Below are 117,740 nucleotides of genomic sequence, written 5' to 3'. Positions count from 1 at the left end.
TTTGGGGGTGAATATGATTGCCACAGTTTTTTCATGAGATATTTTGAAACCCCATTTGTCCGCCCATCTCCCTATGTTGTCTAGGCTCTGCTGGATTTCTTTAACTACTGTGTTATTGGCAGGATTTCCATTCCTCCATATGTGCCAGTAGCTTCTCGTGGGTCGGTGGTTCTTTCCGGGGTTTTCCCGGGTTCTTCCTCCACCATTAATACTGGCCGCCATGTATAGCCTATCGTGTGCTGAAAAATGGCGTTAAACCCTACAACAACAACAACAACAACAACATTCCTCCATATGCCACTATCATCTGCAAATTGTGACAAGTTTGTTTTTGCGGCGGCTGCATTGAGGTCAAGGTCGTTTACCATTAGGTTAAATAGTAAGGGACTTATTACACTGCCTTGCGGTGTTCCATTTTCAAGTGAAAATTCTTCCGAATGGGTGTTGCCTATTCTTGTGGTAATTTTCCGGCCTGTGAGGAAATCGCCAATCCAGTTGAACAAGCGTCCAGTTATTCCAAATTGGTTTAATTTGGCCATTAGTCCATTGGTCCATACTAGGTCGAAAGCTTTTTCTAGGTCTAAAAAAACCGCTATGAGGTTGCGATCGGTTTTCCTATGTGCGTTAAAAGCGAGTTTGATGTCTGTTTCCAATCTGAGAAGTTGGTCAGTGGTGGACCGTTTTTTTCCGAAAGCCACATTGATTTATGGAGAGTAGGTTATTGGTTTCTAGGTGGTGTTTTAACCTATTTGCGATTATTGTCTCCATTATTTTGCAAATATTGTTTGTAAGGGAGATGGGTCGGTACGAATTTATGTTGTTGGGATCTTTACCTAGCTTAGGGATTGGTATTACTATGGCCTGTTTCCATTTGGTGGGTAATTGGCCTTTATCCCATATCCTATTAAAGAGTTTGATTATGGCTATTGTTATATTGATAGGTAGTTTTTTGTAGATAATGTAACCTAACTGATCCTTACCAGGGGATGTTTCGTTTTTGGATCGTATGGCTATCTTCCATTCATGTACTGTGATGTCGCTATTTAGGTGAGATTCTTTTGTTCCTTGGTCTTGAAACATTTGAGGTTGGGTTCCCTACATTAGTTTTTTGTGTTCTTGAAAGTTTCTGGTGTGATTATTGTTGCTACTCATGTTCGAAAAATGCTTCGCTAGGAGGTCTGCCTTATCTTTATTTGTTATGGCATTTTTAATTTTTTGGGGCTGAGGTAGTTGCTTTCCCTTTTATATCTTTTATCATGTCCCATGTTTGTTTTGAGTTTGATTTTAGACTCAGTTTAGAGCAAAAGGTTTGCCATAGATTAATTTTAGCAGTTTTTATAGTTCGTTTTAGTGCTTTTTCTTTATCTTCATATTGCTGTAAGTAGATAGAATTTTTGGTGCGTTTATATTTATTTAAGGCCCTTTTTTTGTCTTTATGTGCTATAGTGCACTGTTTATTCCACCATGGTACAGGGTTTTTATTTTGGATATTAGTTGTCTTTGGTATGCATCGGTTAGCTGCTTCTATAATTGTGTCTGTTATGTTATCATAATACATGTCAATACTTGGGCTTTCTAAGTTATCTGGATTTACTTTAACTAGTAATAATTGGAATTGGTCCCAGTCTGCCTGTTGGTACCTCCATTTAGGTGGGGTTTCGTTTGGAATGTGTTGAGTTTTTGTTTGAATATTGATTGTGATGGGAAAATGGCCACTTCCTAACGTATCTTCCTGATCCACCCACCAATTTGTGATTTGAGCCAAGTTTGGGGTAGTGATGGTTAGGTCTATGGCTGAGAGAGTGCCATCCTCAGGGTTTAATCTAGTGTTAGACCCGTCATTTAAGATGACCAGATTGTTCTCAGTTATCCATTTTTCAACCATTTTCCCTCTTTGATCTTTCTTTTTACCTCCCCATAATTTACTGTGTGCATTGAAGTCGCCACAGATCATTAGATTGTTGTTGTTGTTATTAGTGATTGCCTTTAGTGAGATTAGGTTGGTAGGGCAGAAGGTACCCCCTGGGTCGTATGCATTTATTATTTGAATGTTTGTGGTTCCTATATTTATCATTACTGACATTATTTCGATGCTATTATTGATGTTTAGGTTAGGGGGTACTTCTATTACTTCATAGAAGATTAGTGTATCTATTAAAAAAATTGCTAGTCCACCCCCTTTCTGCCCCATGGGTCTGTTTTTAAAGATTCCCTGGGTATAGCCTTGTAGCTTGGGCAGGCGTTTGTGTTCTCGTGTTATGAGGGTTTCCTGAAGGCAGATTACGTCTGGTTTTACGGCCGTATTATTCAGATTGTTCTGCAGTTCTGATAGGTTTTTAAAGATTCCTCTGCAGTTCCATTGCCAGATGGTGATTTTATTATTTTTTGTACTATTCATTTTTGATGTTGTCTTTATCTGTTAGTCTTGTGGTTCAATCAGCTAGTCAAGCTCGGTTGTCAGGAAAATGTGACTTGGTGGGACATCATGCTACATGTCTGCGGCATGATGCCCCAGTGCTAGACATCCCAGCAGTACAACTGAAAAATTGTTAAAAGCTATGTTAAAAATCAAAATCACACTCGTTGGAAGTACAAAGTGCTCATTGACATTTTTGACAAACACTACTTTGGGATTATTGTGAATTCATTCAGAGACATTCTGGATTATATCATTGTGATACATCAGCTACTGGTGCATCAGCTCATTCAATATTGGAATTCATTCAAAATTCTGAACACTTTACTTACTTTTGGACTGGATTTAAATTTTTTTAAGTTGGAAAATTGTTTATTTGTTGATTTTAATAAACTTTGGTAGTGGCTTGGGTTGAACCAATCTGGACCAGATAACGTTTACTTCTCATATCCATCTCCATTGTTTTTTCTTGTCCTCGATTTTCAATGAATCATTTGAGCCCAAAAATCACCTAAATGGATTTTATTAAAAGTAATCAGAGTTTATGGCAAAAGATATAAACTTATGGAGATGTGCATGATTAATGGATTAAAAAAAACTATGCTTCTACAAAACAAACAATATTGTATCTACCAAATCATTAGGTCACTGTACTTGCTTACAACTACAATCTGCACAGACCAAGATGTGCCACTGCAAAATGTGCAGGCAGATCTGGGTTGGAGTAATCAATATAAAATATACTAGTACATTATTTTTACAGCAGATCATGGTCTATGTTGTTGGGAATTTTAAATGATTATATACAGTAGGTTTTCTTAACAACAACAAACTCCCGTTTAAAAATGTTTCAGCAGACCCACATCATTGAGCGTTGCTTGCTATGATCGATTTATTGCTTATATCTGTAAAAAAATAATGACAAACTTTAAGCAAATTGCTTTATTCAGTGTTGATCATGATTACATTGTACATCACATGACCATACAGTTACTTGGTTGTAACAAAGTTAGGTCTGCATTTGATACAACAAATCTTGCAAAATAAAATTGATTTGAACAGACATACCACAGAACAAGCTATATATACAAGTATTTCTGCTTGTCATGATTTAGACAAAGTGGGATTCATTTTTATAACATCCTGCTAGTCTACATACTGTTGCAATGTACAGAAAACCATATCAGCAGGATTGGGTTTTTAACCCACCTCCACCATGTGTCATGATATAACAATTATATGTATTTTAAAAAATGCATAAAGTGACAAAAGTCATTGAAATTCTTTTAAAAAAGTAAACAACATATCTCTAATGTTGATAAAAAATGTCTAAACATTTTTGAAGAAAAAAACAAAGTGTAACATCTCACTGTGTAAGGGCTATTCCATTTAAACATACATGGTACCCAAGGAAGGCACTTAAAAAACGTGTGCCAGGATACTCTTGTTACTCCAAGCGTAAATGTGACAATGATACAATATTCTAATCTGCATCTATGGGTAACTACACCTCCACATTAAAAGCGTCTTCCCGGAGTCCAAAGAATATTTTACTGGCACAGCCCTAAACAGTACCATCTAGCCATGTAAAACTTTGTCTCAAACAAAATGAGCAAAACATATCCAATGATAATGTGTTGCAAACTTTTTCATGGTTGTTTGTCTTCTCTTATTCTGGGAAATGCTACAAAATGCTGAAAAATCTAATTTTTAAGAAGAAAAACGAGTTCTCCATTATATGCTTTTAAATGATTTTTGAAGGTATATGAAACTATTGTCTTGTTCGGAAAATAAATACTTCACCTATAATTCAGTTTTTGTTTCGTACAACATATAGATTGACAACTTCTTTGTAAAATATGAACCACATTCACTCAACATTATTTTTGGGCCAGCCATCTTAATGTGTCATCTAAGATCTTAACAAAAAGGTAAAAAAAACTGACAAAGTTGGATAATGATTGGTACAGGTAAGGTTGCCAAAACACTATCATTTTACAATCATTCAGAAAACAAGGTCCTGGTATTTCTGGTCTGTTTCAGGAAAACGTGGATTATCCAAAACAATTTAGAGCCTAGTAAAATCATGCAGCATAGAAAATTAAGTGAGGTTTCATATTTGTCAACATAAATGCAGCTTCAAAGTCTGTTGATACAAAATATAAAACATCTTATGGAGGTTTTACACCTGATAAAGGTGATCATCAATTTACTTAAAAGGAATGTTTAAGTATTGTCTGGACATTGGAAAAGTTAGATACAGCAAATTGATAACATAATGGTAAACATTGGAATAGTCCATTATTCCATGCGGAGGTTGAAGATTGATCAATTTATGTGCCTCAAAGTGTATTCACATAAATTTCTTACTTGTACCTTTCCCACATTGTTCTAAAACGATTGTATTTACCAATGTATCAGGATAATGGCATAATGCAACTGCAGATCTGGGTCTATGTTGTTTGCAGTTGGATCTGGCATGTATACAATTATAAATGCTGCAACACCGTTCAAGTGGTAAAAACACTTTTTTAAATTTATTTCACCAATAGAGGCCATATAAACCTACTTGGCAATAAGTCTATAATAATGCTTCATAATAATAATTTAAAATACAATGGACTTGATATGGACCATGGTGCAAGAAAATATCCTCCTGACAATGAAGGAATTTCTATCATCATAATGCACATAAATTGTTCAATCTTTGTCAATATCCATGATATATACATTAAATAAGTTGTGAAATTTTCAAAATATGAATCTGATGCCCAAGGGGTCATTTTCTTTGCTCACATTGTGGGATGCATATATAAATCACTTTTCTACCTCTCTAAATGTACATCCTCTCCTCCTGTAGCAAAAAATTAGAAATGTCCTTAAAATGGACAGAACAAAAAACAAAGAATTTCAATATCCTGTGATATACAAAAAGACTACCAATAATCATGTACAAAATCTGACTTAGGCTCCTTAACATAAGGATATTAGTAATAGTAATTCATGACTCAGCCAACAAATCACAACCACATAATGGTGGTGAGTTTAAAAAACAAAACAAAATAAACAACAAAAAGAAACCAAAGTGGGCCTAAGACAGCTCACCTGTTTGCTATCCATCTTGCAGGTAATGCAAGAGTAGTTGGCTAAGTAATCTGGGTAAACTTGATGCTTTCTGCTGAAATTTCTTCAAATGCAGTTTACTGCACATGTAATGAATCAAATTTTTCAAGGTTTTTCTTTTTGTTTTTGGTGTATTCATCAATATTTGGTGACAAAGCAGCATATGTCCGATGTACCAATGAGACTTTATACCAGGATGCTAGCTGTCAAATTTGACAAAATTCTGTCCACTGTCTTTATGCACTTATTTACTTTTTAGAAATGATGGCCATATGTGATGATGGGTTAGTTGTCATTTATAAAACTCTGAAAGGCTATTTTGCCAGAATGCTTGCAAATTTGTTGGAATTCTGTTCAGTGGTTTCTTGTAAGTCATAATTATTTATGTTCCTAGCAATGGCAGCACAGCTGATTGCAAATAGCAGTATCAGTGTAAACTTAAAAGTCCTTCATCCAGTCAGCAATTTTTGAGAAGCTGTTTAAAGGCTTTTATATTTTTAGTAGCAGCTGCCATATTTGGAATCAAAACATCATCACCGGTACATGCTTAAAAGCCCTTCATGCATGGACTGATCATCTCTAATAAATTTGGCTGAAATCTGTCCACTAGTTTTTGAGATGTTAAAAAGAGCAAATACTGACATACAAATCAAACCAAATGCATAGCTAAAAATACACCATGGAAACTGAAGTCCTTGACCACACACATAACACCTGATGTTTGACACAAATAACAACTGTAAAGACAAAAATGAAAGTGGACTGGAAATGGAATTCTTTAAAGAAATTAAAATCTTTACAAAATAATAATAATTTTAAAAAATGTTATGTTTCTTTCAGCCTTTTAATGATGCCTCAAATAAATATGCCAAAAAAGATCTGGGTAATTTAAATCAGATATAACAACATTCAAAATATATGTATAATTTTTCTTACCAATGTGGCAAAAATTAATTATGTAACAAGACCATTTCCATCCATCATACACCTGTCACTAAACTAATTATTACATGTCAAAACTTCAGAAATGTATCTTCTTTAAACTATGATGGTAGCAAAATGACAACGAGCTGCCATCCAATGTATAGATTTTGCTATAATTAGTCAAATATTAAAAAAAATATATAACAAATTTGCACTTAATGAAGGTAGACATTATGATGTATTCAAGCAAAGACAGATATAGAATATCACAATTAACACGTCCTCCAAGGTGAAAAAAAAAGCTGCATCCCACTGCAATGGGTCAGATTGGTAAACAATGCATTACTCAGAACTGGCAGTCATTTAAATGCATTAAAAAAATTAGAAATATGCTACATATACAATAATTTGATCCCAGTGTACAGCCAACAGAAACTTTTTTTGTGCAAAAAAACATTAAATTCCACTTATTTAAGTGTGCATTTACTAAAATTGCTTCTAAATATAGATCAGCTTTTCCCTGGTGATCTTTGATCCATTTCAAAGGGAGGGAACTCTTACAAAATGTTGTTTACCACCTACACGAAGAAGAAAAAAATTGTAAAGCAAAATTCAAGCAATAGTAAGAGAGTAAGCTTTGCTAACTTAAATTGGTAGGCCCATTTTATTGTGGCAGTTGTTCATGTTCCATCATGATTTATGGGTGTTTTTTTGTTAACTCTTAAGTTGGCACAAGCTTGAATCTTGTAACATTTTGCAATGTGGTCCATGCCAAGGACAGTTAATATTGGATAATGAAACAAACGTCAATATATCTTCTAACGCCATAATACCAAATGATTCATTGAACAAGTGACTGAAATTATTTTCATGGTACATTTTCGACACAAAACGTATACTGATACAGAAATTATTTTTATAATTTTCGAATAGAAATAAAACAGGAGACTGATCAGGTACTTCCCCATATGTTATTAATGTACTAGATATCAGGGATTTTTTTGTTTTTCATGGTTTACAGCACAGCATCAGAAGTAGATTAGTTAGTGCTGAGACAATTCGAGTAAAGAGCCTTTCCCAACGATACACCATGGTAGCAGACCCAGGCTGGTTTGATGGTACGATTCAAACCTGCATCCTAACGGTTTTGAGTCTACTATGAAAGCTCTATAACATCTGCCAATCTAGTGCTAACATATGGTTATAAGATGGTCATCAAAATCATAATCTATACAACAAGATCATAAAGGTAGACAACACTGCTCATGTATCCATAGGGAATATGACGATTTGCATATAAATGAAAAATGTTGACACAAGTACTTGTTTATTCTATGATTCTATGTTGCTAGGTGACTAAGTACCAAGATGTCAACCCATAAGCATACTGATAAAGAATCACAGCATGAATATTTTGGAATCTATGCAGTATGTCTATATTGGTTAACTCAATTTATTAAAAACCAAAAACTTCTATAAAATAATATTGCATCTTCCTATAAGCCTTCACATGCCTGTGCACAGCCAGAATAAAGTGCACAGCCAGAATAAATTAAGATCCAGTGTGAATAAATTGTACAGCATCTGATCTTTGATGCCAAAACGAGTAGGTGTTTTCAACGTCTCAAGCCATTCAAAAAGTCAAAGTAGGTGATAAAGAAATTAAGATATAGTGCAAAAACACTTTTTTTCTTCTTCAGGTTACCGTACACACTGGCTTATAAGATGAATCTAACTGCAAATTGTACAGACCCAAATCTACAGTTCCATAATGCACTGGCAGATCTGGGTCTCTGCAGTTTGTTAGGAGCAATCTGTAGAACAAACATGATAGAACCTGATCTGCATGTGTATTATACTATGGCAGATCAGGCTCATTGCTGTTTGCAGTTTGACTTAACTCATAAGTGAGAATATATTGTACTGTGATCTCGATATCGGACCCCACAATCAAGAAGTTTGTCATATCACAAATGCAAGCCGTTTACAAAAGTTTGGTCAAAATATCTAGTATACAAGACAGTTATTGTGTGGGAAGTTTCTCGTTATTCAGTCCTTGTGATCTTGACCTCTGACCTTCTGAGCCAAAACACAAGGTTTCTTCTTAGTCCCAAATGCAAGTAACTTACAAACGTTGGTGGCAAAAGATACTGCAGAACTTAAGTAAACAAAATTTGGAACATATGGTAAGACACCATCACAACACGATATGGTTTGCCATATGGCAGGCATATAAAATTTGACAGTAATTGAACAAAATTTGGAATGGCTGGCTTCTTTGCTAACACATTTGGACAGCTCAGCTTATTCCATGAAGCAGGCTTTGTTAAAATTAATAAGATAATAGAAAAATCAAGGCTGGGATTTGTATTTGCTGACTATGTGGTAAAATATTAAGCAAAGAGCTCTTATTGACAGCATATTTGCTTTGTAAAAGTCCCATCATGTACAAACAATAACCATTAACACTGTCAAGTCACAGAAAATTTGCACACAAAAACAAGTTTCATGGATACAACATTGTAGTCTGGGAAAAAGATCTTTAACTTAAATTAATAAAGAAGTTTATTTGTCTTTATACAAATGCTTTACAAACAGAGATATGTATCTCTCGGAAAATGAGAGAAATATAAGAAGATTAAGGATATGTGATTTATAGCTTTACTGCTTTCATTAAGTTACATACCAGTCCAGGACATGAATTTTGATACAAAATGTAGACACAAATTATGATGTCCAATATGCATTCAAGACATTCTAAGCATGATCTGCTGTTGTAAGCTTGTCTGAATAATGATCTGTCTACAGATATCTGTTAAGCTTTTGAATATGCTCTTCTTTCTACCAGAGGGCCATGAAATTGACTAGCACATGACTTATGTTTACAGTTCACTTGATGATGTAAGAATTGCCAGTGACCTGTCTTGCAGCTACCCAGGCAGTAAACACATCTCTGGAAATAAAAATCAATACAGTAAAAAAACTTGGTAGTACAACAAATTTATGGTTGTATGAAGTAAATAATCATACCCCACTAAGCATCAGACTTGGATGCTATTACAACATAACTGATGTAATTTAGAAATTAATTATAATGACACTGTATTTGACACTGTAGTTGAAGATCACCGACATAGTGTAACTGAAATTTTAGTTAAGTTCAAGATTTGCATAATTGCTCAATTACAAGTCAATTCCAAAACCAAAGACAATGGGTTTTTGTGTGTGAATTCTAAACAAATGATAAAAATTTAGAAAATATACATATTTATCTTAACTGCCAGGTTAACAGGCTAATAATACAGGAATTAATATAGAATAAGCAATAAAGCTAAGTTTTAGGTAAGAAAACTGTGTACATAAATGATTTTAATTAGTCTCCTGTGGATTCAGACTTGGGTTCAATTAAATGTAATTGGTTTAATTTAGTAATTAATTACAATTACACTGTATTTTTGACTGTAAATGAACATCACCAATATGTGGCAATTCTAACTGAACAGTCATGACTTTGAATAAATGAAATTGTAATTGATATCTGCAAGCACATCGTAATTGTAACTGAGGAAAGTAACTGAACCCAAGTCTTGTAAGTAAGATATATATATATATATATATATATATATATATATATATATATATATATATATATATTCACCGCAACAGACCATAGTACCTGTAATTTGCTCTGCTGAGCCTTAATCAGAGGAACTTGTTGCAAAGATGAATTGGCAATCCAAATAATGAAGAGGTAATCCATTTTATTCAAGGTCTCATCAATACAAAGATGCATATTAGCTTATTAGGAGGTGGGGTGGGTTGGAGCAGTGTATCCCCCAGGGGTGTAAAATTGAGGGTTAAAACAAGCCCTTGGTGTTAGAACTGGGGGTCAAATAAAAAATGTGGGGGTCAAAAATGCACTGACAAATTTTCAAATGACTCATACTTTTTCAGCTTGAAATAGGATATTGCAACTTGCACAACATACTCTCTCTCTCTCTCTAAACATACAAATACATCAACATGCACAATTAACAAACAAATACATTGTCCATTCAAAGAAAATTTTATTAGTTCATTTTTCTTTTAAAGTCGTACTTTTAACAGTCTCCTTATAATCAGTATGAAGCAATAGTATAGCCCAACACAGTACATACAAGCCAATATAAAAAGCCAAATAAATCTCTTTAACAAAATGGCAGTCAAATTACTACATTTCATAAAATGTGTACTATCATCGGTTTCATTGTACTTCGTCCTATAACATAATTATCCAAATATCAAGGAGGATAATGATTCATCTTCTTTCTAATAAGTTATACTTGAACTATAAGATCTATCTTTTATTGCAGCAAAGTTAAAAACCAACAAAATCTGCAATGACCTGCTGACTTTGTAATCCAAATAACGCATTTGTCTCTGCAAGTTCACTATTTGTTGTGAAAAAATGTCTTGGGTTATAATGTGTTCTCCAGATATCTTGTGGCGAACGAGGGCAGATTGTTTAAAATTGTAAAACCCTGTCAAGAAAGGATAATTCGCTTTTGTAGTCTTCGCAATCACGTGAGCATAACTTAAGTCACACAGGTAATCCTAATGTATGAATACCGTATTCTAGTCAAGGGCATTATTTTCTCCATTTTTTATTAAATTTAGATCCACGGTTACTCTTTTGTGTTCTGCTTCTTTCACTTTCTTCGCTAATGATTTTTAGTGCACAACGTTTTAATCTGGAGATCACTTTCTAGTGCAACATGCATTGAGATTAAACATCTAGGTGACAGCTTGCTGAGCTCGATGGAAATCACGTGACAGCTTGCGGGATTAGGGGAAGCTACTCTGTCATAACATTGCCTATGCTAGTCTGGTTCATGGTTTTGAATGTTCCCTGCGTTGCACTCTGCTATACGAATAGAGGAGCGCAAGGCGAAAAAAAAAACAACAAACAAACCGGGGAACCAGTCAATGCATATGCTCAAAGTATATACGATGTCATCCCTCGTCCAGTGCATTGGGTATTAAATAAATCCTGATCACATTATGAAAATCCTTTGCATAAAAAAAACGCACGGCAACAAAATGTGTGCATCAATTTTCTCCAGTGTGCGTCCCTGACACACAAATGTGCGTAAAGGGAAACACTGGGTTGGAGGCATAACTCGTGTACATGCAATTGAATGCTAGAAATCAAATTAATTCAAAATCTCATCAACATAAAGATGCATGGTGGTCTAAATAAAATGAGGCCCAAGTGGCCCCGATATCACTCACGTCTCTCACGTAACAGTTGACCATTTCACTAAGCAGGCCTACACTGTATTGTAACGTAACCTAGGTAAACATCTCCAAAACATCATATCATGCTAATTTTACCTGTGTCTCTCTATCCTGCTAACAATTTGTTCCAGACCTCAATACATTATACATCCAACTGACTGGTTTATTTAAGTTTGAGGAATTTTATACAAAGTATTTAATCATTCAGTTGACAAATTTGAAGATAACAACAACCTAGGCTTCATGAAAATGAAACCCAATTTTTAACTTTTTGGGCAGTCTAATTTGACTAAATGGCCTGCTCTGTTACATACTTTCCAATAATGACAGAACATAACTATTTCAACTTGATGTGTGATGTGATGCGATTTTGATTTTTAACATAGCTTTAAAAATTTTTCAGTCATATCGCTACGATGACTGCAATGTGGCAGTTTATAGTGATGTCTAGCACAGGGGCATCATGCCGCAGACATGTAGCATGATGTCCCACCCAGTCACATTATCCTGACACCAGGCCGACCAGTCCTAACACTAACCTCTTCATGCTGAACGCAAAGTGAGGCAGCTGTTAGTACCATTTTTTAAGTCTCTGGTATGACTCGGCTGGGGATTGAACCAATGACCTCCCGCATCCGAGGCAGATGCTCTAACCACTAGGCCACTGGAGCGGTATTTCAACTTGAGTGTTGGTATTTGTCTTATATTAAACTGCATATTTTCAATGATTGAGATTTAAATCCAGTATTCATTCAACTGCACTTTAATGACAGAAAAAAGGCACCATTTCCATCCAGAAAAAGCACATTCACCAATTGCTGTAGAGTCACTTTTTTAAATATTTATAATCGATGAAACTAAAACTTAAGATGCTTTCAAATGCCATCCCCAGCAAATTCTGTAGGGAGTAAAACTACTGATACAAACCTCTTTTGCATGTGTTAAAGTAACCCTCCACAATCATTATCCATTTTGTTTGTTTGATAACCAAAACTAAAACCCCAGCAAATGACTATAAGTTTTGAATTTGCCAAGTAATATTTTACTAATGTGGCCATTGTCGTATGTCTACATTACATAATAATGAAGGTGAACTTTTTAATTCTCTACATACCTGCAGTGACTGACAACACACTCATTACTACAGTACTCGCTGTCCCAGCCAACATTGTCAATGGCTCTGTTAGTACAGCCATTCCTAATGCACATCCCTGGAGCAAGAATTCCTCCAGAACTTGGCTGAAATGAGAATCGAGGAAACCTTAAAGAACTGCATACAGAATAAAGCAATGTAATCAAATTTCCATCTTTCAAAATTCATAATTTATTCATGACAAAGTTTACCCGGCTGGTTGGTTGTTTCCCAAAAAAAAAAGAAGGAAAGTCTGACAAAACAGCTAAAGAACACACTTTTAATAATGAAGCTGCCATAACTGGCATATAAAAAGTAGACAAAACAAAAAGCCTTTTCAAAATAATAAAAAAATTATAAATCTAGGGAAACTTGCTTTTGCACAAATGCAACAGCACAATAATGGCTAAACCCATACAGACCTGCCAACCCTGACAAGTCCGTCTCAGTAAGGCAGTTGATTTTTTCCCATAAGATTGACCAGTTTTCAGTAAGGTGTAACAAAATATCAATAACTGCCATTGTAAAGCTGGAAAACGTAATTAAAAGTTTGACGCATCGACGATAAACATTATGTTCAACCAAAAAGTTTGTAAAGTATGTATAGACTTTATTTACCACTAGAACAGTTGCACAAACTCTAGTTCCAAACCCTATGTAGCTCAATGGCTTGTTGCTATCTCTCAACTTGACATAATTCTTGGAAATTCTTTCACATTTCACATGATGACAGCAATCATATCTCCCAGCACTAGACATACTCAATCTGGCACGTGATGTCCAATAAACGTAACTGTGTCCTTTCCAGCGTTTATTTACAAGAATCTGAATACTCCTTTTTATTCTTCTGTGTTGATTATTAACACTTTTCGAGAAGCTTATTTTCCCTTTAACATGCATCACTTTCTGGACACCATTTTAAAAACTTCTACAATCAACAGTTTGATGATGTAGACACTTCGCATAACAAAATAGGTGCAGTTCAAAGCGTGTAGGTGCCGCTGTAAAGTTAGTCTGATTCCCTGACTAATTTCACTAATTCTAAGATGAAACCCGGATCCAAACACAACACAGATGAACCTATTATTCGGATTTTTCGGCAATGATTATTTTTCCGTAGTTTTTGCTAGTATGCCGTAAGTCTATATTTTAGGGGTAAGTTTCATAAAACTTATGGCAAAATCAGAAGAGTTGGCAGGTCTGCATTAGCAGATTACATCTTCAGAATGTAGTAAGTTGACATTTTTCAAGTTTTTGGAACGACACTGAAGGTCTCCAAAGACACAAATATACTGGTCTTGTTTTGTATCTTGTACTGTCAATTAGACTAAATTGCTACTGAGCACCAGCATTCCTTATCCTAAAATTTTGTCCAAACTTGCACTTGTTCTGCAAATATTGAGAAAGAGAGAGAGAACGGAAAGAGAATGTAATGTATAATTTAAAAGCTGAGAGAGTAGTCTCCTCTTGCCATTCCCAGACAGGTAAATAATTCTTAATATGTATCAAGACTTTATGCATGATTTCCCATTTCGTTGCATATTAATGTTTTCTATACGATTTGCTTTGAGAAAAAATGAACACTTTAAACGAAAGCACAAAATAATGGCACAGCCGGATATAGGTATCTTTGTTCTTTTGCAAAAGATTATTTCAAATTTGGATCTTGAAACATTCCACACTTAAATATTCAGAACTGAATTCAATACTGTTAGAACAGAGTATATACAAAGCTAATACATACACAAATGCAGTCACTTTGGTTAGCAGGAACTAGATGGGAATTAATAATGTATGACAACTTTATATGTACACAAAATGGACATTAATAGTAATGGTAAGTATTCCAAGAGCAATGGAACCAGCCTATATGTGGTGGGATATTAAATGCCATATTTATAAGCAGAATGGTTGCAAAGTGACTGAAAATAATATAAAGCTGATGAATTGTATGTAATAGCAGGCTTGAACACAGAACCATTTTTTGCTGCTGACACAGGTACAAATGGATGTAAATGGGAAGAATTCACCTGGCTCATGTTTATAGCTAGCACAAACAAGGGAACATTTTTCCAAAATGAGTCATCGAGTCATACATTAAAGGGCGTTGTTTTATAAGTTTCTTCTTGGTAGATTGTTCACACGATGCAAATGTGTTTTCCAAGTCTTATTATGAAAGTATAGTAATGCCTTAATGCATTGTTTAAATCTGTGTAATGTTTGAATGTATGATACTTATTTCATCTGCAGAGGGTGGGTTTATATTTTTGTCATCAGCTAACAAACATGGACGTTACCTTGTTCCAGCTGAGACAATATGCAGATTATTACTTAACTCTGCCCAGCTCAACAGCTGACCAATGCTATATATAGTGGGAGTGGAAAAATTAATACACAGCTCAGAGCAACTTGGCCCTGCTTAACAGCTGACCAATGCTAGTTACAGTGGGAGTGGAAAAGTTAATGCACAGCTCAGAGCAATTTGGCCCTGCTTAACAGCTGACCAATGCTAGTTACAGTGGGAGTGGAAAAGTTAATGCACAGCTCAGAGCAAATTGGCGCTGCTCAACAGCTGACTGATGCTAGTTACAGTGGGGGTGTAAAAATTATTGCACAGCTCAGAGTAACTTGGCCCTGCTCAAAAAGCTGACCAATGATAGTTAGTGAGAGTGGAAAACTGATGTACAGCTCAGAGCAACTTATTTAAAATCAACTAGATTAATAGACGGTAAAGTGTCTTCCATCTTTGATGAGTGATTTTGTAAGAAAGTCAACACTAAATCTGTCACTGGCTTACACATACAAAAATAAAGCAATTAAAAATAAAATAGTATGCCATGTCCTAATAAAGCTTTACTGAGTAAAACAATGCTATAATTTAAAAAAAAAAAGATACATGTACATAAACCAACACCATCACAAACACAGAAGATATAAATTAAATACCTAATAAGCAAGGATAAAATACAAGAAATATGTTTTGATGATACTATTATCAATAATTTATTATTATTATTATTACTATTATCATCATCATTATCATCATCATCATCACTGGAAATAAGGAGATTCTACTGATGAAATTTAGAAACAAGGATTCAGTGGAATGTGCTGTGTCATATGTGAATCGTGTTAAGAAATAGCTATCTACTTCAGCAGGTGAGATGGGAAATCCTAGATACAGACTCAAGACGTAAAGGGAAGCTTCATCTGAATGAAGCAAATGAAGTTATATCACTTTAAAAACCTTTGACAATCGTCATTTTGTTGTTGATACTGCAGATGCTATCATCACAGGCAAGACTGAAACCAGGAAACAAAATTCAGACTCAAATTAATGTTATTTAACTGTTTCAGATCAATTCAGCAAGTGATTTAGAAGAAATCTGAATTGAGGAAATTTCAACACAAATTTTTATATTCATTAGGACCATGATGATCTCACTGCTGGAAATGTAATACCTATTTATTACCATTAAAAGAAAACAAAAAAAAAAAAGCTGGGGACAAATAGAACAGATTACCATGAATGGATCATTCTATGCCTTCCCCATATTTAATAGTGCTCTTTATGTATATTTTAGAACAGGATGATTTACTCTGGAGATTATTTACTAATGGGTCTCAACAACTTCGATCTCTGGTCAAGGTATGCAGTCTTGAACTAAACTTCCTGTGCATAAGCCGTTCATTTCTTAGTAGACTTACCATGATTGAACTCTGACCTCAGAATCCATAGGTTTAATTAGTACCATAAGTGCAAGCCATCATCAAAGTTTGGTCAAGAAACTTACACCACAACAAAAAGTATTATTCAAAATACATTTCTTGGAACCACACTGATCTTGACCATTGACTCCAAAACTACAAAATTAATATGCCTCTTCCTTACATTAAGTGTACACTGTTTAGATACAAAGTTTGGTCAGGGTACATGGTCTAGATCAGGGGTCTCAAACTCAAACCACCCTGTGGGCAACATGCAGGCATTTTCGATGGCTCAAGGGAGTGTACCACCTCTGTTATTTCTCATGACACCTTGTGATGCCAGTCATTTTGCGGGCCACAGGATATGGCTCGGCGGATCAAATGCAGCCCACAGGCCATGTGTTTGGGACCCCTGGTCTAGATTCAAATTCATCAAGCAAGAACCATCTTTTGACAGTGACCTTCTACCCCAAACTCATTAAATTTCTTTCCAATCCAATAGGTCAGTCATTTACCAACTCTGGTAAATTGTATATATGTATTAGCATTTAATCTCAGCACAATAATGGTGCCAATTAAAAGTAAATTTCTAGAAATGCAAACATAATTGCACTGAAATAAATTGGTAATGGATAGACAGACAACACCATCACATAATAAGCTCCATATCTCAAGGCAATCATATACAAATTTGCATTTCTCTATCAGCTGTTGAAGTGCTTTCTTGCCATAAGCAGACATCCTTTCTTTTTGTAATCTGGGGGTGGGTGCCTCTCTAAAAGCTCAATAGTTTCTACTGGTAAAGCACAGATATACATTTCGTGCAGCCTGTACTAGCCATGCATGACAAACACCTATCCCACAACAACAACACTAAACTCTGTCTCATGAGAGACAACATGGAGAGATACCATAGGCTGTGGCTGCTGGTGTCTCATGTGTGATGATGGTCGTGGGGCGATGACTGGATAATGAGACAGACTAACTACCTCTGCTGACACTGGGGACAAGTCTCCATGCAGCGGGGATGAGTACGACAAGGAATGTTGTGGACTCTGATGATAGGTGACCATGCCCTGTTGTTGTAGTGGCTGACTCATCACATGTGATGGACTATCCATTATGGTATACTGCGGACTGCCGTTGCCATACTTCATATGTGGAGGGCTGTTCCCATTATGAAGGGCAGGGTGGGGTGGACTCAGTGCCCCCATTACTCCCTGATGTCGTGGACTCTCCATCCCATACACCTGAGGGTGGGGTGGTGACATGTCAGACATCATCCCTAGTTGGACATCTGGAGGGCTCAGGTTAGCAGCTGGCATTCGGTGAGGGGACAGTCTTGGTGGTGAGGAAGAGACTTCATTATGACCTTGGTCATCAAATGCAGTCTGGAAATAAAAAATGCAGGTCACATTTAAATGTAATTGATAAATGAAATCTTGGAAATTTATATTTACAGTACCCCATTCTCATGGTACCGATGGTGGTATGAAATGGTCTGATGGATGAAGAAATCAACCAAATTGTATGAAACCCATGGACCTCAAATGTGTGACAAATCATAAATAAAATACCAGAAACTGGGATCTAATCCTGGATTATATAGGTACGAAACAAGCACATTATCAAACCGCTATCACAGTCAGTTTGAAAGCTTCTGGCACTGCCATGTGAAGTATGGTCATTGATGTAATTGATACTGGGAACAAGCCCTCCATGTCCCTAAATTATAAAGCTAGACTTGACTCAAAAAAAAATATTTTGACCAATCACAGATTACTGAAAATATTAAGAGAAGATTTGTGATTGATGAGCCCGATAATGAAAAAAATAATATCTAAGAATTAAAGAGCAGAGGACTAAATTTTATTTTTCCACTCCTATATTAGTATAAACATGGATGCGGAGAATAAAGCTATGTTTTGACTTTTGACAAAACATTTTTTTTAAACAGATCACCCACCATAACTCTTTCAGGTCCAATCCAGTAAAGAAATAAAAAGAGGCCCAGATGGGATTGATATCGTTCATCTGGCTTACAAAACTTAACGGAGAACCATTTCATGAAGATGCCTTATGTAGTATTGTAACTTGTGCATAAGACTCAGCAAGGAAAAAGTTACAATCATTTGAGTAGCTTCATCAATTTAACTTGTACAGCCCACGCCCTGGAGGAAGCTGCCCATCCCTGAACCAGCCCCTGGGTTTAACATGCATGTAGTTGTTGTTGTAGTGTTTAATGCCATTTTTCAGCACACGATAGGCTATACATGGCGGCCAGTATTAATGGTGGAGGAAGAACCCTGAAAAACCCAGGGAAGAACCACCGACCCACGAGAAGCTACTGGAAGGCTTTCCCACGTACCCACGCTAGCCGAGCCTTGGACTTGAACCCACGCAGACAGAGGTGAGATGGCAGTGGTCCGTAACGGAGAGCGCTTTAGACCACTCGGCCACTCGGGGCCCCTACAACTTGCATGTAAATTGTCATGACAATCCCCCAAGTAGTTTAGAAAGATATCAGATGATAGACAACAGGAAATTCTAAAAGTTCTACTTGTCTATGACCAGTAGGACTATATAAAATAAAGACTATCTACGCAGCATATGTGCAGCCAGTTATGGCCTCTTTACAAATGCAACTTAAACTCTGCAAACTTATGAAGTGTTTTGAGTCACAATACAGTGAACTTTTTAAAAGAGGACATTATTAGGACAAGCAATTTTTTGGCTTTTTTGTAGGCGACAAACTTACCAATATTTGATTAGCAGTAGTTTAACTAACCTTAAGACAAAAAGAAATACATGTTTACAGTTGGCCAATCATTCCTGTTTTTTGTTGCCGACCCTTGTACTTTTTTTCTCCAGGGTAAATTTTTTTTTTCTTTCTCCTGAAATTGATTTGTGCATCTAATTCAGATGCTTTTACCCAGTACCTTAAGCGCTTAGTACAAAATATATATATACTAATCATTATAATATATATAATGTAAAACAAATACCTAATTTTAAAACCAATGTAATAGGAAACAGATTTTGTTTCTGGCATTATTCGAACAATATACGTAACCAGTCTGCAGACAAGTACCAGATTAATGTTTATGTTCCCACCCTGGTGATTACATTATGTAATTTGGCCAGAAGACTTCAAATGATCACAAGAAACAAACAGACTGTAATTAATCCTATGATACAAGTCACACAGGTTATGTATTCATTTAACACCAATTATTAATCTGAGTCTTCATACCTTTAAGCGGCAAGTATTCACTTCACTGGGATTCTTATACCTACATCCACATCCATTTGGAAGGTTATTATTTACATACCCCAAAAAGTGCATACAGCAAAATCAATGTTTTGGTATGTATGTATTTTTGGACAAAATGAACCTAAAGGTGTGATCCAGTACAATCTGGATTGAATGCCGCATGCTGTGATGTCAAAATGAATGCTACGCATATTGGAAAATAAATCTGTACCACCCTATATTGTGACAATTCCACTCAAAGTGGACCCACGTTCAGTACATGGCCATCATTGTAAAAGATCGCAGAGATTGATAATTTTCATCGAGAAGCTTTTTTAACGACATTTAAGATACAGATCATTAAAAAATAAGGATTGAATAGACTTTGGTTAAAGAAAAATAGTGTTAGAGTTTTAAAGAACTATTTGTATTTAATTTAAAATGAGTAAAAGCAGGTACATGACCCATGTGACTTGTACCATAATGGTTAACTGCATATAGTACCTAGATTTCCAAATCCAAAACATTCACAAACATTTATTATTTGACCTCTTAAATGCATAGTTGTGAAGCTGAGGTTACTCACCTTTACAGTCAGTGACCACGATGGTTTGAATATTATCATTTATAGGGTTTTGTTTCACGTTACTTTAAAATGCTCTGGACTCCATTTTCAGTGATATTTTATTTAAAAAAATTAAAATGTTGCTTGTTCCTGAGACTGTTTATTAAATATCTGTATCCATTATAAATTATCAAAAAAGTATAAAATACATGGTGTAATTTCCAAAGCTGGGGAACATAAACCATAAGGTAGTTTTAATCAACTTATGACTCCATCACCTTATAACAGCTAAAGAGGATTACTTGTAAAAACATTTCCCCCCAAAAAAGATTTTTTGAATTTTTTTGCACAGCCAAGATTAACAGTAATCCCAAAACATTACCATTTATACTCATTGTAAGTCAAGTCCAACTGCACCAACAGAAAATCTGGGTCTGTGCAGTTTGTTAGGAATAATCAGTAGAACAAACAAATTAGGTCCTGATCTGCAGGCATATTATACTATGACAGATCTGAATCTTTGCTGTCTGCAGTTTGACTTGACTTATAAGTGAGTATATACAGTAAATAAATGTACAAGTTACTACTGTGTTACTCATTGCTGAATTTCCAGCCCCAAGTAATGAATGGTTACAAAGAAAATAATGTGCAAAAATACCCTGTCACTAACTGTCCATAAAATAAATGCCATATGAGTATTAAAAATTCATCAAATTTGCACAGGTTCAAAATTAAGGTCGTTTTATGAAAAAGAAAGGAAATGCTGGTTTGTGAAGTTTTTAGTATGGCACAGTTATTGAGATCCTATCGTTTTCTGCAACATAAAACCTGTACAGCTGATTCATGGCAGGTCATAAACAGCTAAAGATTTCCATAAATGTTTCCTACTTTTCATTATTTTTTGTGCTGGTTTGTTACTGGGATGATTAAAAGTTTATAATTATTGCTTAAAAATGATTAATAAAAAGTGCAAAATATTGCAACTTTTTATATAATTTTACATCCAATCTCTCCCAGTATTCCGCACATTGATGCTGATATAATGTAATAATCCCATCACTTCATTCATTTTTAAAAATGGACTATGTGAATATAGCTGTTATGCAGACAACAAAGAATTCTTTTTACCTTTTATTACCAAGATGTACTTTAAATTCTAAAAACTGATTTTGTATTCAAGTAATGTTTTCAAAAATTTCACCCTGCATCCTACAATAGAAGTTCAGATGAAAAGTATAAGCTTATCTCGAGCTGATCTTTGTAGCGATCTTAATGACATTTATACCAGAGTCAGTTTACAAAATATCTAGCTTGTTTAGGTTACATTAACAAGCCAAAGTGACTCCTTGAAGAAAGGCAAGTAGGTGACAGGTGGTCTTCAGACTAAAATGGTCACTAATACTAGCTCCCAAGATTCTAATTACTGGGAAGCCAGTAGAGTGAATCCATGAAAGATTCTACATAACAATGTGGGCTGGCCCATGGCTTAGTGTAGCATGTATAACAAATTATCAGTGCATGTCATCTGATACTATCACAAAGCTGATCAAAGAAAAATACAAGATGGGATTTCAATTAGATTTAGTTGAAATAAAATAAAAATTGAAAAAGAAGAATAAAAGAGACCAACAGCTGGCTTGATATAAAATCTGACAAATGGAAAACAAAGAAAGACTCCATGGCTTATATAATAGCATGACTTTGCAGAATTAAGTTGCTTAAAGAAAAAACAAGAAAATAAGTTGACAAGGCTAGGTAATTCAATTTCTTGCCTGATAAATTCTGTTTAATACTAGTACTACAAACTGCAGGTGAGGTCTGATAATTTTAAATTTTTTATCAACAGTTTTTTTTTAAAAACCCACAGCTATATCCATATAAAATATACACTCCCTTGTAAGTAGAATCTAACTTTAAACCATGGACTCAGATCTGATGTTGCACATGGCACCGGCAGATCTAGATCTATGCAGTTTGTTAGAAACAATCAGCAGAACAAATAACACTGACCCTGATTTGCCAGCACATTATGAAATGGATGAATAGGCACATAGGTCCTAGAGGAATCACTTTTCCAATCAGAAGGCAGTAGTCCAAAATAATTATTTTACTTGAATATGATGCACACATAGCAATCTACTGTGAACAGCAAAGACTACAATCTTCCATGCAATAATGCCCCAGCAGATCAGCCATGCAATAATGCCCCAGCAGATCTGCCATGCAATAAAACCCCAGCAGATCAGCCATTGAAATAATGCCCCAGCAGATTTGCCATGCAATAAATGCCCCAACAGATCTGCCATGCAATAATGCCCCAGCAGATCTGCCATTGAAATAATGCCCCAGCAGATCAACCATGCAATAATTCCCCAGCAGATCTGCCATGCAATAATGCCCCAACAGATCTACCATGCAATAATGCCCCAACAGATCTACCATGCAATAACGTCCCAGCAGATCTACCATGCAATAATGTCCCAGCAGATCTACCATGCAATAATGCCCCAGCAGATCTACCATGCGATAATGCCCCAGCAGATCTACCATACGATAATGCCCCAGCAGATCAACCATGCAATAATTCCCCAGCAGATCTGCCATGCAATAATGCCGCAACAGAACTACCATGCAATAATGCCCCAACAGATCTACCATGCAATAACGTCCCAGCAGTTCTACCATGCAATAATGCCCCAGCAGATCTACCATGCGATAATACCCCAGCAGATCTACCATGCAATAACGTCCCAGCAGATCTACCATGCAATAATGCCCCAGCAGATCTACCATGCGATAATGACCCAGCAGATCAGGATTTGTTTTCTTGATTCTGACTGCAGTAAATAGCAAACTCCAAACTGCAACTGTAGATACAAAATTATACAACCAAACAATAATCAAATTGAAAATTCTTAACAATAAAACTCCCCCAATTTTGTTTAAATTTTGTATGTGTAGTGCTTACATTTGGTATCAAGGAATACAAGGGAAATGTATGGTATTTATCTTTGTCAGTGATCTGCTGAGGGAACATGAGTAATTATCAACTTTGAACCTGTGCATTCAAGTGCAATGCTATGTGATGATAAAGATTTCAGTAGATATCCTATTATAAAAAGATCAACAATTTAAACTAATAGTTTTAAGAATTAAAGTTGAGAAGTACTCCGAGGAAGACCATCAGACAATGAGACAAGAAGACCAAGAGAGAACAGACAATAATCATTCACACACAAGGATACAGATTGACAATTGAATGTGAAGACTTTTTTACTTATTTTTTTACCTGGGACACTAAACTAGCTCTGTAAGCTGCTAGCTGTTTTAGGTATTCCTTCTTTGCGACTTCTGTCTTCTTTTTGTACACCTGAAATGTAAGAAAAATTATGTAACTAAATTGAACTAATCTGCAGTTGGCTTGTGAACCCTATTTTTCCAACGACAAGTCTGCACAAAATGCACATTTACAAGAATAGCCCTCTGGAGTTATCAAACGACAAATACCTTATATACAATGTAACCTGCTTTAACAGACATCTTCATATTATGTATACAGTAGCATAACTATCTCACCAGGGGCCCCACAGCAAATGTTTTGTACCAGGCCCCCCCCCCCATACTGCAACTTTATTTTTGTCCTAAATGGGCTTAATAAGCAAAATGGTCAGGCCCATTGCAGAGCTGTACCCGCTACCACGGTTGTTATGCCACTGTATGGACACCTATCTATAAAGAATGCAATCATTCTGTCCCTTAACTTTGTAGAAAGATTTCACAATGCACTAAATCTACACCCCACCCCACCACTGTGCAAGAAATCAGTATGTCCTACATTGTATGTTTGCATTGCTGCTTACAGTCTGTTAAAATGGTGAGAATAAGCTCCAGGGATGGCATCGCAAAATAAACGCTTAGTTTGTTAAATGTGATAATAAACTCCAGGGATGGCATGGAAAAATAACCAATGTTTACAATCCATTAAAATGTGAGAATAAGCTCCAGGGATGACAAGGTAAAATAAATGCTTATTACAATTTAGTGATTAAATTCAACTTTATAAATGGGGAGGAAAATAACAAGGTCAAAAATATAATGAAACAAAGTTTTTTCCTCTAACTAGTTAGGTAAAAAATAGTACAGCATTTGAAGAAAAAAACCTAGATCAAATGCACTGTAATCTTTACAAATATAATTTACAAATATATTTTCTGTATAAAATATTTACCCATTTATAACAAATTTTGGATCAAACTGATGTAATAAAATATTTTCCCCCTCTTTGGATAGAAATTGGGAGATGCTTTGAGGAAAATAGCTAGAAAAAATATGTTATCATACAAAACATTTTGTGAGAAAAATATCATTTATGTGAGAAATAATTTATGAGAAAAGTAAATAACCCATCAACTTCATAAAACTCTGGAGCATAAAAATAACCATTGTACAGAATTTGGGAGTAATCTGTAGAATAAAGATCCTGATCAACAAGTGCATTATACTATGGCAGATCAGGATCTTTGTTGACTGCAGTTTGATGCAACTTATGAGCAAGTATATACGGTATCCTATTATACCATCAGCTAACATGCTGGCAGATCAAGGTATATACTAGTTTACAAGGAACAGAATAAATCTGCACCTAAGGGTGTGTTGTTTATGTCAGGCAAGTAGATCTAGGTTTACACTCTTTATACCTGTATACAAGTTATACATGTATACATTCAAATTTGTCAATGACACTAAATTAACAAAATCAGTCTATTTGTGGTGGCAGATTACTACAACCAGGTATAAATGTCACATCTGGATCCAATCTGTTGTGAATTAAACAAGGACTAAATTACCTAGTCAGCAGCAATATCTTTTTAAGAATAATGACAAGCTGTTAATGAATGATAATTCAGTATTTGATGTCCCAAAAGCATGCCTGATGTAATTTTCTGTTGTAATTACAAAGTTTATTTGAATTTTATTACATTTTTGGGGGACAGAACAATACTGCAATTAATTATAAAAATATCTAAAATATCTGTATTGCAGCAATCATCATATTAAGGTGTAATCGATCAAACACATTACGTTCACAAATGTGCTGGAACAAGCAATTTATCTCTCAAATATGTGACTTAAGACTAAAACATGTACAAGAAGTTAGATTAGAAACATCTGAAGTTGGCATGGTCACTACAAAGGGCTGAAGTTGGCATAGTCACTACACAGGGCTGAAGATGGCATGGTCACTACACAGGGCTGAAGATGGCATGGTCACTACACAGGGCTGAAGTTGGCATGGTCACTACACAGGGCTGAAGTTGGCATGGTCACTACACAGGGCTGAAGTTAGCATGGTCACTACACAGGGCTGAAGATGGCATGGTCACTACACAGGGCTGAAGTTGGCATGGTCACTACACAGGGCTGAAGATGGCCAGGCAGACATAGATCAATTTGCTGAGAAGCTGCCTTGTCCTAATGAAGTATCCATCTCCCGAGGTTTCATAAATGCAAATTAAGTTTAAATGATAATCCATAAGCAAATCTTCTAAAACAGATACTTGTGATGGTAAAAAAGATGAATCATCAAATCATCATCAACCAAATTAACAGTTCAAAGAAAATGTAAGCAGCAAATCAGAGTATGTTTAAAATTTATACCTTATGACAGACTGCCATTTTAGTCATCAAAATCCTCATTTTAAACCACTTTCATTTTATACCTTATGACATACTGACGTTTCAGTCATCAAAGTCCTCATTTTAAACCACTTTCATTTTATACCTTATGACATACCAACGTTTCAGTCATCAAAGTCCTCATTTTAAACCAGACTTTCATTTTATACCTTATGACATACTGACGTTTCAGTCATCAAAGTCCTCATTTTAAACCAGACTTTCACTTTATACCTTATGTCAGATTGCCATTTCAGTCAAAGTCCTCATTTTAAACCAGACAATCTACTGCTATTTTGACGTGGGCAAATGGACTCCATTAGTGGATTTTTGGTGAAAACTCCAGGCTGATATGACCATCAATTCAAGAGAAATGGTGAAAATATTTTCAATATGTTCATATTAGCAGCCATATTTGTGTGGTCAGATCAGCAAGACTTTCACAGAATCAACAAGATATTATTATTATTCTGGTGAATGTCAATATGACTTTCCAATTAGGAGGTGTAGCAATAATATGTTCAAGATGGATGCAATGGTGGCCATACTGGATGTCAAATCCATACCCCATGCTAATATGACATTTCAATCAAGTGGACAAGCAATAACAATAATTTCAAGATGGCTGCTTTAATGTCATTTTAGACATCAGATAGCACCATTTATATTTATGACCAAATAAAGCAGACCTCATAAAAATTCAGTGAAAACCCAATGTTCATACGGCTACACATACTGGAGCAGAAGCAACAAGATTTTCAAGTTAGCAATTTTGATTGCCTGGGCAAAAACATCTTTATTTCGAAACAACCAAACATCACAAGTAAAACTTATTTGGCAGACTGTCACTTCTGCCAAGAAAGAGTCATCTCTCAAGACATATTGTCTTTCATAACAGGTATATGTGCAAATGGACCCGTTTTCAATGAATTTCAGGACTGTTTAACACATTAACCCCTGGTGACGAGTTTACATGGCAGGAGGTAGTAGTCTACTGCCGAGCTCTGTAGTGTCAAGGTCATGTAAGATACACTAAAGTGGGTTGTATTATAGAAAGGTAGACAGACATAGCTCTACAATGATACCAAATAATCTGGAAGTTCTAGTTGCACTACAAAATACAGAGGCAATAACCTCATTTTTGGGACCTGATTTTTTTCCCCACCCAAAATTCGCCCGTGGTCAGAATCCGATTTTGAGTCTGGATTTTAGACTTTTTGGTCTCAGATCTAAAGCAGACCAGTATGAACTGCAAACAGACAGATGAACCTTTGCAAAAAGTAAGATAAAATGGGCATTTGGAATAAAGAGTGGTCTAGATACCAAAATAATGGTTCCATTTAGCAACCCAAAAAAAGAAAGAAAAAAAGAATTCCAACTTTTACCCTTCTGCTCATGCGCAAGCCAAATAGCCAATGAAAAACGATGTTTCTAACACAACTAGGCAGTATGTTATTGAAAAATCACCTGGGATTTGGTGTTTTCGGATCTATTCAGAAATAGCTTTCAAAATGTGTTTCCTACTAGATTTTCAGGCAAAAATGACAAAAACCTCCAGGGGTAAATGTGTTAAAATACTTCATGCATTCACCTCAAAATAATTTTATGTGCCAATAAAGATATACATCGACCATAAAACACGAATCATGTTTATATGTGAACATCGTATATACATGTATTTGTATACGAACTTCAAGAATGAACTACAGCAATATTCATCCAGTGGTTGAAAGTTTCACTTTTTTTACTCAGGCTTTGAGGGAATATGGAACAAATATCAATACAGGAAATCCAAAGACATAATTAACTAATCCTGAAAGAGAATAAATTTACTTAAAGACAAAAGTCAAAGGTTTAAGACACCAACAACATAAGGGATTAACTAGAGAACTGTCAGCACAGAGATGAACAGATAAAGGTTTACTGTGTGGCTTGTCTTCATTGTAACATCAAAAACACAACAAAAAAAAGAAATCGCACAAACCTGTCAAAAGTGGAACCATAGTGGTTCACCTCCCCCACAGTGATTTTGTTGCTGATGATGAAAAAAGAAGTAAGGTCTCAAGCTAGTACTGCAGAAAAGGTTGTGTTTGTAGACTCAACAAAATAATCCAGAATTTTACCATGTGTTTTAATATTCATATTGCTATCATTAAACAATGGAAAGCATTGTGCAGTGATAATTGTAAAGATCTGGAAGTATTTACTAGATGTGCAGCTGCCACAGAAATGGCAGTAACTAGATATTTTTGAAACTGGAAATCATCATAGCTTTAAGTGGGAAGCAAATCAACAGAAGTAGATTCTGCAATTTTGTGACTGATGGACTTCATTTTATATATATATATATATATATATATATATATATATATATATATATATATATATATATATATATATATATATATATATATAAGGGATCACAAAATTCTAATAGCTCTTGGTTGACATTTTGTAACAAATATCTCATGTGGCAGCAACATAACTCAAATTTATTATAAAAACTTTCAAAGGAGATGTAACAAGTCATCAAAAAAATTTGTCTTCATATAACTGATTATTAAATATACTGGAAAATGTTTACTTTTCACTTCAATATTATGTTAATATTCTCCTTCCATGATTAACTGGTTTTGTCTCAAAACTAAATTATTTATTTAAAAGTAACTTTTTTCTTTCAGAAAACTATAATGTATGACAGAATTTCATCCCCAAACCAGTATATTATTCCACTCCAGTGTATTAAAATTAATCATTGACAACAAAATGACCTATTATTTTGAAAATCGGATGGTGAACTTTTATTTCATTAGGTCCCGAAACAAGTTTTGGATAATGATAAGTATTTTTTTGTTTTTGTTTTGGACCTAGTCTGCTTTTAAGAGGTGAAGCACATTATCACAATAGGCCACTTGGTGTAGGAGGAAATGATGCATTGTCTACAGCACAGGCCCTGTGCCAATTGTTCAATTTTTTTTTGTTAAGTGCAGGTCATAAGCTTTCACACCTCTTTTGACTTGTGCTTAAACTCTATCGAGTGTATAAACAACTTGGAAAACAAAAATAAGTCATCGATGCCTCTGTAATACCACAAAATAATGACCCAGATATGCAGATTTTAGTTTCAACACTAAAATGTACATTGACATTGTACTGCTATGACTAAGTATACGTCATTTGGAGGGCAACAACCATTCTAGTTGTTCAGGGTGAGGGATTTGCTGTTACAATCAAACCGACCAATCCATGATTGCTGATTATTAACCTTAGTTATCAGCATACAATGTACACCTAATTTTGGATTATCTAATTTGGGATTATTTCACCTTTTCTTTCCCCTGTCTTTACATGACTTTGCTGAGCATTAAGTACAAAACCTTAGTTATCACCATACAATTTATATATAATCTGTGATTCTCTAATCAGGAATTATTTCACCTTTTCTTTCCCCTGTCTTTCTGAAAATGGCAAGAATATATGTTGTGGATCCCTGTTCACTCATGAAATGAAATGGTTTAATCCCAAACTTGGTTAAAGTGGTAACTATATAATCCCCTGGATGACTTTACAAAGACCTCAGGCAGTTTCACACCTATTACTATATACATGAAATACAAGATGAGGTTAATACCCACAAATTTCAACCTGAATAATTATTTATCAATTCTTAACAGGCATTTCTGTTTATTTTTTTCACAACTGGTTAAAATAGAAATATCAGTCCCACAGGGCATGACTGGCATATATGACTGATTCTAGAGGCATGGTATATTTGTGTTTCTCTAAAAACTGCACGAAACTTGTCAAAATTATAGACACCAGGTGAACATGTGAATATAATTCTGAGTTACTGAGCTTGTCACTTTAAAGTGTTAAATGTATGTATTGTGTGTGTGATTTGGATGTTTAACGCAACTTTAAGAATTCTTCAGTCATATCGCTACAATGTCTGCAGTGTGGTAGTTTATAGTGATGTCTAGCACTGGGGCATCATGCTGCAGAGATGTAGCATCATGTCCCACCCAGTCACATTATCCTGACACCAGGCCGACCAGTCCTAATACTAACCTCTTAATGCTGAGTGCCTAGTGAGGCAGCTGTTAGTACCATTTTTATAAGTCTTTGGTATGACTTGGCCGGGGATCGAACCCACGACCTCCTGCATCCAAGGTATATACTGTGTATAAATCATTCAAGTTCTTAAGTCATGAAGCTTTTCATGAATTACCCAGAAATGTCAGCATTTTGTGTCGTCTCACTTTGAAGATTTTTTTCAGAGTTGTGAGGCCTTCTTTCTTTATCCTTTGCAAATGTTTGTCTGCATCTTCATACATACATGAATTCATTCTGCCTGAATACGTGCTCTTATTACTTGCACTACTTATTAATATTGACAAGAATAATGGCTGTTCATTGTTAACAGTATACAGCCTAATCCTATGTTTTATGACTTTTTTTATATAATGCACCAGTAAATCTGAGTTTACACTATTTGTGCTTGGTGCAAATTGTTGATCATCACTGAAAACTGTATCCTGGTTCATGTGGTATAATGTGATTTGAAAAATATAAAGGGAAAGGTTCATGGCACATGTTTTCTTACTGCACACAGAAAGACATTTAGTCTCCACCCAAATGCAAAGCAGTAAAGACCCAGATAGGCTGCCATCATATATTGAAGATCATGGTCTATGCTGTCTCATCTGGTGATTTTATCTGGGTCTCTGTGTGTGTGTGTGTGATTTGGATTTTTAATGTAGCTTTAACAATTTTTCATATTGCTACAATGTCTGCAGTGTGGCAGTTTATAGTGATGTCTAGCACTGGAGCATCATGCCACAGACATGTACCACATCTTAATGCTGAGTGCCAAGCGAGGCGGCTGTTAGTACCATTTTTGTAAGTCTTTGATATGCTTCGGCCAGGGATCGAATCCATGACCTGTATCCAAGGCATATGCTCTAACCACTAGGCCACCAGAGCGGTCTTTTCTGGGACTGTAAAATGATGGTCTGTGCTGTCTGATATGTGGACTTTATCTGGGACTGCAAGATCATGGTCTGTGTTGTCTGATCTGTGGACTTTATCTAGGACAGCAAAGATATGATCTGCTGTTTGATCTGTTGACTTTATCTAGGACAGCAAAGTCATGATCTGCTGTTTGATCTGTTGACTTTATCTAGGACAGCAAAGTCATGATCTGCTGTTTGATCTATTGACTTTATTTGGGAATGTAAGATTATGGTCTGCTATCTGATCTGATGTATCTGGGACAGTAAGAATATAGTTTGTGCTGTCTATCTTTTGACTTTACCTGAGACTGTAAGATCATGGTCAGTACTGCGTGCAGGTGGGATGCATTATGCTAAAAAAATTACTGACTGTGTTATGAAAAGTGAAACCCCACATCTGTACCTTCAGTAATCACATCAATGTCAACTAATGCAACTCCTTATCAATCACACTGATAGCCTTGTCAGAGTCAGAGATAGCAGCCTCGGGCAAACTACATACATGTACCTCAGAAATTATAATTTTATTGCAAACTGTGCAGACTACATGACATCTCTCTCTCTCTTTTACTGCTATTGGTTAGCTATATAATACAGATTTACTACCATACTAGTATCTTCTGACTAAAATAAGCATACCCAAGAAAAATCAAATACCAATGGAATAGTCATAAATTTATACATAGTATATTGTATCTGTACAGATTCCATTTCAATCTGACCCCGATTTCTTACCTGTAACATTTTCATTTCAAAATTCAATGGACAAGGGCAAAGACTAATGCAGCCAAGCCAAAGTAGATACAGTAAAACCTGTCCTGAAAGACTGCCCTTTTCTGCCAAAAAAGTATGGTCTCCCTAGACAGGTGGTCTCTCATAACAGGTCACATTACTATATAATCAATAAATTTGTGCGTTGGGAATATCGTTTCTCGAGAAAAGTGGTCTCTCATAGCAGTGGTCTTATAATACTGGTTTTACTATACAAGTTTAAGCTGCAGAAATATTGTGAGAATAGTTACCATGGCATATGACCCAAATATATTGACTGATTGTTCAATCATGATACAGACATGAATTATGTACAAGTCATTATTACTAGCATGGCAACTGTTATATTGGATCATACAGTGATGGTTGATCCTGTGCAATAACGGCTGAGATATGTTATAAATGGATAGATTCAGATCATTAATACCAATATGACAAATATTCTATCTGAGCATAACATGCTGGTTGATATTGTGACATAATGAGCCAGACATGCAATAAATAGACACTTTCAGGTCGTTAATGTTTGCAAGTCAGTGTATATATTAAAATTTAACATAATCCCTACCAAGTGTTGGAACCAAAGTACCAGGACAAAAAAATGAATGTCTTTTATCCAAGCAAGATTACTGTTAATATGCAGCAATGACCACTATGTTATAAAAACATAGTTCATTAATAACAGCATAACACATGTTCCTTGCAAATGACTTTTATGTTCACCTTTTGACAGTGACAAGGTTATTTCTGTCACTAGTTACAAACCACTATAAAATTGGGGTACAGGGAAATAAGTAATTGCTTGGAATGTACAGATTTTGTTGTGAACTACCTATATCGGAGGTGCTCTACAGATAGTATTCACTTCTGTGAGAGTTTGGGTGTAAGGTTAAGTTCTTTACATTTGTATTATGTGCAATGGAGAGAATGTTGGTATACTTTTATGTTACTTTCATGGTCTGTGGCTAAAATTTCTTACTGTACTTGAGGAAATTGTACATGATCTAAGTACACTGCTAACTTAAATGAATGCTCCCTTGTGCCAAAAAGAATGAGGCTGCTACCATTACTATATTGTTGGTATGTCTTCAAACATTGTTTATGGACACCAAGATTATGTGGGTAAAATAATATTTTATTGTCTTTCAATGTAAGGACTTCATTTATAAATTTTTAAGAACATATCTGGATATTGTACTTGTGGAAATTGAACATGATCTACGAAACTGTAGAGTTCCACCATTATTATATTGTCTGTATGTCTTGTGTATGTTTATGGACACCCAAGTTTGTGTGAGTAAAATCATATTTTATTGTCTTTTAATGCCTGGATTTGATCTAAAAAAAATTTTTTTACGAATATATTTTCAGATACAAATGCAGCTCCATGTTAAAAAAAACAAACATCACATTCAGAAAGTTGGGGAATAGCTTAGTTGTAACTGGAAATATCCTTGTTAAGTTACACATATGATCCAAATAGACAAAATTGGGATAGCCACGTTTTACTATTCATTAACTCGCTGACACAGATAAAACAAATAACATTTTATTATAACTATATTACTTGCCTGTGGGTATAAAATTCTCAAACATAAAGACATTAGAAGACATCATCCCCCTGTGGTAAAAGAGAGGTGTTAAACATATCTTCATTTTGAAGAGTTCGTTTAATACCTCCATTGTGGATAATACTAAAACCATCATCTGGCCATGTACCCATTGCATGTATAGGCATTCCTTCAGTGAATCATAATGCATTTTTAAAAAAGATTTGAAAATCACAAATACCAGATCCTTTTCTCATGTGTATTTTATATAAGGCAGTTTCAAGTATTCAAATATAATGTAGTTTCCTATTAATCTTAAAAACTTTTAGTAATGGAATGAACAAACTGGAAGTGGGATGTGACCAAAATGTTGGTTTTAGAACTGATTTTTTACTTATTTATAGAGACTAACATATTTTAACACAAATACTAAATCTTATGTCAGTGTCGGTGACCTAATGCATAGTTTAAACATGGTTCTCCCAATTTTCAACAATTTAAGTAATACATGTAACAGTTTTTTTAATGTTTTCAGTCCCTGAATGGATTAATTTTAAGATGTTTTAGACAGAAAAGAACAATTTTTTTCCATCTGAAGACTTGCAGAAAATATCTTACATATGAAATATCAGCAAAATCAAAAAAGCAAATATGACAAAGCTCACTGCAATGTCAAAAATACATAAGAGCAGAGGGTAAATACAGCACATTCAGCAGTGTTTGAAACCCAATCTTAATTTAAAATGTATGTCAGCAACCTATAGCATGTGTGCCAATCGTGGCATGCCAGACTCTTTGGAAAGGCATGCAGTACAAGTTTTGTATTGCATGTAGTAAAAACAATAATTAAAGGGATGAAAATGACCTGGGCATGCAGCACTCTGCAACTGAGCAGACACAACACAGCAGTTCTAAAAGGTGGCAGATGCCTGCTGTAATATATTCCAACAGACCTTACAATGTTATTGTTTTAGTTTGAGTGAGATTTACAAGTCCTGAATTACAAAATGAGAAGTTTTATCATCAAATACGTCTGTTCAGAGATTTCTTTTGTGCATTTTTGTTGGCTTGGGTAGCTGAAGTTGTGGAACTCATTGATGGCCTTTACAAAGCATAGACAAATATATTACGATCTCAGAATGGGAAGAAGAAAAAAAAGCATTATGCAATAAATTACGTTCTTTACAATATCAATGTAGCACAGACTTCCATTTGTCTTCAGCATCACGACTAGAAGGTGTTTGACTTCTGAGGATAAATTTTCTCTTGCAAAAAGTAAACAGGACTAAGTAAACACGGTTTCTATTGGGGGGATTGTATTCTATTGAAGGTGGTCGCAAGAGGTGGTTTTACTGTATTTGGAGAAAGAGTACTATACCTTGTAATATCGAATTCATCTTATTTATTTTCAAAAGATTTCAACTTGGACATTTATGTGAGAAAGCTTGCCATTAGGTTCTCATGGGTCGGTTGTTCTTTCTGGAGTTTTCCCGGATTCTTCCTCCACCATTTATACTTGCTGCCATGTATAGCCTATTTTGTGCTGAAAAAATGGTGCTAAACCATACAACAACAACTTGGACTTTTATGTCTGATTATGTTAATTTATGTTCCATCTCATCCTTGAAGCCTTCATTTTAAAAAAGTGCCCCAGACAGGCTAAATATGACATGAATCAGAAAAAGTGATGCTTATGTCATATTACTGACACCCTTGATAAATTACTGTTAATGATGGGTGATAAAATTTGGGGATCACTGAGTTAAGCATTAATTTTTTTAATACAGATCTTTGACATTTGGTTTGTCACAGCACAAAAGTAATTGTTTTGTTCCAAGTATACTGAAGGAACAAGTTTCAATATAGCACAGAGATAAATTGGGCATACATACAAAAGTATTTGTGTTTTCTTCCATGTATGTGGAAAAGACAAGTTTTAATATTGTTGTTGTTGTTGAAGGGTTTAACGCCATTTTTCAGCACATGATAGGCTATACATGGCAGCCAGTATTAATGGTGGAGGAAGAACCCAAGAAATCCCCGGAAAGAACCACCGACCCTCGAGAAGCTACTGGCAAGCTCTCACACATAACCACATTGGCCGAATCAGAGACTCGAACCTACACAGACAGAGGTGAGATGGCAGTGATCCGTAACAGAGAGCGCTTTAGACCTCTTGGCCATTCGGGGCCCCTTTTAATATTGTATAGGGATACATTAAAGGTGTCAGACCAAGCCATATCAATGATTTCTTTTCCCAGGCTTGGAACAAAAGACAAATGTGGTTTTGTACTTGTCACATGCTACCCCTTTTACACTTTCCAAATATTAGTTACTATAATGGCACAGGAACAGTTGTCAGTGAACCAATTATCTCTACTGAACTAACATCTTGCAAATGGACAATAATTTTTACTTATTAGGAATACAACTGAAAAGATATAAAATCTATATCAATAATAAGTCTATATCTGTAGCTGTACATGTGATACTAACTGTAAATTGTAACTGTTGTACTGAAACACTGCAATTTGCAGAAGTCAGTGATGTAGTTTTCAGTCTGGGAATGTGATTATGGAAATACAGGTTGAACATCCATATCAAATACATGACCAACCATGTAATAATGTAGTCGACTTTCCAGACCCGTTTGCAAATTTCATCTGTAACAAAGTACAAACCATCAGAGATAACTTGACAACACAATCTCAATTGACTCGTTGTCACCATACAGTTGGGATACAGAATTTCAGTGGCAACCATTAGAAGCGTTTGAACCTGTTTATATGGATTTAGTATGTACAATCGTTATGAAGAGTGCACCAAAGTGCACCAAATGTGAACTTGATCCAATTCCAACATCACTGCTACCTGAGCGCTTAGATCCAGTATTCACTTACTGATGTTATTAATACCTTTCTCTCAAATGGGAAATTCCCATCATTTTTCAAAACTGCCATTGTAAAGCCTCTGCTGAAGAAACCAACACGTGACCATAACGATTTAAAGAACTACCGTCCAGTTTCTAATTTCCCATTCATATAAAAAATAATAGAAAAGGTTGTTCTATCCCAGCTTGTATCTCATCTGAATTCAAACAGTCTTTTTAGTGATGTACAGTCTACACATCGCCCATGCCACAGTACTGAAACTACTCTTCTAAAAGTAGTTAACGACATTCTCGCTGCTTTGGATAGTGGAAAGATTACAGTCCTCACCCTCCTTGATTTGTCTGCAGCATTTGACATAATAGACCATGATATATTACTTCACAGTCTCCAGCATGTATTTGGCATTCATGATATAGCCTTACTGTGGTTAAAGTCCTACTTGGTCAACAGGACACAAATTCTGTCCGCAAATGGAATACACTCCAGCCCAGTTAATCTATGTTGTGGTGTTCCACAGGGGTCTGTTCTTGGACCTGTTCTCTTCATTCTATACACTCAGCCGCTCTCAAGTGTCATAGATCATCATCCAGTGTCTCACCAATTGTACGCTGATGACACCCAAATATACAAATCTAGCCACCCAACCGAAGTTGATGCTACCATCCAAGGTGTAGAGAGGTGCATTTCTGATGTGAAATCATGGATGACAAATAACAAGCTGCAGATGAATAATCATAAAACTGAGGCCATTCTGATCACAAGACAAAGACTTTCTCAGTCATATCCTTTACTTCAAACTATAAATATCAGTAACACCAACATTAAATTCACACAGTCCGTATGAAACCTGGGTGTCACTCTGGACAGTACTCTCATGTTGCACCAACATGTCATGAACATATGCAAGGCTGCATATCTTGTGTTGAGATGCATCAGCTCCATTCACAAATATCTTTTAGTTGATGCCACTAAAACACTTGTGTGTTCATTAGTACTTTCAAAACTGGACTATTGTAACTCAATTCTGCCTAGTTCATCTCAACATCTACTTCAGAAACTTCAATACAAAGCTGCTCGGATCATACTTAGAGTACCACGATTAGAGCACATCTCCTCGCTGCTCTGTACTCTATGCTGGCTATTCATTCAATCCAGAATCAAACAAAAAATTTGTTCTATGTGCTACGTTTAACTGACGGACTCCAGTCCAACATACCTATCTAACCTCACCCATGTGTACACACCAGCAAGATACTTAAGCTCCTCCTCTGACAATCATATACTCATTATTCCTACTATGAAAACAAAGTCATATGGACAGCGTTCTTTTGCATACCAGGGCTCAGCAATGTGGAATGAATTGACCTATCGCCAGTTGTCAATCATTCCGCTCGACTGACCAATCAGCGAGCGCTATTATACACACCTCCAGACGCTGTTTACGTCAGCCATTTTCCTCCGACAAGCTGCTTCTGTCGATATTGACTTGGCTATTGTATATATTTACAAATTTCGCAACGGTTCGGAGAAGTCGTCCCACTTCATCTGGAGAAGTCGCCCCAAGGATCATATATAGTAATTCTGAGATATAGCCACATGGTTAAGGCTTTATTTATTGTTGTTTTTCTTCAACTTAATAACTTATTAAATTTATAAAATTTGCAATTTTTCAACTTTTCCATTTGACCAATTCCATTTCTGTACTTAACAAAATATAAGTGTTATCTGTCCCTTTTGGTCTGCTCTTCAAATCCTTAGATTTATTTTAATAATATTTGTAGAGATAGTGTTACCAATATTTTTTATTACATTTACATCTAAAGATGAAACATGCGTACTAGATGCAGTATAAGTAAATTTAATCGTCGGGTGAAAATGATTTAGGCGATCAATCATTTTTTCAGTTGAATGCTTCCAGATTATAAATATTTCATCTAAAAATTGTAATTCGTATTATTAAATTGAAAATAATCATTTTCCAAGACAATTTTTTAATATTTTACAAATATCTTCGCTAGATAGTGTGCTATTATTAGGAATGTTATCAAGAAAATATTTGCACACTTCAATACCATCTGCATGTGGAATGTTGGTATATAGTGATGTTACATCTAATGATACCAGAATTTAAATTATCAGATAGATGTGGAATAGACTTCGACCTTTTAATGAAATAGTTGTATCTTTAATGTATGAAGGAAGTGATTACATTAAAGGTTGTAAAACTCTATCAATAAATTTGGATAGGTTTTCAGTATATGAATTACAACTTGATATACCGGTAATGGGTCATCCTGGAAAATTTAAAAGTAAATTATGGTCAGGATTTTTAGGAGTTTTGGGTAATATGTAGAATTGAGGTGTACATATGTTAAGACGGAATGTATCAAATTCCTCATATATGGAATTATTATTTTTGAGGTGTACGTATGTTAAGAGGGAAAGTATCAAATTCCTCACATACGGAATTATTATTTTCAGCGATCTCATTAATGCATGTTGAAATTTTGTATTTAATTTCTAATTAACGTTCAATTTCTTTAACATAATAACATAATCATCTTGATTCACAATAATAATAGTGTTTGACTTATCCTTTTTAATCACTATGCTGTCGTCATTCATTAGATTATATACAGACTTAATTTCGTCCTTATAAATATTACTATGATATTGCTTTAATTTAGTTAATATCTTTTGTGATCGAGTATATATATATATATATATATATATATATATATATATATATATATATATATATATGAATCACGTAAAAGATGGCTTAATTGTTTTATAAAAAGGTTATTTACGTGACAAGTGTTGGGATGACTTCTCCAGATACGTGGGGTGAGTTCTCCGCATACCGACATAACTTAGATGAGTGCAAGCGATGGATAAATGCTCTCGCTTTCTGTCTGTTTCAATGTTGTTTCATGTTAATGTTATCACGCACGCCATTTTCACAGAATGTTTGTCGGAGGTTAAGACATTGTCAACTCACGTGTTCGGTAGGCGGAGTGATCTACCTTCTGGCGTAAGGTCAACTGCCCACTGAACTTAGACACAAAGACAGTGATCCCATTCAAGAGTGCTCTTAACACTCACTTATTTCAATTGCAAAAACAAACTTAAAGACCTAATAATGTTCCCTACCTTAAATATTTTCAACATGTTTTTATGTTTTTTAATTTCATGGCGTTTGTTTTTTGTAATAACATCATTATATATGTTTTTTTTTTAATTTTTATGTTATAGGTGTTGTATAACGTTGTAAAGCGCTTAAAGCTTCTAAAGATTAGGCGCTATAAAAAGTCCTCATTATTATTATCATTATAATAATAATAAATGGGTATGTAATAATATCCATATCAAACAATATCAGCCATGAAATATTTATGGGCATGTAATAACATCTATAATACCATCAGCCATGTAATAATAAATAGGTATGTAATAACATCAATATTAATCACCATTAATCATGGAACAATGGGTATGTAATAACATCCATATGAAACACCATCAACCACGTAATAATAAATGGGTATGCAATAAGATCTTCACATATTATGTTAAAGTTTAAATGATAGTGTGGTGTACAGATTAAGTAAATGCCGAAGACCACTGAAAAAACTTTTAAATATAAAGTGAGGAATGCTATGTCTACAACTATGCATATAACTCCCACAATTACACATCCCCATTATACATCTTAAAAACACCACCACAAAACTTAGCACAAATTCTCAACATCGACATGCCATCAACAAGTACTGTCACTGCCAGAAATGTAATACCCAATGCTTCACTTATACTTTGTGGGAGAGGAAAAAAAATAGTTGTTGAAAATATTGCAAAAATATACCTGTATGACTAATAAAAAACAAACTTATGACTCATATGTATATGCTGGACAAATGTTAAAAGTAGACTATGCATACTTACATTTTTGTGTTCAGGATCCAGTCCCTCCCACATGGATGCTACAATTTTTGAAACCTCACCAAAGTTGACAGTGGAGTTCTGTCCCTTTATCGCAGCCTGGGTATCACGGAAGAATAGGGCATATGCTGATACTGGCCTGTAAAATAGTAATGATCTTATTAAGATGTCTGTGTTCAATATCTTCAGCTTAAAAAGAATTCAAATCTACTTTCTGCAATTCATTTATATTATAAATAAATACCATTTCATCATAATGAGCAGATTGTTGTCAGAAATGCTACAAACAAACAAAATACAGGTTGGTGTGGAAAAATCATTCAAAATTCAAAACGTTTCATAAAATTGTTAGAACAGGATTTTTCTAATTTAACAAGGAAACTAAATCTAGAAAGAATCCTACACTCTGAAGTACATGAAACAGAATGATATACGCAACATGACAATAACCAGCATTTGTTCAAATGTTTTTGTTACAAGCATGCTATAGGTATTAAAATGATGTTCTGGACAAAACATGCATAACATTTTCCATCATTCTCGCTAAAGTGGTTAATTACAAAACATGGTTGGTAGTTATGGTGCCCAAATACTGAGGATCACGACTTGACAGTGCATGCTACTTAAGGCACAGATTCAGTCTACAAAGTGAACAATACAAACAGCCTCGATAATGAGACTGAAACTGTTCAATAACAAAAGACCAATTTTCTCATGTTCCTACACATATGGTACTTGCCAATCCTAACAAAGAAAAGTTTTACCAGAGAATATTTGGTTTGGTTTTATGGGTTTAAAACAATAATTTTTCAGCTTACATTAGGCTATACATGGTAGACAGCAGGTTATTTGACGAAGGAAGAACCCAGAAAAACCCGGGAAAGAACCACTGACTCATGGAAAGCTATTGGCTTTCTCACACACCTACATCTGCTGAGCCAAGACTCCAACCCACATGGACTGAGGTGAGAAGTCAGTGATCTGCACAGTTGAGTGCCTCAGAAAAGTCAGCCAACTGTGAGCCTTGCTTTCTATACGGAAAAAATCCCTATTTTGGATGCAGATTCCATCAACCCATGAATACAGAATCAACTTCCAATACAATATTATAAAACAAAATACTTACTTTTGTGGTTCATTGGGATCCTTCTTTTTCCTCTTTTTAGGTGTGCGGGGTTTCTTGGCCCCTTTTGATTCTGGTACAGGGTCATCTTGAGCTTGACGCTTGATTGCCAACTGCAACACATTGTGACTCAATTATACTTAATACTACAGCTTTAGTTCCAAAGCCAGGCTACCTAAATGTATATACTATGACCCCCCCCCCATGAAGACCATCAAAATAGGAAATGTACCATATAATAAAAGTTTTCTCAGACTCAAAAAAGCAGTCACATTACCTATATTCAATACGTTAGAAATAATGAAAATGATGAAAAAGACTTTTTCATGATTTTTAAGTCATTAAAAAAATTGTTCCAGACATTTTCAAGACCCGGAAACGCCATTTTCAAATTTTCGGACCTTTTCTAAAATTCCCGACCTCAGTGAGAACCCTGTATGCTGTAGAGTCTTTACCTGTGGTCTGTGTTGTAGCGCCTTTACCGGAGTAAAGCTGTCAAAATTTTAGGGAACTTCTACCAGGTACCCAGTCAATGGTAGATTGCATTAAATATGTACAAACCTGAAGTTAAGTCAACATTTTGTAAAATTTTTTTACAGTATCCTATAAATATCACCACCTTATGTCATCTGGTACAAAGTTCAAGAATTCATCCTCATTTTCTGATAAAGTTCTGAAATTCGTCCATAGTCGTCTAGTAAATCATCAAGGTCTAGTCATCACAAACATCATCTGACTTCCTTTCCTTGGCCTCACTGTCATATGCTTATTTAGAGACTGAGCTTTAGCTCTGTAAGTAACATTTTGATCCTACAATTTGTGAAATCTATTCAACGGTTTCAGCTACCAAATAACCATCCTCTGTTACTTGCCACTGTACCTCACTCGCAGCTCAAATCAAAGAGTTATCATGTGGGAAAACAAGCAATGGAATTGAAGTCAATTATTTACTGCAAGAGGCAGGCCCCTGGTTGGCACTTAAAAAGTACATGTATCTGCAGCTCAAATAAATAGACTGTCAACTTAAAAACAATGCGAGTACTGCCTTTACAAGCACTGGCAAAAAACTTGTGTACGGTAAATGGGTTATTATCAATGGGCCCGTAACCAAGTACCCATTGGGCTATGTCGTACAGGCTTTACCTTTGGCCTACGTTGCAGAGACTTTACCTGAGTGTTAAACTGTATGGGCTACTCTGATTAAGCTAATTAAATTTGCAACTTCTACTATTCTTTTAAGCAAATCCATGCTGGAAGCCTCACAAACGCCTTCATCATGACTGTCCCATATAACCTTCAAGGTTATTTCAGTGATCTTTAATGGATTTTAAGTTTCCCCATGTATACCTAAATGCCTTCAGGATTTAAATGCTTATAAGTTTAATACAGCTAACAAAGTTTCCATCAAACAAGATTCGTATCTGTACAATGCATTTACCCATACCGCAGACATGCAGACCAAACAGTTTAAAAAGAGAGCAAACACCGAATAGTTGCAGGAAATGGTTGAAAACCAAACCATTTATACATGTTTATAAAAACAAACATGTCCATAAATTGTAGTATGACAACCTAAAGTAGGTTTTGATTAACTGTTAACATGGTTTTTGTCAAGAACGTTAGTCAAGATATTTAAAAAATGTGCACAAAACTGAATATAAAGCAGCAGAAACTTCTATATGCTTGTTCTGTAAGTTTATGTACGTGATGTTTTGCTCACTGACACAAAACATCACTATCCATATCAAAACAGCATAACCTCATCCACAAAATGGCCCGAAAAATCAACTCTGGTCATTTATAAAAGCCAATGGCAACTTCTTTTTACCTTCATAATAAATTAATTATATCCTGACCTGGAGGGAGTGGGATGAATCTGATTCAAATCTGATGGACCACCAAATCAGCTTGTAAGTTCATCTGCAATAGCCAGCAGGTACTAATTCAACTCCCATAGCAAACATGGAAAAACCATCATATTCAAGAACTTAAAATTTCTGGGTGCTGATGATCAGACTTACATTTCTCCATGCAGAACTATCCTTGGTGCAAGCTTCTGTGTGGAGAACACCACATGATGTATAATCTACATGTGCATGAAACACGTTATTGATTCTGCACCAAATGAATCAGGTGCTACTTTCATTATTGAGTACTCCTAAATCAAGCCTGTAAAAATACTAAAATTGCATCAATAGAATTTTGTTGATATTTTTTTAAAATTACAGATAGGATAAGCTCCCAAAAGATATTTTTGCTAAAATTTTAATTTTCATTATTAACCAATAATGGACAACCAAACCCATATATTCTCTATTATTTGTTCACCCATTTCTAGACTGGTTCACAGTTCTTCCATATAATTAGTACCATGTGTCCTATATACATTAATATACCAATTATATCGTACAAATGGTCAGTAATTATTCAATTGCCATGCTAAGGCAATCTTTGTGATTATTCTGTCACTAACGTGCTTATGAAATTTAAAAGAACTGAGGAATTTGACTCCTTTAAGAAGAGTAGCTCAATGGGACTGACATTCTAATGTCCCAAAAACAAATTTACTTTAATTCAAACAGGGTTCATACAGAATTCTGAATGATAAATTCAAAGACATTTTGCAAACTTTCAAAGAGCACAAACGTAAATTTCCAAGACCTATTTTCGCTCGCATTTTGTATACAAGTAACGTTACATGAGAAAACGAATGCAAAATACTACAATATTGTTTAATGATAAAATTCAAACTATAATTAATTTCCTAAAATTGCTTTATAATGATCTGGAAGATAGGTTAGCATTAATTGTTGTTTCAGAAATATGTATGTGCATCAGATTTAATACAAAATAAATTGTTCTCTTAACAGAAATTAAAATGTTTGGGTTTATTTCAATTTTCAAAGACTTTTAAAGACCTCTGGGTATATAATCTGTCCAATTTTCCCAAACTTTAAATGCTACCTCATTTTTCCCAAACTGTCAGAGACCCTGAAAGACCATAAGAACCCTGTTAAGATAAGAACATTATTTTTAACTCCTTGAGTTTTTAAACCCTCTCTCAAATTTTTCAGTGACACGATTTTCAAAATTAGCCACTGTGGCAACGATCCTAAGTATGTAAGATGGGCACAACTTTGATTTAGGACAAATTAAACATCATTAGGAAACTTTTGGTGAAAACGCCATGTTGATATGACAATCCATACATGGCAGCCATATCTGAGATAAAATCAGCTCTACCGTATATACTTGTGTATAAGCTGAATAATTTATGAAAAAATAAAGGACTGGAAGAAGGGGGGTCAGCTTATCTGCGGACCAAGGTCTAAACTTGAAAGTTTTTAGGTCTTTTGGTTGACTACTGTAATGGCTGTAAATCTTGGGACACAAAACAGCAAATTTTTCCATGTTCTATGACATCATAATTTACATGTTCTCGAAGAGTGGTAATAAGAGAGGCTAAAATTCTCATATAGATCAACTAAGATCAACATCAATCAATTTTAGTTTTGTGTTTTAGCTGAACGAACATAACTTTCCACAAAATGGAAAGCTTGATGTTTTGGCATCTCCTATAGGGAAGTCAATCAACAAAACCCTGAAACTGGCTTGTGATAAGAGGGAATTTTGACTGGTAACTAAACCAGTACATCGATGTCTGGTTGCCCTTTATTCCACAATATTAGCACGATTACCATAGTCTGGTAAAATGGGGTGTAAGACATACAAATGCTGCGTGGTATTTTCATTCCTTTTTTTTATTTAATGATGGTAATTAAAATTGGTATATACGGTATAAAAATGCCAGGTGTTCACTCGTGTTTCTTTCGTGGGAATGGCACTACAGCATATGGAGTTACAGTATTTCTAGTTATCATTCTTGGGATTGAAATTAATTGTGGACGATTTTATTGTTTTTGTTCTGTGTTTTCTTCTTTTTTAAAATATTTTTGTAGAGGTAAAAAAAAAATCATTAATTTATGTGAATAATGTTTAAACTTAACATTCTATTTAGTGAAGAAGCAAATTCTTTATAGCAAAGTAATTATTTCGTCACAATAATAATTTACAGGTGATACAACAGAACATGTAGGACTTTTCTTGTTTAGAAGAAATGAAAATCAAAGACATATACATAATGTAATAATCAGGAGTTCTCTGAAAAAATCAGAAGATATGAAATCTGGAGGTAGGCTTGGAGCGGCCCCAAAAATTGGGAGTTTTTTCCCCCTTCTGACGTGAAAGTTGAAAGGTATGGTGTAAGGTCGCTTATATCAAACTACAACTCAGCTTTTACAGTATTAGCATAATTTTCAAGGCATTATTTCTGAAACTTTAATATTGTATTTTGGAGATATCATTAAAGTTTAGCTCAATGCTTGGTGCCCATGATGTGACTCAAAGGGATGTACTTAATTCAGCCCGTAATAAAATCTACAATGTACATGCGGTGGCGCTACTATGTAAACACTTTTAGGTGCCTAATTATGAGCGTTGAATCGAACTCTATTGTTTGTTCGTTGTGCTGTCATACTGGGATTACATTTCAATGAGTTAAGTATCTACAATTTCAAAGCAAAGTAACAACGTAGTTACCAGTGTATTGATTTAAAATGTCCAATGCAATAATGCATAAACAAACAATAATCGAGTCAAAAGGGAGAGGTAGTGTTACAGCAACTCGCGACTGCTAAATTCTTGTCATTGTTCGATCAAATTAAATACAAATCTAAATTAGGCAGAAACAATAAGAGAACAGAAAATTAAATAAATTACTTTTCACACAAGTTTAAACCATTTCTTTTTAATAATCATGCACGCCAACCTTGAGATAAGTATACATGTAATTTTTTTAAATACAAGTTTGCCTAAATAAATGCATTTAGAACTTACATCGTGTATCAGGAGATGTCTCGGAGTTGTAGGTCAGCTTATATGCGGGTCATGCACTTTTTAGTGTTTATACCTGGTCAGTTTGGGTGTCGGTTTATATGCAAATGGGCTTATATGCGAGTATATATGGTAATTTCATTCAAGACCAAGTAAATACTATAATCATTCCCTTATCAATATGATTTTCCATTTAAGAGTAGTAACAAATTGATTTTCAAGATGGCAGCCACAGCCGCCATACCAGATGTTAGATTGGAACCATTTTCATTTAGTACCAACTAGACATCAGAAGTCTTCTGGTAAAAAACCCAATCTTGAAAGGACTTTCATGGCCGACTTTAAGTGACAAGATCTTAAAGTTGGCCATGATTATAACCATACTGGGATAACAGATCAACACAATTTCTATTTATGACCAATGCAGATACAATAGAAAGTCTTCCAGTGAAAACCCCATGCTAATATGTCTTTACTAATAGCAGAAGATGGCTGCTGTGGTGGGCATATTGGCTGTCAGATTAGCACCAGTTTCATCTGGGACCACCAGATATTATAAGACTTCTTTTGTTGAAAACCCTATGTTATCATGACCATCCATTCTGATGCAGTAGCAATTTTCAAGACAACAGATGTTATTGCCATACTGGATGTCAAGTCTGCACTGCTTTCATTTAGGACCAACCAAACTCAAAGTGGTACGCCTGACCAAGGTTTGTGACACAAATCCCTGGGAAACTGGTGATAAACATTATTTACTGCTTTATTCAATGACAAAGAGTGATCGTCCTCTGCCTCATTAACAAAAAGGTGAGAAGGGACAGTGGACCCAAAGGGAGGGGGTACCACATCTGCCTGCTCTGTGTCAAACTCATTGGCTTCAACGAGAACAGAAAAATGATCTTTGTCCTATACTTTCCCCTGGGAGGCATAACTCTGTAACCCAATGTCTCTCTGTTGGGGGAATGTGTGTGTGTGTGTGTGTGTGTGATTAGGATTTTTAACGTAGCTTTAACAATTTTTCAGTCATATCGCTACGATGTCTGCAGTGTGGCAGTTTATAGTGATGTCTAGCACTGTGACATCATGCCGCAGACATGTAGCATGATGTCCCACCCAGTCACATTATCCTGACACCAGGCTGACCAGTCCTAATAGTAACCTCTTAATGCCGAGCGCCCAGCGAGGCAGCTGTTAGTACCATTTCTGTAAGTCTTTGGTATGATTTGGCAGGGGTTCGAACCCACAACCTCCCGCTTCTGAGGTGGATGCTCTAACCACTAGGCCACCGGAGTGGTCACTTGGGGGAGGAGAAACTTTATGTGGTAACTGCTTTAGCGGAGTTAAAGGATTGTTCATAGCAGAATCTGCCGGTGGTTTATGGTATCTCTCCCAAGTTCTTATTAAATGCGGATTGCTGATCTGACATTATATTTTCTGATGGTTATAATTTCTTCTTTTTTCTTACATTTTGTATCTGAAAATTATTCATTATTCCACTTGCTATGCCAAACAATTCACCACCTACAGCAAAAATACATAGTGAAAACACTGCTTACTTCTTTTTCTCCACCTGGGATATGTTTACATAATATAATGCACTTCCTTAAGATCAAGACAATGTATAAAATTAATTTGCTACACCTCAATGTACAGAACTAAAAGTGCTACACAGTCTCCCCAAAACAGAGTGTCACTCATTTTTGGGAAGAGTTCACCTGCCACAGTGATTAATATATGATACCTACAGTACAGGTGTTTGCCCTTCACTCCTAAGAGACAAGTGACAACTCCATTGTCTGATGAAAGATTCATCTGTCTCACATTTATGATGACAGCAAAAGTATTATTACATCAACCAGGTGATGACAGTTCCTAGCTCTGCACAAAAGAAAGCAGTATTGATACCTATTTTAAAATAAGAATTTTGTTTTCGTTGTTGTAAACACAGGTTGGTCTACTTACTGGATAAACATACAGATAATGAACAAGTCCAAAATTGTTTTCATTTATGGAAGTTTTACATGTAAAAAAAAACTATAGTTACGAGTACAAACTGTGCAAAAAGCAAGACACATAACATGTTTTCCATAATTTATCTTTTAGCTTGCAATACTTTCAATGAATCATGCAATGGAAGATCAGGGACTATGGTGTTGGCAGTGGTACTGTGTGAGTGTAATTTGGATTTTTAACAGAGCTTTAAAAGTTTTTCAGTCACATTATGCTGACACCAGACCAACCAGTCCTTACACTAACCTCTTAATACTGAGCACCAAGCACCATAATGGCAAATGAACATGGAACAGGTTTCTCAATATCTCTAGGAGATTTTCTACATTAGTTACAGCTGCCATCTCTACAGAGAAATTCATTGTGATTGTCAGTTCTATGATGGCATGCTTGCTTGGGACTGCAGGTCATCTGAACCATTTCCAGTAACCAACGAAGTCTAGAATGGCCATGTTGCCACCAACCCTCTTCACTATGATGTCCACTGCAATGCTTACAGATGCCTTCCTTGACTAAGAAACAGGGATCAACATCAGATACCAAACTGATGTCAAACTCTTCAATCATCAGAGTCAACAGGCAAAGATGAATACAGGAAGTGACTGTTCGTGATTTCCTACTTGTCGACAACTGTTTCCTGAATGCCAAATCTGAGTCCAACATGGAGCCAAGTATGAACCATTTCTCCTCAGCTTGTGACAATTTCTGTTTCACAATCAGTATCAAGAAGACGCAGGTGATACTGCACCAGGAAAACCTTAAACAGAGCTTTACCATCACAGCAAAATGGCCAAACCCTCATGGCAGTGGACAAGTTCATCAAACCATGTAGTCCACATTGATGTAAAATTGAACGCCAGAATCACAAAACAATACAAACAAAAAATTCTTTACTAGTGTGTGTTAGTCTGAAGTACATGTACAACTAATAATCATCCCAAGATTTTAAGGATAGAGCCAAATCTCTACCTTGATCTTGGTCACTAAAGTGCTCGATAAATTCTAAAAGGCATGATTAACTTCTTGATTATTAGGACTCAGTCTGTGTTTCATGGTGTTCACAAAATACCCAACAAAAAAAAAAAAAGAAAAAAATGAATCATGCAAGTAATTCCACAATGGGAATAGAATACCCACTTCATAAATTTTTTGACCATAGTCATAAATTTTTCAGCTAATCATTCAATCCAGTGATTCTTAACCTATTTGGGCGGCGACCCAGATTAGGGTTTGTGGTGTTATCAAGTACTGAAAAAAAAGGGGTAGGAAATTTAAAATTATTGAGGCTGATCTTGGTGACCCACTCAAAACAGTATAGTGACCCATGGGTTAAGAACCATTGATTCAACCTATCCACCTCTGTACCATCCAAATACATTCCCCTCCTTATCATGCACCATGCACTGACCAGAGTTATCTCAACCATAATTAATCTTTATTGCCATTTGTCACTCAAACCACAACATGTGCCAATACCTATGGACTCATGACCAATCCCTATCACTAGCAAAGGTGTGCTGATCCTGTGACTCAAAGGCACACTGGCAGACTGATGGCTCTAAAGCCCTGTTAACAATCCCAGTAAAATCAAAGCTGGAGTCTAGTCCCTATTTTACTGCCCCAGGCAATCAACAACTGAAGACATAGTTCATATACTGTTCTCAATGTAAATAATTTACATGTACATGATATTACCTATATTGTTTCCAGCAATGGATTATTTGGGAGAATATACTGCTAACTGTATCTGGGACTGTGACAGACAACTTATGTTTTTGACAATAATAGCTCTTATCAAGCTCTTCTAAAATTTCCAAACCATTACTGCACAAGATTCACAGACCAAAACATACCATTATGCAGAATCCCTGGATGTGATTCGCATACATGGCATTATTAACATAAAGGTTGATTCCAAAGCATTCAATATCTTGGGGGAAATGTTCTGGAAGTTAAAACATTCAAGAGGAAATTCTCCAAAGGATGGGCCTCAGCCAATGCTTGAGAGAATGGACTCTGCAGCTTAATCTAATACATAATACAGATTTGAATACCTAAATAAATCTTGACCCATTACCCTCTAGGGGTCCTCTGATAGAATACAGGGATATGTTAGAATCAAGAGAGACAGCTCCAAAGAAAACAGACCGATGGATAGATGGGGATTGTTGGTTTTAACCCTTTAGCTACTACAGCTGTTGTGCAGTTTCACTACTGCTGAGTGCTATCGTATCAGTTACTGAGATTACTGAGGCTGGTTGCTTGGCTGAATACTAGAACATCTCATGACTGCTACAGAAACTGACAATAAAAACATGGTTACATTTATATTCATTATTTCAATAGATTTTGCTGATTTCAATGAAATAAAAAACAGATTACCTTGCATAGTGTCTGTTATTCATAAATTTCCACTTTATATACTCTAACATCCCATCATACAAGAAATGTAAACTGTTTTGAATCACAAAATAAATCCAATATTTACATATGTAAACATAAAAACATGAATGAAATCCACACTCTAATGAAAAAGTTGAGAGTGGTACCTCTCAAAACAGTCATTATCCACACATAAATGTACTTGGCATTGTTTGCAACCCATGAAAACTTCATGTCTCCTCCCTTCCCTAACATACATCTTGTATCTCCCACCTTTGGGAACCGTCCTGGCCAGTGCCATAAACCTTCAGTATCAATACTGGACAGAGATTTTCTTTTCCTACTTCCCTGAAAGCCAGCAACCATCTGTTTGGCCAAGTTCATTCTGAATTCAAGCTGTGTTCTGTTTTTTTTCTTTTTCTTTTCCAGACTTGGTGTTGATCTGGTGGTTTGGTGACTCGTTCATCTGCAACGTTTTTCATCTGCTGTTTTTTCTCTTAGAGTTACATTGGATAGCCATGTGGGATCTATGTTGTTAAATAAAATATGGACAATTTTCTTCTCTTTTCAAGCAATACAGACCAGTCTCTTTTTGCATGATTTTCATATCCCCCTGGCTTTTTAAACCACTTTTTTTTATATAAAAGGCTCTGCATTTCTGTCCTATTTCCTTGGACGGTAGCACTAAGATGAGTCCATCCCAACATAATTGGGGATTTGAAAAGAAATTGTCCATATAAATATGGTGGTTATTGTTTATTATTTTTTTGGTAAGGTATTTCACCACTCTAGAACCTAATCCTTCTTCTGCCACTCTCCCTCTCCGTCCATCGGGCTTTCCAACATACACTTGAAGTTCTTGGATGTAGCTGGTTTGGGGATGCGCTCTTTCCCAGACTTGAATGCCAAATTTTGTGGGTTTGGCCGGCAGGTATTGCTTAAATCACAGTCTTCCTTTATAAGCAATCATGCCTTCATCAATTGATTGGTTTTTGGGAGGGTCATAATTTTCCAGGCATTTAGGCAAGACTGTCATGGAAAGGTCTTATATGGAAAATCTTGTCATGTCCTGGTTGACCTCTGGGTGGGTTGAAGCTTGTGCCGTTGGCATGGAAATATTTCCCTATTTTTTTCAAATATTTCTCCTGCCATGATTTCTGGTATTGCTGGGATCCCAAAATATACAGATGTCATCCAGACAATGGAATATTTGGGTATCTGCATAATACTCATGATGGGCCATCAAACCCTTGTGCTTAGGAAATGGGGAAGGGTCTTTCAACTTCCTTTCTGACCATCACCACATATTCTCCAAAAGCCCGCCTGCGAAGGGGAAGCTCTGAAATGGGCTTATTGCTTGCACTGAGCCTTAAAAATGTTTGCTGATGGACCCTAAGGGTGGTTGGGATGATTTTGCTTCTTGATGGTTTATAAGAGCCAGGAGTGGATGCAAGCGACCAGTGTTGTTAGGCCCTAAAATCCAGAGTAGCCACAAAGGGGATGAGCCTTCAGAAGAGAATATACGTCTCAAAAGGGGTGGGGAGCACTTACAGAAGGATTTTACTGTGTTCTAGTAAGACCTTGGATCTGTTCAGAACCTTTTCGCTATGGAGGTGGAGAAGCTCTGTCAGAAAGCCAAGAACAGACAATGCATGGCAAGAAGTTTCTGCCACTGCTTCCAAGAAATGATGAAGAGCCATTGGTAACATTTTTCATCCTTAATCTTAGATTATAGGGAGATATTTTTTAATTTAGTCACGTACTCTGGAAGATCTTCGACACATTTTTTAAAAAAGCAACTGCTTTCAGAACATCTATGGTACTGTCTGTTGTTAACCATTTAAAATCCTGTGAACAAGTCTGATGATGCATCAAAGGGGACATCAATAATCCACTGAACTGCTAATTTTTCAAGCTTGTGAACTCTGACGAACCAGTACAATTTCCCCATATAGTTGAAGTTTATATTACAGAATTTTTGAGTCCATTGTCAGTTACCCTTTTTTTAATTCAAGTAATGAAAATTTAAAATGTGAGGGACCTACAAACATTATCTACCTTTTTTCCCCATAATTACATCCAATAGCTTTGAAACGCTTGCATATTCTATTGCCTTAATTGTATTTACTTTCCAAAACTTCACTACAATATAGCAGTTGAGATTTCTGAGCTACAATCAGAAACATCCCCTTGGCCTATAACAAATATATGAGAGCAAACGTCTGCCTCTTCTATTAAACAACTGACTTTAATCCGATGGCTTGTTTTCCTACATTACAACTCTATGAGCCACAAGTGTGGTACAGTGGCAAGTAACAGAGTGTGGTTATTTGATCTTGCCGTACAAATGATGCATACCTTTGCAACCCAATAGATTTCACAAACTGTACGATCAAAGTGTCACTTTCAAAACTCAAGCTCAATCTCTAAATACACATATGCATATGACAGTAAGGCCAAGTAATGCGAGTCAGATGGTATTTATTATGATTAGACAACAATCAAGTTTTACAGAATTTTATCATATAATGAGGATGAATTTTTGGAGCTTGTACCTGATGATATTATGTAGTGATTGATATTCATAGGAATTTTTTAAAAATGTGGACTTAACTTCAGGTTTGTACACATTTAATACTATTTTCGTTTGATTGGATACCTGGGTAACTGATCTTTAGGACTGATTGGTACCATTAAAAAGTTTTCTAAATTTGTGACAGCTTTAGACCTTAGACTGAGTTTCAAATTCCACAATGTGTAATTGTCCCATAATTTTCAGAACTATATAATTATATTTCATGCCAAATCTTCTATCACATTCTATTTCAACTTCTTTCTAAGTATATAATCCTTAATTTGTTTAAGATTTTTAAAACAACAAAACTGTAATTTACAAGTTCTGAAACCTAAATTGGTACGTTTTCATCAAATGACAATCTGTGTAAAATGGGCTGTGGTAACTTGCTCGGAAAAGGATTTATGCTCAATCAGCTATTAAAACACATGCCTGTGAATGTACCAGAGTTCAATTGTAAGCACAACTTATATCAACATAGGTATTTGACATGTGTAATACATTTTGCTTGGGCTAAAACACAAGACTGGAAATGAAAAATTGTGTCCGCTCTACTGTATATATAAGAGAAACATACTGGCTTATTTATCGATCATTCTTGTTCATGTACAACCAGAGAAGTTGAGATTTTACTGTTTGTATTACAATCTGTACTAGTTACAGGGAAAAAAGTTTACTGGCAGATCAAAGCAAGATTAGCCTACCGAAGAGGTTGTTACGTGCAGTAAAATAGAGATATGCTATTATTTACCAGGACTGTAATCAAGGGGCTCGGGGATGTATCACAAAATTAAAAGGGTAAGATTAGTAGTGCCTCAGAAACTCACTTTATGCACAGTGGCTTTTAACACAAAGACAAAAATGAACATGCCTTCAGCTCTTAAAGTGTAAAAAAGGAAGAACTAAATCAATTACCTGTGCTAAAGGCAGACAATCATCACTATCTTCACTGCTCTCTCGCAATGGGGAAACTGTCATATTTGACCCAGTGGAAGTCGGTGAGGATACCCCAGTATGGTTTTGGAATCCTGTGGATGCACCTTGACTTGCACCAGCAACAGAGACAGATCTGTTTGATAGAATCGAGGCATTAGACACAAGTGGAACAGTTGGGCTATGCAATCTAGTATTATTTATTGAGGAAGAGAAGAGGTCACTGTTTGTTACACTAATATCCGGCACCTCAAAGTCCTGCGGTGGAAACTTGGGTGCCAACCTCTCCAGAGTCTCTAAAATTGACATCCCAGATTGGTTTGCTGATGGCTGCGATAAATCCATATTACCTTGAGCCTGAGACATTGTATATGCAGCACGCTGAATGGAATGCTGGGTAGTTTGAGCAGAGAAATTTGTTGACGACTTGCAGGTAGTTAATGATTCCAAATCAAAATCATCATCTCCAAAGCATGGTGCATGGAAAACCTGTAAAATAAAGTCACTGACAGTAATCCAGTCCAACTTGCAAAACACTTTAAAGAGGGCAATAATTACAAAATATATATATCAAACTGTACTAAAAAATTATACAACTTTCTCCTCAAATTACGGTTTTATGTTATGTAACTTGTGTCGCTTCAGGCAATATAAGTATTTTCATCAGACTCTGAATGAGTACAAAGAGTGCAAAATCACTTTTGAGTTACAAAAGGGAAGACATGGTTGTAGTTTTTGTTTGTTCTAGGGTTTAACACCATTTTTCAGCACAAGATAGGATATACATGGCGGCCAATATAACTGGTGGAGGAAGAACCTTGGAAAACCCAGGGAAGAACCATTGACCCACGAGAAGCTACTGGCAGGCTTTCCCATATACCTACACTAGCAGAGCTTTGGACTCGAACCCACACAAGGAAGACATGGAAACCTTACTGTATCCTGGAAAAACAGCTGAGAAATTCCTCAAATTTGAGGAAATCATAAGAATTTCCTCAAAAATAAGGCACTACTGCTTTATGGAAAATTCAAGACTATACGACTTTCCACTGATCCCTGTTGAATGTTGAATATTCTGCGGGAAACAAAATAATTGTTACTAACTAAAGAATAAGAAGGATAATCTAAAATATCTCAACACCTTATTTTGAAGTCAATCTCTGTTTCAAAGCAGGTACATTATCAAGTTCTTTGAGCATGAGCTGAGGGTCTATATGAATATGCAGGGGTCTAGCATTTGTTGTTGCAGTTGTTGTTGTTGTAGGGTTTAACGCCATTTTTCAGCACAGGATAGGCTATACATGGCGGCCAGTATTAATGGTGGAGGAAGAACCTGGGAAAACCCCGGAAAGAACCACCAACCCACGAGAAGCTACTGGCAAGCTTTCTCACATACCCACATAGGCCGAACCTGAGACTCGAAACCCACACGGGCAGAGGTGAGATGGCAGTGATCTGTAACGGTAAGCACTTTAGACCATTCGGCCACTCGGGGCCCCCTGTCTAGCGTATAGTACAAGCATTTATCAATAAGTAAAGGTGAAGTCTTAAGTTCATGGAAATCATCATTTTCAGCAGAAATGTTTACTGCAAACCAAGTCTCAAGTTCAAGGTTCAGTGTAAAATCTAATCCGAATCCAACAAAACATGCTACATTCTGATTTGTCTATTTTAAATGTTCACAACTTTCCAACAGTTTCATCAATTTCAATGGAAATTTTAATGAAAATAAGAGAATTTCAGCAGTTTTTTGTTTCAGAAATGTGATAACATTTAAAAACTTCAGAATCAGACTTGCAACTTTTATACATTTTTTATCGAGACTAGAATGGGTGTTTGTTCTGCGTGTGTGCAAATTATAAACTTGGACCATAATTTATCTGCATGCATGTAAATTGAAAATGTCAACATCAGTTAAGTATGTTCACTCATATATCAAGTATACACCCTGAAATGGATCTTCTGACCTGTATTAGCACAGATTTAATTGCAATGCCTGTTCTGACGCTTACCTCATTTTGCCAATATTTTGACAAATGCTATAATAAAACATTTATATCTTAGTAACTGATCTTCAGAATACATATTTTTCAGTTTAGTGAGCATTTGCTCATGCACTGCACATGGGGTACAAAGTTTGCAACATATTCAAATTCACTGAGCAGCAAATGGACAGCAAGTAGATAAAAAGTAACAAAGAACTTTTGCATATATCAGCTTCAGCTACTTTTTGTTTTGCAAAGTTTTATAAATTAAAGAATGTGAAAATTATAACTGCAGATATATAATTATTAGACATATTGTATTTCTACATTAACAAATGTTTTTCACAGAGCAATTATTCTGTAAAACAGATAGATATCCATGTGTTTGATGATATGACATTCTGCATTCTGAGACTACACCAAAGTTGCTTTAAAAAAGCACTGTGCAACTCAATACCTGCCTCAATTTGTTTACATCAAATTCAGATAATCAAAAGGAAACAATTACAGTCAGTACAAAGACGATAACAGTTATTAAAAATGTAAAAACTTGCCCAAAAAATTAAAATCACTTAATTAACCAGAAATTAGTGCTTACATTAGTATTCATTCAGCATCTTTGTGACCTCCATTTAAAACAACATAACTTCAGCTAAATGTAAGCAGTCAAGAGAACAAGGGAACAAAAAATTTTTGATACAAGGAACTTTAAGCAGAGACTCAAACCCATGTGGACTGAGGTGTGATTTCAGTAAACTGTGAAGGCAAGTGCCTTAGGGGGCTCCGTCATGGTAAATAAATAATTAGAATGCCCAATGGTAAGCAAAATGTTTTGGAAGGAGAAATCTAACATGAACATAAAAACGATTTGATCAGCAGTTGATTAAAAATGCTGCATGATCAAAGCTGCAGTTGGCTTTAACACAACTGCATTGTCCAAAACTGATCCAGATCTGTGTGTGGTTTCTGTGACCATTTTCTGTATGCCAAACTGCTGAATGGCAAAACAGCCTATCAATCCAATAAATAATAAATAAACAATATTGTTATAAGTCTTGGCAGTTGACTAAATCTAATCATATCATATACTTGTAACCATAAAAAGTATATATTTTCATGGCTCAAATCTTATAAAATTGTGCTATTGTGATGAAAAAGATTCAGGATTGAGATGCTTATGAACAGCAAAATGACATGCCTTCTACTTGGGGGGGGGGGGGCATAAACAGTAGAGTGATCCCTCACTATAGGGTACCTCAGTATAAGGCAGTCCCATTTAAGGCAGGTGTAATCATGGATCCACTTTAAACATTTAATTATTATGTATAAAATACCTCACCATAAGCAACCTCACCTGTATGACACTCCACTTTTATGGCTCCCATTGACAATGAATGTATAATCTTTCATGTAATGCTGATAAGATACATTTCAGGACTAAAACATTAATTTATTAATGAAAGATATGACTTAGTCCTTTTATGTCCCATTGTGACTTGTTATGGATCTGAACAAAAAGAAATAACTAAATATCAAACAATAATTTTCAAATCAATGAAAAAGACACTATCTTCTACAGTCGCAAACAGCTCCTGGCTCCAGATTCATGTAAGAAAAACTATACAAAGACAAAATATAAATTCCCAAATCAGTGGACCATTAAGACATTATTCAATAACCCAGTCAAACAAACTGTGACAATGATACAGCTTGAAAAACAGTACAGGATACAGCAGAGCAATGAGATAAAATAACAAAGAAATAATTATATAAATAATTGATAAACTAAAAACATTACCAACAGATATTGCATAGTGATGTTTGCACAGGGAAGGAAGCTATTCACTAAAAGTATGCTCTTTCATTTGAATGTGGTAAATCAAGCTAGTTAGCATCTGTTGTGAAATGGCTCACTATGTCCCACCTGCTGTCAGTACCTATTCACAGTGGGGTAGAAGAGTCAATAGACCATCATCACATGTCAATAAATCACACTCAGCAAATGGAATAGTTATCAGCTTACAATAAGGTACATGGAGCCATGGCAATTCAGTTGGTGCAGCAGCAGATTTGTAAGGGTTGCAGATTTAAGACCCAACTTTGCCAGCCTTGGTTTGCTGCCTGTGTATGCTCTTAGTAAAGGTTGTTGGTCTGTTGTTCTAGGGTTTAATGCCATTTTTCAGCACAAGATAGGCTATACATGGCGGCCAGTATAACTGGTGGAGGAAGAACCCTGGAAAACCCAGGGAAGAACCACAACCGACGAGAAGATACTGGCAGGCTTTCCCACGTACCCACGCTAGCCGAGCCTTGGACTCGAACCCATGCAGACAGAGGTAAAATGGCAGTGATCCGGAACAGTGAGCGCTTTAGACCACTCGGCCGCTCGGGGCCCTGCTCGGTAAAGGCACTTGGCTCCCATTTCCACTGCATGATATTGCCCATAACATGTCAAAACTGCCATTAAAACCAACTAAAAAAATGTGTACAGGATGTGGCAGATGTTCCATACCTTACACCAAATTATGTACAAAATAGCAACTTCGAGTCATACTATCCTGTGAACCAATTCTTTGATTTTGCACAAATTTTGCAGATAATTTCTTTTAGTTTGAGTGTGAAGTCTGTAAAAGGATCATTTTTTGGTACAGTTGCATTTCTTTTAAACGCAAATTTGCAAGAACAGGTCTTTGAGCTAATTTCATAAAAGTCCATACCATTACCTTATCACTTAAAAATGTTTATAACTATCAAGTGGACAATGACAATACACATAATGAAACCAAGGGAAACTATAATTAATATACTACCGTATTTGCTGGCAAACAAGTTAGCATAGTACAAGTCAAATCAGCAGATTTGGCAAATTTTCCATTCTTCATCCATATACAAGTTGATGCTGAATATATAAGACGGGGCCAGAGCAATACCTCGGATTGTCTTTTTCACTTCGTTCCGCACAGCATCACAAATTTTATCCTATCTGTAACTCAGTAACCTTTCTGGTCAGGATCATTAAATGTAACTAAAAGTACCTAAATTGTTTCACACAAAGTATTTTAAGTGTATTATGTTGTTGTTGTTGGGTTTAAAGCCATTTTTCAGCACACAATAGGTTATACATTGCAACCAGTATTAATTGTGGAGGAAGAATCAGGGAAAACCCCAGAAAGAACCACCCACCCATGAGAAGCTACTGGCAAGCTTTCTCACATACCCACATTGGCCGAATCCGATACTTGAACCCACGCAGACAGGTGTGAGATGGCAGTTATATGTAACGGAGAACGCTTTAGACCACTCGGCCACTCTGGGTCCCAAGTGTATTAGGTACCTTTAGCTACATATAATAATGCTGACATGAAAATTTGGTACATCACAGATAGGATAAAAGTCGCGATTCTGTGTGGAATTAAACTATAAGAACTTCCAGTTTCATAAACATTAAAAGTATCTCTGTATACTATTTCAGATTACCATCAATACAGAAATTGTATCATTAATGCTATAATGGTTTTTAAATTTTTTTGGGGGGGCGATATACAGAGAGAGGGATGCAAATGTATTTCATCACATTTTTCTTCTTGTACCTCGTGATAAAATATTATGGTCCAGTATACGAAAGATTTCAGGTCTTCATGTTATTTTTATATATAAACCTCACTGCCCCCCTTTAGCTGAAGCTTTTGACAAAGAGAGAAAGCATTAATATATGAAACAGTAAATATAAACTATGAAAATACACACCATACTCATTCAAGGTTTAAATATTCAAAATACAGTAGTTATCTATATAGACTCCAGTAAGGTTAAATCCCAAGAATGACCATTTCACAAGCTGTCCAATTTTCTTGCCAACTATATAACAACCTCTCCATTCCCAATAAATAGGATTTTTTTAAAAAGTATATGGACATTTTCTGTACTTAGGTGGCAACTGTTTTTGATCTTTGCTCATAATAGATGTTATTTTTAATTTGCTGTCAGTGCCATCACAAGTTCAAAAGATGTCACTGGCTGAGAAATTTACAACTAATCACCTGGCATTTCCTTTCATTATATGGTACAGTATACATAATACCCTTGGGTATCCTCATTTCCTTACTGGCAACCTCCCTAATCTGATTTGGTCTGCTAAATCTTGACATCAAACAGGTGTTAGTTTGGACTGACTGAATATAGCTATCGCATTTTTAATTAGCATGTCAATACCACTACAAAGTCATATGATTCTTGGAAAATGGAAGTGGCAACAAAAACTAGCAGGAACTGCTTACCTAGTGGCACTTGTACATGAGTAAGAACAGTCATCAGGTAAGTGAACAAGACAATACAGATTTACTATCATGAAGACAGCTCTCTCTCTATCTCCTCTCTTTCAATAAATGGATCATACATTTAAATCATTAGGTGCTAGAGGAAAATTATGAATGAATATATCTTTGTCATGGTTATTCATCTTCTAACTTGTTGATTCTAACGCATATATATGTAATAAAATTTAACCAACATATATTACAGACAACGTACATTAATGGTGCATGCTGCTTTAGCACCATTACATCTAATAAATGTTAAATTTTAATACTGATGATCACGTCATTGTTTAAAATACTCAATGTGGGATCATATGCTTTTTCATACACAATCTCTTAACCAAAATGAAATGTTTGTTACACATTATTTTCATACTTTTGAAGAATTATTTTCCATATGAAAAATACAATAAAGTGATCTGGACGACATATTCCATATACAAGTCCATTTGGAGTATAAGACGAAGCTATGATTTTCTGGTCAAAAAGTAATGTTTTCTTGACCAGCAAATACGGTGAATGAAAAAAAGAGATTCAGAATACAAAAAAACTGATGTGTATAATATTCCCTCTTAATATCACTAGTGTGCAGTGCGATGAAATTTCTCAAGACCACAATCCCCCCGGACACCAAAAAAATGTGTCAGTTTTTTTAATATAAAGTTTTGATTTAATGTGGTTCTCAAATTTCACCTAAAATGAGATGAAATCAGTTACATCATTCTTAGTTATGACACTGTGGATACTGATTATGTCTCCTTTTACCATTATCTTTATGACGATCTTGTTACTACTGATACTGAATTTTAAGTGTTCATTCAAATTTATTTTCAACCCATGCATTAAATTTAAAAAAACCCACTTGACAGAAGTTTTAGGTGTACTGTATTGGACATAGATGAGTGGCAAAATAAATTAATTCTCCTTTGATGTGCACAATTTGAACTACATGTATCACTTATGGCAGGCATAAAGACTCCTGAATGACCTTTTGTTAACACCCTCTATGATCTTGCCAGGCATGTACTCTTGTTTTACTTCCATATCATTGGCTAACCTCATAACTGAAATATGGCAGCTACCTGGCCACATTCTGAATAAATTTCAATCTTTTCAGTGTACAAATGAAGTCTGGAACCAAATATTTTGTAGAGTAAAGTGGTTTTGGTATAATGAATAATTTGTACAGAAATAAAAAATACAAAAAAATATTTAGGACATGAAAACTGTTTTGGTTTCAAGAGGATCAGTGAGGATTTGGTCTCAAGAGGTTTTAACTGCATAAAAACTGAGTGTTTCATTAATGATTACATTGCTCACCTATTCCAAACTTTCAGCAATCTCCAGAACATTATCATGGAGAAAGATTATTTAAGCTAAATTGAACTTCACGAAAGGTGATCCCCTTTATATACATGTTAATTGATTTTGATTTTTTATCGTAGTTTCAACAATTTTTCAGTCATATCGCTATGACATCTGCAGTGAGGCAGTTTATGATGATGTCTAGCACTGGGGCATCATGCTGCAGACAAATAGCATAATGTCCCACCCAGTCACATTATCCTGACCCCAGGCCAACCAGTCCTAACACTAACCTCTTAACACTGAGCGCCTACAGAGGCAGCTTTTAGTACCATTTTTATCAGTCTTTGGTATGACTCATTTGGGGTTTGAAACCTCAATCTCCCACATCCATGGCACATGCTCTTTCCACTAGGCCACCAGAGCAGTGTTCATTTTCAAATATTTTTTTAAAACTACACTCTTTGAGAACTGAACATTTCATCAAAACTATACAGTCAGTATTTTATGGACATGCAGTTCAGCCTTATACATGCACATTGGAGACATGGCATTAAAGACAAAAGAATTAAAAAATATATATTCTTTGCTATATCAGAGTAACGGTACCCTGATAACTTGATAACAACCAGGGATTAAAATTTGTTTTATTTTATTATAAAAACAAAATAATTCAAATCTGCTTCAGAAGCTATTCTTGCTGTCAATCCCTAATAGCCATATTTTACTGAGTGTGTGATTTTTATTTTTTTACGTAGCTTTAAAAAAAAAATCAGTCATATCGATATGATGTCTGCAGTGTGACAGTTTATAGTGATGTCTAGCACTGGGTCATCATGCCCAGACATGTAGCATGATGTCCCACCCAGTCACATTATCCTGACAAAATGATAAGTGCAAAGTGAGGCAGCTGTTAGTACTATTTTTTGTAAGTCTTTGGTATGACTTGGCCAGGGATTGACTCATGACCTCCTGCATCTGAGGCGGATAATCTAACAACTAGGCCGCACGAGTAAAAACGTGACTGCATTGTGCAACCTTAGTGTGACAGCCAGTGTTACAAGTGTAAATCAAGCATTAATAATTAAAAGTAACGATTAGCCAACACAGATGAGGTCTCGCATGAAAAATGGGAAGTGTTTTGTGCACTCATTCACATATGAAATACAGTTAACTGGTTGAGCCTAACCTAACACAATATAGTGTGTATTCATTAATATGGCAAGTTTACCATTAAATAAACAACATACAACCCCATTTCCAGTAGCATTAAGAGCCTTCAGTGTAAGCTAAGATATGTACAGCATGGAAAATCTAGTCATGAGCTATATATAATACAGTAGAACTTTGATTATCCTTCAGGGTGCGGGACCGAGACCATGATGGATACAAGAATAGATGGATAATAGAATATGTACCTTTAAAAGTATTAGACAATAGAGGACATCAAAAAATCATAATATCTACATATGTACATGTTCCTGTTTTTAATATTTTAATATTTTAACATACAATGCCCTGACGATTAACGGAGACTGATGGTTAATCGGGTGCCAGATAAATGAAGTTCTACTGTAATATTATTCCAGTTTCGGCTGAATACAGCAACAAGTGTACTATAGACAAAACATTACCTTCAAAAACCTTACCACAAAACTGTTCATTGCTGAAACAAGCTATCTGCTTAAGTATGCATGAGAAACTCCAGAATTATCAGTCAAATTGACTCCAACAAATAGTACTATTATCCTAAAGTTTCAGCTCAATGCAACTAGTCACCGATACAGATATGTCACTTTTAAGAACATTATCACAAACTTTAATTATGTTTGCCATGATTCAACAATATTCCTGCTTTAAGTGAGTGAGACAGGAAAGACAGGTGTTTCTCACATATGGCATAAGCACAAGACCTATAGTGTTATTATTAAAGTTTCACTTCACATTATCGCAGAATAAACTATGGTGTTATTATCCAAAAGTTTCACTTGAATGCAGCATGTGATGATTAAAAAACTGTCAGCAAAAAATTTAACTTTGCTGATGATGCTGACGCTGCCAGTAGAAAAGCTACAACTTGTCATGCCTATGTCAGTGAGACAAACATTAAATACACATTTGAGAAAAGGCAAGGAATTAGTGTTCAACTTAACGACTTCTTAACATTAAGGTACATACATCTTGTATATCCTTTAAGTTCCATCCTCTCCACAAAGCAATTTCACTATTAGATTTTTTTTCTATAGACAATTTTTTTAAAACTTGCAGCGATAAAAAAGATGGAAGCCTGACTGCAACTGTAATAAAACAAAAACTTCAAAGCAAGTTTTGAAATGACCTTAGTCCAAATAATGACCCATAGTAGGATAATAGAGATGGCAAAATTTTCGGAAATTTCTACCAGGCACCCATCAATCATAACGGCTGGTTACCCAGTACCTGATCAAAGGAAAATTGTATTAAATGTGAACCTGAACTGCTTTTTTGAAGGTTCAGACATGACAGCCCCCAAGAGAGGTACAAGCATAATTTATTACTAATGTAAGTGGCAAAAAGATGTAATCTGAACATAAAATGAGTAATATAAATATTACATGCCATAATTACAGAAAACTGTACAAAAAACATACATATTTTATTTAATGAACATTTATTTTTGCTACTTACCTGGATCTGCAGTTAAACTTTTTGTCAGAAATCGGCTAAATCCAAGTGGATTTATTTAGTAGTTAATACAAGAACACAGACAGAAAAGAAACTGATAAATTATTTATGCATAACACTCACTTTAACTAGTCTGCAGTAACTTGTCGCGAATAGTCATCAAGTCTACAAATGATGGCTGCTGTAGTATCCTTGACCTGTCATAGTTTGTCCCTTAACGATGGTCCTGTGCAACATGTTATTAAGCTTAACAAAATCCCTCTCCTCTAACAATTTTCAGTCATATAACATCCCACAGTCACTTCGATACAGCCCATTTTTTAAAAGATCTGGTGCCATTTATTTTCAATTTAGTCTGATCCACTACGTATGTAGTACCAAAATAGAATGAAGCTATGACAAATGGTTTCACATTCAAGAGTCTCGTTTGTTTCAAGTAAAATTAATTAAAAAATTACCATATTTACATACGTGATCAGTTTTTATTAGATCTTTTCAGTGTTGTTAAATAACAATGATTTCCCCTTGGATTTAAATATTTCAGTGAAAAATTAAATTCTGTATAGTTGTCCATTTTTTTTCATTTTTCCTAACACGGTACAAGTCCATGTTATGGTAACTGAGTTTTTGTGTTCCCTTTGCCATGACAAAAATATCTGCCTTGGGTTTCTCACTAATTTGAGGCAAAAATGGCATTACTTAAACTGGTCCCGAGTGGCCGAGAGCACTCTCCGTTATGGGTCATTGCCATCTCACCTCTGTCTGCGTGGGTTTGAGTCTCGGATTAGGCAAATGTGGGTATGTGAGAAAGCTTGCCAGTAGCTTCTTGTGGGTCGGTCGTTCTTTCAGGGGTTTTCCCGGTTTTTTCCTCCACCATTAATACTGGCTGCCATGTATAGCATATTGTGTTCTGAAAAATGGTGTTAAACCCTACAACAACAACTTAAACTGGACATTCTATTGTGCTTTCTTTTATTCGAACTGTAATATGTATTTAAATTTTATTTCGTTGAACATTTCTTAACCAGTACTTACTGTCAGTGTCAACGAAAGCTATTGACATAGTTAATGTCACCAAGATCTGAAAACAAGCACGTTTAAGTCGTGAGAAAAATGGAGCATGAACCATGGACAGGTTAGGACAGTAGCTTTAAATTTCAACGCCGATTCTTAAAAATGTCACTCAAGAAAGGACAGAAGTATCTTCACTTGTATTTTTATACAGTACATGTATGACAAATAAATTGTAAGCAGCCATTCGAGTCCCTGTGATGATAAATAATGCGCACACGACACAAACCTCGAACTGTGATCAATATTCTGTGTCTTGATCTGAACTTGGAATGCTTTTTTTAAACAGGTACCCTGTTGCTTATTTTATTACTCGGGTTATTATTAACAGGTGGGTACCCATGTACCCATTGGCATCTTTAATGATGTGCTGGTATCTATCCATACACTGCTGTTGTCACAATTTATATTGGTACAAATTCTTCTATATGGTACTATAACAGTAACTGTATTCGGTAGACTGGTTGTGAAACAAGTTTTGCTTACTCAAAACATTACCTGGTATTTTGTAAGAACAGGTAACAAGTCAAACATATGGTTAATAACGGTTGACAGTCGACCACTGTCAAACATACCAAAACTTGATCTTATGCTAAATATAAATGAACACAGATGGCAGAAATGTTATTTAATATAATAAAACTTGACTGGCTCAGTAAAATTATGCTGACAGTTGACATTAGATGGGTTTTAAAATTGTCATTATCACAGCAAAACATGTTGACACATACTGCAATTCAATAATTTATATCACAGTATTTCTGCTGACAGTACTCACCCCATATACATATGTAATGGGATAGACAGTGTCATATATATCCTGTATGTAAGCTCTGAATGACAGCAGCATGACCACTGGCAGTGTTCATCCCAGAACAAAGAAAGTGGGGACCTTCAGCCCCTGCCAGGTCAAAACATAAGTCACTGAAACAAATCAGGGGGAACAAAATCTTTAGCTGTTTTCTATTTTAGTCAAGAAATTCAAACACATTATGAGCCACACCTGCCATGGCCCTCAAGAACCTGTATTTGAACTCTGCAAGCTTGAGAAATAACTACACGTATATTCAATTCCTTGATTTATGTTTGACATTTGAGTCTGCATTTTTGTTCCTCAATATATGCTACTTTGAAAATAAATGCAGCAATGGTTTTGCTAATGATTTAATTTCCTCTTCTTAACAGTTTCTATCCATGATAAGCAACCACGTGCTCTCTGGTGTCCTAACTCATAAAAATTAGGAAGGAACTTCTGTCAGCCAAGGAAATTGAAACTTACATGCATTTTTGGAAATCTGTATACTCTATTTAGAAATTCAGCTCAAGATGCACTCAGTTCCATAATGATCATTTATCTCGCTACCATCTTTGCTAGCTTATAAGTTGAGTGAACCTGCAAACTGTACAGACCAAGATCTACCAGTGCATTATGCACCAGCAGATCTGGGTCTATGAAATTTGTCAGGAGTAGTACAACAAAGACCCTGATCTGCAGGCACATTATGCTACGGCATATCAGGAACTTTGTTCTTTTCATCTGACATCGACTAATAAGCGAGCATATATAGTAATATATACAATAGACACCACAAAGGGAGCCTTCTTCAAACAAAATGGAAAAAATGGCACAGACAAAAATCAACAATGTACTGGTGAAATAACTGTTAACTACAGTCTAGATTTATTTAACAGTTTACCATTCCAGTCTATAGCATAATGGCATACACACTTTTAAGAGTATACCATATCAATCTATATCACACTGGCATACACTGGCAATAGTTTACCATACCAATTTATAACATAATGGTATATACACCGAGTTGACCATACCAAGAATTCTACAGCAACACATTCATATATGTAAGAAACAGCTTTGTTTCCAACATTCTGTTAACGAGCTCACAATATTATCTACTAAAAACAGCACCTACCTCATTATCTTGTAGGAAGGCAGGTGAGGCTCGAGGACTCTGACTATTTTCAAAGACAAATCCACGACTTAACCCAACAGATGGCTGCAAAAAGGTTCATATGAATCTTAACAAAGGTTCATCAATATAAACTACAATCAAGTCTTATTATTTACTGGATTTTTTTATATATCTCCCAATACTAAATTTAATTGAAATAGCATGATGGGAAAAGCCAAAGCAGGTTACCACATTTACACAAATATATTACATAAATGACTGAACATATCCAGCTGCTATCACAGTTTACGATTAGTTATTCAAAACCTGATGGTAAAATGCATTTCTGTTATCCCCAAGTCAATATGGTAAAAAAGTCCACGGAAGTAAGTTACGTGTAATTCATTCATATCCCAAAGTCATTTTAGCAAAACAGTAAAATCTGATTCATTTATCAGAGAGCCAGCTAGGTAAGGCAGTGCAGGATGGTAAAATCTAATGTATTTATTCAAAGGTCAGAATGTTAGTTACAGTGCAGAACAGTAAATTCTACCTAATTTATCCAAGAAGTAAATATGGTAATGCTGTGTAGGAACACTAAAATCTATTCAATTAATCCAAAAAGTCATTACAGAAGTGTAGTGCAAGACTGGAAAATCTAATTAATATATGTCAAAGTCTGTTTATTTAATTTTTACTCAGCAATATTTTGTACTGGATTTGGAATAACTTGACAGGATGTGTATGACAATCTGTGACAATGAATGTGACTATCTGAACTTTACTTGTTTTACCATCATCAATTCCGAAAATAATTTTGAATCAAAATTATCGCCAACTTCTAGCAAACAAACAGAAATAATAACTTCTGGTAACAGATTTGCTATGTACACTCTTATACTCAACCCCATTTGAATACTTTTGCATTGACACAAACCCCATTTTAATAATATTTCATTGACACAAACCCCATTTGAATACTAATGCATTGACACAAACGCCATATGAGTACTAATGCATTGACACAAACCCCATTTGAATACTTTTGTATTGACAAAAACCCCATTTGAATACTTTGCACTGACACAAACCCCATTTGAACTTTTACATTGACACAAACCTCTTTTGAATACTTTTGCATTGACACAAACCCCATTTGAATACTTTTGCATTGATACAAACCCCATTTGAATACTTCTCCACTGACACAAACTCCATTTTAATAATATTGCACTGACACAAACCCCATTTGAATACTAATGCATTGACACAAACGCCATTTGAATACTATTGCATTGACACAAACCCCATTTGAATACTTTTGCATTGACAAAAACCCCATTTGAATACTTTGCACTGACACAAACCCCATTTGAACTTTTGCATTGACACAAACCTCTTTTGAATACTTTTGCATTGACACAAACCCCATTTGAATACTTTTGCATTGATACAAACCCCATTTGAATACTTCTCCACTGACACAAACTCCATTTGAATACTTTTGCACTCAAACCTTGCTTGATTAATCTCCTCTCCGACAATACATTGAATTACCACTGGCAATATATGGTATGGAATTCGATACACTAAAAGTCATCTTACATGTATGACATGGTTTTCAAAAAATGTGAAAAATAATTTAAGTTGCCCAGTTACCCTTTATACTCGCTCACAAGTTAAGGCAAACTGACAACTGCAGATCATAGTCTACGTTGCTTGTTCTACTGATTACTCATAACAAACTGCACAGACACAGATCTGCCAGTGCATTATGTGCAGTTTGCAGTTGGACTTGACTTATAAATGAGCGTATACAGGTGTAACATTTAGCCACCAAACACATTTTAAAAAATCTAGAAATTGTGTTGGAAATTCTAGTGCCATCCTTTCACGATTTGTATCCTAAATTTGGTCAAGATGTTTACTTTTCTTGCAATGGCAAACATGGTTGGAAACTTGTGAGACGATCTCTTCCTTCGCATGCGAGGCAACATAACTCATAGTACTATTTCCAGAAATGTAAGTCTGAAAATCAAGTTAACATTTTGAGAAATATTATAGGTTGTTCCAACTGTTGTTTTATATTAACTGACTTTGATGGCACTTTAAAACCCCAATGATGCTATTACATGCAAAAAGTCATACATGCAAAATCATCTGTATAATACTGAATCTTTGACAATAATGGGATTTTTTTAATAAATCATTTCCTTTCTTCCAAACCTTAGATTTGAATAACATGAAATTTATGAAAAATGGTAGCATTAGGGATTTAACACCGTATTGCCCATATCATTCCAAGGAAATAGGAAACAACTGCCTTTCCCAAAGACACAATGAAGCATAACCATGTCTGAATTCGGGAGGTACTGAACCTGCAATACTTGAATTATGAGTCTGATGCTCTACCAACTCAGCTGGGGCCCCGAGTGGCTTAGTGGTCTAAAACTCTTAGTGGGTATGTGAGAAAGCTTGCCAGTAGCTTCTTGTGGGTCAGTGGTTCTTTCCGGGGTTTACCTGGGTTCTTCCTCGCCATTTATACTGGCCGCCATGTATAATCTATCTTATACTGAAAAATGGAACTAAACACTACAACAACAACAACCAACTCAGCTACCACAACTCCCCTGAATTGTTGCAGACTTACCCAATACTTATGTTTAAGAAAGGTAAGTGACCATTACCTATTTTCATCAACAAGATTCTGAATAAAATGAAGTAATTATTCTGTACTAAACAGGATTAATATGCAAGATATGAAACCAAAGAAAAGCTCAAAACATTTTATAAAGATAGAGTTACACTCAAATACATCAATTTGTGTAAGACGCACAGGTTATAGTGAAAAAGTCTAAAACTGCTTATTAAAGGTTATAGGATGAAATTGATACCATATCTGCTTGCATAAATTAAATATTTTTTGAATAAATATAGGTCACTGTGATTATTTGAACTATGGAAAATAATATGATGCTGAATAAATTACGACTACTTCCATAACAATAAAATGTTTGCATCAGATAAACTAGTCTGCCAGAGTGTGTGATTTAGATTTTTAATGTAGCTTTAACAATTGTTCAGTCATACTGCTATGATGTCTGCAGTGTGACAGTTTATAGAGATGTCTAGCACCAGGGCATCATGCTGCAGGCATGTAGTATGATGTCCCTCCCAGTCACATTATCCTGACACCAGGCTGACCAGTCCTAACACTAACCTCTTATGCTCAGCAGCAAGCGAGTCAGCTGTTAGTGCCATTTTTGTAAGTCTTTGGTATGACTCGGCCGGGGATCAAATCCACGACCTCCTGCATCCGTGGCAGATGCTCTAACCACTAGGCCACCATAGCAGTAGTAGTATGCCAGAAAACAATTTCACAACCAACCTGAATACCAATATCATCATTAGTGTCAAGCCAGACTCTTCACATCATGTTGTATATACTGTATATATTGTACATAACAGATAGAAGACCTCAAGGTAGATTAGTTCTGTAACTAATTGAGTTACCTTCTCTAAATAAAGTCTTTATTATTATTTTTATTATTATTATTATTATTATCATTGTAAATAAAACAGGTCCCTGTAGCCTACCTTCACTAAGATTTATTAATCAATCCACTTTCAATACTATGAAATCAAAGATGGCACAATTTATCAACGTTCTGTAATATGCAAATATCTGCAATTATATTGTGATATATCCCATAATATCCTACGAACTTGGTTTAGACATACTAAGAACCACTTAGAAACTCTTTGAAGCACAATTTACATATCTGTGAAATCTTATTTTAGATCTCACTGAGGAAAAATCTCGCAGAATTGTAGATCATTTCAGTCTCACTGCTAGAGTTCAATTTCACACAAATAATACATTCTGGATGTTTAAATGTATCAATGCATTACTCTTTTCCATTTCTGTTTAACTATATAAATCTGTGGATATTTTAGAAAGGATAATTTTGGTCACTACTAGTACTATGTACACATTTCCTATATCTAAGATCTACCAACTTATTGTAAAAGTCAACTCAGATGACTTTTTTCTTCCTCCATGCAAATGGTTAGTTGGTTGCTTAAAACACTAATATCATGATGTGGAAATGAAAAATAAGGGCCTTTCACTAAGACACTTTAGCAGCAAAAGCCAGGCTGGACGCATGGGGGGGGGGGGGTCGAACATGCAGCTCTTGGTTTACAAGTCCGACACTCTACCTACTGAGCTGCTAATGATCTATCTACAATGTCACATCCTCAACAAGTTGAAGAAGGCAATAGGGATCCTAACACTTGTAAGCCATATTTCTAGCACATGGATGACCAAGAAAAATCAGATCTAACAGAATTTAGGAAAAACTCCCCAAATATTTTCTCAGCTCTCACATATTGGTAAAGCTAAACGTAATCAGTATCACTGAACTTCAAGCACCAAGTATAGGTCATGAGATAACATTGAAACTATTGTCCTCCACCTGCAATATTATCTTTACATATTTAAAAAAAATTAATGTAATTCACAGTTGACCTACCTCTTGTTCTAGAGTGTACATCCCACTGGATGTAAACTGTTTGAATTAGATGTTTAATTATTGCCAAGTAATCCTTAACACTAGCTATTGGCGTTCTGCTCCGGTACACACACTCTTCACCTGCCTGTCTCACAGACTGACAAAACTAAAACCAGCAATTGACAACACCTGGCCTCAGTCATGTGACTTATTATGTGACCATACATTCCACCTGGTGTAGTGGTCGAAGGTATCACTACACTAATACGTGCCTTATATAATTACATGTACTTCATTTTTCCACATTTGTTGACAAAATTAACTCGATATATTTTAAATAAATAACTTGAGTATTTAATTTATGTGGGGACCTTCCCAAAACTGGCAGAATTGCACCTGTTGCTTTGTCAACCAGCCCAAAGCCCCTAGACTGCACTCAATAAACATTATTTTCTTATCATTTTTCTTTAAAATGCAGTTTGCTATTAAATGTATAAAAAATTCTTTACTGCTTAGAAAATCTCCTTGAAAAAAGAAAAAAAATTATGAAGATTTTCTAAAGGATTAGAACAGTATGAAATACAGAGCTATAGATAAAATAGTTATTTGCGTTTTATTCAGATAAATTGACTGAAAATGACAAAGGAAATTTGTAAATGCATTCAAATTACGCAAAACTCACATTTATTTCAAAATTGTCAGCATATTTGTGTCTTTAGCACTGTCCATGTTGTATGACATCAGGTTCAATAACTTGAACTATGATACTTGTGAAGTTTCAGATGTTCCCTGCCTGTTTCAAATGACAGTACTATATTCACATGAGAACAATGAAGTACAGAACCCCAGTCAAACACCCTGATTTGGTGGGGATTTGTTTTGTAAAACCAGAAATAAAATGATGCCATTGTTGGAGACTTGAGCACACCATTTATAAATAAAATCAGAATTAGGTGTATACTATATATCAAATTAAGAAGATGAAAAAATTGTAATTCATTAACCTGACTTCAACTATTGTCCAATGTTCAGGAGAGAAGAAAAAAAAATACAGGTAAAAAAATGCAAGAATACAAATGAAATGAAGGTAGTAGGTCAGGAAGATGAGCATATATAAAACTGACACAACTTTTATGCTGATCCATCCCTTGTCCAATTAGTTTTAATGTGAGGAATGATTTTACCTAATATACCCCATTTCTGGCAGAATTCCAAAACTAAAAATTTTTATTCTTTCCACACATAAAAAACTGAATTATAGCACATTAAAAAAATTAATTCATGCCTTGTCAATTTAAATTATTTAGTAATATAAATTATACAGTTTACTGCTTACAAGTTTTTTTGGGACCTGTCACCAAGATCAATTAGCTGCTGTGTGAAATTCAGGATTCAGCAGAGCTCATTATGAAGAAAACATTCCCAGAACAAATACTGAATGGTTTCTTCTTCTACTTCATAAAAAGTACATTGACTGTTTTTGGATTACATCTATCTTCTACTTCATAAAAAGTACATTGACTGTTTTTGGATTACATCTATCTTCTACTTCATAAAAAGTACATTGACTGTTTTTGGATTACATCTATCTTCTACTTCATAAAAAGTACACTGACTGTTTTTGGATTACATCTATCTTCTACTTCATAAAAAGTACACTGACTGTTTTTGGATTACATCTATCTTTTACTTCATAAAAAGTACATTGACTGTTTTTGGATTACATCTATCTTCTACTTCATAAAAAGTACACTGACTGTTTTTGGATTACATCTATCTTCTTTAAACAACCTTTTACATATTTTGTTGTGTATCCTATACTGAAAATATTGCAATTTCAAGTCTAGTGCTTTTAAATATATAGATGTAGATCAGTTTCCATGTCTCTGGCTTAGATTTTAGCTTCCATTTCAGTCACCAATTATAATTAGTCACTAAGCCATCTGATGCATTAAAAAAGTATGATTAACATCAAGATGACTAATACCAAGTCTGGAAGAACAAGTTTGTGCTTTGAAGGTTTCAAAAAATGCCCACTCAAATTTCAAAATGTGCAATTAGTTTGGGTGTGAAATATCATTTATACTTGCTTATAAGTCGAGTACAACTGCAAACTGCATAAACTCAGATCTGCCAGCACATAATGTGCTGGCAGATCTGGGTCTGTGCAGCTTGTTAGGAGAAATTAGTACCACAAAGACCCTGACCTACAAGTACATTATGCTACAGCTGATCAGGATCTTTGTTGTTTGCAATTTGACGACTTACTAGCAAGTACATATGGTATGCAATTAGTTTCAAACCTGAGAGTAAATACTCAACACCCAAATTCTTATCTACAGTATGAATAACAGATGATTGGCTCAATTAGTCTAGTGATACCCTGAGGAGATAAAAGTTTCAAATCTGTGTTTTCTATATCTATAGCAACCTGTTTTGTTCTCTATGGTTTACACGCAAGTACAATTCATCTTACAAGACAGCAGTCAAAGCAGAATGTCATGTGATGCCATTGGTGACAAATGAAAAGTCCAAACAATGGGACTCACTTGCCATACTCAAAAAATAATGAAGTTTGACATTTAGTACATTTAATATGTTTGAGCAGGTTAGAATACATTTCCACAAACATATTTATTAATTAGTTTGTATTAAATGGTTTGTAAATATCAACTTAAATTGTGGTATATCTTTAAATATGTACAATTTTTAAAAAAATGGAAAAAGATGTTGCAATTGTTGGCTGAAATCAAACCCAGGCTGTCACTTTGTCAGTACCAACTGCAAACAACACAAACCCCGTCTTCATGATTAATTTTTCAAAAAATCTTCCCAAAACACACTGGTCAAAATTAAATTTCAATGGCCCATACAGGATTCAAAATATTAAGTGGGGCACTGAGTGGCTGAGTGGTCTATAGCACTCACCATTACAGATCACTGCCGTCTCACCTCTGTCTGCGTGTGTTCGAGTATCAGGTTCTGCCAATGTGGGTATGTGAGAAAGCTTGCCAGTAGCTTCTAGTGGGTTTGGTGGTTCTTTCTGGGGTTTCCCGGGTTCTTCCTCCATCATTTATATTGGCCACCATGTATAGCCTATCAAGTGCTGAAAAATGGCATTTAACCTTACAACAACAACCAAATATTAAGCTAACTAGTGTTTTCTCATAATAACCTTACAATGACTTTAACCAATAAATATCTTCTGCTAAAATGAGAAAAGCATTGCATTTTTCTTATTAATTCCCTCATAAAAGAACATATCACTGAATGAACAAATTCTTCTGAAGTCTCCATTTCAATATCAATATTTACACAACTGCTACTGTTGGACTCATCATTACCTAATTCTTAATTGGGTTAAATCTCAGATAAGATATGGCTAATGTATATGCAGAGTTTAATTGTATAACCAGTTTGTCATTTTCTGCTTGCTTTAACATAAGCATGGAGTTATGCACTAGCTGTCATGCAATCTTTTACAAGAGAAATGCACTTTGTATGCATTTTAGAAGCTTGGTGAGTTTTCATGCATAAATTTTGAAGTTGTCAGTTCTTTTGACAAATGGTGTGGGTTCATCAACTGTTGAATTTGTTCGACATGAAAACCACATGATTTGTTTCTCCTATTCAGGATAGCTCTGGTGGCCTAGTGGTTAGAGCGTCTGCCTCAGATGCGGGAGGTCCTGGGTTCAATCCCCAGCCTAGTCATACCAATGACTTTCAAAAATGGTCCTAACAGCTGCCTCACATGTCACTCAGCATTAAGAGGTTAGCGTTAGGACTAGTCGGCCTGGTGTCAGGATAATGTGACTGGGTGGGACATCATACTACATGTCTACGGCATGATGCCCCAGTGCTAAACATCACTATAAACTGCCACACTGCAGACATCATAGCGATATGACTGAAAAATTGTTAAAGCTACGTTAAAAATCCAAACCACAAAATACATCACTCATCACATCTCCTCTTCAGACCACAGCCGTTCAAATTCTTTCAACCATTTAGGTTGAAAGGAATGCCATCACCTACTTCGTTCATATAATCATTTAGTTTGCCAAATGTGAGATTCATCTGGCATGGATAAGGGCCTGTTTGCCAGGCCTGACCCTGCTCAAAATGTTGTTGAAATTCACTTAACAGTAACAAATTGAACTTAAGTTTATAAATACTGAAACAAAATGGGTTGATATCAGGAAGCATGGATTTTGGATAATTTTTAACTTAAATAATTCAGTGCCCTGCATCCACTACAAGAGGGCGTAAATGCTCCATGCCTAAAAATGGTCTGAATGAGCCGGCCAAGAGGATATGTCCAAATAAAGATGGTAATAATGAGTTTTCACAGAACAAATATCCAGATCAACACTGAATATTCTAAATGGAAAATGAACCACAAACAATTTACCAGTTTTGCTCCACTGTACATGTTCAAAATATTTTTATAACTCTGTCTTTGGTATGACTCGACCAGGGTTTGAATCCACGACCTCCCACTTCCAAGGTGGACACTCTAACCACTAGGCCACCGGAGCAGTCTGCTTCTGAGGATTTTGGACAATAATGTTTCTTTGCATCTGCTTTTTTTATTTGCATAACTGTGGGCCAGTAAACATAACAAAATTGCTGACTTGAGTAAAAGATCACTGGACTCCTGCTTATTTTGTAAGAATGTAGACCCCAATCTGCCATTACACAATGCACTGGCAGATCAGGGCCTTTGTTGTTTATTCTACTGATTACTCCTAACAAAATGCACACATCCAGATCTACCCGATTACTGGGCCAACATATCAGTATAAATGCTATGCAGTAATGCCATTATTCATAACTAAGTTCACTCGTTTTATGGGATGAGTGCTTAGTTGAAATGAAATTGGGGTTGGTACATGCAGCAAGACAATGGCTGACATAATTGACTGGGTTCTATTTCCAATTTAGCAGTTAAATTTTGTTAACCTGTATGATAATATTCTTTTCATATTATCCTTTTTGTCCCTCATGCACTGCCACCTTCTGACTGAAGACAAGGAACAATACCACAAGGGAAATGCTGAATTTGTTTTCTTATTTCTGCCTTACGGCTAATGAAATTTGCGATTTATCAAATGACAATGACAGTATTCAGTCTGTGTCAAGTCATTCTTCTGTTATAATTTTGGAAGAGTAGAATTATTTAAAATTAATCAACAAAATAGAGATGAAAATCAGCTGCACTTGGAAATCAATCATTTTATAAGGAGCAAGGCAATTTGTATGTGTCAAAACTTGATGATTGACAATTATACAATTTTAGAACTATAAAACTGTAAAACATAAAAGGCGTTTTCTTTTACAAAATGAGTCTATTTTGTCCATTCACAAATTTTTTTAAAAATTATTTTTCTGTAATGAATACCATTTATTATCATCCAAAGATACTGCATTCTTAAAGACAAAATTGAAATACTTTGAAATCTGTAAAGACTCTAAGGTATAATTTATTTTCATTTTATAAATAGATCCATATGCCTTTAAATGGTGATTATTCACAAGGGAAATGCCGTAAGGCACAAATAAGAAAACAAATTCAGCATTTCCCTTGTTAATAATCACCATTTAAAGGCATGTGGATCTATTTATAAAATGAAAATAGATCCACATGCCTTTAAATGGTGATTATTCACTTTACTGAATCCTCATACATCCAACTTCCTTTTGAATGATGTTATTTACATGCCCAAGAAATCCATATGGCCAAATTCTATTTTAAGATACAGTATGTGGACATTGCTTGACCAGGTCGATCTAAAAATTCAATCCAGTACAAACCACACTGTGATATCACAATGAAAGTTGCATGTGTTGAAAACAATGTGCACTAACCTGTATGATAGACCTGACATCATATTTTCTTAATCCAGTTTAGTGCCTGGTCAGCACTGTCAAAAACCACAGGAATCAATTATTTTCATCTGGAAGACTTTTTATGACATATGAGTTGCATAGTATTAAAGAATCAGGTCTTATCAGACTTTGGTTGAACTACATTATATTTTTATATTTACAATCAGTTTATAAACAACAATGAATATTTAATTTCATTTGAATAAATGCTTCAACATGACCACTTTGGCATACATTTTAAAGTAGGTAGAAGAAACAAGTGGAGTTGCAGCAAAGACAACTGCAGCTGACACTTGACAAAGAAAACCAACGAAAGGTTGTTTCACAGCAAATCTAATACAATAATTTCATTAAAGCTTTTAATAACATTTGCAGAAAGAGAATCAGTCGACTTTATGGGAATTACACTGTACATATGCAGATGGTCTGTTCAGCCTCACTTCAAATGAACCATTCAGCTAAATGATAATTACCTTTTCAGTGCAGTTAAAGTACAAGTATAATCTGAAAAGTGTGAATCGCTACTGTAACTATAGATAATTCAATATACTATTGATGATAATGATAGTCGCTGGTTTAACTTGCCATTGACAGAGTACTATCACAGCGGTGACGGTCAAAATGTTATTTTTTTTATGTGAAGAAACAACGGAATTGTAGTTGGACCTATTTTCAGGATGAGTGCTTCAGCAGATATATTCATATTAAGTACAGCATACAATTTCAACTGAATCGCCAATTTTCTAAAAAGTGCTTACCATCATTATCTAATAAAATTCAAGTTCTATTTAGTACAAGTACTTTAATTTATCCACTGTAATATTAGAAAATATTATTTTTATTCAACCTGGATTTATGACATTAGTATTTTTTAAATTTTAATCTTAACAACTATACATGAAATGGCAGTGGTACAAAACAATGGAAAGAACTATCAACTGATTTTGACTATCACCACAGTGATAGTACTGTATCAATGGCAAGTTAAACTATTGCCTATTATCATTAATAGTATGTTGAACTATCAATAGTTACAACAGTCATAGACTTTTTAGATTATATTATTTAGATGTTGCCACAAGCTTCAGTAGATGCTTTACCATAGGTAAACTTGTCAAAAAATGGATCACTAGCATTTATGTTAGGTAGAAAGGGTAAGTCATGGCTGGCCTAAGTGGGTGCAACAATATTAATTTTACACATGTATGTGAATTTTGCAGCTGTAATTGTGACACAAAAATATTAAATTAACATTTGACATGGAATTAAATCCATGGCATGTTTGAGGATACCCATACTTTAATACATCTGATATAGACATGACTGATTCTTAAAGTGGTTCTGTTTGAAAAGTGTCTGGCAAAACTGGTCAATGGGTGAAACTGGTTTTGTTCAATAAAATGCCAAGGGTTGAATATTGCAGATACAGAAGTTGTACTTGCTGAAATACTTGTCAAACTTTGCAAAGATCAGTTTAATTAAATGAAGCATGGAAAATGGATGGGTGCGTGTTCATAATGGCAGTTAGATAAACCTAAATTCCGCCTGGACAAGTTAGTTGTCTGAGATGGATTTCTTGGGTAAAGTCTTGTGTTTGATAAATGTCTTACACTGCAAAACTAGTCTAATTTTTTGCATGAGGCAAAACAGAGCATGGTTCTGGGGTAGTAAGAAGTACTCCATTGCAACGATAGTCCAAGGGATATGTAGTTGGAAGTCTTTGAGAGACATAACCAGGACTGTAAAGAGATGATCATGCAAAAGGAAACAGGACAGCAAAGCAAAGAGATGATCCTGCAAAAGGAAAAAGGACAGCAAATCTAAAAAAAAGCAAGAAAAATAGCATCCACACCTGATATTAAGAATTCCGCAATGTAAATCAGAGCAAAACAACTAGAATAACAATGGACGGCCAGTAAGAGGCTGGTCACAGTGAGAGAGGGAGAATATTGTAGACAGCAGTGTGTGAGGAAGCCATTGGAAACAAGCTGTCCCTAACCTAAGTTGAATCTGGACAGTGACCCACAACAACTCATCAGGTTATGCAGACATGCTAAACAATTCAAGTTCAAAACACTCGATTTTATAATGAAACTTGCCTTATCTACATAAACAGAACAACTAATTGCATTTTTTAGAATTCTGTATTAATTTATATTTCTAGTAGAAGTGTATCCTACAATTGGTCTTGTACAATTTCATTTTGTTTATCTAATAAAATTGTTATATTCTGTATACAGGGGCTTGTGCTATTCTATTCCATATCTCTGTTCAGATCCTCATTTATTCCATTGATTTATTTCATATTTTAATATCTGCTTGATCCAGGCTATAACACATCGTGTGTTCATCCTTTGGACATCAATAATCACCAATTACAGGTAAAAGCCACCAGACTGATGATGTGATCAGTGTTCCACATTTCCATCATTTAGCTGTGGCCAGAAGTAGTTTATCAAATGTGGACAACTGTTTACCATATAAGGATGTAGTGAATACATTTACTCTGGTATAGTAACATTGCTGTATATTTATCAGTAGCAACAATGTTAAACTAACGGGATCATTTAAAAAACAAGATAATAACATTACTTACTGGTACATGTATTTCATTAAAAGGCACATACATTATTGAACTTATTCATTTTTAAATCTGTGAATAATTTTTAGACAGCCTAGATTCATGACCTAAGTTTTTTTATATCTCAGTCCAAAACTGGACTAAGTGTTCAAAGGAGCTCACCTTACAAATTACTGTCATATCACTTCTATCTATATGTGTTCACTTCTCAGCTTGGCCAACACAGGTGTAGAAGAAAGCTTGCTAGTAGCTTCCCATGGATCAGTGGTTCTTCCTGGACCTCGACCTCGCTGCCATGTATAGCTTATATCATGTGTAGAAAAATGGTTTTAAATATGTAAAACCAAACCAAACACTGATGAAGTCTAGTTGCATTACCAGTTTTATCAAAAGTCTGTCAATGTTTAATTCAAAGTTTGTCAATGTTTAATTCAAAGTTTGTCAATGTTTAATTCAAAGTTTGTCAATGTTTAATTCAATCTTTCTGACTGGGAGATTACATTTAGTCTACTTGGATTCTTTAAAAACAAAAAAATCAGTTTTGTCCAAAATATGGATTTAATGACATCAATTTCTGACCTTGGTCTAAAGAAGGTTATCGGTCAACATGCTTATTTTATTTGTATGATTCTTTACTTGATTGTTTTATAAATGTAAAGGAAGACATTTGGATTTAATAATTTGTATTTACTGTAATTTTTAGTTTGTTTTTGATTTGAGACAACAATTTTCAATCTAGATTTTAGCACACACACCCCAATATTACTTCTATTTCTGGTCAGCCAACTATCCCTGCTTATCACTGCTAACTCTAGCACTTTTATACCCCATGGTAAAAATAAAAAAATCAGCACAAGATAGGTGGCCAGTATAATTGGTGGAGGAGAACCCTGGAAAACCCCGGGAAGAACCACCGACCCATGAGAAGCTACTGGCAGGCTTTCTCACTTACCAACGTTAGCCAAGTCTGAGACTCGAAGTCACGCAGACAGAGATGAGATGGCAGTGATCCGTAATGGTGAGTGCTTTAGACCACTCGGCCACTCGGGGCCCCCATTAACTATGTATAATGTCTATAAAAATATATATAAAAAACACATGCCAAAAATTTACCTCAATACCCTAATGTTAAGACAAGTGCAATAAGAAACACAGAGCGCAGTTTCTATATGACATGAATTTTCAATATTGATCTACAAAAACAAATACGAAATAGTGGATTAACTGAGATACAAGAAATTTGTAAAATATGAAATTCCTTGCAAAGACAGCAAGTTACTCTTTCATTAAATGCAATAATTACTTGACTGTTAAAGTTTGTTGAATACATCTGAACGAATTAACAAACTATTTTAATCTATACTAATTCTTAAATGTACCTTGTCAAAGCAGCATACGGCATATGGTAGTTTAATTAACTAAAAAGAACACATACAAAAGCTCTCACACCTGCCATTAAAAAAGCAACTTTTTAAAAAACCTTTTTTCTGTTTCCTTGTCTATCAGAACTTTGTTGGATTGGTCTGGAAAGATCAGTTATCAATATCAGATAATAACAGCCACATTTTGTTGCTGTTGTTGTTGTAGGGTTTAAGGCCATTTTTCAGCACAAGATAGGCTATATATGGCAGCCAGTATTAATGGTTTAGGAAGAACCTGGGAAAACTCCGGAAAGAACCACTGACCCACAAGAAGGTACTGGCAAGCTTTCTCACATACAACATTGGCAGAATCTGAGACTCGAAGCGACATTTTGTCAAAGTATTATTCAACAGTAATAAAAATGAAGAATCAAAAGTTTTCCATCCCATTCTTTCTACAGGAACAAGAGAACATTTCTGTGTATGTGTTGCAAATTCATTATCCTTGTATAATGTTAGAGTAGTTTACTGAAATCTCCTATGGGTCTAAACGGTGATAAAATGTATAAAATACAGCATTAAGTGTTTGCTGATAAGAAAGCAACCGAGAACAGTCCTAAGAGAAAAATATTCACAAGAAAGTTGTAAAGATGAACAGGTAAACAACTGATGAAAATACATGAGCCCTTTCTTGAAACCCATCCTGTTGGCTTCACCATGGCATGGCCTTTGAGAAGGTGCTTGAATTCAACTGCATTATCGCTAATTAACATACTTATGTTGCTTTGCTGTAAAAGCCCAAACCTTATTTAAACAAACTGCTAAGTAAATGTTTCATCATTCCCATTAGTGTCATTTAGGAAGATCACCTAACATTCAGACCACTTCAGCTCAGCTTTATGTTTCAGATAAAAGATTTTATTGTATTTTTGGGGAAAATAAAATTTTAGGACAGTATTGTGTTCAGAATCAGTAACAGCAAATGGATGATAGAAAAGTTACAATGCATTTTGCTGACTATGGAAGGACACTGTGTCATGTAGCCAACTGACCAGACATTTCCTGGTTCAGTAATGGTATTGAGTCGACTGAGTTACTGTTAGCAAGTCATGGCTGAAAGTCCTTCTCCTGAAATGACCCCAAGACAACAACCTGTCAGAATGATGTACTGAATGCCCTAATAAACTACACTGTCCTGGTCAAGTGGCAATAAAATACATGTACAGTACTTCTGTGCATTCTATTATCTAACAGCTGCTACCAAAAAAAATGTGTACCATGGTATCCTGCGGTTTTTTTTCTTCAGAAGATACATACAATAGCATACCAGAATTATATATGGCACCAACAATTTAATGTTCTGCTGCCGGGGCCTAACACTTTTAATATAAAAAAAAAATTCTGTCTGTTTAATGCTGTAAAATATCTTGCACTGATTTATATGACAATAACAGCATCTTAAAGCAGTTACATTATTCTGTGTTTACCCTCATTAGCACTTCAGAGACACCCAAATTTTTAATCTGACCCCCAGTTTTGATACCAAATTTTGTTGTTTACTCAGTCTGACCAACAGTTTTGATATCAAGGAGATTTTTGACTCTCAGTCTTTCGCCCCTAGGGGATACACTGATTATTTGAAAAAAATTACCTTTAAATAAAATTAAAATAAAACTTACCTAATAGCAAATAAATTTGCTATGCTAATAGTTGTGTAAGTTATAATTTAAAAACTGTAACAAAAGTGGGATGATTAGGTTTACACTATAGCAAACCCTGCGAAAAGCACTGATATTTAACACATTAACCCCTGGCGACTAGTTTACGTAGCATGAGCTAGTAACCTACTGCCAAGCTCTGTAGTGCCAAGGTCATGTATGATACACTGAAGTGGTGGTATTATAGAAAGTTAAGACAGATGTAGCTCTACAAAGATGCCAAATAATCTGGAAGTTCTAGTGGCACTACAAAATAAAATGGGAAAAACCTCAATTTTTGGACCAGATTTTTTCCACCAAAAATGTGCCCGTGGTTGGAATCCGATTTTGTGTCCAGATTTTAGACTTTTTGGTCTTAGATCTAAGGGAGACCAGTATGAACTGCAAACAAACAGATGAACCTTTGCAAAAAGTAGGATAAGATGGGCATTTGAAATAAAGAGTGGTCTCGATACAAAAATAATGAGTCCGTTACCAAAAATAAAATAAAAAAAATAACTCCAACTTTTACCCTTCTGCTCATGCGCGATCCAAATAGCCAATGAAAAACAATGTTTCTAACACAACTAGGCATTAGGTTATTGGAAAATCACCTGGAAGTCGATGTATTAGGATTTATTCATAAAAAGCTTTCAAAATGTGTTTCCATATGAATTTCAGGCGAAAATGACAAAACCCTCCAGGGGTTAATGTATTAAGAGCATGCTGATAAAAATAAGAAGTGCTGACACTGTAACCTACAATTTTGTAGCTACACTACTGACATTATGTCAGTATAGACAGGGAAGCTTTGAGTTCATTCCAACACCCCAGGCAAGATATTTATCAGAGAGAGCAAGTAAACATCCAGTAAACATACAACTATACAAATAAGAAAACAGAGGAATACGCAATATTCAAATGAGAAAACAAGTGGTTTCCTAAAATTCCCTTGATGATTCAAAGTCTTACAAATGAACGCATGTACTTCACACAGTAAAATGGGTTAGTAAATATTGAAATAATGATCTTTGTTTTCTAAATCCGAAATTTGTCTCAATTTGCACTTGGCCCAAATATCTTTCACAAGGTTCCATTTGGCCACCATGATTCCATACATGACACTTGCCCAACAAAGAATTAAAGGATCATGAATATAATTATTTTTTGTATTATTTAAAATTAATTTACGACAAATACAAATGTTTGGTTAAAACAATAATTATCTCGATTAATTTGTCATGAAAGATAAAAATATGATGTTAATTTAATTAAATTCATAACAAAACTACTCAGGAATTTCTGTACATTCCTCACTGATGTAAACTACCAAAGTATCAACCAGGACACCAGGACAGAGAAAAGTACCATTGTATGTACTATCGATAAAATGTTTAAATGGACTACCAGTAATACTGTATACCTCAAAAAAAAAAAAAAAATATATATATATATATATATATATATATATATATATATATATATATATATATATATATATATATTCTGAACCATTGTATCCGCATGGTTGAAACTCTACATATGACTTCATGACTACTGCTCTAACGTTCCTTTTAATAAATGCAATTATCTGCCTCGGACACGAGGTGGTTGAGAGGTCTAAGAACCCACCTTTATAGATTACTCACATATCACAATTGCTGTGTGGGTTCGAGTCTCAGCTTGGTATGCCAGAAATCTTGCCAGTAATTTCCTCCACCAAATATATTGGCCAAAATGTATCATGTGCTGAAATACGGCATTAAACCTAAACAAAACAGCAATTATCTCTGCGTATCTGAAGATGCATTCATGATATTTCATCAAACTGCTTCACAAGTGATAAACTTGAGACTTTCATGACTTAATCTATTTTGAGTAAATTTCTGTGTAATTATAGTCACCGATTTACAATTTTTTAATATAATAAATGATGACATGTAAAAAAAATTGAGGGAAAAAAAGCTGTGTGTTTGTTTGATTTGGATTTTTAATGAAGCTTTAACAATTTTTCAGTCATATCACTAAGATGTCTGCAGTGTGACAGTTTATAGTTATGTCTAGCACTGGGGTATCATGCCACAGTGATCGAGCATGCTACTGGAGCAAACAACGCATTAATATCGAGCATCAATACAGTTCATAACACACTGATCAAGTATGCATTAATATCGAGCATCAATACAGTTCATGACGCAGTCATCAAGCATTGCTATTGGAGCAAACAATGCATTAATATCTATCATCAATACAGTTCATAACACACTGATCAAGCATACATTAATATCGATCATCAATACAGTTCATGACCCAGTCATCAAACATTTGCTATTGGAACAAACAATGCATTAATATCTATCATCAATACAGTTCATAATGCACTGATCAAGCATGCATTAATATCGAGCATCAATACAGTTCATAATGCACTGATCAAGCATGCATTAATATTTAGCATCAATACAGTTCATAACGCACTGATCAAGCATGCATTAATATCTAGCATCAATACAGTTCATAATGCACTGGTCAAGCATGCATTAATATCTAGCATCAATACAGTTCATAACACACTGGTCAAGCATGCATTAATATCTAGCATCAATACAGTTCATGATGCACCACTGATCAAGCATGCATTAATATCGAGCATCAATACAGTTCATAACACACTGATCAAGCATGCATTAATATCTAGCATCAATACAGTTCATAACACACTGGTCAAGCATGCATTAATATCTAGCATCAATACAGTTCATAACACACTGGTCACGCATGCATTAATATCTAGCATCAATACAGTTCATAATGCACTGGTCAAGCATGCATTAATATCTAGCATCAATACAGTTCATAACACACTGGTCACGCATGCATTAATATCTAGCATCAATACAGTTCATAATGCACTGGTCAAGCATGCATTAATATCTAGCATCAATACAGTTCATAACACACTGGTCAAGCATGCATTAATATCTAGCATCAATACAGTTCATAACACACTGGTCACGCATGCATTAATATCTAGCATCAATACAGTTCATAACACACTGGTCAAGCATGCATTAATATCTAGCATCAATACAGTTCATAATGCACTGGTCAAGCATGCATTAATATCTAGCATCAATACAGTTCATAACACACTGGTCACGCATGCATTAATATCTAGCATCAATACAGTTCATAACACACTGATCACGCATGCATTAATATCTAGCATCAATACAGTTCATAATGCACTGGTCAAGCATGCATTAATATCTAGCATCAATACAGTTCATAACACACTGATCACGCATGCATTAATATCTAGCATCAATACAGTTCATAACGCAGTGATCAAGCATGCTACTGGAGTTCATGTAGAGCAGACATTTCAATTAGCTGGGCTCGTTTTGCTCTCTTCACCTTGATAAGTGTAACAACAGACCAACAATGGGTTTTATTCTTGCACGAAACCTGTAACAACACTATCTAGTACAGTATATGGTTCATGACGCTGAGCTTGAACATCCATTGGAGCTTATGGGGCTGCGAGCAGCAATTTCAATTAGCAAGGCTAGTTTAATCCTGATCGTCTTGAGAGATGTCAAGAGAGCCATGTGACACAAACGACCAGTGAACTGCAAATGAACAGTTGTGGAAGCAACAAGCTTTCCTAGTTAAACAAGTCATACAAATCATGTAGATTCTAAAACTGCTTCCAATTCATTTTTTACTTTTTTCATGCACTCAAAAGGTTCTGTCAACAGATTCAATGAATGGTTTCTTGTTTTGTTGGTTCAAATGGCACTTTCAACAAATTATTGGCTACATCATGCAGATAAAACTGAAGCTATGTACATTTGCCAGGGTAACCTACCTGGGCTGATCATGGTGGGTACCAAACCTGTAACCCTTCTGACACTCTACCAACTGAGCTATCATGGCTCCACAATCCAAGCTTAAAAAATCCAATATCATCTAGACTGGGAACCTGTTGTATCTTAAGTGATTTGCCCATCGGGCCTGTCTAAAAATAATTTGTGTTATCTGATTTGCCCGACATATTCTGAAAAACCATTTTAACAGAATTTAAATCTTTTTGGCCAATTTGTCATCAGATATGGTCCAAAAATTCAAAACAATCTTAATGATGTCTTTTTGAGAACTATGCAATGGAACAAATTTGCTAAAAAGCATCCTGGCATGAATGTCCTTTAAATTTGCTCAAATGATGCCAGTCCTGATCGAATATTGCCACCATTACTAAAAACAAAATATTTCAAACAGCTTGTTCTCAAAAACCACTAAAGAGAATTTGAAGAGCTCTGAAAGCTTCTAAAGATGACAACAAACTGACATCACATATGACATACATCACTAAAATATAAAATTAAAACTTTAGAAACTGCACATCAGAATCTGACCATATTTGACAAACAATATTCTGGCATGAAAGGCTTTTAAATTTATACAAATTGTGCTTTTTAACATGACCACTGTTACTAAAAAGAAAATCCTCCGACTTCTTAAAAACCACTAAGCAGAATTTGACCAAATTTGACATCCTGGCATGAAGACTTTAATTTAAAGTTGGTCAAAATGATTCTAGTCTGCCATCAAATATGGTTGCTGCTTAAACTCAAGTAAAAAGAACAAAGAAAACTTGCAATAACTTTATCCAATGTGCAGCTTAGAAGAACTAAAAGACCAAATTGACAGAAGACACCTTAGCTTGGTCTTTCAAATTTGAAGAAAATGTTGCTAATGCCCCCATAAAATATTGTAATTACTATTGATCCAGGGGGTTTTCTGCTGCAGAATTTGGTCAAATTCTGTTCAGCAGTTCTTAAAAAAGGAGCTGCTTAAATATATTTTTTATCCAGTTTTGGTAGAGGCAGCCTGAAGCGCATCACCTGAAAAGATCTGAAAAATCTTCATGCCAGGTTACTACTATGTATCAAATCTATTCAAATTCTGTTGAGCAGTGTTTGAAAAAAAGATTCAAAATGAAATTCTGAACAGACCATGACCACAAAGGATCATACCAAAAGTTCACTTGGCCATATGGCTAGCTGAGCTAAAAATAACTTTGTTAAGAGGGGCGCAGTGTCCAACTAACTGAAATTCCTTAAGGTTAAATGCTGGTAAGGGTAAAAGTTGACATTTGGTATTTGGCATAAACTGCCCACTTGTCACCTGAAATAACAGTTGTCCTCAGATGACCTTATGGCTGAGTGAGGTCAGTTTACACATAAAGTTGGTATACTACTGGTCATTGTGGCACCTGTCATTACCTGTACTTAATTAAGATGTATCCATAATTCTACTTGTGGGTCAGAAACCCTTTTTTATTTAGTGATAAAATTCTGTTTACCATACTGTATAAATTTCTAAACTACATGTATCTGAAATAAAACTCACATTATCATGGAAATAACTGTGATTATACTTTTTATAGCAAAGGTTTCATCACACACAACAAGCAAACATAAATGCAATATTGGATCTGACACTAAGTTAGTACAGCTGCTGGGATGAATAATTAGTAAACAGTCCCTTAAAAATGAAGGAATAATGATTTCTGATTGATTTATACCAGATATGGCAATGATGCAATATTCTCTTCAAAGGACAGATGCTCAACTGGCCCCTCAAAATCTGAATGAATCTATGACAAGCCTATTTCTATACTCTATTTTTTTGCAAATGCTATGTACTTAAACCATCTCAACCACTCTGGTAGCCTAGTGGCAAGAGCATCTGCCTCAGATGCGGGAGGTCACGGATTCAAACCTCAACTGAGTGATACCAAAAATTTATCAAAATGGTAATAACAGCTGCCTCGCTTGGCATTAAGAGGTTGGTTTATAAAATGGTCGGCCTGGTGTCAGGTTAATATGACTGGGTGGGATATCATGCTATATGTTTGTGGCATGATGCCCCAGTGCTAGACATCACTATAAACTACCGCAATGCAGACATCGTAGCGATATGAATGAAAAATTGTTAAAGCTACATAAAAATCCAAATCACACACACTGAAACCATCTCAAATATTCTTCAGCAACTAATATACAATAAATTTTAATTCTATATATGTTATATTGTTTTAATGGTTTTAATGACACAATGTTATTTGTTGGCCAATGTAACGACAGAGATGGATTGGTGCAGTTTGCTAGAAGTCAGTAAAACAAACAATATAGTCCCAGGCCTGCAGGTGCATCATGCTATGACATATTTGTTGTTGATCTGGGTCTGTGCAGTTTGCATTTGGACTTATAAGTGTGTATACATTGTATATACACAGCTTAGTCAAAATTATTTTGCATATGCAGTAGTCACTGTATTCATGAGCTCAGTGAAATCAAATATCCAAGCAGTGACATCTCATTTGATTCCAAAGTGAAATAGGGCAGGTTTTCAAAGTAATTCACAACATATATGCACCATTTTCATTCAGTACCAATGTAATGTTACAAGAATTATTTAATAACACCCGAATGTCAGTGACACCATTCATTCAAAAGGAGCAGCTATAACAATATGTTTTAAATGGCTGTTATGGTTGCTATGTTGGAGATGAAATTGGAACCATCCCCATTTAGGACCAGCTACATATTGTTACAGTCTTTAGTGAAAACCCCATGTAAAGACAACAAATAAGCACACGATAGGCTATACATGGTGGCCAGTATTAATGGTGGAGGAAGAACCCAGGAAAACCCCGAGAAAGAACCACCGACCCACGAGAAGCTACTGGCAAGCTTTCTCACGTACCAACACTGGCCGAATCACAGACTGGAACCCATGCAGACAGAGATGAGATAGCAATGATCCGTAACGGAGAGTGCTTTAGACCACTCAGCCACTCGGGCCCCGATCCAGTCAGGTGAAGTAGCCATAAAAAGGTTTTCGTGATGTCCATCAAGGCAGATATTTCTGAGGTTAAATAGATCACCAACTGCATACTGCAGGACATATTTTAGTGACAATACCATGTCAGTATGACAATCTATTCAAGAGGAGCAGCCATAAGGTTTTTAAGATGGCCACTGTGGCAGCCATATTGGAAGATTATATTGGCAACACTTTCATTTCGTACCAATACATGTGCATGTATATATTTGCATTAAGCATTTTCATGAAAGCATGTCAATATGACACATATTCAGAAAAGAAGCCAATAAACACATCTGAAATATGGTCACTACGGCAGCCATTTTGTAAGGTCAGGTCAGCTCCATTTCATTATGGACAAACTACACTCCTAAGAAATGTTTCGGTGGACACTTTATTTGAATACCAAGATAAATTTAAGAGGAGCAGCACCACAACAAGATTTTAAGGATGTCCACTGTGAGGTCAGATCAAAACAATTTTAAGTGGACTAAATAAATACATTTAAAGTGTGTAGTGAAAATTCCACAGCAATATTACCAGCCATTCAAGGGAGTAGTAACAACATATTTTAAGTCATCCTGTGAAAATTCCATGTCAATATCACCATCCATGTAAGAGTAGCCATATGATTTTCAAGATGGCCACCAAGGAACATTATGTTCAGAGGTCAGAAATAATAATAATAATTATAATAATAATAATAATAACAATAATAATAATGCTGACTTTATTTAAATAGGGTATCACAATTAACTGAAGAACTAATCTACCTTGATGCCCTAATACAAACAAGCACGAAATAGAGTGAGCATTTCTAATCTCAACTGGAACACTATTCCAAAGCAAAGTTCTGAAGTATTGGAAACTCTTTTTGAATAATTCCTTAATTTGTTTGGGAACTGTATCCTGTTTGGAAGACATCGATCAGAGGTGGGGAGTATTACCAGGTAGCCTATACTGGAATAGAGATTGTAAATATTCAGAAGCACTATTATTGGATACCCTGTACATTATTTTGGCTCTACTAACTGGATTCGGTCTTTAATAGGTAATATTTTTAAATTAGCAGCTAACCTGTCCTTGCTTTCTTTCTGGTTATTAGCCTAAATGCTCTTTTGTGAAGATGTGCTAGCTTTGCCACATTTTTATAATTTTAATTACTCCAGACTGTATTACAGTAGTCGAAAGGGTTGTATGTAACTGTTATAAAATATTTTTCTGCGTCTTTCAGGGAGAAAATGTCTTATCGACTGAGAAGCCATAAACTTGAATTCACCTTTTTACTGATATGTTCAATATCTTTAGTCCATCAGTGTTTTCCTTCATGCACATTTGTGCGTCAGGGACGCACGCTGGAGAAAATTGACGCACACTTTTTGTTGACGTGGGTTTTTTTACACAAAGGATTTTCATAAAGTGATCAGGATTTATTTAATACCCCATGCATTGGACGATGGATGGCATCGTATATACTTCGAGCATAGGCATTGACTGGTTCCCTGCTTTGTTTGCTCCCTGTCTTGCGCTCCTCTATTCGTATAGCAGAGTGCAACACAGGGAACATACGAAACAATGAACCAGACGAGCATATGCAATGTTATGACAGAGTAGCTTCCCCATATCTTGCGAGCTCTAATGAGCTTTCCATCGAGCTCAGCAAGCTGTCATCTAGATGTTTAACCTCAATGCCTGTTGCACTAGAAAGTTATCTCCAGATTAAAATGTCATGCACTAAAAATCATTAGCGAAGAAAGTGAAAGAAGCATAACACAAAAGAGTAACTGTGGATCTAACTTTAATGAAAAATGGAGAAAATAATTCCCTTGATTGGAATACAGCACATCCATTAGGATTACCGGTGTGACTTCTGATCGCATGATTGCGAAGACTGCAAAAGCAAATAATCCTTTCATGACAGGGTTTTAGAATTTTAAAATACCTGCCCTCGTTTGCCACAAGATATCTGAAGAACACATTATAACCCAAGACATTCTTTCACAACAAAGAAATCAGTAAACAAATGCATTATTTAGATTTCAAAGTCAGCGGGTCATTGCAGATTTATGTTGGTTTTTAACTTTGCTGCAATAAAAGAAAGATCTTAAAGTTCAAGTGTAACTTATTAGAAAGAAGATGAATCATTATCCTCCTTGATATTTGGATAAATGTGTTCTAAGACGAAGTACAATGAAACCGATGATAGTACACATTTTATGAAAGGCAGTAAATTAACTGCCATTTGGTTAAAAAGATTTATTTAGCTTTTTGTATTGGCTTGTATGTAATGCGTTGGGCTATAATATTGCTTCATATTGATTAAAAGGAGATTGTTAAAAGTACGACTTTAAAAGAAAAATGAACTAATAAAATTATTCTTTGAATGGACAATGCATTTGTTTGTTAATTGTGCATGTTGGTTTATTTGTATGTTGAGAGAGAGAGAGAGAGAGAGAGAATGTTGTGAGATTTGCAATATACTATTTCAAGCTGAGTCATCTGAAAATTTGTCAGTACATTTTTGACCCCCACATTTTTTATTTGACCTCCAGTTCTGACACCAAGGTTTTTTTTTAACCCTCAATTTTACACCACTGAGGGATACACAGAGTCCATTATAGGTTATTATCAAATATACCATGTTCATTTTAGATCAACCAAGATATCATGATAAGTCTTCCCAGTTCAGTTCAGGCCATACAGTTACATCAAAGACTCTTTATTTTTATCATTGGCCCAAGAATGTTCCCTCTGTGGAGCCCACAGGGTTCATAAAAGAAGACCCAAGAAAATAGAGATAACAGATTGTTATGGTTGACTTTAGCCCAATATGAATCCAATGCACAACAAGCATACTGAAAAGCATGTACCATTAGCTAATATAGCATAAGATGACAGAAATGTTCTACTGACATTTATTATCTGGGACACCAATAGAGAGTAAAGTCAATAAATTGTTTTTAGAAAACTGTTCTTTAGTCCAAGTCAGCAATGATTTAAACACACTGCTAACTAAAATGACTGCTCCCTTGTGCTAAAACATCAGCATGAATTAGTCTAATGTACACTATCCATAGCAGCTATTAAAACTGGGAAAATTAATTTTTCCAGACTAGACAATACCAGCTTCTGAAAGTGCAATGAATGAATTACCAAAAATATAAAATGTAAAAAAAGTTATCAGCTCTTTTTTATACAATTTACCTCTGAAATTCAGGAAGTGAAAATGCCCAAGTGGAGCTAGCAGTTTTTTGAAAGGTGCACATCTGGGGTAAGGCCAAGCTGTATACTCTATAACCCATATTACACCCATCGATCACACACCAAAATAAGGTAATTAAAGGTTCTTTGAATTATACCTAAGATATACAAGGTCTTTTTTAAATAGCCAGTATAACCAGTGAGGAAAGCTGGGGAAATTATTTTTCTTTAAAATCCTAACCCTATGCAAAATATGAAACTGTAGAGCACCACCAACAGATGATATATAAAATAATGTTCTAGGAAAGTGAATATCAGCATGTAACAAAAATTAACAAATCCATGGCAGCAGTGCCTTACTGGCCTTCTTTACTGGAATTTTAATTCCTCATGCTTAAACATTCCCCTCTTTCTTTCCATTTTAGTCTGGACTTTTTTGCCCTTCCTGTATGCTACTTTGGTGGTTCTTCCTTGGTTCTTACTCCATCAGTTTATACTGGTTGCTATGTATAGCCTATCATGTTCCGAAAGATGCCAATCAGCGCCCCCCCCCCCAATGGAACCCCTTTGGATCTCAAAACACTTTCCTTGTCTTGAAAATGCCCCAATGCTGTGTGGGAGATTGGCAGAAAAGCAAATATGCTGATTGAATATTTGACATCAGATCTGCTGACTTGATGTTTAATCAACCATTTAATTTTGTGGGGGTGTGCCTGAGATATTCTTAAGTTATGATTTTTTTTTACTGCAGGATAATTAATTTTTTTAAAATAATTAATATAATAGATTCTTTAATTTTAATAAAACATAGCAAAATATTTTTTTTTCGAGCTATTTGAAGACCAGATATTTGTTTAAAAAAATCCTGAGCCCCCTCTTGGAAAATTAAATGGTCAATCCTTTAATGAACAGAAAATGCATCAGACATAAGAATAGTCTTTCTCTGAAGACCAACCAGAACTTATTGAAGAGAATGCTGGAAAAAATATATTAATTCAGGAGTCCTATGGCATATATAAAGTTCATAAAGCAATCAAGAAAATTTCACTGCAGTAGGACAAGACTTGACAATGAAATCTGTTCATGGTTGCTGCCTCATCAAACATTTTAAATGTAAAATTCCCCATCAAATGTGTACTCTTCCCTAGTATAATTAAATACCAATTTATGAAGAAGACAAAAAAGGCAAAACTCCAGGATTTGTTGATGCACAGGTTTTGCTGCAATTCACTGTTGCTGCTATTGTTTGCACATAACGCAAACACCATATATACTTCACTGTATGTGCACTGTATAAACACCCATGTCCTTATGGTCAAGCAAAATGGCATACACCATCACGTGACAAAAAACCACTATGCAACTCTTTGTTTTCTGTAGAGCTTATCTCAAGCAAGGTCACTTCTCCCCCTCATGTCATAGCTAACCCACTGGAGACCATTTTCTTCTACCTGTAAGTGATACATGTACATTGGTATCACTCTATCTTCCTCACATGAGGCCACCTCTCTTATAAGGCCACTTTCATTTCTGGTAAGGAAGTCACCACGCTACCACGCATGGCTGGTGTTGGTGGTGACATATACTTTGAAAATGGTTACAAAGTATAAACTTGAAAGTTGCACAGTGAAGCCATGTATCTATACGGTAAAGGGTAATCAGTGATTTTCCTTGAAGTTACCCTCAATATCTCCAGCTGATTGTGAAGTCTTAGAGCACCTGCCTACAGCAAACAATTTTTAGAAGTTACTATTTGTCATAGTGGGGCCACAAAAAGGGAAATCTCAGAGGCTTGAACTAAGTAGTCTGATCTAGATTATATATTTAAAGGTTGAAAAATAAAAGACAGTAAAGTAAATGTATTGTATAACATATACTTACTATGTGCAACATTAAAAATATATTTTCAAATATTAAATTACACATTTTCAAAGTTATTTTTAATATTATTTTTAATTAGTGAATAATGAAAACAGTGGGATAAGGATTAATATTAAATGGATAATTAATCAGAAAAGCCAAATAACTAAGTATTCAGTAATAGTAGTGGTTCTTAACCCATGGGCCATGACCCAAAACTGGGTTATCATGCTTTTTTGTGTAAGTCGCTGATATCAGATTTAATAATTTGAAATTTGCTACCTAAACGTTCTTTTCAGAATTTGACGGCTGGCAGGGCTAACAATATATCCTAATTTGGGCTGTTGCCCAAAAACGTTTTGAAAATTGGCCTCTACTGGCACATATGATCATTTCAAATCAGTTGTGTTCTGCATTTCTTGTACTCTTTCCAACAAATTCAATTTCCAACTCAAAACTGCGAGTCAGTTTTGGACCACACCCCACAGGTTAAGAACCACTGTTATAAGAGTGAACTGTCAAACATTAATATATTTATTTGAAATGATATCAGCCAGTATGCAAAACACTCTATCAAACATTAAAAAATCCACCCCATCTGTTTACCACCCTTCTGCACACACCTTGCATTACATCTGAAACTGACCAACTACCTTCCTTGTTTATTTATTTATTACGTTTGCTTGTTATCCACATATCAAACCCAAATATTTGCGTAGTCTCTTTTCAAGTGTTGAAGACAATGAACAGAAAGAATAAAGTAAAATCGCTGTGTTAATCCAGGAAGTGAAGATGATTCTTCAACAAAAAAAAGGCAGACATTTCAGCCTTGTGAAAAAACACCGATGGTCAGCGCACATGTGTAGCATATCAAAGGCTCAACCAGGGGCAATGTGAAGTTCCACATCTTTTTGTTCACCCTAATGGGAGGATGAATTCTCGTCATGCAGTTATGAGTGTTTTCCATCCAGAAAAGTACCAGCTACGCAATAGCAACAGGTATGTATTACTGATACAACGTATTGAAGTGAATACTTATTACAGAAATTAATAAATAGGTATCTACAGGCCCTGTGATCATTATCAGCATCAATGTCGCGACCCTTCCCCACTGAGATTTGATTTTTTTCATACACAAGTAACCAGTCCCCAATAGAATTTATTTTGGATATTGAGTCAACATTTTTTCTTCTGTATGAACTACTTTGGAAATAAATGCAGCAGTCTTTTCATTAATGATTTCATCTTCACTTCTTTACATTTTCAATCCATGATTATGACCATATGCACTTCATTGGGGTTGAAGATAATGAAAATGCGTTTGATTCTGTCCAAAGCAGTCCAAATGATAACTCAGTCACTGATGATTCGAATATCAGCAGTAACCATTTGCAATAATTTGGTTACCAGTTAATCGTTACCCCCTCCCACCTTGCCTAGGAACACCTAGCATGTTTACAAATTGAGTACATGTGGAAGCAAATTGAAAATATGGATAACTTTCCCACTCATAGATATTTTTTTTAAAATGAGTCACTTAAAACATGATTTGAAATAATTTTGTATATCTGCCCCAGATGGGACTCTATACATGCACGCTAATCATAATCTGCTGTTTTAAGGTATGGTACAATATGGTAATTTGGAGGGTACTCTGATTAACATTGTTGTTTGATGCATTCTTGTAAACAATCTGAAATTTAGTAGTATATCATCAAATGCTTGAGAGTTTTTATTTCATAAAGGGTATAACTTAAGTAAGCTGAGATCTGAAATACATAGAGTAGAGAGATCATGTGACTGAAAATATCTTCTGATTGGCTCTCTTGATTTCTTGTCAACATGCTTCAATATCACAAAGCATTGCATGATATAATTCTGATGGCCTGCTGACAAGTCGTATAAATCAAAGCAAAACAATTTTTGTTACATAGGTGTCCCATTGCAAAACATTTGTATGATGCCAAGTTGTTATCTGCATGTATTACCCTAAAGTTTGAAGAAGTGTCCTGTTGATACATGCAACATTTCAGTCAGCACAAAAATGACTATTGAACATAGACTTTGCCTGTGTCATATTATACTGAGATATTTTATACATAATAATTCAATTAAAAAATAAAATGGGATCAATGACCACACACCTTATAACAAGGACCATCTTATAAAGTGGCACCTTGGGTACTACTATATCATTCAAGCACCACAATATTACCCATGTGTTATTTGAAATTAGCGCATACCCCAGTAAGTGACTCAATGCACTGGCAGAACAAGTTCTTTGTTATTTCTTTCCATGTATGTCTCAGCATAGGTCTTGCTAGGATTTTAAAACCAAGAGTCCAAGACTCCCATTTTTGTAAAAATAGGAGCCCCACCAGCAAAAGTTGCAGTCCCCTTCCAGAAAACTATGCAAATTATAAGAACTATTGGTTGCCATTGAGTTTAATTTCCACATTCTTTAAAACACTGACATAGCTCTTGTTTGTCCATCAGAGAGTGATTTTTGTCAATGCAAGGAAGGTCTTCTTCAAAGCACTAAACTAGGTAGTCCGAGTTCTCTCTGACCCTTGCTATCCCATTTTTGATATTTGGACATTTATGTTGAGGTGTACACCCCAGCATAAATATCCAAATATCAAAAATCGGGAGACAAGGGTCAGAGGAAACTCGGACCATAAGCCAGGCATCACACACTTACACACTTAAGCACTTTCCTGAATCTCAGTACAATCTTGGTCAGTTTGCTGTTGAACACCAAAATACTCATACAAGTCATGTCTCAACGTTCTTGATTCTGAGGTCACGTGCACTGCTTATTCCGCTTCACTACGTACATGACAATGAAAACTAATTTTTTTTATTTGATGTACTGTTATCAATGACCACATGTACATCTCTGGGTCTTTCTGCCCCTGAATTCAAAGCACTGTAAATATCAGTACATTTTCCCACCCAGCTGACAGTCAAAGCCTTTGATCTTGCCGCCCAGCTATTGCAGTATGTTCTTTTGATGTACTTTTATAATGGCGTTACATACGGGGGGGGGGGGGGGGCGAAGGGGCCTTTCACTAAATTCTGTCCTTGTAAATATCAGCATAGATAATTGATCATCACTTTTCCTACACAGTATGTGGCTCAAGCATGACTGGCAAGCCTTTGAATTTTGCCGCCCACCTATTACATGCGAACGGAGAACTACCGCCTAATTGATTTTCTGCGTTCCCAATAAAAAATTGTCGTCCAAATACGCGTGAAAAAGCGTTTCTGAGACCTCTGTATGAATTAACTGGTGTAGACCAGGGGTTTCGAACCCGTACAACCACAAGGACCACATAATCACTAGTACGTTGGCCTAAGGGCCGCATCACAGAAACCTTTTCATAAAGTGAAAGCAACTCACATAAAAGGTAGTTGAAATACTGGAAACAATAAGTAAAGTAACAATTTTTATCAAACTGGCTGGCTGTGAAGAAAAAACTTGCACAGTTAATTATTTCATAAATTCTGGGTGTTACTGTGGGCTACAGGATATAACTCCATGGACCATATGTGGCCCACATGTCTCAGACTGGTGAAGACCATGATCTGACACAAAATGTGACTACCTGATCTGGGTCTACGCTGTTCAAAGTTCAGATTACTTTAAATATCAGTAATGTGACAATGTATCAAAATAACTAAAGTCTAATCAGAAAAGCCATAGAACCAAGTATATGATTATTCAATTATGAATTTTCAATAATCATTATAAATAATTCAAGTTTTCCTCAGATTATGAAAGTTGTTTTCACACCTTTAATGTGAATGTTTACAATCCATTAAACCCACGCTATTTCTTTGCTCAATGATTGATAATTTCAGACAAATAGTCCCAATGATTGTTGTCTGCCTGTATCAGTCAAGAAACATTATTGCAAGATGACCTGGTAACAGTGACAATAATATAAATTTAAAGACACAAAGCAACAATTACAAATATAAACTACACGAAACATCTCCAACCATATTACAATCGATGCCTGATCAATTCTGATCTGATCACTGATTTTTTTAAATTTCAACTTTTTACCCCAAGACTACTTTATAAGATCCAATAGGCTAATGTTCTGAGTGTGTGTATGTGATTAGGATTTTTAATGTAGCTAAAAAAAAATCTGTCATATCGCTATGATGTCTGCAGTGTGACAATTTAAGTGATGTCTAGCACTGGGGCATCATGCCGCAGACATGTAGCATGATGCCCCACCCAGTCACATTATCCTGACACCAGGCCAACCAGTCCTAACACTAACCTCTTAATGCTGAGCATCTAGCGAGGCAGCTGTTACTACAATTTTTCTAAGTCTTTGGTATGACTCGTCCGAGGTTCAAACCCATGACCTCCCGCTTCTGAGTCGGATGCTCTAACCACTAGACCACCAGAGCGGTCTGTTCAGAGTGTATCCTTACCTTTTTTTTTAAAGCTTACACCATTCGTCTGACTGTAAGCCTGTTGAACTGTTCACTGGAAACCTTGAGTAATCACTGCAACCATTGCCTCTGCAACATCTGGCAAACAAAATAGTGAAAAGATTAAATCAATTAATATTCTAGGGCAGAAAATAGTTACAGAATTTATTAGGGTCAACTATAATAAAGGGTATGAATTATAATTTCCTGCTGGACACAAAAGTCTAAAAGGTTACTTAGACCATTTACTTGAATTGTATTTTTAAGTACACACTGTCCCAAAAATTTCAAAATTGTATGGATAGGAAAATGTTATAACTGTAATAGCCTGACTCTAATTACAATGTGTGGTTTACACACAACTGGCAATGGCGAAAAACTTGATTTTGATAACTGAGCAGAGTTTGACAGGTAGGGTGCACACAGTGGTTCAGAAAGTTCATGTGATGTTTGGGGATCCTGCCAGACTTCTCTTCCTTTAAATTGCAGCACCCAGGTGTGCATACCAAGACAGACAGACAGACAAAGACATGTGCATGGTCTGATTTGTACTTGTCCCCTAACCCAAAAACAATGAAGTGCATGTTTGCATGGAAATGGGGTATCATGAGGTGTGTGGCTCCATTCCTACCTGATGAATAATTAAGTAGCATGCTTTTCATGCAATGAAGTGTTTGGGTGGTAGCCCTTGATTACCCACCACCCAACAAGAAACTGATTGGTCGGCTTTGTTGACATTAATCCTTGGTACATGCCCAAATGGGTGCATACTTAGTAAATTTAAGCATGATGATGATGTACACAGTCATATACATTATCTGTTCCCCCGAAGCATTAAACATGGTTACTGGTATGTAGAGTATCTGTTCCAGGAACATTCTACAGCTACATACATTATGTTCCAGGAACAGTCTACATGGCTGTATACATTATCTGTTCCTGAAGCATTATACATGGTTACTGTTAAGTACAGCATCCATTCCAGGAACATTCTACACAGTTATATACAGTATCAATTCCAGGAACATTCTACAGTTATATGCCAAAACCATTCCTGGAACATTTCTACACAGTTATATGCAATATCCATTACTAGAACATTTCTACACAGTTATCAGTTATATACAGTATCCATTCCAGGAACATTCTTCTGTTACAGCATCCGTTCCAGGAACATTCTACAAAGTTATATACAGTATCCATTCCAGGAACATTCTACACAGCAGTTAACACAGTTATATGCAATATCCATTCCAGGAAGATTCTACACAGTTGCACGCAATACCCATTCCTGGAACCTTTCTAAACAGTTATCAGATATATACAGTATCCATTCCAGGAACATTCTACAGTTACATGCAATATCCATTCCAGGAGCGTTCTATACAGTTATCAGTTATATACAGCATCCATTCCAGTAACATTCTACACAGTTATACACAGTTTCCATTCCTAGAACATTCTACACAGTTTTATATAGTATCCATTCCAGGAACATTCTACACAGTTATATACAGTATCCATTCCAGGAACATTGTACAAAATTATATACAGTATCCATTCCAGGAACATTCTACACAGTTATATATATCATCCAATCCAGGAAATCTTCAGTGTTGTATACATTATCTGTTCCTGAAGCATCATACACCATTATGACGGTATATCCTCCAAGACAATTACTTATGGTTACATATCAGGGTTGATGCAAGGAACTATGTGGGTGAAATAGCTGCCCTTAAACCTGTCAATTCATCATAACAAGTTCAAAAAGTTAATCTCACTTTTCGCCTTGCCTTGGTTGCATGGCACGAATGCCAAGCCCTTCTGTTTCAATAAAAGGCATTAATTACTGAATTAAAATGTCAACTTTTGGGTCAAATATCCAGATAAAAGATGGAAAGTTAGAAAAAGAAATGTTATGATCAGTAGCCAATTTTTTGTGCTAATTTTACGATTATAAATGCCAGAAATTTACATCATCCACAAATGTAATGCTAAAAGATTTGCACTTGAACCTTAAAAACCATGATAGAGACAATTATGGATTTTCAACTAAAACTTAAATTTGAGGCTGCATACAAAAACTGGTTAAGTAAAACAAAATATTAATATTTTAAAAACGTAATAGTATTTCATCAGTGATCTAACCATATGAAATGAAAATATGCAAACAGAGCATAAAGTGACTATTTTATCAATTTCAGACATGTTCCACTTTCCCAGCTTCACCATATACCAGTTGACGTGTGCTAACTTCACCCAAATATTAATGTCCAGCATGGACTCTGATGTATATTAATGTATATTATCTGTTCCAAGCATATTAACTGGTATGTATAGTGTCTGTTCCCAGAGCACTATACATGGTTATGTATGGAGTCTGTTCCAAGTACATTATAATTGGTTATGTATGATCATTAGTAATTTCCCGTAAGTATCTTAAGATTTTGAAAATTTTCAACAATATCTCACTGCCTTCATCAGTGACTAATGTTATCACATGACTTATATGATATGAGGAGACTGGTGTAGGTGACGGTAATTCAAGTGCCTCACCCCTGTTTAGTGTTGGCCTTCACTCACTTATTTCAATCACCTCTTTCACCTTCCTTTTCCATGTGTTGTCCCCTGATGTGATGACCTTGGTGTGATTTGGAACGATGGAATGTCCCATACTGCTACAGCGACTCTCTACTGATATGTTCCTTAATCCATGTTTCTAAGATTCTACATGTTTCCCCGATGTAGTCATTCTCACAATCATTACATTTGCTATAATAAACTACATATTTCATGAAATTTTTTGTTTTGTCTCTCACCCATGTACGTTGTTGTCTTAAACATTACAAGTCACATGATCATCATTAGTCACTGATGAAGGCAGTGTGATATTGCCAACAAAATCCAAAATCTAAGGATACTTATGCTCTGAGAAACGTAAATGACTTATGATCATGTATTATCCAAAGCAAGGAAGAACCTTTTCAGTTGGTTATGTATGGTGTTGTAACCAGCACACTATAATTGGTTATGTGTGGCGTTGTAACCAGCACACTAGAACTGGTTATATATGGTGTTGTAACCAGCACACTATAATTGGTTATGTGTGGCGTTGTAACCAGCACACTAGAACTGGTTATGTATGGTGTTGTAACCAGCACATTATAATTGGTTATGTATGGTGTTGTAACCAGCACACTATAATTGGTTATGTATGGTGTTGTAACCAGCACACTATAATTGGTTATGTATGGTGTTGTAACCAGCACACTATAACTGGTTATGTATGGTGTTGTAACCAGCACACTATAATTGGTTATGTATGGTGTTGTAACCAGCACACTGTAACTATGTGTGGTGTTGTAACCAGCACACTATAACTGGTTATGTGTGGCGTTGTAACCAGCACACTATAATTGGTTATGTGTGGCGTTGTAACCAGCAGACTATAATTGGTTATGTATGGTGTTGTAACCAGCACACTATAACTGGTTATGTATGGTGTTGTAACCAGCACACTATAATTGGTTATGTATGGTGTTGTAACCAGCACACTATAATTGGTTATGTATGGTTGTGTAACCAGCACACTATAATTGGTTATGTATGGTGTTGTAACCAGCACACTATAATTGGTTATGTATGGTATCTGTTCCAAGCACATCATAATTTGCTTATGCATGGTGTCTGTTCCAGGAGCATTATACCTGGTTATATACAGTGTCTGTTCCAGGAGCAACTTTGATGACATGTTCCTAATTTATGCAACCATCTTGTAGTTGCAGTATGAAATTAATGAACTGATGCAATGTTAAATATTTTCTATTCATGTGTATGTATTAAATGCCATGAAATACTCCACACTTTTGCATTTTTTCTGTTCAGTTTCCAACTGCCATGAAAAATGTTTTTCTTTGTGAGTCTTGTAATGAGAAACAGTGTCAGCTGCATGTTCCTTTGTATCAATCAATACTCGGGTAATTAGATACCTGACCAAACTAGCTACCACATATAACAGTTTAAAAGACCGTCTAAGTTCCAAAGAGGCTTAGATATTGTGTACAACAGAATATTCCTGTGCCACCCTATAATTATGGTATACTCTCCCTCAATCTGTCTTTTCTTTGGTTCAACTCTATTTCCAATTAAACCACTGGGTGGAAAATCACCTAGAGTTAGGTCAGCGGGAATCATGTCATGTAGATCTTGTTCAGGTTTAGTCCTTTAATTTTGTTAGAAAATGCCATATTGAACTTTTAGTGAAAACTACATGTTGATACAACCATCTATTAAGCAGGAGTAGAAATAGCAACATTTTCAACATGGCCATTACTGCATATTGGATGTTAGAGTGGCTCCAATCTTATTTTGAAAACAAAAACATTTGTTTCTGGTCAACATAAAATCCCCATTTTTTTTTGCTAACCCTAGCACACCCCCCTGTAAATCTTTTTCTTCCTGAAATTGATTTGTATATTTAATTGACACAATTTTGCCCAGTATTTTAGATATACTAACCATTATACTATATACATGTTATTTACAAAAAAAAACCCATACCCACCCTAATTTTAAAACCATATAGAAAACATGCATTGGTGGGCCTTAGGATCAACTAGATATAGTTAGGAGAATTAAGAATACCAAGATCATCAAGATGGCTGATATGGTGGCCATATTGGATATCATATGTGCACTATTTTCAGTTAGGACCGACTAGACACCACAATGAGTCGTTTAGTGAAAATTCTCCTCATACAAATATCCACGCAAATATTTTCAATATAGCTGCTATGATGGCCATACTGAATATTTGAAATGCACCGTTTTCATTTAGGACCAACAAGGCACTATACAAAGCCTTTAAGGAAAAATTACAAGTCATTGTGACTTTCAATTCAGGAGGAGTAGCTTGAACACAATTTTCAAGATGTCTGCACAACAGATCAGCACCATTTCATTTTATGACCAACTAGATACCATAAAAGTTCTCTTAGTGAAAATGCCATTATAACTGACTTTCCATTAAGGCTGAGTAGCAAAAACAAGACTTTCAAAAGGCAGTTATAGATGTCCTAACAGCACCATTTCATTTTGGATCAACTAGAGCTTGGGATGAACGTTGTGGGAAGTCTGATGGTAATATTCCAAGCAGTTTAGGAAGAGTAGTGATAAAAAGTACTTGTTCTGTTGATTGGATGACGGACAACAGGTGATCCCATAAGGTCTTCCAATCATTGACCAGTACAAATAAAAGTATGTTTTTGATGGAATAAGCATGTAACATTTCAAACAGGTCTAGATGATACAACCAAAAGTATTTACCCAAGGAAAGATTAGATCTCAGTGTCATAAGTTATTTGGAATGGAGGCAGTAAGTTCAAACATTATAAGATACAAAATTTATGTATTCAAGTACTTTATTCTGGTAAAAAACAAAACACATTTATTACCTGACACGAAAAGAATCAAACACCAATACCTTGCAAGGTACAAGGGGAAATACTCTTCCTAGTTAAAATGACCACTTTACAATGCACACATACAAGCTAGAAATATGTCACTAATATATATTATGTGTGTGTGTGTGTGTGTGTGTGTGTGTACAGGGAAGATTTCCAAAACAAGAGTTTCCATGGGAGGGGGAGAGAGGTTTTTTTTAAAACTATACAACAGAATTTTGATTCTTATGAGGGTAATGTGTTATGCACTGAATAAAGCACATACAAATGTGTCATTAACTGAATAAAGCATATGATATATAAAACACGTAAAATATACTATCTGATACAATGGAATTTATTTGTCCTGGTTAGGTTAATTCCAAATGCCTGGAATATAACAATGTATCAAATACTATTTTCTGCATCTGTTTTTTTTGTTATGCAGTTTATTCTGGTAAAAAGAAAACACATTTATACAGCCTAACTCCAAAATAACCATGCCATGTTTTCTTGTAGAACACACTCTTCCCCACCAAGAAACCCTCTTCTTTGCAAACAAAGAACAAGAAGTCTCTCAATACCCATATATCAGTACACAATTGCACACACATATGCATACCCTGTTTGTCTCAGAGCAAGTAACAGGATCATATGTAGAAACACATTTCATTAACATTCTTTAACAGGTGCTGACAAGCTGAGTATTTCCACGGGAAGATGACTTCCTTGGTTGGACATTATACCAAAACAGGTTGTTTCAATGGGGTGGGGGGCTTATTTGCTCCAGGGCAGGTTAATTCCAAGAGTGTTTATAACCTATTTTTACCAGGGTAAACAAGTTTCAGGGTATCATACCATAATTTTGGTGATATCTTTGTCTTTTTTATGTGCTTTATACCATATGTGAGTGTGAGACAGAGACAACACATTTTTAGGACAGAGTTTGTTAAGCAATTTTGCATCCTTGAAGGATGGGTAGCAAACACACACTATATACATATATATATACATATAAAGTTTGCAACTTAGTTACCTAAAAATGTAAACTTCACCTTGATCTGTTATGGAAAATAAAAACGACTTTTAGATGTGCAATGGCACATAGTAATTTATGACTCTAGAGATGCTCCCTCACTCTAAAATGGTCTTAATGCTAATTCTGATAGTGCTCTGGTGTAGCACAAAGTGAAATGTATTTTGTGGAGTGTTGGTACAAATTGCGCTGACACAGAAACTCTTGCACATTCACAGGCATGTGTTTTAATAGGTGACTGATCATGAACCCATTCCCAAGCAAGTTATCAATGCCCGATTTCCGCAAGTTAGCCTTACCATTTAATGATGAAGACAAGCCACCTTCTGTTTCGAAACTTAAACAGTAATATGTAAATTATAAGTTGTGTTTTAAGAATAGAATTGGTGAAAAGCACTTTCTAATTTAAATGTAAAAAAATGAATATTTTAGCTGCAGTGTTCATGTTATTTTCTTTATAAAATATATATATATATATATATATATATATATATATATATATATATATATATATATATATATATATGCAGCCAGGTAACACAGTTTTCATGTAAGTTATGACTGTCATGCATCATAACATATCAGTGCATGTATATTTATTATTTTAGGTGTAGTTGTAAGAACAATTAAAGGATGTTAAAAAGTAGGAAAAGGTATAGGAAGTTTTGTGAGCACTTGACTAAATTTATGACAAAAGTTTCTTAGACATTTTAAATCTCATGAAATTTGTAAATGCCACTCTGGAGCCTATACTAAAATGCAGCACAGTAACTATCCAAAGTTTTTCAATTACACTTAAAGCATGTAGATGACTAATAACTGAATTAAAAGCAGAATAGCAAGACAATATATGATTTGGGGCGCAGAATGGCCTAAAGCGCTCTCCGTTACGGATCACTGCCATCTGTCTGCATGGGTTCGAGTCTAAGAATCGGCCAATGTGGGTATGTGAGAAAGCCTACCAGCAGCTTCTCGTGGGTCAATGGTTCTTCATAGGTTCTTCCTCTGCCATTAATACTGGCCGCCATGCATAGCCTATCGTGCACTGAAAAATGGCGTTAAACCCCACAATAATATATGATTTCACCACAAGAGTCTTGACGTTTTATCAGTAAAATATGATGAAGATTTGTGACAGCACAAAACAAAGTGATACCCCACCCCTCCATTACAGTCACATTTATAGCAAAGATAATGCTATTTAATTCTCAAAAATTTTTATTATACTTTTTTGATAAAACATCAAACTCCTGTGTAATCTGAGTTCCTCTGACCCATCCCATCCCATTTTTTATATCTTGATATTTATTTTTGGGTGTAGGTTCAGAGTCATTTGCCTAATGAAAAAGGGGTTTATTACTGATATCAAGTGACTTCTGAACGTCTAATGTTATAGACTTGCAGTTGATATATTAATAATATTCACTGACTAGCAGTGTAAATATGCAAATGGTGAGTACCAGGTCAAATTTTATTAATGCTGTAGTTTCTCATCTGTCAGCAGATTGAAGATATATGATTATAATACTACTGATTTCTCAGAAAATCATTTTCCTATTGATTTCATGCAGATATGACTCAATGTAACTTTATTTAACTTTGCTAGATCCGCTGGCAAGTGGCTACATTATGCGGCAAGGATAACACTAACAGGCAAAGTTTGCAACTTAGTTACCTAAAAATGTAAACTTCACCTTGATCTGTTATGGAAAACAAAAACGACTTTTAGATGTGCAATGGCACATAGTAATTTATGACTCTCGAGATGCTCCCTCACTCTAAAATGGTCTTAATGCTAATTCTGATAGTGCTCTGGTGTAGCACAAAGTGAAATGTATTTTGTGGAGTGTTGGTACAAATTGCGCTGACACAGAAACTCTTGCACATTCACAGGCATGTGTTTTAATAGGTGACTGATCATGAACCCATTCCCAAGCAAGTTATCAATGCCCGATTTCCGCAAGTTAGCCTTACCATTTAATGATGAAGACAAGCCACCTTCTGTTTCGAAACTTAAACAGTAATATGTAAATTATAAGTTGTGTTTTAAGAATAGAATTGGTGAAAAGCACTTTCTAATTTAAATGTAAAAAAATGAATATTTTAGCTGCAGTGTTCATGTTATTTTCTTTATAAAATCGGTTTGAAATCATAAGTGAACATGTAATGGTGAACATCAAATACAAATATTCTAATACTGAAGAAAATGTTTAGATAGCTAAGTTTCATCAAAATACTTGTTACCCTTTTAACATATTTTGGCATTCTTGGCTTCCAGCCAGCTGAAATGTAGGTCAATGGAACTTTAAAACATCCATTTGCTTGTGTAAGAATCTGAATTTACAAGAAATTTTTTTAAACAGTAAGTAAAGTTTGATTAAAGCAACAGGACTTTAATTTGTTGGAACAGTGTCGATATGTGCTGCCAAGTGTGAGATATTCCTAAATAATATGGCCTGTCATTCTAGGCAGTCAACGGAGGAACACGCTTCTTAATGCCATTATCAGAGCAGTAAGACATCAAAGCCAAAAACATAAATATCGGAAGAGATGGCTTACATTGTAGGACTAAGTACCATCCCCCACCCACATGTATTGAATGGATCGTGCATTATGAATAGCCTTTAAAGGCTACTGGTAATACACAATTCAGTACAGGCGGATGGGGGATTGTAATCAGATTGTGAAGAAATGGCTAAACATTATGGCAATAGTGCTGTCCCATTTCTTGTAGTTAGGTCTCATGCACCATTCAGCAGTGTGAGTGTGAATTAACAACTTTTAATAACAATATTCTATATCTTTTTGTCCACATACTTTAATGCAGTGTACATCAATATGGAGTCTGTATGTGGTGAAAATGAAATGCTTTGACACTTGTGAATAATCAATTTCATGGGAAGGAGAAGTGAATTTTGAATAACACTTAAAGATACTTAATCCTGCAATGTAAAACACATCACCAGATATTTTTTGTTTTCGGGGTGGGGGGTGGTGTCTTAATGCCTGCACAACTGCTTTGTGTAGCATGTTCCCAACTCTAGTGACAGTTAAAAGATAGGTAAAATTTTCAGGACTATCACATTGGCGACAAATATCAACATTCCTCCACATATTTAAGTGTTCTTGATATACTTACTTTGCTGCCTTTATCATGATGGACTAAAAAATCTGACACTAGCAATTGGACATATTTTCATGTTCTATTCACATACATTTCAGTTGGTTGCAATGCGATGGTAGCAAAGGAATGCCAAAGAAGGTTTCAACAAAGCCTTTTTTATTTAAGGAAACAAAATCATCTAATTGTTTTATCAAACACTGCCATTTTGGTGTGATTTTGTCCCTCATAGCCATAATAAAAAAAAGTACATTTCTTTTGCTATATTGAAACAATAAATAGTGCATTTATGCTTCAACTACAAGAATGAACTATTGCAACAGTAAGCAACGTTTCGTTTCATTCAAGAAACATATCCCCGCTTGAACCAATTTGAACATACTTCAGAATACCTCGACTACCATCGCATTTCAACAAATTCAAATATATGTCAACAGAACATGAAAATGCATCTATCTGCTAGTGTGAGAGTTTGATTCTACCAAGATAAACACAGCACAGCAAGTATATTAATTACATATAAATTTTTGGAAGAGTGTCGATATGGTCTGCCAAGTGTGCAAGATATTCCTGAAACTTTAACTACTTGTACCGAGGTCAAGTGACATTGGAACACGCTACACAAGGCTATTATTTGGGCAGTAAATAATAGTACTAAAACATAAATAACATGTGATATGTCTTACATTGTCCGACTAGAAGAAACTGAGCATGAAATCTTTTTTTGCACAGTTTGCAAATACAATGGATTCTAGTCAGCCCTGAATAACCTTGACAGTAATTCCCAAAATGGTAAAATGGCCATAAACAGCATTTTATGATGAAGACAATAAAACAATTCTCGATGCATTTCGGTGGTGGTAGTAATAATAATAATAATAATAGTGCTCAGAAAACATTTTTAGACACGAGCCCTGGGAACCAGTGTAAGTATATCACACAGGCACTTGATTTAGGGGGAAACTAATGTGTAGACTGTTGAGTGCAGACCTTAGTTTCCCCCTGAATCCAGTGCCTGTTCTAAACCGTTATGACTTTCATTTGTAGCAAAGCGCCGATATAGGTTGTCAAGCGCAAGATATTCCTGAAAATGTGACTTATCGTTACGACGTTAGCAGACGTCACAACACGCTACACAGCGCCGTTATTTAGCCATTAAGACCTCGACCCCCCCTCCCCCAAAGCATAAATGTCAGGTTTGTTGTCTTGCGTTGTAGGACTACCACCCACCCACCCACGTTTTCGTTACGAATCACGTTGTGAAGGTTCTTATGGGATTAACATATAGCACAACTATTTTAACACCTATATTTAAAACCCAATAGATATATTTTCACTCAATGTAAACTATTTCTGCTGTAAGTTTCTATAATTAAAGGAATACCTCAACTTTTCTGCACTGTCCGTGTACCGACCGGAAACGATAGTAAGGTACTATGGTCTTACCTATGATACAATTATGCATAGAGCTACATACTTGACGCGGAGCACAGAGAACAATTAGTAGAGTTTATTTCCGTATTTTTAGTAAAAGTCACGTGGGTCGTGTATGCGCATTTATTCATTTTAAATTAACTATAAATTGTTCTTTTAAAATTTAACACTAATTTTCTTTAACCAAACTCTAGTCAATCTTTGATTATTGAATGCGCTGCATCTTAACTGTCACCAAGAGACTTCCACACGAAATTTATCGAAAATTTATCGATGTGTATGGTCTTTTACAATAGTGGTCATGTACTAAACTTGGGTCAAGTAGAGCACGTGGAGTGGAATCGTCACAATATAGGGCAGTACAAAATTCGTTTATCAATATGCGTAGCTTTCATCGTGACATCACAGCGCGCGACATTCAATGCAGATTGTACTGGATCACACCTTCAGGTTCATTTTGTCCAAAAATGTCTACATACTTTAATATTGATTTTGCCGTATGCACTTCTCGGGGCGTCTAAATAATGACCTGTGTGACTTTTACTATAAAGTAAATCGCAATATTTTTCAAAATTCTAGGAGAGTATAATTTTTTTAAAACAAAGTATGGAGAAAAAATACGACAGCAAGCAAGTTAAGTAATACTACCGTAATTTCTACATGATTAAAGAGAGATAACCCTGCATCTCAAACAGTAAGAATACAGCGTTTACCTCCCAGTACACAACAGACAAAACCAATCCACTCGCCTCTGCCAAAGACTTGCAAATTGAAGAACAGGTTTTGGGTTTATGATATACAGATGTGAACAAAAGCCGATATTAGAAAACTTAATCATAGAGATCAACAACAATAAAATGAAAGAAGAAGGAAAAATGTCAAGGTTCGTCTCTTTTACAATGGAGGTTCATAGCTGGATATAGCACATACATTCATATAAATTCCAATATATGAAATCCTCGCTCAGTTAGCTTTTATCTACTTACTAGGGCACATCAGTCACAATAACAACACAGATCTTCACATTTTTTAATTAAATAGGAACAGACAATTGCATATTGATCGATACGACATGAATATATGAAAAACATAAAGCTACTTTCATTTTTTGTTTGTTTGTCTTACGTTAAACATTGGATATAAATTTTTCTCATGACACTCAAGGCCTGATCAAGGGGGGGGGGGTGTATTTCCATGGTTTCTGGACCCCCTCTTTTCCCCTCTCCCCAACACTGAAAAAGAACAAATGTACACACACAAGACATTTGACCATCGTTTTATTTTTGCGCCCGTTTACTGAGTATTACGCACACTCTGAGAAAACAGTTTCATAGACTTTTGCTTTGGTGCCCTTTTCGAATTTTGGAAACACCCCACCTCGCCCCCATCCTCAACACTTGAACAAATCCAGACATGACACATGTAAAGTTGATTTTCTCTGCGAGCTTTCAATCTTGTCACATAGCTTTCTTTTGCTCGCAGACATTTCGACATAGACGAACCAACAACCTCTATCTCTATCACAAAATGAGGAGAGTCATGATCCACTAAGAAAGAAAGTTGTTCAGTAGCTCCAAAAGATTACTTTTACATTTGACTTCAACAAACTATGGAACCAATGCTTACACATGCACGATGAGACTTAGATCGTTCAAATCTGAGTTGTCACCAGAGAAAGCAGGAGCTTCCGTACACAGTTGTGGGATTTAGCGACACCGAAACGACAAAGCCAAACTGAAGATGACAATCGTTTGAGAGTTTGAAGTCTCTTGATGGAACTAAATTTAGCACACAGGCTGAATTAACAACGTTCAAAATTATAGACAAAATTCAACACATTCAGCAACTAATTGACGACTTTAGTATCACCAATGGAAAAGCCTCTCGTCAAATGACCCACGTTTACCTCCTAGACGTAGCGGACGCAGAAAAAAGTGGCATTGGTGGACGAAATTCAGTACTAAACACTGTATTGTCCAAATTGACAATTCACAACATCAGATGTGCTTAGCCAGTGTAATCGCCGTGGAGCGAACGGACACCGAGAAGAATGATAACGCAGTGTGTGTGTGTGTGTGTGTGTGTGTGTGTGTCTGCGTGTGTGTGTGATTTGGGATTTTTAACGTAGCTTGAACAATTTTTGAGTCAAATCGCTATGATGTCTGCGGTGTGACAGTTTATAGTGACGTCTAGCACTGGGGCATCATGCCGCAGACATGTAGCATGATGTGCCACCCAGTCACATCATCCTGACACCAGGCCGACCAGACCTAACACTAACCTCTTAATGGATAACGCAGAATGGAATAGTTCACGAGTGAACATTAGACGATGGGCCAAACACCAAGAACTAAGAGAAGTCGAACTAATTTGTTTTGCATAAAGCAGACATTTCCAAAGAGACTTTGTGTATCATTCCTGAAATCTATAAACATGAAGACATGTCGCTCCTCGTTATACTAAGTGTACCCTCAAAGTGTTCACAGATTTTATCGTATTTCGAGGACCGAATTTTCCAGATGCAAAATACATTCATCTATATCATCATCAAGCTAATTGTTTTAGCTGATCTTGCTTATGAGAAGTGCATACAAGAACCTATATTTTGTTTACTGTTTCAATTTTTGCAAGATTCTAGAAGGACAAGGGAAAAAAATCTCTCATGGACCCCAATCTCTTCCCGGTGTTACCGAACTGATGTCAGACCCTACCGTTGACACTTGGAGTGAACTGGACATCCAGCGTTACGGGAACTTCTGAAGCTATCCTACAGTCATTACGGTCATGACTCACAGTTTATCGGGATAGGATGGACGATTACGTTCGACATATGATTCAAAATATATACAGAATGTTCCGAAGTCACCACGAATGGAACCAAACTTATCCATATGAAAATGGGACAAGTACATTCCATGAATTATTTGGCTATGTCTTCAATTAAAATGTCTTAAATGTTTGGAATGGCAGAAATGACCAAAGGCTACTTTTCACACGTTTTCAATACCAGAGCTAATCAACACGATGTGCTTCCACGTTTGCCTGTTCTTCACTACTACAACCCATATGGTATGTACGCAGAACAACTAGAAGCATCCTGCGATGGGTTGACTTTCAAGAAGAAATGTTGAAATATTACCCATCTGACGTAGACATTTCGCAACGGTGTTCTGGAAAATGTCGACAATTATTTATTTATCACGGAGGCATCGATCCGTATCCCCTCAATCCTATCCCTCGGTCAGCTGTCGATATTTTACAAAACTTTGTGCTAACTCCATTAAGTGTGTGAATGTGAAGACAAATTAATAAAACATGCTAGAAACGGCGGAGAAAAGAAAATTGAAAGTTTTCTGTGGATGGCTAGGATTTAGACGTACACTCCCTACGGTGTACGAATTCTTAGGGATGTTTATATCACGGATACCCGACCTGTTTTCATCTGCGAGACGTGACAAGCAAGCCAACGGCACAGGAGGTTTCAAAGTCAAAAATGTCTAGTGATAAATAGGTGGGAACACGATCACGATCGATGTTTCAAAGCCAATCTAGAATTTAGACGCAGTGTCGAAACGTACGACGCAGCCGACATCGAACCATCGACTCCAACGACAATTGTTATTTTTTGTTGTTTGAAGGACGAACCGATGCAACGTTTACTGTTCAACGTTGACGAATCTCAAGGAGATCAAATAAATCTTTGTTTCATTGGATGTGTAGATATGCTCGATTTTCTACGGGGCACCATAAAATGCTGAAAGAACACATTGACATCTGACACATTTGCCCCTACGAAGGTTCTATCGAATGCAAAGTCTTACTTCCAACCAGTTTTTACCATCCTGTCTTACCACATCATTGCCAAGGAAAAGTTAGATTTCCTTTATGTTGTATACATGTTGAAACGTGTAACCAAGACCAACCGTGTTGACACAAGAATGAAGTACGCGTTTTAACAGGAACGTAGATGAGTCTGAATTGTTTTGTGCTTTGGATCTTATATACTCGTTGCTAATAGTATACTCAGTTTGGCACTTCCATACCACAGTAAAAGACTAAAATGAAAGAATTTCTAACGCTACATCAACGAATTCCAAAACTGAAACAAAAAGCTAGCGGCTTCTTGGTGTTAAAATCAATAAGACAATGACAATTTCATAGAATGGTACAGATCCTTAGAAGGCATCACTTTGGAAGACGTGGAAAAGAACGAAGGAAGAGTCATGCTAAATTCATTTTGGGGAAAAGTAACGCAACGTCATACATTGCCCAAGACGGGCTACTTGGCAGATCCAATTCACTACTTTCAGCTGGTGGACGACAAAGGAAAACTAATCAAACACGTGGAAATCATCCTTGTAGATTTGATCCTGGTGAATTACGAAGAAGTGATCGAGTCTGTAATCCCGACGAATTTAGAAATCTTAAAATTGTAGCACACGTGACAGTTGATGCCCGTTTAAATTTATATCATGCTTTAGAACGTTTTGTAGATAGATTCCTCTACTTAGACGTCGACAATTGTGCATGTAGATCCATCACCCAAACGAAGACACTCAAAAGACACTTGTATAAGTTTCGCTAGCGGTAGCCCCCAAAATGACTGATAACAATACAGATACCGACATGGACAAGTGAATACTAAATTCAGAGTCAATATACAGAGACTAAATTGATACTAAACTATTGTTCCTGTCAAGGCTTACAGTACGGGTCAGATTAAGACTTTCGCGTGAAAACATTGGATCCACACAAATCAGGCAATTCATTACGTTCTCAGCAGGCTGCTTTCAAGGACCTTTAAATCATGTATACAGGTAAGTTTCACCGGTTGCACACGAGTAGTAAAGGGGGCCACTTTAGCCTCAATGGAAATTAGCATTACAAGACCCCCCTGGGCCACTATAGCCTCAATGGAAATTTAACATGGAGAAAAACCCTGGGCCACTATAGCCTCAAGGGAAATTTAACATGGAGAAAAGTCTTGGGCCACTCTAGCCTCAAGGAGATTGAACATGTGGAAAAAAGCATGGGCAACTCTAGCGACAAGGGAAATTGAACATGGGGAATTGTAACAGGGTCCAGACCTGATGGGTCTATGGAAAGGGAACAGGGGGAGAGGGACATAACACACACACACACACACACACACACACACACACACATATAAAATAATAATTCGGGGTTAGGCAATTGAAAGTCAATCTCTTTTCGAGAAATAGGAGTGGCCTGAAAAGGGCCTTTGGATTTATGTTAATATGCCCTTAACATAAAGGGCATCTGTGGCATCTTCTTGTCCTCAAGCTGCGTCTTACAGCAGGGCCATACATCAGAGTCCTCTTGAGGCAACCTTGTCTCTCTATGTAGACTCTTCGTATCCACAGACTGCTGGTGGTCCTGTGGACAACGGTCCACTTGGATCGGACATACATGAGCATGTCCGTCCTGAACATCATTGAAGACACGAGGGTGGAAGATTCAACGTCAGTCCACATCTTGCGGCTACGAGACTAGGTGAGTGAGTGATTGCACTGAACTGCGCTTATTTATAGGGAGAGGAAGGATTGAAACGGATTGAGTTCGTTGACCAATCCAAACACGCGTGACGAAATTCAGTCAGTCCGCATCCAATCGGAAGAGAGCAGTCTGTGACGTCACGTGGCCTATATACATTCGCTAGCGCCTGTGCGCTGTCAATCTATGCAACAGTGATTCAACATGACGGAAACTCAGAAAACGATCCATGGGGGTGCACCGACAGTGGATACTACCCAAGGGAACCCGGACTTACTTTCAGAAGCCGTAAACTGGGATTTTGTGGATTTTCTGACCTCGCAAGAATTTGTTCCAGAACCTTCGTTACCATCTTTACCGCACGTGGAGAATTTTCGACAGAGACAGAAAGAAGAATTGGAGAAATTTATACAGAGACAAAAGGAAGCAGAACAAGCTTTTCTGCTACAGCAACAGCAGCAAGAAGAAGAGGTAAGAAGAAAAAAACAGCAAGAAGAAGAAGAAGCAGCAAAGAAACAAGAGGGTGAAAGTCAAACGGTTACGGTACTGTTGGACATTTTAGCGGAGTTAAGAAGTCTGAAACAAATGTATCAGACTTCTTTATCACGACCGAAGAGAATACGACCTTCCCGAGCTAAACACGCCAACCCTGAGACTAAGCCTACCTTACCACCTTTTGTGATTTCAACCCAATCATCATCATCAAAAGTAGGCCTCGGACGTGGCAAAGGCTTAAGACAGTTAAAGTTGATTGCTTAAACTCACCCCTACACCAAGAAAATAACGGCCCTTTTCAGGGCCACCCACTTCTCTCGAAAAGAGATACCATTTCAATTGCCAATAACTCAAAATAACAACCCATTTTACCCCTATAGTACGTGTCTGTGTATGAGTGCGTGAGTGTAGGTTCTTATTTTAAAATCATAACCCAAAGTCACTTACCTTTTATCATTAATGTATTCTGTTATCCATAGTTACAATTCAATTCACAACATAAACACTCTTAAAAAAGTTCATTCACTTCTTTTGTGTCATTATTTACTCTCTCTGTTTTTTAGATTTCTTCACAGGCTTTTCCTCTTCTTCCTCCTCACTTTCTTCCCTTCTTCTTTTCCTCTCTTGTTTCTTTTTCTTCACCTGTCTGCTTTCTTCCTCTTCTTCTTCCTCTTCTTTCTCTGAAGAATCCCTCTCTTCTTCTGACTCCTCTTGTTTCTTTTTGGGGCAATCTGGAGACCAATGTCCTTTTTCTTTACAATAATAACAGGTATCTTGACTTTTGTCTCTTTTAACCCCTGTTTTTCTTTTTTGACGGTCTGGACACTCTGAAGA

At 35.7% G+C, this 117,740-nt stretch overlaps 1 protein-coding gene across 4 annotated transcripts; it reads right to left on the bottom strand.

Annotated features, from left to right (window-relative positions):
• Positions 1–3,343: 3,343 nt before the first annotated feature.
• Positions 3,344–110,909, bottom strand: LOC149780819 (TOX high mobility group box family member 4-like). 4 transcript variants are annotated; one of them, XM_089937884.1, is made up of 10 exons: positions 110,848–110,909; positions 99,863–99,961; positions 67,435–67,518; positions 54,142–54,648; positions 41,367–41,476; positions 40,244–40,379; positions 23,688–23,768; positions 17,492–17,971; positions 12,855–12,979; positions 3,344–9,416 (listed from the first exon to the last, which is right to left on the bottom strand). In XM_089937884.1, exons 4-10 carry the CDS (start codon positions 54,523–54,525, stop codon positions 9,353–9,355), a joined length of 1,380 nt encoding a protein of 459 aa, XP_089794010.1. In that variant the 5' UTR covers positions 54,526–54,648; positions 67,435–67,518; positions 99,863–99,961; positions 110,848–110,909; the 3' UTR covers positions 3,344–9,352. The 4 variants fall into 4 exon arrangements, with proteins under 4 accessions (XP_089794010.1, XP_089794011.1, XP_089794008.1 ...); XM_089937885.1 differs by lacking the exon at positions 67,435–67,518; XM_089937882.1 differs by lacking the exons at positions 99,863–99,961; positions 110,848–110,909 and adding an exon at positions 71,949–72,097.
• Positions 110,910–117,740: the final 6,831 nt, after the last annotated feature.

Source organism: Sinohyriopsis cumingii, chromosome 16 (assembly GCF_028554795.1).
Source record: "Sinohyriopsis cumingii isolate HCF-2022 chromosome 16, ASM2855479v2, whole genome shotgun sequence".
Lineage (NCBI taxonomy): Eukaryota > Metazoa > Mollusca > Bivalvia > Unionida > Unionidae > Sinohyriopsis > Sinohyriopsis cumingii.
This window is presented reverse-complemented; position numbering and strand designations above follow the sequence as displayed.

Bases quoted from the DNA above. Each gene is read 5' to 3' on its own strand.
- LOC149780819 (XM_089937882.1), bottom strand. From the start codon at position 71,969: ATGTACACTCTAGAACAAGAG. The intron at 17,972-23,687 runs GTAAAAAAATAA...TTTTATTTCCAG, and splicing joins GAGCTAGTTTAGTGTCCCAG to ACTGCATTTGATGACCAAGG. The intron at 12,980-17,491 runs GTATCTCTCCAT...TTCTCATTTCAG, and splicing joins ACCAGCAGCCACAGCCTATG to CCAAGTTCTGGAGGAATTCT.